We start from the raw sequence: 144,179 nt of genomic DNA, 5'->3' as shown, positions 1-144,179 counted from the left end.
TAATTTCAGTGACATTTTGCAAGTTTAAGCGCAGGCCCCCCTGACACTTTGGGCCCCTGGGCCTGTGCCCGGTAGGCTCTTTCAGTAATCCATCCATGGCTGCAGCTATAAATGTTTCATTGCAACAAGAGTCACAGTCAGTCCTCTCTTTGAGGCGCATGCATTTAATTTTGATAATAATTACCTTCTTCCCACAAGATAATTAACTTGTACGCACAAAATAAAAAATATCACCTTTTGGGACTTTAGGGCCTCTGTAGAATTGTCATATTGAACATTTAGGTGGAGTTATTTTAGGCAGGCCATTTTTCGAGTGCTGTATAAGCCTCCTATTTCACTCGAGACAACTTATCACATTTATTATGACTTTGGCTCTAATTAATCCTGCAGCCACCAAGTGTGGTAGTATTAGTGGTTGAAATATGACCTATTTTCTGCCTCCCAGTCCGGCCTCTAACTAAGACATTCTTGAGATAAATAGCTTTTCAAAGAAAGCTCCCCTTTTTCAACCAGCTCCTTTTTTCCCCTCCTCTCTGTGACAACTTTGATGGTCAATTATATTTAATAAACAGTTAGGGCGCAGAAATAAATCAATTTCAGGAGGGCCTAATCCTCCTTCTCAAGCAGACTGTGAAGCCACAAGTCCTGAAGAAATGTTTGAAAATGAACTGTAATGGAACACATATGTCATGCAGCAGAGGTCTCTGGGAGCCCTGTATCCCGTGCTGCTCACTGCCTGCTCCTTCAGCAAGGAGCTCACACGTGTGACACGCAAAGCAGAAATGCTTTTCTTCATCCGTTTGGTATATTTTTCTAGCGGATTTGTGGAGCATATTTTGAACCAATGTCATGTGTTCATCAAGGTCCTTTTAATTATGCTATCACCCTGGGGCTTAGTACATGACAGGGCCTACATTTCAGCAGCAGATGCCCAGCTCTATACATGTGGTCGGGATAGTTTACAAACTCTTGGGCCGGAGGTTTGGTGCTTTCACCAGTCTGGTTAACCCTGGGTACATCTGAGAGACACTCCACACGCTGCTGGTGGAGCTGCACATACAAACAAGTCATTTAAATTCGTAATTGACAAATCACTTTTCGGAAAGTCTAAATAGCCTCTTATCTACTGCACTGTGTACACGCACACTACAGCTCTCCATCAGCAGCAGCTCTAAAATGCTTACAAATGTTTGCCCTTTTCAACTCTTGCACTCCATGTTACATTTTTACTTATTCATTAGCTCTTTAATCAACTCATTCAAAAACCTTCCTTGGTTTTCTCCTGGGGAATGCAGAGCTGGTCCATCTCAAATGTGGGACCAACTACTATTGATTTGTGGGTCTGTTTTGTGCAGCTGATTGTCCATCGCTAAGCAACAGCGGACAGTTGAGGCGGCGTTCAGTTGTTGCTGGTGCCGTTCCAGAAGGGTTAACGATGAGGCTTTGACCGCCGGGACTCCACGTCTTTCCTGCACATCCTCTGCGGTTTAATGCTGAAGTGGTTTCAGCGAGCACAAGCAGATTAAAGAAGGAACTGGGATGGGTGACAGAGGGGTGGGGGAAGACATTGAACCACGCAGCTGCCAAATCTCAAACACTAATTGCAGGGCAGCATCTATGTCAAAGAACACGCTTTGCAGGAATCCCACTTTTCCTCTTCTCTTCAGTGCTCGCTTAAAGAATTGATGCATGACTGAGGGACTGTGCAGTTAACTGCCTGATTTTCTATGGTTTTACTGACGACTGTGAAATTGGTGTTGATATTTAAAAGATTGGGATTATTAAAAGGAGTTCATTTTAATCAAGACAGCCAATTTCCACACAATAAACTTTGTTATGCTCTAATAACGGGTGACCTTTTTTTTCTAATTTGCATCTGTTTTCTCCAAGCATGTTCAACATACACTAATTTGCTATTAATACAATCTCATGTTTCCCTGGATACGTGTAAATATTCTTAACGACCTAATTAGGATTCCACAAACACTGAATTGCATCCAGCAGGTATATTAGACCTGCTACACATCCTACAGGGAGATGGATGTCTTTAAGTCAGGTTTATGTGAACTAACATCATTTCATGAGTCCTTTCAATGAAGCTCGTGAGTGCGATTAGAAGAGTCCTGAGCTGAGCTGAACTCACCCTGCAGGGAACCAGTAAAAGCCACAAGCCTGAAATCACTGGAAAAATGATCGTCTTTTGGTTCTGGCATCAGTAACTCAAACATCATCTGATATCTCACTTTGTTTGCTTACAAATGTGACTCTATCATAAACAGATGTGTCTTCTCTATATTTTTGGTCAGCTCATCTATTACATGTATTATTGACAGGCTCAAGCAAAACGGTTTACTTAAACCATTTGATGATGATTTTTTGGTATCAAAGAGGCAAGAATGTTTATCTGAATAAAATCAACAGTGGAGAAATTGTGGTGGAATAATCATACCCGCAGAATGTGATGGGTAATATTAGATTTGCTTTGGAGGGTCTGTTGTTTCTAACTTTTTAACCTCATGAGGTGGTGGACATTTTCAACAACTAGCTCTGCATATAAGCGCGTCCACAACTATGTAACATGTACATCATATCAGGCTTAGTTTTTCTTATTTGTGCAACTTCTTTATTATGAATTTAGTATAGTGTGGACTTGGTTGTGTGATCACATTGTTGATCGTTGAGTGCTGACAGCAGCAGTATGTGCTTAAAGGGGTATTCAAGATTTAATGCTGCTCTTCCATAAAGTTATCTTGTGAGACAGTTTAAACATGACTAACACCTACAGATACAAAGTAGAAGGCATCAGACTGTAGCTCTGTGGGTGTGTTGCCTTGAGCATGTTATATACACACTCTGCTCCGACTGGACAGTTGTGTTCTGATGTAGAATGTTTTGTTGTGTAGTTTGTTTTCAGATTGCAGAGTGCTATATTATCTGTGCTTTTGTTTTTGCAGTAATTGTTGTTGTAACTCTTTTAGTGACACTGGGCACCTTTTAAATTTCTGTAGCTCAGCGGGTGGCCATTCATAATGAATAGCAGCCTACCGCTCGACCAGCTTTTGAGTCCACAGTAATGCTTTGTGTTTCAGAGGTGTTTTCTGTGTGCTAACATCAGCATGCAACACAACAACATGGTCTTTATGAGGAAAAGTGGGTCTATTTTTTAGTGTGTCCACTTTTTTAGTTTAGTTTGAGAGCATGCTAATATTTTCTAATTTGCACAAAGCAAAAAGTAAAGCTGAAGCTGATGGAATGTCACCACTTTTGCAGGTGGACGGTCATAAACCAAACAATTTCAGAACCCATCAGTTATCAGTCTGATGACAGTTTAACCCCAACAGCCCATTATTTAGAGGGTTCTGGTGTGGTTAGCAGATTTTCTCACAATGGACCTCCTCTTCTGTTTGCCAGTCATTGTTTACAGTCCGATAAGCAACTTGAGACGCAACTGCGGAGTTGGAGTTGTTCGGCATCATCTCTACGAACAGATATATACATTTAAAAAAGCTATTACCATCTGATGGCGATTTAGCTCTTCATAAATGAAAAGATAAATCATCATCAGATAATCAGATCCGAGATTGCATTTCAGCCAATGCCTTTAACTTTCTTCACTCTCCACACGATTGGTCAATACTGCTCGCACTCAAGCTGACTCAGCCTGCAGGGATGTAAGATGAAAACAACAGGTTAGTGTCAAAAACTGCAGTTCCTTAAATGGACACTTGAGGCTGGCTCCAAGAGCATGCCAATCCCTGTAGACACCTACGTTAAAATGATGAGCTTTGCAGCAGAAATAAATATGTTTACAGTCTGGTATAAGATACAGTTTTAGCCTCTATAGCTAATTTCCCTGGTAACTGTACAGGGGGTGCATTTCTATATAACTATCTGTTTAAATATTATTAAGGTTCAAAGTTAAGGGCATGGCCGCAAGTAGTGACAAGTGGGTATCATCTGTTGACAAGTTGCTACCTTGCCAACAGTGTTGGCTAGGTAACACAATCATATAGAGAAACTCCAGATTCACAGAGTCCAGACATGGCCATAGCTGTAGCTATTTTAGCGTGCTTTTAGTTCATGAAGGTTGATTATAACATTTGATTACCTGTACTAAAGGACTTTCTAAGGAGAAGGATATTCAGTATTTCCAGTAAGTATATTTTGTTTTAATGGTTTTAATCCTGTTTTTCTCTGGCTAAACATAGCATTAACATTACCAAGTTAGCAGCTAGCATACTGTAAGGGTTACCGTCACCCTCTTGTCCAAACATAGTCACTTCTGGCTTCAAGAATTTGAGATGGTGACTGCCAAATGCCACCTTCAAGGTTATAAACTGGGAGTCCACTAACCAATGGCTAAAATTACAGTAGTTACATCCATTTTTTTATACAGTCTATTGTTGGACTACAAATGCACCACAAAGAGAAACCAGAACACTTCCAAAAGCAAGATCTTGTCCACAGATGTGGCATTCCAATGCAAATACAGTATATGTTTAATGAGGTTATAAACCAAAGTAGGCCTATACTACTGGATAGATGGAGCTAGATTAAATGTTAAGGAATCACTAAAGTCATTACAGCTCATCTTGAGGGGTGTATTTCTGAACCAACTTTAAGTGTAATCTGTACAATAGCTGACAAATGTGAACCTCATGGAAGTGCTAGATGAAAACGCATTGGATCACCAAAGTCAATAAGATTTATCTTCTGGAGACCATAAATGTCTGTAGAAAATAGTCCATAATCCAATAGTTGTTGAGATACTTCAGTTTGGACAAAAGTGGTCGACTGACGGACAGACATTGGCATCCATTAGGCATTGCCACAAGCAGGAAAAAGAATGGTCAAATTTGAAGCCGCATTGGTCAACTTTATTCCAATGCAGTCCCTAATATGGGGCAAACTCCAAAAAGCTGAATCCTATAATCTCCCATAATGTAGCTGAATTGCAGTAATCATTGGTCTTTGCATGCCTAGTAAATGCCCATGCCTTTAGAAGTCCACACTGCCAATTTAGGCTATATATTTGTTATCTCCAGACTAAACTTATCCTAATGATATCACTATGACATCACCAGGTTATCTTTACAGCCTCCAGAGCGACATATAGAAATCTTTTAAGAGGGTAGTGCTCCCCACAACGAGTAAACTGATTAGGATGTGTAAAGTCAGTGGAATGCACCTCGAATGCTTATCTTTAATCTCATGTTAACTGTATAATTTTGCATTACCAACTTGCACATGTTCATGTAGGCCCTGTTTCCCCATTATACATGTCACCATCAACCATTACACTTCTCAATCATGATGACTGAAGTGTAGGGAATTTGCTCCATATTATATATAGAGCACAGCAAGTGGTTCTCTGCTACAATATCCAAAAGAACAAAGTCAATGAACTGAAGCAGATTTGTAAGTGGGAATGACTGTTCTACTTTGTAGAAACTTGTTAAAAGTCAAAGTCATACCTTTCTTGTGGTTTAACTGTGTTCTCATGAGCACTGATATTGACATAGTTCTTTACAGCAAAAGCTCTTGTATGGCCACAACACTGAGAAGCATGACATCATGGGCAAACTTAAAACTATGCTGGAGAATGTCCAGATAAAAGTGGCAGGATATGCAAGCCATTTAAGCCCCATCTGGTGTGAGGACTGTGTATGCAGCCTCAGAGCTTTATTATATATGGCATAAAAGGATTACAGCACAACAGTTTATTTAGTCTTCCTTGAAGATCACTGATTTGGACTTGCTGCAGAGTCAACATTTGACCTGGAGGGCAGCAGAGAAGCCAGATGGACAGCTCATACAGACTGGTGCACATTTGATTGCTTTGCATGAAAAAGCAACTTCTAAACAATCAGTATCTCAGAGATACTCAGCATCAAAGTTTTAGCATTTCATCTCATAGATAAAAAAAAAAAAACACCTCTCAGGTATACACTAAGATCACAAGATCATGAATATGAATGTGTCGATAACACAACTTTGATTAAAAAGAAAAGGAAGTCATTTGGAACTTTAATTTCAAGTGCACAAAATGCAAAGTACAGGTACAAAGTATACTGAGACTCCTTAAGAGTAGATTGCTTCCTGAATGATCATTATCAAGCTCATTACATGCTCATAATTTTCATTTGGAAAACAAAGCTACTGAAGTGTGTCCAAAGGGTGTCATATATATAACAAAGTGTGATGAATAGTGTGTTATTGATTCAGTGCTGCACACATTGTTTAAAAAAAAAAGCATCCCAGTACTTGAGCTGCCATTCTCAAAGTTACTAATGATGTCCCGATGGACCTGTGCTTCTGTGAGCAGTGTTAGTTCTGCTTGAGCTGAGCATTCAACCTGATTCTGAGAGATAGGGTGGACCCCCCACAATTTGTTCTTACCCGTCAGGCACAAACCTTTATTAACAGTAAAGCTGGGGATAGGTTTTTATGTTGTTATTCGCTTGCTCTTAAAGGGTCAGTTCACCCAAATTAAAAAATAATGATGATGCCAATTTCTTTCTCACCTCTAGTGGTGTCTAGCCATGCGGACAGTTTTGAGTTATATTTGTCAAGGTTGTGAGATACTGCAACAATACTCGCACACACATTTCAGTGGGGCTGGATGGAATTTAGTTTGTGGTGCTCATTAACCTGGCATCATCAGACCAATTCCCAAATGCAAATGAGTGTGGAATCTCTTATTTCATTTTAGATTTTCAAGCGGTGTTATCAATCCATGATAGATGAAAATGCTTCTGGATGCAACTGGGTAGACCTACAACCACACTCAGATTAAAACAATGTCATGCCTTAGGGTGGCCACACATGATGTGCCTACCTACTCCCACTTATAAACTACATGTAAAAAGAATAGTCAAATTTGATGTGGGTATAAAGACGATTGATCTACACTGAGCTTTGGCTCTGCTGTTGAGTTATAAGTGAAGTTCTCACAATATTACACAATAAGCTTTGGCTATACTATGTAAACAGGTTACATAGGTTCCCTCTGCTACTGACAAACTTAAGCATAGCCCCTGTAAATTAAAGATAACTATTATTAATTATATCAGATTTCCCTTAGATTTCCTTTCATACATTATAAAACACTATGTATACTATGGCTTGCTGGAATACTTGATAGTTATTTCCGTAAAACTTCAAATAATAACTTCAATAATAATAATATTATTTGCTTAAATCACTGAAATCAGCAGGCCTATATTTCAGACAGGCCTTTAATTCCTTTCACACAAAACTGTTGCTCAGCAAAGATCAGGTATTACAATCAAATTGTTTATTTAAACCAGTATGAATATAGCTCATTTAAAGATTGGATTAATTTTTATAAAAACACTTTTGATTCTTTTGATCTGGGGGCCCTTATGGACTAAAGGAATATGAATAGCTTGGCAGGGTAATCGAGGAAGGGACACATAAATTGAAGTAGGCATAATCTGGTTGTATGTATCTGAAGAAAAAAGAAAATAAACTGCTTGGCAATCAGACCAAGCATTTATTTGAGACAGGCTTTCATTTGTCAAAATGTGTAGCCACTCTGGGCTGGTAAAAGGGACTAGGCGTTTAATGGAAATTTTACAGTACTTACCGAGGGATTTGCATCCATATTGCCCAGTATGGCCAGCTAAATAAAATTTTAAATGCTTTCAATTTTGCATTAGTCCAGATCCATCCATCCATCCATCCATCTATATATCCATCTATTTTCATCTGCTTATCCTGGGACAGGCTGCAAGGGCAGCAGGCTAAGCAAGGTACTTCAGACGTCCATCTTCCCAGCAATGCCTTTCAGCTCCTCCTAGGGGAAGCCCGGGCATCTCCAGGCCAGATGAGATATCTTCTAGAGTTGTAATTTAACCTTGACTGTGAGACTAGATAGAAGTTGATTGTGATAATTGTCTTGTTTTAAAAGTACTGGACCGCCCCCCAACAGAGGTTGCTGATGGAAAGTTTCATTTTGTGCACATGCCTATGAACACGCGTTCACATGCGACAGGGTTATCTTTTCCAAGCTGAAGTTTATAAACAAGGACTGCCCATTGTTCTGCTAGCTCATTATTCTGAAACTCCATTAGTCCAAGAAATGTCCCCTTGGGGTTAAAGCCCATTTGTCCAACAGCCAGTTATCGTGAAAACAAACAGCCATTGCTCCGAAGGCTCATTGCTTCAAAAATATACAATCTCCCAAACACATCACTGGACCTTCCTGGGTGCCAATTCTTTTTCCAACTATAGCGAAAGCATTACCCACCCTGCTCTGCCACTGATTGGCTAGTACTCGTTGCCTTGTTGGTTGGATTGGTTAGGTTTAGGCAAGAGGAGTCTGATTGGTTAAGGTTAGGGTAAGAATATCAATAGAGTCAGAGTAGGACAAAAACTATAGCAGTAGGACTGACTGATTACAGGCCATGAATCTTTCTAACTGCAGGGAGAGTGTGTATTTTCAGAGCAATGGGCCTTTGGAGCAACGGGTGCTTGTTTACAGGATAACAGGCTGTTGGACAAATGGGTTTTCACTTCAATGGAACATTTTTCGGACCATTCAGGTTTTGTAATACTGAGCCATGAGAACTATGGCATGGCACCTTTATACACCATTGCCTGTTGGTGTTTATAAATCATAATAAATGGTTGTATTTTTGTTAGGCACAAAGTTACAGAACACAGCCCTGGAAGTGACTGGCAAGCAAGCAAGACACAGACAGGCTGAGAGATATACTGCCAAGAAAGGATGGCAAGACAGACTGACTAGAGAGAGATCCACTGCAAGTTAGCACATCATAAAACTTTGAGAGGAAATAACACATGTTTACCTTATTGTTGTTCCCACTCTTCTCTTGTCATGAATTGTTCCACTTCATCTTCTCATCGACATTGTAAACATCCACTTTGACACAAGAGGGTGGTTCTTGCATAATGTGAAGGTCGATGCCAGTTGTGGATAATCCGCCCCAATAACTCAGCGTTGAATGACGGACAAATGTAAACAGACTACAGCATGTACAGATGAGCTGTATTGGTGTAGCATCAATATGCCTGTGTGTCGCTTTTTTTGCCATCAGAATTTGAAAATAGTAGTTCAGCGAAAAGTTCCACATCAGCTGCAGCCATCTTGGCTGTTTTTAAAAATGCCTCAACAGCACTCCTCTCTACTAAACTAGGGTCATTGCTTGCTATAGTGTCCCTGATGTGATGATGTATTTTTCATACCAGGCAGCCACTGATTTTCATTCATTTTCCTATAGGATGAAAAAAACTATGCTGATTTTTTTAAAATTTGCTTGAGTTGTAAGTCTTCATTTATTTTACTCAAAAGTTCTTATTGCTAAGAGGTAATACAATGCAGACTTTCCAAATTACTTTGTATCACTTTATAATCCATTACCATAGATTTTCATGACATAAAAAATGAATGAAAATCATTGGATGTTAAAGAGGAAAAATACTATTCAATCAATCAATCAATCAATCAATCAATCAATTTTATTTATAAAGCCCAATATCACAAATCACAATTTGCCTCACAGGGCTTTACAGCATACAACATCCCTCTGTCCTTATGACCCTCACAGCGGATAAGGAAAAACTCCCCAAAAAAAAACCCTTTAACGGGGGGAAAAAATGGTAGAAACCTCAGGAAGAGCAACTGAGGAGGGATCCCTCTTCCAGGACGGACAGACGTGCAATAGATGTCGTACAGAACAGATCAGCATAATAAATTAACAGTAATCCGTATGACACAATGAGACAGAGAGAGAGACAGAGAGAGAGAGACAGAGAGAGAGACAGAGAGAGAGATGCAGGTAATGACAGTAGCTTACAACAACATTATTGAAAGTAATAATATTATAGTTATAGTTCTGGCTACTGTGGTACAATATGTTGAAAGTATGTATTAATATCTGACAATAGTCAGAATTGAATTTCTAACACATAGTTGCATGTGTTGCAGAATGGTTAGCTCTGATGTTAAGTACATGTGATTTATAGGATTAGCTAAACATTCAAAAAGACTGGTATTATCCTTTAAACTTCATTTATTCTCAACAAACTTTTTCTCTATTGATTTTCAGACTGTACTGACCACTACAGACTTTGGCTCAGATTAGCTCCAGGCCTCATCTCATCACTAAGGTGACCACCAATTTGCCTGTTGATTGTCATATGAAAGGTTCTAGCTGGCACAAAAGGACATATATTCTGAGTTAGGCATAGCCAGTTTTTTCATTTTACTGTTTTTTGCTTGACCCATTTTAGCCCTCTTTTCTTTCATTTGATCTGTCCCAGTTTATTTTTTCACAACAATGCTTTCCCATTCATGTGTGGAATTTTAATTTCTCTTTTATTTGTCATTTCATTGTTTGTAAAGCACTTTGCTTATCAATATTTACCCCACACCACACATTTACTCTACATTATGTCATTACAACAGCCAAAAGAGACGCACAGTGTGTTCAGAGACACAAACCAGGACAGCCTCAAGGTTAATAATCTCATATTCTTCTACAAAATAAAGAAGTTATTCAAGCCTCGCTCATTTGTGTGAAACAAGTAGGTCAGAAACTGGAATTCTAAATGAGATACTTGTGTTTTGTACGAAGAATTAACATATTTTTGCACACAATATTTTTAAACCAAAGCTGCTGCATGTTATTTTGGGCCCTGCCCACACACTGTTCCCTTTGTGAGATTTATCTCACACCGTGATCCACAGCAGAACAACCAGCATCTAAAATAGCCAAATAAAAGAGGGTAGGTGTTTGTTTTTTCTATAGCCTTTACAGGAAGGTTGTCTTCAGCTGTGGAGTGAAGGTGTGTTTGTTTTCACACTGCTCCAAAGAGTATAAGCAGAGACGCTATCTCCATTCCCATCTGATCTGGCCAGGTAGAGCAGCAGCAGCATTGGCAGGCAAAGACTCCTTTGGACCGAATGGAGTCGAGGTATTTGCCTCTCAGGCATCTGAAGTAGGACAGTGAGAGGAGTATAATCAGCCCTGCTATCATGCGATTCTGATGTAGTCTTTTCTTTGCAAAATTAACAAATTAATTGTGATATTAATATGTGCTTTCACAAACTACAGCTGTCAAATCTTATCTGTATCTTTTGCAAAGGTTGTTATGTCTTTTTTTCACAACAGCAGCAGTTCTTTCTCAAAACAACAGCAGCAATGAAAGCCAGTATGACTTAACAGAAACTACTCAATTTAAAGCAATATTTCTGCCGCAGAATGATCATTTGTGTATTACTCACCCTATGTTACGTTGAGTTCATGAAGAAAGCTTTTCTTTTCTCCCATGCCTACATGGTGAACCAAAAGTCCAATAGCAGAGAAAAATCTCACTGAATTTTACTAAAGGCGGCCAAATTTAACAGCAGCAAAACTATATCAAAACACCCTTTCGCAAACCTCACACAACTCATGCAGTATAATCCAAGTCTCATTTATCCAGTCATATGCTCAGTTCTTCCCAAACATATGCATTTTCACCAAAACCTTACCATTTAAAACACCTCTGCTTAAAGAGTCTCAAGCAGGGACAAGTAGTAAGTAGGCTAATGAGGTAAATTTGGTTAGTAAATGTAAATTTACTAAATTTACTTTCGTAAATTTATGTATACAGTGCCTTTTGAAACAAAAGTTACAAAGTACTGTGCAATAACCACAAAATTAGACATTAAAATTGCAAAGAAAGGCAGACACACATAATAAGAACAAACTGCTTGCAAACAAAGATTTATGAAACCAATTAGCTTTAAACAGCTTCTTGAAAATATACACTGACTGCATTTTTATAGCAAAAGGAAGATCCAAAGAGTGGGAGCTACAACTGCAAAATCTCAGTCACCCTTCGTTCAAATGTCTGAACTCTGCTCATTATAATGTGCGAGTAGAGTTCAGATGCACACACTTATCCACTTAAACTCAAATGTACTTATATGCAGAAGTCTTTTAAACAGCACAATGTTAGCAAACATGCATGTGTTTGGGAGGTACTGAGCATACGACTGGATAAATTAGACTAGATTATTCTGTTGTGTTTGAGTTTGTAAACAGATGTTTTGGTATAGTTTTGCTATTGTTAAACATAATATTAGTTTCACCTTTAAGGCATTCCTCTATAATGTAATTATTCATGACTAGATAAGCAAGAACAAAAAGTTAAAGTACAGCAAAAAAACATTCTAAGTGAGAGATACATGCCTGAAACTCAGATTTGATTGAGTATGCTGGAAACATAAGCACACAACCCTACGACACATTTAAATTCAAACAGTGCTACACCCTGATTGCTGCATGGAAGTACGTCACCTTTTCCCCACTGAGCTAAACTTTGGCATCAGATAGTATGTTCATGTAGGACTGCATTTCTCATAGTAAGACACTGATTGAGAAAATAGGCATTCAGTGTCTCTAAACAACTTAATCAACAGAAAATTGCAACTGCACAACATATTAATTGCCTGACAAGTGCAATAAATCCAAATACAATAATTAACATCAATTCACTCTTTATTCTGTGTTTACTCACATGACAATAAATAACATCAGAGACAACAATCACTTGATTATGAGGGCGTCTGTTCAGATGATGACTGCATTTAAAACTCTAAAAATACTTCATTTCTGCTACCGTTCAAACTGAGTCAAACCCAGACCAGCGTTCCCCATAAGGGAAGGCAATAACTATGACCTCAGCCTGTTATTTTGGTAATGGCTAATTAGAAGGGGCTTGTTTCCGATTAGCTCCTAATGTTACTTACACAGGCCATTGCCTTGTTTCCGTGTATATTGAGTTATCCCTCAGTGAACCCCTCTCGCCATGGTGTGCTGTTGGAATAACTGGTTTGACTGTTCCAATCAGGCTGTTTGTTTTTGTCCACATACATAATGATGACACAATGTCAGTCCATTATTCTTGCTTTTTAAACCCAGTATTTGTCACCTAATGCATGTTTCTGATTTAAGTGATGACTCCACTGAAATGGTCCAGAGAAATTCCCAGGAGAAAGAGCTGATATCCGGAGGAATGGCTTTAATTATTCTGAGAAGTGACTGGGGCCATGCTTGCTTATCTATGGACAATGTAATTTCTCAGCTTTCTTCTTTACACTTTATTATTAATTAAACAATGAATAATATGCTAATATTAATATATAAGGATTTGTCCTGCAATGAGCCCTCATACCTAACAAAAACATGTCTTTAGTTTTGTCTTTCAAAGCAACCTATATGAGCATTTTCTGAACTGGTGCTATATTGGTGTTTGCCAGTGCAACGTTGTTATAAATGACTGAATGTTCTGAAAACAAACAAACAAAAAAATCACAAGAGTTTCTTCTGATCTGCCGACTTTATTGTTATAGTTTGGCTAAGTTTAGGCAACTAAATCTACTTTGGAAACAGTTGTCTTGGTTCAAAGACACTAAGGCTAATTTACAAACAGCAGTTTCTGCTAAGTCCTATGTTTTATCCAAAACTCCTCCCTGAATGTGTGCAAACTAAGTCAATCCCCCCTCACGTTATTTGCATAAATTTGAGCACTGAAGTGTTTTTTTCTGACCAAATGTATCCCCCCCCCAACTGCCAACTGCACAGGAAGTGTCCACCCATAGGCTGTGTAAAAGAAGTCATCGTAACCTCCATGTCTAAAAACGTGAAGCCAATGTGGAAGTGCCTGAAGCCTGCATTCTTTCTAATGGCCAGCAGGGCAAAACTCCACTGGATGCAAAAAGGAGTCAGATTGTACAGAAGTCTTTGAGAAAATAACCGTACTTCTCACCTCATTTATTACGTTAGCAAACATTGTCCTATTAAGTTTTGGCCCATTCTCACTCCTGACTCATCCAATACCACCACTTTGTCAGTGAACCTTGGCAGCAGACACCGAGGCACAGGGAACCCCTTAGCAGTGGTATAATATGCACCGCCCAGTGACTGTTTCTGACACTGCGGACAACTACCTTCATTTAAGGAGTGAGAAAGTCTGCATGGGGCAGGTTAGAGTGGGGGTGGATGGGTCAAACAGACTCTGGATTTTTACCTGGGAGCCCACTATTTATTTCTTGTCAATGGAGTGATTTTAACAATGGCTGTGCACTAGTGATGTATGTCACATGAAGCATAACACGTGACGTTACATTACATTAGTAACAACCATAGTTTTTTCTAATGCTAACCACACGCTTTTGTTGCCCGAACTTCAGGAAGTAAACCGAAAGAGAAAAAGACCTTATGCACGTAACAAGCAGAACCTGTACATTTCCTCTAAAAACAGAGGTGTATTTGAAAAAGACACAATGCATGTAACCAGCATAAATTTACACACTCAGTGCTTTTCAAAGTCAAAGATGCCCCCTTGGTAAAAACAGGTCCTTCTAGTCGGGTCACACAGAGGCTAGGTGAGACTTCCTTCTAGCATTCAGTGAACACACATTGGATCAGGCTGTCAAGTGCCCAGGTGTGCATCACTGAAGAGGTCCTACCTTCAGTTCTGGCAAATCCTGCACAAAGAATTGTGGGCACTTCATGTCTGCTGAGGATACACACATGCATCCTTTAAAATTCTCTGAGGGAAGGATTTGGTCCTTGTTAACACTCAAAGGATCCTTGATATTGAAACAGTCCTTTGGTGGAATTCCATGGCATAGCCTCTTTAAAATTCAGCTGTTCAAGGATCCTGCCTTGACTCTGAGAAGCACCATCTGTCCCTGTACTTCCAAAACCGACGCAGGAGGGTATCTAGCGTAAGTTTTTGACATGTAATGCCACTGACCAAGCTACTATATTTGATGAGCTGAGATGAGAATGTGTTGTGAGTTTATGGGCTCAGTTGAAATAGTTTCAAGTCTTCTTCAATACAGCATGATGTTCATTATCTAAGTTATGGACCCACGTGGAGTAAAATAGATGATTAAGCAGGGAATGCTTTAGGGCGTTGCAACCTTGGGATTGGCAAGTTGTTACCACAGCCTCCTGTCAATCAGGACAGAGGCATACTGTAGCATGCATGTCCATGAGCTGCGCACTTTTTGGGGGGTGTTGTCCATGTATTCGTCTTAGAACTTTGACCTTTTCACAGTGTGTTTTCAGCTCAGTTAAGTTATTTGTGAGATTTTGGATGCCAAAAAATCTCTTGTTCAGCAGAGCAGCAGTGAAGTGGAGGGTTTATGCTGTTATACCACTACACCACTAAGAGACACTTTAAGGAGTTGGCTGTTCATTTTTTATTGGTAAATAGGCTACGTTTTGTTTTCAGCCTGTTTCTGACCTGCCAAAATTAGCATCCCAATTAATATCTCAGTTAACATAAATTAGTGGTGTCCCTTACTAACCAAGCCAGCTAGCGTTTACTTGATAACTCTGTGTTTTTTGTCTAATCCACCCCTCACTCCTCCACAGCTCTACCTTTTCCATCCAATTTTGGTTACTTCATGCTCCAAAACACCCAAATGTCAAACTTAAGGCTTCTAAACAATAGCCAACAAACCAATAAGTGATGTTATAGTATCTATGTCCACTTTTTTATATGCTACAGTCTATCTGCAAAAACCAACAGTGGATTCGCTGTAACATTATCTGACTGAACTGAGTGATATCTGAAGTGCTCTGAACTCACCAGGAGCTCCAGTTCTGTTTCCTAGTTTTTCTCTTCTTCCTACTTGTCTCTATATACAGAGTCATACAACCTCACGGGCCAGTCTTACCAAATGATGATATTTTGTGCTGAAATCAATGTATTTCAATGGAATCTCCACTACACTTGAAATCTCTCACAGGAGTAAAGTATATGAAGTAAACTTGCTCACACAGTTCGACTTTTTTGTTTGTGCTATTGACTGATAGCAAACAGTCTAGACAGCGCATAAAAGACTGGAGAGACACGAGTTCATAACACAAGTTAGCTTGTTAGCTGTGTTGCACCATCCGTTTTTTTCAAGCCTCATCTGGTAGGCTGAAAAAAGAGACATGTTTTGAGGCAGTTTTGAGACAAGAGTCAGTGGTGCAAATACAGTGCATCTTTTGAATAAACTGTGTGAAATTGTCCTGTTAGCAACCAAGCTAACTAACCTCTCTGACAAGGGTCCATGTCATTGGTTCGACAGCCCATTGGTTCGACATCCCATTAGTCCGACTGTCTGTGGTGCTGAACGGCTCGCGGCGGGCATATGGTGCGCCGCGACCGGATTGAGGCGGAGCAGGCTCACGGCTTATGTGTTTGTCACTTTCTTTTTCATTTTAACCCACATCATGATCTTTTCCTAACCCTAACCAAGTGGTTTTTGTGCCTAAACCTAACCAGACCTTAACCACAGGGCATCATGATGAACAATGAACAATGAGTTTAATACGGTTGGAACAATGGGATGTCGAACCAGTGGGCTGTCGAACTAATGGGCAGTTCCCCTGTGAAAAGCCATTGCATCGCACAGTAGCTTGATTACTGTTAGCAAGCTACCAGTGGTGAGCACAGTCTCCATCAGAACCACTATAAATCATCCATTTAAAGCAAATGTTCACACTTTGTTACTCTTTTTCAAAAGTGCTCTATATCCTCATGATTCATGGAGCAAAATATACCAGAAGGCTGAACATTCCCTGTATATCCCTATTTTCCTTTTTAGCTCTATGAATACTTCTCCTTACTAGATTTATGAGTATCCAAATATTAATCTTGAGCTGACCTATTTTGAACATTATGGCATTGCACACCTGGGAGATAGGACAAATGTGAAGTGAACTCAAGCCAGAACAGCCCTTTAATGAACAGTCAGTGATAAATGTTATTTTTGTGGTGGAGGAAGATTTAATTTTTAAAATATTGTAACAGAAGCTTGCAGCCAGTGTTTATATTCAGCATTGCTCATATTACATAAGTATGTATTACCATTACCATATTTAAGTAATCTAATGAGCTGCTTGCAGATTTGTATAATAAAAGCAGAGAGATGTTGACAGTGCTCGGTAACTATATTCAGAATTGTCCATGTTTGCTTTAGATGCATTAAAATTGCATGCCAGAGCTAAAACAGAAAAGCGTCTGCATGTGTTCTATCCCATCGACTCCTACTGCTTTAGGGATACTGTTCTACGGCAATCAGCCACATACGATGTGACAGAAGTGGAGGCAGAGTGGCCACTGAACAGCTGGCCTGGAGACTTGAAATGTGACTTCCTCTTGCGCCGTCGGATCCTCTGTTTCAGTTGAGCTGAAATCTGGCTTCACTTTCTGCAGGAACTCATGAAACCCTTGTTGGGTCTGCTGAAGTAACTGATCAGAATTTCACTCCCAGTTTTGACCCTTTAGCCTGCTTTTAGGGTTTGTAGAATAGGGGCTGTAACGCGATAACCCAACATAATACCTCCTGTAACCATGATTAGTATGATATACATTTTTCTTTGTGTTAACTGACAGATCATGGGGTTGGTGTTAAAGTGTGAAAAAAATCATCAGTGGTTCAGAAATGAGTCATGCTCATATCACGCTCATATTATGCTCATGCTCATGCTCATCAACCATGCATGATAAAGTGTGAACTATGCTGGTTGGATTACCTGTCGACACTATAGTCACAGCTTTCTGGCTCATGGTCGCTGTTCTTATTATCAACAAGCTTTCAACATAGCAGCTTTTATCTACAGCTCCAGTTGTGTTGTCACCCGGCTTCAGGTGTTAGAACAGCTTCTCAAAAACCTTTGATTGTTTACTGAACTGTGAGTACAATACAGTGTCAGAAACTGGAGAAGTATCTGTTGCATGAAAACCAAAAGTACAAACAGCCAATTTGTAATTTTAGAGTAAACAACACCAGAATTCCTAAAGTCACTGGAAGATATAAAGGGTTGGATAGAAACCACAGGATCTGCAACCTTTATGATAATCCCGTGGGAGATGAGTATCATATTTAGTTTGAATGGCAGAATATAAGCTTAATGACTTATAGAGAAAAGTATTTGCCAAAGTATTATTAAGCCATCCATCTTAATTTTGTTATTACAACCAGAGAAGCCAGAAGTTATTTTTAAAATAACTTTTTTGAAGAACGTCCTTCCTTTGTTTAAGCAACACTGGTTGTACTTAACCCATGCTACGGAACAAAAACGACAAATATTTGCTTTGAGGGCAACGTTAAATCTCTGATATACTCCAAAACATTGTATACATGGTCAACAGATAGTGAATATCTACAATGTTCTGAACATACTACACTGTCTGTGTCTGCGTGATGACTATTATAAGAAACTGATAACAGATAGTGTTAAGATGGCATCTATTCATTTGAATAAAAATGTCTCACCCAGTACAAAGACATTGTTTTCACTTTTTGTCTACTTCTGCATTGTGTGGTTTCTCTCCTTGGTACTGTCAACTCAGGCTATAGACTTTAAACAATCCAATTATCAGACAAAATGTTGGCATTGTATATTTCTGCAAATCACGGAAGCATTGCATTTGCATGTTATTATGTAGCTGATACATTAAAACAATGTGGCACAAAAAAAAACTTGATTATGGTTAGGAAAAGATTACATTTTGGCAGAAAACACAACGCCTGGTCCCTGAAAAGCCACAGGAGACACTGCAAACGGTCACTAAAAAGCACCCACTTTGAGGAATGAAAAGCTGCAAGGAACACAGTGACCATTCCCAAAAAAAATACCCATGTTTGGACCAATCTCTAAAACAAAAACACTTCAGGGGGTTAAAAGTCACTGGAAACACAACAATGACTTGCTAAATTTCATAATACAAATAATAGTAACTGACTTTGTTTTGAGTTCGAGATGTCCTGTCACCAGTTCTACAGGTGCCTACTTTATAATGGCAGTCCAGGGAAATGCTTTTGGGGCAATTTTTTGTTGCAGTACCTTGAGTGGCCACTGGGCAAATTAGCAGAAAGGCTGATGGGCCACACTGTCCCCTTACCAACTATATGTGTGATCAGTTAACTTAATCCTCCCATTAAATTATAAAATATCTTACTTGCTAAGTAAAGCTCATTGAGTGTCCATAGTGGAAATATGTCACCTTCTGAGGGGCATGGATATAGTCAGCAAATTTTACAGAATCCTACCCATTAGAAAATGATATTTCTTGTTTTCTAAGTGAGTGAATTTTGGCTGACAATAGCACTAAAGTAAAGATTGGGGGGTCACCACAAAATAGTGATTTGTACTCTGTGGACCATCAATATCCACAATAAACTCAGGCATTAGTTTTTAAAGTGGAAAAGTAGAGATGCTGACCCTAAAGGGAAGATCAGGACCATTTTTTATACTGACATTGCCATGCTCAAGCCCTGCATGGTTAAAAAAGAAAAATCTTTAAATGCTAAAGTGTAAAGTTAGATGTGCAAACTCTATTCAGTTTATCTTTAAACTTCTTTTTTAAATGTTTTTTTTAATAAGTCAAGATAAGATGTGCCAAGTATAGGCTACTTTGAGTGTTATTTATGGACCCAGTGGGAACAGAAAATCAGCAGTGTTTCACAGGCTTCAGAGAGGAACTGTTTTTTTTTTTTTCTAGATTCTCAAGTGCCTTCCTCGCTTCCTCCCCCCTGCAGAGGGACTCATCTGTTCCTAATATTACACACTTGTGCTTTTGAAACCTCTGTAACTAATGCATTATGTTAGTCCATCTGAAAAAATGCTGAAGGTTTTATACAAGATCCATAGCAGATCACACTGCCGATAGTTTTAGGTAGATATTTACCCAGAAAACATATAATCACACATTATCAGTACTTGAGAATATAAAGGGTGATGCTTAATATCAGAGTCAGTCATTATGTTCCACCATGAGCCACTTTTTTTCACTGTGGAAGTTTATACTGCTTTTTTTTTGTTACTTTTAATTTCTTTAAATAATTAAATTTATCTATTGAACTGTTTGTTTTGGAATTGTATCCGAGAGCAGATGCCATTTTCCCATTGGTAGGTAAGTGTAGGTAACAGAATTACGGCACCTTATGTTAATGCATATACATTTGGAAAAAAAAGATTAATGTATGTTAATGTAATGTATACAGAATTGTATTTTCTGTCTTGGAGTATGAGACTAGAAATGCATTAGAAATGCAAATGCGGTAGTTATTGGTTATCCACGCTGCAACAGTGACCTATTTCATTTATGGGTCAATGTGCATGCCTCTCTTCATATGGGGGCAGTATTAGATATGTTATGAGGTCATATTTATTGGGATGTACATGATCCTTGTATATACATTTTCATCTATGTAAGACTTAAAAGTCGTGGATTTTTTTTTTCATTTAAACTATGAAATTAAAAACTGAAACTGTCATCAGGGGGGCAAATATTTTCTGTTGCAGGTCAGGTCACTGTGGTATATGCAGTAAATACTACATCTATTTAAGCCTCAGAACTTATTCATCCTCCAATACACACACTTGCGTGTCCCAATGCACGCCTACTGCTCTGGAAATGCATACAGCAGAATATTATCACCAAATAGAGGAGTGTAGACTTACCTATTTAATTAGAAAAAAAGGCAAATGTTAGTTTAATGTCCAGCTTTAGGAAAAGATGCAGAGACAGACATACTTTTGGAGATAAAATGTGTAAGAAGTGGTGGTATAAAGCTAGATATTTCAGTCATAATGAGTCACCTGCTGCTTTGGTAAAGTTGTTTTTCTTTAAGCGCTTCCTCTGCCTCTGTCAATCCAATTTCATTTATGAAGCTACATTAACCCCAGGTAACCACAGTAAACTATGAGCTACAAGAAGTAGTGATGGGCGAAAATGAACAAACAAATGTTTTTGAACAGTTTTTTTTAGTATCCGATATGTACTGGGTCAGACCAACAAACATCCGAGTGCTCACAAATCCTTTTTCCCACTTGTCCTCTCACTTTTATCGTCTGGTACTGCTTACTCTGCCTGCTACAGTGAGTGAATGAGGGATGATTAAATCGGCCCTAAATTGAGACCATCGTCCGCTAAGCCAATGGTGCATTCATGTGCTTCTCAGATAGTCGTTCTTCTGACATTGGTGTGGTCATGAGCCTTAAGCAATGTGGAAAAAATATACACTACAATGAGGATGTGCCGAACTTTGTTGCTCAGAGCATTTAAACAACATGTTTATAATGAAGAGCAAAAGAAATGGATGAGGTGAGCCATGTAATATGATCCCAAACTTAAGTATTTTGACACCCCATGAATGCAGCACAAGGCTGCTGAAGTAACTGGGACATCTGCTACTTGCCTCTCAGAATGACAGATCGTTGGTCAGTGACATTTCAACGTGTTCTCATACAACAGTTGGTATGATATCTTACGAAAATGCACATACAATAGCTTTTGTGATATTTAAGAAGTTAGCACCCCACAATGATAAATACATAGCTAATATAAAGTTACATACTGACTGAAAGTTATGAAGGTTAGGTTTAGGAAAAGAAACATGGTTAGGCTTCTATAGGTTTTGGCAAGTTAAGTTACAAAGGTTAGGTTTAGGGAAAGAAACATGAAGAAGACATACCTTAAATTAATTCACAGTTCACACATTGGTCACGTGATTGCACCCTTCCTGATTACGTGGGTTAGACACAAACTAGTGGGTCATGGGTTATGTACAAATTGTGGTGCATTACTATTCATAGGTAAATGTTCATGAGAACAGCCTGGACATTTCTGTAACATCATATTAAGCTTCCATAGCCTACCTATGTACAAGTGGGATACTGAATCAATGCATCAAAATGAATATTTTATCTTTATTAATGTAAACTTATACATAATGACGGGTAATGCATTCAAGAGAAGTTTGTTGAAGTGGGTAGGTCTAGCTGTCTGATGTGCATTTGCTACAAAGAAACTGTCATCATATTTTGTATCAAAACTTGGAATTTTCGATACACCAATACTGTGAAAAAATCAGTCTGCCCATCACTAGCAACAAGTTTCTATACAATGGGAATTTTGCTCCAAATCTTTATAAATTATAAAAACGACACATCAATGGCATCAATCATTACTGCATCTGTAAGTTGCTGCAGTAGGTCTTGGTAAATAACTTTCTTTTTTCATCTTTACTTTCTTTTTGGTTGGTTGGTTGTTGTTTTTTCCTGCACTGGGAAAAGTCTTTGGTTACACAATTACATCACTTCACTGATACAAATTACAAGTTTTGAGCAGTCATAAATTAGTCTGAGGCAAACATGCAAAACAATCATACCAAACCACAACTGCTATCTAAACAGCACTCTCATAATAATAAAGGACTTAACATGTTCATTCATGCACAAACCAAGACAGAAAGGTGTAGAGGGCAAACTTTCTCACAATAATTATTTTAATAATAGCTGCTGCTGCTGCTGCTGCTGCTGCTGCTGCAGTCGTGGCAACACCAATAAAGCTTGTAATAATGGTAATTATTATTTTTCTTTTGTCCAGTAGGGCAGTCCAGCCAAAGAGGGCAAAGGAACAGTGTCTGCATGTCTCGGCCATGAAGATTTAATTAGCTACTGTGTGTGACTGCAGATTTAGGTCAGATTTTGTTCTGAGACTTTGACTTAGTTCATATAAAATGGGGATTTTCTCTACTTGTGCAGTTTTGCTGTTGGGTAAATCCGGGTTCCACTGACCCACATCCTGTTTCTAACCTCCCTGTGAGAATTCAGAGCCGTCTGCTGTGAGAAACAAAGCAAAACTCTTTATTGGCTTTTCTTCATGTTCACATAGCAGTTTGTGATAAAGATCTTTCTGGCGTCAGCAAATATTTTTTTGCAACACTGTCTCTGCTGTGGATCTGTTTTTGTTTTTCTACACTTGATTAACAGTTGGTTTTAGTGAGACACTTGTGTGGCACAACATGTTAACAATCAATTATGTGTCATACCTGTATGCTATTGGTGTATTTCAACAACACTTCTACTGACACCTGTGTTGCGCAATCATTACCAATCGCACATTCACATGTTTATGCTTGGGAGGATGTTGTGACGGTTGAGCTGCTGTTCTCTGTCATAACAAACCGACAGGGCCAGAGTGGTTATTTGGTTCACACCATCTGTCAGAGGCTTGCTAGTAAAGACCAGAGTAGCATTGTTGGTTCCACAAACCCAACCTGTCCATAAGGTCACCCTGAGATCTTTCCAAATAGCCTTTAAAGTTACTCATTCACTTAAGGTGCTGGAGCCACAAAACTCCAATTCCCCTCATGAAAGGCACAATAAGTCACTGATGTTTGCAAGAAAAACAAACCATACTATTGGCGTATAAATCATTTGGGGGCTAGACTCAGTTTTGACAATATTACTGACTCCCGAGGGAGTTGCAGGAGCATGGGAAACCACAGCGAGATGGATAGTGTATTCCTTTTGTAAGTACATCATGTTTCAGCGCAACATGAAAAGGCAACCCGAAGAGCAATAACTCATCTTTGCAGTTTCCCACATGGCCCTCATGTCTTTGACATATCTAAAGAAGAGTGGTGATGATTACTAAATGGCCCAACTCCAAAGCCATATACAAAACACCCTCATCACATATGCTGAAAACTATCTGCTGCCTTACAACAAAGGCTTCAAGTAAGACGGTTCTACAATGAAATCCAGGACTTCTCTGTTCATGTCACTCAAAGCATGCATTACTTTGCACTTTTTTGTGCATCTATTATGGGATAATTACGTTTAAAAGAAAACAGGGTTGTTGCTGATTTTTCCTTAAAGGAATAGTTTGACATTTTGGGAATAGGCATACTTGCATTCTTGACGAGAGTTAGATGAGAAGATTATTAGCACTCTCGCGCTTGTTCACTAAATATGAAGCTACAGCCAGCAGGCTAGACCGACAGTGTTTGTAGACCATAGCTTTTGGGTAGAAACCCTCCACATCATGAACACAAAATGGCATGGCACTGAGCAAACACTGCCTCAATTGGTTGTTTTTAGCCAACTAAAAGGCCCATCTAAAAAAAGAAAAAATCAGACAGCCCTTTCTGACAGGGAACTGATGCCATTATCTCAAAGCCACCAGACTCCACTGACAAAAACAATAATTTTACTTCACATTACATACAGTTGCTGGTCTACCACTGCCTTGATTGACTGATAGTGTGTAAGGTAAAGCAGAGAAAATATTCCAAATCAGGCTGTTCTCATGTGCTGTTCATACATGCACCTATGGAAAGTAATGCACCACAATTCGTATATGACCCACATAATCTGGAAGGCTGTGATCATGTGATCAATGCACTGATGGGAGGAAAGAAGGAAGTAGTATAAAGAGCAAAAGTGTGCATAGGGAAGTAGGTCGGGGTGGTGGATGGGTCAAACAAACACAGGACTTTCCCTCTGGAGACCGGTGAACATTGAGTTATTTTAAGGTTTGTCATCTTCATGTGTCTTTTCCTAACCCTAACCTACATAACTTTACTTTCCTAAACCAAACCTTCATAACTTTCTTTCCCAAACCTAACCTAAGTAACTTTACTTTCCTAAACCAAACCTACATAATTTTATTTGCTTAAACCTAGCCTACTTAACGCCAGTGAGTAACTTTACAACTTGTACATAAGTTAGTTAAGTACATAACATGACGACAGGCAACCATGTTTCTTTTTCTAAACATAACCTATGTAACTTTTCATTATGTGTATGTTTTTGTTTTTTTTTGTTTCTTTTAGACGCCTGAAATAAGTGGCCCCCGTCTACAGCAGTAAGCTACTTTGCTTAGCTTTCGTGACAGTAGATTTGGTTTGTCAAGCAATGCAGTACATAAAAACAACACAACAGAAATGTCAGATAGGTCGGACCACTGTGTTTAATTAACTAGCTTAAAACGTTACAGTTACTTCTGAAAATGACAACAGAAATAAACAATTTTGCCATTTTCTTAATTCTCTGCAATTGAAAGCAGTTGTCGGTTATCTACCCAAAGTGATCGTTGTTGTTGGCGTGACATCATGTTGATTCTATTAGCTTAGCTTGGCATAAAGACCGGAAACATGGCAAAATAGCTAGCAAAGCAACAAAATACCTACCAGCACCTCAACAGGTCACTAATTAACATGTCATGTTTTGTTTGCTTAATTTGTACAAAAACCAACAACAAGACTCGAAGAAGGAAAAGACCAGCACATAACTTTATGAAAAAAAAAAAAAAAAAGCAAATAAGCACATTTCCAAAATTTTCAAACTATTCCTCAAAATCAGAATCAACTGGTGCCATCCAGCCAAAAAACTGTGAGCTCAGATTCTTGCATGGAAGTTATCTCAAAATGCTATTTTGACCTGCAGGTCTGGTGGGAGCAGTTCTGTCCTGATCCTTCACTCACAGTTTAGGTTGGAGGACTGGGATTAACTCTTATCTCCACTGGGACGTTGTCTGTCTTTTAGGCTGGACCCAACATGGACTCGTCTATGCCCTCTCTGTTGCCATTTCACCCGGCTCCATGGAAAACATTCCTGAACAGACCTGTCCGGTAGATAGCATATCAGTTCCTTTACTGTACCATGAAAATCCAAAAGCTTCAGTCTCTCATAGCCTCATGCTTGCTCTGACTCCAACGCGGTCCATAAAAACAACTGCTTATTTATTCTCACTCCGTTTTGAGAGCAAACATTTCTCCGACTGAGGCACTCTCGCAGTAAACAGCCATACACAGACAGGCAGGTTGTTTGTTCCTGGACTGAAATAATAAATCACAGGCGGCAGGTTGGCCCAGAGGTCGAGAGGCTGGCTGTAGCTGGTGGGCTGCTGGTTTGATTCTGCAGAGCTGAACACAATATTCCAATGTAACACTTCCAAAGGTAGCCTGAAGAAAAGGGCTAGATTTGATATCAGCCTTAAGCTCTCAACTGTGAAATAATATATGGCCATGTACAGCTGATGTGCATCAGCGTGAAATAACTTCAACTACTTTATAAAAACTGGCTCAAGAAACAGGTGTTAAAGTCAAACACCAGCCCTTTCTTTCATTTTTCATCTGTTCATTTGTCCACATGTGTTTAAACATTTCTTTTCTCTCCAAAAGTTATTTAAAAAAAAAATCACACCATGATCTGAAGAGTGCGTGCTAAGAAAAGTATGTAATCGCACAAAGAGGATGAAACAGGCTGTATATACACAGTACAAGGACCTCTGACGTGTCTGCACAGAGAGTTTTTCTTCCACTCCATCTAAGACAACCCATAACATCAGTGTAGGATTACCTGGAAGCTCAGACTCTCTCTGTCACACTTTGTCCATGAAGTCTTTGATAAGCCCTTGTTTTTAGTTCTGGATAATGCACATATGGAAAGGTTTTATTGAGCATGGCATTGCATAAAACTGGATTTCCGAAAGAGGAGGCAAGTGGTAGGAATGGGTATCTAATCAAGGCAGCGTCAGAACCAGTGCAGGCTGTGTGTTCCTGCCTGAGCAATGGAGGCTATTGTTTCCCTTCACTGAGCACATCCAGTGTGCCCACTGGAATTTCATTTACAATTCAAAGATATTCAGTACTATAAGGCCTCCTGCTGGGATTGAAAATGCTCCCAATTGTCAAAGTGATAAAACTGTGTAACACCATGCTTTCTTTACATAAGTAGTCTGGCGAGAGTTGTGTTCACTCCCACAGCGATGTATCAAATATTCATCTTTATACTGCACATTGTGATCCAGGATGGGTTTTCCAACTTTTACCCATCTCTTCCTCACTCAAAGTGTGTTGTAACTTGACAGTGTTGTTGTGGTTACACTGGTAGTGTCCCTCCAAAGTTGCTTGTTTTCACAAGTGTTGTGCATGCCTGAACGCTCACCCACCATGTTGTAGATATCTGTCACCCTGTCTAACATTTATATGGTGGAATTTTGCAAGTTATTATTAAGAAATATAAAAAAGTGAAGAATATAATTATGTTAGACTTAAGTTGCATTCTCAAATGATATTGTTATCCCTATACAATATGTAGGCTGCATCAAAATCCCAGATCATTATGACAACAAATATGCCTAAGGGTCTCCTCGGGGTCAAGTTTATAACACCTCACACTAGTCTAAAAAAGTTTTTATCTGCCCATATTTTGAGAACTTAATGAGACCAAACTACCTATTTAAAACTTTTATATGTTGACAGCAAAAGTGACTTTATATATGCCTGCATCAACCTTATATGCGCAGCTGATAGAGTAGTTACGGTAGAGAACTTCATACTTTCGCCCCTGGAAGTGCTGCCTTCACTGACTGTTAGAATTATCGTATTTAAAGGTTCAGGTGATGTAAACAGCGCCGCATAAGAGACTTTGAATTTAACTTTTTTATGACAAAGACCAAGCGTATCAGTGTTATCAACAGAAAGTAGAATTTTATTGTGGATTAGACTGCTGTTGCAGCTTTGCGTTTTTTTTTTATCTAAATAGTTTAACTTTTAGGTGTCATAGCTTTTAGCAACACTCAATTTGATCCAGATTTTATCGTTTTCATTTTGCAGTTCCACAGCAATGTGTTTCTCTTTTTGAAAAGTTAACCAAAGTCATTCTATTTCAGGTTTACAAACTTTTTCTTAACTTTAGAGTAAAGGCGTACGAGGCGACCTTGAATGCACCAAAAGTCTCGGTCAATTAGTAGAGTTTAGACAGTGAGGAAAGCTTGTAGTCGGTCTGCGAGCGCTCCACCAATGACCAGCTAAAAACGCCCCACTGCTCCGACTCAGATCTGCGGGGGTGGGGAGTCAGCAAGTTTGGATTTGGACTTCGAAGACCATGGGATTCGAGCTGGACCGCTTCAAGGGGACCGTGGACCCGGATTTCAAATGCAACTTGTGCAATAAAGTCCTGGAGGACCCGCTGACTACTCCGTGCGGTCACGTCTTCTGCTCCGGCTGCGTGCTGCCCTGGGTCGTCCAGCAGAGCAGCTGCCCCGTCAAATGTCAGCGGATCTCCACCAAAGAGCTGAACCACGTCCTCCCTCTGAAAAACCTCATCCTGAAGCTGGAGATCAAATGTGACAACCACGCGAGGGGCTGCGATGCCGTGGTGAAGCTGCAGCATCTGGCCGAGCACGCCGAGATGTGCGACTACTCCCCGGCGAAGTGCAGGAATAAAGGATGCAACGAGGTGCTCAACCTCGGGGACATGGATGCTCATATGCGGGAGACTTGCGACTACAGACCGGTGGGGATATGCGAGAGCGGCTGCGGCTTGATGCTCACTCATAAAGAGCAGAAATTAAACAGCCACTGCTGCCTGAGAGCCCTGAAGGCGCACAACAGCGCGCTGCAGTGCAAAATTATCAGCCTGGATAGAGAGTTCAAGAAGCAGACTATTAAAGCCAACAAGAGGGAGAAGTCACTCCTGGCACAACTTTCCGCCGTGCACAGCGAGCTGCAGATGACAGCTCTGAAATATCAGAAGAAATTCACCGAGTACAGCGAGAGGATCGACTCCCTCACCAAGACTGTGGCTTTCTCCTGCAAGGTAAGCAGTGTTTCTACTCTCAGGGAGCACAGGCAAACTTTTTCCTCTCTTATCCACAGTTACTTTCTGCCTGCCACTGAGGGAAGCCTGTATTCTAGTGGTATGAAATGAAAACAGCAAAAAATACACCTGTGTTTCTACATGATTCCCCAAAGTTCATTCTTAAACATCCTTAAACATGTATCAGCAACATATGTTTTGACCCATCTTTACTGACATCCTGCTCTATAAGATGTTTCAGGACCAACTTGAAAATATCATTCCCAGTATGTTTGCTTGCTCTCTGGGACTCACTATATCAGGTTACAGCCCCTCCATGTTGTTTAGATACTCTAAACTAGATGGAAATATAACTTTTTTTGAGGATTTATTTAAGGATTGTCCTGTTTGAAACCAACTTTCCAGGAGTCCTAACAGAGCTCAGAAGTTTGTTTCTCCACTGTCTGCTTTGAGACATGGATGTCAGCTGTGTCTCTGGCCAGCTGGCAGTCAATGGGGGAGGGCCAAATATTTACTGCACTTCTGTACACAACAAGAGCCAGGTTCCAGTTATATTGCCTCCTCGCAGCATGCTTGTTCGAGGCTTGTTGTCATCAGATGTTCGCCCTTTCCCAGAGACACTCATAACAGATTAGAATCAGAGATGGAGCAGAGTTACTGGCACCAAAGTTGCATGAGTGTTGTGGAAGACAGTGAATATCATCAACCTCCAAAAAGTCCTTTAAAGTCCCAATGTTTCATGGACACTGTGACTGATATTTATTGCTTCAACCTACACTCACAAAATATGTAGAATTGTGTGCTGATCACTGGTTAATAATGTATCTAAATCTGTGGGCTAACGCAGGCTTCTGTTGAGGAAAAAGTCAAGGAACCCTGGTGTAAGCTTGTTTTATGGTTCAAATTTAAGAACCTAATGTCTCCTGTAATGACCAATTATCAACATCATAAAGGATGCAGGAGTTCATAAGTCAGTTAATGAATTGAATTAGTGTATGGTGGTTGAACTGCTGCTGTGATCAGCGGAGGGGAGTGGTCCCACTGTGATCAGGCTCAGTTATAAAAATCTGTCCGAGAACAGGAGGAGGAGCTTTGGATTGGGCACACTCACTGCTGACAGTTACATAAAGTATTGCGGATGAATGGGAACCTTTCTTGGATTTTGTCCTTCTTTAATTTTACACCTCTTGACTCCTATATTTGTGTCACTGAAGTTTCAATTTCTCACACAACTGCACATCTTGTATAAGTGACATCCCTCAAAGACTTCACTATTCTCCCTTTTTTTGCTTGGTGGTTTCATTTGTTCGTCATGGACTCAGTTCCCAGCAAAATGCGTTCCGGTAGACTGGTAAATTGCGCATCAAAAGCACCGATGCGGGGAAATGGTGAAATCGCTCATGCTGGTATACAGTAGCTTTCTGTTCCTGTAGCACAGCTGGTTATCATAGTTCATTTGACGGCGGCATTTCATCCCCAACGCTGAGATTATATACATTCAGTGTATTATTCTCAGCACAGCTCTGCTAATGTTAACACAGGGAATAAAGTCCTTTGAACATACATAAAAGACACAGGAATTGTTCCGGAAGTCATTCACTTAAGAGAAACAGCATTGGGAAGAGGAGGAACTGCATTTTGTGGATGGTGTGGTTAGTTGGAAAGCTTTTTTTTTCTAGAGGGGCTCATTCATTGGGTCCAGTCAAGCAGAGAGCAGGATTGTTTGGTGGGAGAGGCTCAATACACACATGGCAATATGAAACGGAGCATCACAAGTGGGATTAGCTGTGGGAGGCGGGCGACTTGCAGACTGCCACTGAAACTCTCTCAGGGCCTAACTTCCTTGTGATGTCATTGATTGATTCTTATCACATTTGGTGACAGTTATTGCCTGTTAAATCTCTCTGGCATGGAAAATTTTGACTTGTTAAAGCAGGAAAAGTCCAGGTAATGACATTTATGATGGCTTGGTTCTTTTGAAGCCATGCAAGAGAGCCAGCATTCATAATGCCATGAATCTGGAACAACCAAATGGAGTGCATCCATTTCACAAATCCAAATTTCCATGGTGACAAGAGTCTAATGCAGATTTGTTGTGACATATTTCTTCCTGGATGCACTGTCACAGAGGGAGTATAGGCCCAGCATGACGGGTAACCTACTTTAGTTTGTTTTTGTGCCTCCGTCGCTCCTCGGCTCAGGCTTCCTGAGCCAGATGGAGGATTTTAATGTCTTCTTTTAATATCCAGGCAGCGACTGTGAGGGAGATCAGGCTGACCTGGCTATGTGGAATAACTGACTTGAGTTTCCAATAATAGTCCTAACACTTTTCAAATGTCTTCAGTGAGCCAGCCAGAGCAATAAAACAAAGCAACAACACAAAGCTCAGATCTCCCTCTGGTTCACTTCAGGAAAGCTGCTCGAATTGCTGTCACACTTTCCGTTCAGCCTCAGATCTTGGTTTTTGAACCGAGCTCCTCTTCAGCTGCTGTGGATGACAGTGTTTGCGCTACTTGATGCGATAAAGAGTGTCGATCAAAATCACAAGACATCAAACAGATTTAGCCTCCATCTAATTTGATTTGGGTAATCATGGCCTCAATCTGATAAGAATAATTATGGTCTAATTTTAAAGCATGAATCCATGAGATAATTTAACAGAATAATGCAGCCCATTAGTTATCTCTAATGCATGGGTGCCAATTGAATATGACAGATCACATTAATAAAATCTATCCAGAAGTCACTGAAAACATGAGTTTGGGCTATTTTATTTTAATGTACCCCTTTAAAGAAAGGAATTGATTAATCTGCTGCTTTCTTTGTATACATAAGTAAGTTTCACTGAGAAATAATGCTTTAATTGATTTAAAATCTACCATCTAACATCCTCCACAATCTGAAATGGCCACGACCAGGCCAATGAGTTTCTGCCTCTTACAACCCAGTCACCAGAATCAATATTGGCATTGTACAGCCTATGTTTCTGCAAACCACAGATATGTAACATTTGTATGTTATAGTGGATACATTGAAACTTTATCTTTCTTTACATCCCAACAACATTGTGGTTAACATTTTGTTATGTTTGGTACAAAAAACACTTGATTGTGGTCAGTAAAAGATCGTCTTTTGGCTGAAAATACCCACTTTTGGTGGAAGCTGGAAACACAGTGACGTCTCAGTAAAAAACAACCGCTTCTTGTGGTGCTATCCCAGCCAGAAATTTAGCAATGGCTTGGTTATCCTGGCAGAAAATGGAGAGATGGCTTGGGAAAAATAAGCTGCTTTTTGTGGTACCATCATGGCTGGAAATGCAGCTATGTCTTGGTAAAAAAAACCAACTGCGTTTCCTAGCTTTTTACCAGCTGAAAATGTAGGAACGTCTCAGTAAAAGCCAACCACTTTTGCAGACATTATTCTGGCACAAAACACAGCCATGGCTCATTAAAAAAACAACTGCTTTTTGTGGCACTATCTCAGTGGAAACGTAGCGAAGGGTTGCCAGAATACACCCACATTTGGTGACTAAAAAGTTGCTGGGAATGTTGCTATGATTTGCTAGAAAACACCCAGTTTTGTTTGTTGCTCTTGAACAGAGGTGATGCAGACCAGTGGTCCGCATTACCTCCACTTCCTGATGACAAACTCAGCTTATACTACATCGCTTAAGAAATGCTGATACAAAATATAAAAATGTAATGTATCTGTGGTTTTCAGAAATGTATAGTCCCGACATTTCCTTCCAGTGACTGGGCTGCTTAATCACATATCAATAGTTGTGAATCAATATTTCCTTTTTCATTCTGCATTACAGTACCAATACTATAATTAGATACACTTAAGAAACAGACGTAGGGGAAGCAGTTTGATGCAGGACAGACTCGGAAAGTGTGACTGTTGCTGATGTGAAGGCTTGCTGTGAGTGTGCCAAGTCACCAGTGAGCAACGTTTCACTGCCAGTTTGCTCTCTTTCCTCAGTAACAAATGGCCTTCTTTCCCATTAAAGTGAATGTTGAACGTTTGTTTACTTGGCATAGCTTCCATGTGTTCCCCCCAAGTAATGTTAGCGTGATCACGTTTTGCTTTTTTTTTTTTAATCGCCTAAGCATACCTTTTCGTTTTAGTAAATACACAACCTCCTAAAGAGATTCACTTCATTTCTTAGGGATTAGCACTTTGCTAGAGTGTTCACAGATGTGGAAAAACGCTCCTTAATTACTCTGAGTTCATTTTAATGGTGCTCGTGGACGAAATGTAAAAACACCTTTAAAATCCATCTAATTTGTTTTGAGGCTTGTGGCAGATTCAGTATATCTCAAGTGGATGATCTTTTACTTTTTTTGCAATAATTTGTCAGCTTAGTTTTCACTTGACGCCCAACTGAGTTCTTGTTGACAGTAACGGCTGTAGTCACTATAATGTGGAAGCATGTGTTGCTAATGCTGGCGTGACACTGTGCAGGAGCGCACATTCCTGAATGGCCTGACATGCACATGATGGTCTTTTTAGAATACATGGCAGTCAGGACACTGTACATGCCAAGCTTTATATTTAGTCTCTCTGTGTCGCAGCATACTGGAGTGGCAGCTGAAATTATGTTACCTCATAACTCCCTCCTAAGTCCAGCTTGAAAAAAACAGATTAAGAGCTGACTCTGCTAGTTTCCCAGAGGTTTTCATGTCAGGTTGCCACTGAGTAAGAGGTCCTCTGGTGTATTAATTTACATAGGACAACAGTTTGTGAGGGGGAAGGGCTGTTAGCTCTTTGGACTGGTCACTTCTAGTCTTTGGGCTGGCTAAGCCTCGGAAAATGGTGAAGGTTAGGGCTGAACAATTCAATATTTTACCAATATTAGGATTTTTTTTTAAATAAATATATTAAAATTAAACTCTACAGTTTTTAACCAAGATAATTTGTATCAAGCATAATCACAAACTTGCTTCTGGGTCAACTGAATCAGATAGAATAACAGTTTCTTGTTGTTCTTCGCAATTTAGCTGCTTGAGCTAACGTTAGCTTCACAGGATGAGCTGCTTTATAGTCCTGCGTTCTGGAGATCAAGATTCAGAGCTTTTTGGGCAGTAAGTTTAAAATATTTTTATGATATACTTTAAAGTTTAACCATGAGATTCCAACAGCTCTGTCCACCAGCCCTCTGTCATTTACACTTAACGTCTACAGAGCTAACCTTTAGCTACCTGTCTGCGTCAGCTGATTAGCTTAGTTAAAGTTAGACTCTTTATATCGAGAAAGACTTACCACTCTTTTGGTCTTTGTGTGTGATGGGTGATGTTATCCTTCGACAAAACCATCTTTGGCTTAATGTTAATTGTCCAGACAGCGGTACACAGAGAACTTGTTACCTAGAAAAGAGTCAATAGCTGTGTTTGTAATCCCTTACCACTCACCACATAGTCCACTATATAACGTTAATGAGTTGGCCATTTTGTAGTGCTGTCTGAATGTATAGGGGAAATGATTATACCCTATATAGTGGACTCAAAGTTTCCCAATATGCAGTTTGTTTTACCATTTTTTAGTCATGTAGCAAATTGTTAATTTAATGCATAGTCGTTTGTCCACAAAGAGGTAAAATAAATTGGCTAGTGCCGTATAGAAGAGAGCTAACGCTAGCTAACGTTAGTGAGCTGGGTCGCTACTAGCCGTGATTGTTGCAGATTAAATCTGCAAGTTATTACACGATTAACTGGTATAACAAACTTCAACATATCAAATGTTTAACAGAAAATTAATTATATTAATAGGACAGGTTGTAGTTGCCCTGCTCTTTCTCCTCCTGCCTGTCTGCCAGTATATCGTATTAATGTGAGCAGTGCAACACAACACAAACAGTGCTTGGTAACGTTATTTATTAATTTGGGGAAACTACGCTGAGTGTAATATCATGTATTTATCACAAATATGCATGTTTGTATTTGTTATGAATGGCTCACTAGCTGACGTTGATATGACATGTTTTAATTGTGCCACAGCAATGATGTCATTAATGGCACCAAGAAAATGACCGGAGTAGTGTCCGAAAGTGTATTTTTCATGTTGCAGATGAGCTCACCATGTAGTCCTCTGCGTATAACTCCCTTGTAAGTAGGGAGTAATGAATGAGTGAATAATTTCAGACAAAGAAGTTAAGTCACCTTTCTGTTTGGCTAACACCCTGAATTAACACCAGTTAGTTACAGTTAGGCAGAATATGCTGGCAATATGGCAGCTGTGTGTAAAAAAATTCTTACACCTCGGAAGAAGCTGTTAACTTTGTAATATGAATAATTTGAATTAATTTGAATAAATAATTGAAATTTGTTTCAGACTGCAATTTTGATATAAAATCAGTTATTTTGTCTTTCTTTTTCAGCATCAGTCTATTAATTATAACTCTTGTACAGACATGGTGCAACATGGGTCATTAGAATAGCAGCAACTCACTATTTGCCATAAGACATAGTGGAGAATGAAGTCACTCCCCTGTGTGTGTGTGTTGTAATTCGAGCTTCTCTGTTTGTTGTTGTGGTAGACAGTTTGGAGGCACGTGTGTGCTCGTGTATGTGAGTCTGTGTGTATCCCATTGGCAAGCTAATAACTGCTGCTTTGCACTGGGCTCATACGGCAGTTACCGCTGATATTGGGATGGCGTCGTTGCAGAAGCATAGTGCCCACCCTCCGGTTTCCCCCTTGTTAATACCATTAGGTCTGTCAGCACTGTTGCCATTATTTAGCACTGTTTATGGAGTTAGCACCGTTAACTGCTAGCTGTCGGCTCAGCCACCTCAATGTTGAGAACCGTGTCCAGACAACTCATACGCTCTGAATTTCACATAGAGGCCCTTTTATGTGTAGAGGAAGGTAGTATTAACTTGCTCTTACCCCGACATTTTGTTTTATTTGGAATTTTATGTGTTTAAGTCCCTCTCTGTTATGTTCTAATAGTCTAATAGTCAATTTTATTTATGTAGCCCAATATCACAAATTTACCTCAAGCAGCTTTAGATCATTTGTCAGTAATTTTGTCTGTTTTGTTCCTCCTTTTTAAGTACCCAGTTGAATCATTCTGTTGCTCACCTGGAGTTAATAATGGATTATTATGTTATAACCTCCTGCCATCTCTTTGTTCACATGTCTCTCCCCTGTCTGTCTGTAGGAAGGCGAGACTAAAAGCGAGACGGTTGTCCTTCTTCGTGAGGGCGGATCTCTGGGTTTTAACATCATAGGAGGAAGGCCATGCGCGGTAGGTTGAAAGCCAAGCGTCTTGGAGGTTTCATCTCCCCCGGTGATCAGCCAAGTGTCATATGGCAACCCAGGAATGAATAGCACATACTTAAAGCACCACAGGCTCTCTCTGCACTGACTGACACAGCTCAGACAGTCATGCATGTGTTCTCTAGTCTGTGGATAGATGAACCGCATCTATCAAGTTTTATTGTGTTTATATATTGGTCTGGTTTAGCGGATTTGGCATTACTGATTAAAAAAACTATAATTACTTTTATGGGAGTTAAATCTGGGATTATGGCTTTGACCGCAGTTGTTTTGTCTCTAATTGAGGGGATTTTGGTGGTGAGGTAAACACAGAGGAGAGGAAAGGGTCTTTTATCCCAGCCTGAACCTTTTCACAGCCACTATGTTTTTTGCCTCAGGGCTCTGAAGTGAAAGTCATTAATGATGCCACACGCTCTGCTGAGTGAAGGGTTGAAAATATCTCAACACCGGCTACAACGCTATCTTCCATACATGGAGCTTTTTTTTGCAGCGGAGGTCCTATTGAAAATGCTGTTCCCTGTATCTGTTTCATTGCGACTGTACTGAAGTGTTAGAATTTTTCCACTCCCGCAGTGACGCACTTTTCTGTAGCGACATAGATTATCATAGTAAAACCTTTTATAGCGGGAAACTATAAAAAGATCCACACATAAAACGCTGTTTTTTTTTTTTTTTTTTTTTTTTTTTTTTTATACCAGAGTCTACGGTCTTGTTGATTTGCAACCTTTCTCACTCTTGTGACAGAACCATGTATCAAACACAACCATAAGACAGCAAAGATAATACTTGGCCTTCGCTTTCCCTGCTAGCCTCAAATCAGCAGTCTGTTTAAGAAGCTATTCATTAAAATGGAAATAGCTAATATCCCTGTAGCCTTTGACACATGTGTTTCATGTGGCTGTTATTCTGGCATGGCTTGGTAAGAGCAATCAGCTGCCAGGTTTTGTGGTCTCTGGAAGGGCGAGTTTGTCTACATCTCTGAAGATAGGGGTACATGTAAGGCAAAGTAATAAGCCTGTCAGAAAATTAGTGGCGAAGCACACTGTACATGATGCCCCCAAAAGAGGAAGCAGAGCAGAAATAATTAATTAGAGTTAGAGCTGTGACTTTTGAGGTTTCTTTAAGTATCCCATTAAATTGCAGTTGTGTTACAGAGCTCAGCAGGAGTGTAGAACACATTTTTATGTGGTTTTGAAGAGAGCGCTAAGAGAGATGTTAGCAGTATTAGCTCTCAATCTGAGGTCATAGCCCCAGTGTTAGGTGTAGACTACTTCATGTCCATCCAACATTTCCACATGTCAACATTTAGGCCCTTATAAAAGGCCAGGTCACCCCTTCAGGCTTGGTAAGCATCTGAAGTTAAAACTAGGTCCACACTAAAGACCAAGGTTCACCGACTTATTTTTCCATTCACCTCTACTGGTATCTAGCCTCCCAGATATTTTTGGTTTCATGTGGCCAGATTTTAAGATGTCCACCTATAATATTGCTGCTTCCTGTGTGAAACCTGCTGACAGTGAAATCTGTTGATTAATCTGAGTAACTGGTGAATAACTTCTGGAAAGACATGCTGTTATTCAATGTCATTCACTCGTCACTTTTCAGTGTTTTAAGCAGGACAAACTAAATTCAGTTCTCCATTTTTATTGGGTGGCAGCATATGTTTCTGAGGGGCATACCACAAAACCTCTGCACAAATCCCTGTAACTATTTGCACGGCTGTACGGCTCAGTTAGGATGATGAATATATGTTTTTTCTTATTTGGGTAAAATGACCCTTTAACATGAGATACTCTTAAAACGTATTTGTTTGGTGTGGGCATACTGCACACAATAGGTGTTTAAGGGCCAGACAACAGTTCAGGGGACTCCCCCAGAGGAACTGCCCACTGGGGAGTTTGCCTGAGAACTACAGTACGTACCTTCAAGGGCTTTCTGTCTGCATTCCACTGCCAGTAGAAATTCTGAAGTGAAGTAGAGTAGTTGGTATAGTAATGTCACGTTTGCTTTGATGAGTTAAAATCACTTTGTATTCCCCCATTATATATATGCTCAGTACAAATTAGACATCACTGTTGATATGGTCCATATGTCCAAGTTTTTTTTCTTTATTTTTGTATTTAGTTGTCATTTATGTTGTCTGTTTTTTTCACCTAGCCCCCAGAAACAGCGTCAAGCTTTGACAATTCCTGAGCCAATTTTACATAGAGGCCAAAGTGAAATTACTCCATGTCTCTCACGTGATGCCATGGGGCCCAACAAGATGTTTTCCTACAGAATTGCATGGCAAAAGACTTGTAGATCCATTTTTTTTTTTTTTACATCGCATCTGCTGCGAAATGACTTGTTTAACAATTAGGATTTGATCTGTTCATTCCAGTAACATATTGGAAGTCTAGAGGAGCCACAATGCTAAATCATTTTTATCCTTATTCAAGTAAGTGGAGGGCTAAACCGAGAGTTAGCCGCTTGGCCACGCTCAGCCACACTTGGTAGCTGAAAATCTCTTGTGCCATTGCTCTAAGGGCCCCACAGTGTGGAAGATCCAGGTAATTTAATACCACAGAAATCAAGCTTTTTTTGGCTTCATGTGCCACTGAGCAACTTTCCTAGGAATGAACTGAGCCCGCCTCCAACACTGTAACCATTTCTCTTACGGGTTTTTAAAAAGGGCTGTTCCCGATGTAGCATTGGCTGTGTTTGACTAATTAAGGTACACTTCGATCTGGACCAGTCCCAGCAGACTTACATCATTCATGGTTCCTCTTGTGCTGGACAGCTACCTACTCTGAAATAGGAGCTAGAAGATAGTGCTTCAAAGCAATGTTCTAAGAACTAAAATCAGTGCAGACGTAAAAAATAGGGATTCTTAGAACCAGGTTCCTACGACTGAAAAAGTTCTTCCAGTCTGAAAATACCTTATGTTTCCAGGGTTTTTAAAAGTAGTGTTACAAGTTTTATTGAGAGATTTATCGAACAAAGTTTCAAAAGATTTTGTCACAAATTTGTACGCCACCATTTAACAACTGGAGCACTGTGGTTTTATCATTGTCCAGGCAATAACTGCAATTTATTCAACAGGATGACAGTGACAGCACTTCGAATGAAGGGATCTTTGTATCCAAGATCATCGAGGACGGTCCGGCGGACAAGGAAGGAGGCCTTCAAATCAACGACAGAATCATAGAGGTATGTGGTTTACACTGTTTCATATGGAGGAGGTTGATGCACTGGAAGTTGGATTATGTGGCAGCTGCTGTCTACCCTATAAACACGGCGACAGCAAGGAAGCACAAACTCAATATTTATGTTCCGGTGACTTTTGAAAACTAAACCGTGGCTGAAAGCAACAAATGTGACACGTTGGATGAGCATTTACATTTAGCTTTTATTTCAGCTCAAGAGAGTAAATCTGGCAGACAGTAAACATTTCAACATATACTTCTACCAATCAACACTCAGGTGAAGGCTTTGTGAAGTGGGGCGTCGCTGCAGATAGACCGATTAAACCTGAGGCAAGGCTGTCTGTCTTTGGTTTTGCTGAGTGAGAAAGAGCCCTGTGTTCCCTCCCTCACTGACAAATCCCTTATGACAGAGCTGCCATGTAGCATCCTCCTCTCGCCTTTAAAGAGAATCTTGTGTGGAAAGGCCAGCTCACCCTGAGGTCAACTTGAGGGATGCGTTGAAAAAACTCAACATCACAAAGGTTGCTTTTATAGAACAGTTGTCAACCAGAATCTTACACAATGGCTGCATTGAACTGAGATGTTTATGTGGATTACGAGTGTGTATTACCGCGTGCCGCAAGATGACAAATATGGTTTGTTGCAGGCTTTATTGTCCAACCTCAGCGAAATTGCCCCTGGAGCATTTTGACCGGCGCATTGCTCACAGAGATGTTTGTGGAAAGTGTTTACAAGAGAAAAAAAAAGACTCCCACATCTGGAGCGTGTTGATCACTCTATCCTGTCATTCATGCAGTCAATACAAAAAATGCCACAAGTCCTCTGGCACAAGCCTCACGCTATGGTTCTAAATATTGTGGTTCTAAGTACGGCAACACCATAACTAAGATATGACATGTTAGTCCTTAGTTATAATCTCTTCCAGTAACACAATCAAGTGTCTCAAAGCAACGTGAGATCCCGCAACAAAGGGCAGGTTGAACCAGCGATTTGCTCATGTCCTGGTGACTCAAGGCCAACAAGAGACTCCAAGTGGGCCACAAGCTGATGAGTGACGAGAGATTAGCTCATATGTCACATGAACGTGCACGAGTGGAACTAAAGAGTGTATCTTTGCATCTACAGTGTCTGTTTTTATGAGCTTGCATGCGTTTGCCTGGGCGTGTGTAAAGGTTGGAGAATCGTGTTAATGGGCCAGATGTTGCTGTATCTGGTTACTTGAGAAGATATCTTGTGTAGGATTTTGTGTTGAGATAGCCATTCACCCTTCATTGGCTTTTTAAAAAAAGAGAGTACAGATTTTGCTTTAGGATAATGGTGCACTTGTGTTGTTTTTGAGCTTTTGTGGGTGAAGTCACAAAATCTCTTCAGTGAGGAAACACATAAGCAGAGAGGACGCGAAGAGCCTAAGGAGGTAGCGAAGCACCCTATTTAGTGACCTTTTCTTTTCAAAAGGTGTGGGATTAGTCGACAAAAAGCAACAAAATAAATCATTCAGCCATTGAAAAAGGAAATGTATAGACAGCTCAGAGTTGTTGTTCCACATTGGTGCTTTTCATCAGATGGCAACCTGATAGCGAAGGTGGTTCATATTTCGAGGACTCCCTCTTTGTTAAAGCAAAAAGTTCCATGTCATGGTTTTTCAGGCCACAATAAGAAATGCAACGTCATGACGACATGTTTGCAATTGTGTGGGTTGCATCTTCAACCCCGGGTGATTGGGTCTGTGAACTCCGGTTTACAGTAGTGAATCAAAGGAATTTAATCCCAAGCGCCCAAAGGCAGTTTCATATTCATGTTTTGAACTTGTGGGTTGAAACCAACAGCTCGTAACTCCGACCTATTTAGCATCCTGTGTGGGACGCAGTGCATTAGAAAGCTGCAACCTTCAAGTCTGGTTTCTCATCATACCTCTCAGGAAGTAGTTTTTTTTTTTCTCCAGGCAAATACTGTGTGACATTAGTGGCTTTCACACGTTTATAGAAAAAGTTGTAGTACATGGGTTATGATATGTGCAAGGAAAAGATTTCTTCAAAATACACTAGATGTATTTAAAGAAACCATAGGTGCTTCTGAGAAGCTAAAATGATTAAAAATCAAACAGGATGTGCAGCTTTTGGTTGTGAATGGAAGCTAATTATTTTCATCAGTCAAATCTGCTGATTATTTTTAATCTTTTGATCTTTCAGTCTGCACAGAAGTCCCTAGAACCCAAATATTCTTGCTTTTCAAATGAGCTTTTGTCAGACTAACAATCCAAAACCAAAAGATATTCAGTTTATAGTGATAATAAATGAAGTGTATTATCTCAGTCAGGCATAAAACTAGAGGGAATCATGCGTTGAGCTGTGTGTGTATCTGTTTGTCTGCAGCTATTCTCGTAAACTACTGGACCAATCGGCCTAATATTTTGCATGCATATGTATGACTGTATGCTCATGAGCCTCTCATGGTTGCGGGGATTCAGAATTGTTGGAAAAACCTGTTTTATTGACTGTTTTATACCGTCATTGACTGCAAACTCCTCACTCCTCTGAAGAGGAGCCTGTTGCAGGCCACATTTTGGCCTTCATTGTGCCATCCATAGTAAAGGTTGGGCTCATTTTGAATTAGAGCATCTGCAGATCAATTTCGCTACTGATGTTAGGATCCACTAAAGTTAGGCACAATATGAAATAATTAAGTCACCATTGGGAGGCCCAGTAGCTCAGTGGGTAGAGCGGGCATCCATTGTACAAAGGCAACACCCCTGCTGCAGCAGCCAGGGGTTTGATTCCAATCTGTGGCCCTTTGCAGCGTGTCACCCTGTCTCTTTCCCTTTCACACTTTGTCTAATAAAGGCATTAAAATAATCTTTAAAAAGAAAAAACATTTTTTGTTATTCTAGCAGCCATCATGACTGTAATGGGGGGACAGTTCCATCAGCCACAGCTGCGGCACTCTCTGGCTGCCATAACTGTGACCTGGTTTTGTTCCACTTCACAGTGTCAAAGCAGAGTGTTTTGCCTGCCCTATTTTGTAGACTAGCAGATTATGTTGATTTGGTCATTTTTCCTTGATATTTTTGCTTCTGCCATAGGTAAGAAAGTAGGCTATATAGTTAAATGGGGTTTTATTTTGTCTGTTTTAGTGTGTTTATTTGTATTTCCTTCTTTGTTGTGCTGTAGCCCACAGACAATGTTAATACAGTTAAAAGTCCAGTTATGAACAACATGAATCAAAAATTTGTGTCTGTGTTTCAATTATTAGAATGCATTCATCCTCATGACTGTATTTTATTTGTATTTCACATACAGTGCCTATGAACAGGAAAACTTCATCTGCTCTGTGCAACACGCTGCAGCTCTGATATAAAGCTGAATAGAGTGGCGTAGTGGTCTGAAAGAGGCCAAAACTCTCCATAGAGCTGAAGGAAAACTGTAGAATTGGGTGATAACTCTCTGGGGTGTTGTCACAATGAGCAGCTTCACACAGTCACACAGTCATTGATCCACTTTTAATGTAAAAATATTGATTAGTGCAGCTTTAAAGATAAAATTCAGAAACTGCTCATGTTCCATTTTTTAGCATCACCGCCCTCATTTTCCATTACAGCGAAAAGAAAATGTTTTTCTCTTCCACATGAAATTTGGCTTACAAGCCTACAGAGGCAATAATTTTGACAGCCATTCACAAGGCATAGCATAACCCTGCTGTGGGGATCAGCCGCTCTGTAAAAGAACAATCATATTACATGGCGCAGTGAAAAGCACATTCACCTGAGGAGGCAGAAAACCACAGCCGCAGAGCTGTTTTCTCTTCCTGTAGTAGAGGTGTTAGTTCCAGTAAGTCTATATGGATGTAACATGTACATGATGATCCACGGCTCGTCCTTCTATAACAGGCTCTTAGCGGGGGAGTGTGATAGCAGATGGCTGTCCTCTAACAGAGCTACAGGCTGGTATGAATCAGCACATGAATGCCTCCTTGTTCAGCCGGACATTTTTCTCATAAAAACCCCGAGCTGTGTTTGCTTTCGCTAGCCCCTCCGCAAGCTGAAAAATCTCAGCACTCTGGTCAGGATCTGCCCATGTTTGCCGGGATTTCATAAATAAGTTCTGATTCAGTGTTACAAGGGGATTGGTGCGATATGAAGCGCTCTGCTCTGTAGCCCTGGCTTATTCTCATGTTTTCAGACAGCTGATTGATGTGTACTTACATGTTATTTAGAGAACGGTAACATGTTTACCATATAAATCTAATCCCAGCATTTTTTCTCTTCAGTGTCACTTGACATTGAGCAACGCTGGAACTCGGGCAAGAGTTTGTTGCCGCATTTCTTCTTACGAAAAATGACCCTCCACTTTCTCCAAGCCTCTTTGCTTGTGCAATATGACTAAGCCAATGTCACAATCCCAGAACGACCGTGCCTGAGCTCTCAGTGTGACGGGGATGTTTTCTGTGTGGGCTTCTGAGTGTGAAAATAGGAAGAGAATGGAGACGCCTGGGCTGCTGTTGTAAATGTCGCCTTGTAAATCCTCAACAAACATTCTTAGGTCGCAGAGGGCGAACAGCAACAACTACTTTAAAATAAACTGACATTGGGAGCAGCCTGTTCTAATGTGGAGGACAAGGTTGCGTGCGTTTTTGGACGGGGGGGGGGCAGGAATGTGTCTTTGCTGAGACAATGTTATATAGTGGATTACATTTGAATGGAAAAACTATTAATAGTTATTACCTGGCAAAAGTTATTATATAGAAGAGTTATTAATAGTTATTATTTGGCAGTTACCTCTGTTCATTTAACCTGTTTGAGTTGCATAATGTCTTTTTGCATGATTAACTGGAGGAAGAGCAAGAGGAATGTGGTGGGAAAATGCCAGGGGTCACTATCAAGCGTGTCTGAAATGCAAAATAGTCTGCTTTAAATACAGCACTGTATTATTGGCAAAATTGAACCTTCATCCTGAGACTTTGTAATTCACTACACCCAGATCAGCTTTATTGTGTTTGACACAACCTGCTCCCATGACTATATTGCTGCAGCTTATACTAATTAGCAAAGAATCAATGAGCTTTTGGCCTTGTGGCTCAAGTTAACTTCATTTTAGAAGTTTAAAACTTGGGGAAAAAAGAGTTTATGCCATTAGTACTGCAAAATCACGCGTCGTATCTCAAACTGCCGAGAGTAATTCACATATTTATTTAGAATATAAAACTGTGACATTCCTTTAGGCAGCACATCTGCACTTTCTTACATGTCAAGGGCTGTATGAGTTGCGAGGTTACCCATGGTGAGCCACTAAACACCTCAAACCTCCCCACGGTTACTTAAGTGTCAAGTCACCGGGCCAGACAGCTTAAAAACCAGCCAGATAGCACTTAGCAGTGACTGACAGCAACGTGAAGTGAGCTGTGTTAGAGGTGGGTCCAAAGCACGCATGTCAATGAGGCTTTATTCCTGTTTGGTGTCTGGGTCGCCTTGCAAGGCAAGTGAGATATTTGAACAGTTTGGGGAGAAATTGGAAGCAAAACGCTGCCTTTTGCTGCAAATTAGCTGCATCACTTTTTCCTGTAGACATTCCAGATTTTATTCTGGTCCCTGGAACGCTGTGACAACAAAAAGCTTAGCTTCATTACAGCTAATTCAGTAAGGGTTAGGTCAGTAATGTTCTCTATGTTTTTTATGGCAAGATGTACAACGCTGTTAGTGTTAGTTCACTGCAGCACTTAAAGCGTTGTTTAAGCTCTGAATGAAAAGGTGTACTTATGATTGATGAAATGATTGTTATTGGTTATTAAATGTTGATTTGACATTGATTATTGCTCTTGAGAACATATAATACCATTGAATCTAACAGCAGTTTTCATGTCTGAGGATGTATTATGTCACCAGTCCTTCTGGAGAAAACTGCTAGATAACAACCAGGGATGCACTGATTGATTGGCCACACATTCGGTATTGGTGGATATTCGCCATGTTGACTGCCATCAACCAATCATTTAATAAGACATTCTGTGATGGCAGTGGATGATGTTTGTCTGTTGTGTCACATCAGTTTTGGACAGGCTAAAAAGCATGTTTGGGACGAACAGAGATCTTCCTCTGGACACCCTTTGGACAAAAAGATGCTGTAAACTCACTATTGACATGTTGATATTGACAGTAGGAGAGCTAGTTAATGTTAGCTTTTAGCTGTTAGCAGCCAGGGTTGGAACTAACAGCTAACTGAAGTTGGTTGAGTTACATTATGATGCATTCAAGTTGTACTCAGTAAAAATGAGTATGGAGCGAAGGTAGATTATGATGGTGTCGTGATGTGTTCAAATAATCATGGAAAATTTAGTTTCTGGAAAGAAACTTAAATAAGGTCATTTGAAGGCAGAATTTGTTGATACCAGGGAGGAAAATATGATGTATTATATATTTAGTAAAACAAAGCTTCTAAAGCTTTTTAATAACAGTAATAAAAGTTTGATAAATTTGTATGATAGTGTAATGAAGGGCTTTATGACTTTAAAATAGTTCAATTTTTTTCTATAATGAAGATTTCTTTATTTTCCCAACACAAAAGTGGGAATAAGTAACAACAAAATAAAGAAAACAACAACAACATTGGTATCCCAGAACTGAAAAATCGATGCATCCCTAATTACAACTGAATTACATGATTGCCTAGACCCCACTGTCACTAACAAGTTGTCCCAGCACATGGCATCCTCAGCAGGATATGTGCCAAAAGTTCCCCAGGCGTTATTTCTGACCCTGAGGGCTATGAAGAACAGACATAGAAGTTATTTCCCTAAGGGGGATCACATGTTGTTTGGCATTCTTAGGCAAGAAGCAGGCCTTTGTCAGGCTCCTTATTGGATTTTGGCTCCTGTGCAGGCAGCGTGTTTATTCCCCAGATGGGCAAGCTGAATGTGGCACTGCTCTGTTTCTGCTGTCTGGCCCTAGACAGGATGAATCCACCCCAGGCTAAGCAGGCCAATCCTAGCAGTGAGTCACATTCCTGTGCCCCGTGGTCCAGCTGAGGCAGGAGCAGGACATTAAATCAAATCTAACTTTAAAGAGTCCATAATCAGCTTCTGGTGGTAGCCGCTACCCTATGCAGAGCTGGTGTTAAGAAGTGAGGACAAGCACACCTTTGTTTTCCACCACTATATGGGGGGGGGGGGGGGATTTAAGATGTGGAGTCGTCGCAGTCTAGAGATGGTGTGAGGTGAGCTTACGCCTGGCTGCAGCCAGAAAGCTGCTTTTGTCTCCGTCCCTCAACACACACAGAATATTGTATTTTCCACTCGGTTTAAACAGCTTGTGTCCTCAAAGGCAGACCGGCGCTTGATGATTTTTGTGGAGACATACAGTCTGGGTCTACTGTACATGTGTTTGCTCTGCTAGAACACAGTCTCGCCCTGCTCCTTGTTCACTGGAGCTACTGGGGTTAATTTACGGCTCCTGAAAGCTTTAAAAGGGGCAAAAATAGACAGGTGTAATTAAGGCTAATTTTCCTGCCAGTCAATCACTGGTCTTGTGTAAATGGATCAGTAACAATCGTCTCAGGTTCCTTTGCCAGCTGCTTCTCATGTCAGCCTGACCCCCAAGCATAGACTGACCACCGACTCCTAATTAACTACCCTCAATTAAACCCTAATAGGCTGATTAACAGACCCTTAGTTGTGCTGTAATGGTCCGTCGTTTCTTCCCAGTGCCCCTCTGAAATGCATCCTGACTGCAGCATGTTAATCACTGCTCTCTCTCTCTCTCTCTCTCTCTCTCTCTCTCTCTTTCTGTCTCTGGCAGGGCAGAGACTGGCTGGAAAAAAAATGGAATTATCCAACATATACACATTGCCACAAAGTACATGATAGCAGGCCAGCAGCTTATCGCTTGCCCTTTCCTCTTGTATTATCAATTTAGGATTTATATAACATTTTCTGACAAAATCATGAAAAGTGCTCTGGAATTTATACAAAACTATTGAGCAGACTGTAAAATTAAAGTCTAAGTCACTATAATTACAAAGAAACATACTAAAACACATGTACACAGTGCCCCAGTAAAGGCACAGTATGTTGTTGCTTCTCTGGTACATGAATACCAGTTGTGAAGTCAAAATTCCCATGATCCTATAGCAGCTAGAGAGTTAAGCTCTAAGTTCATTCTTTACCTTGGAAACAGCATTTGACAAAATTATGTCACCTCATGGTCTGTTAAGTAGCTGTTCTGGTGCTTTTAGTCATATTACATCATCTTTATCAGCAGTTAGTTTATCCAATTGCCATGGAAAAGAAAATTTTTTAATTTTTTTCTCTAAGCACTTTAAGAACTTCTTATCCATGTTGGCTGTTACATTGACAACACGAAAGCTAAGCAACTAAATGAACCTTGAGCAGTACCTCCAGAATTTTGCAGACTTTTTTGGATTGTCACAGCCTAACATTTCTGATTTCATGGCAGCTTTTCTAAAAAGTTGCGATGTATGTTGCAAAACAATTTTTATGCCTCTGTGCTGTTGATAACCACAGCTGGAGGCATGATGTTGTTGGGTTGTCCGTCTGTCTGTTCATATGTACATATGTCCGTCTGTACATCCATCCCATTGTTGTGAACGTAATATCTCAAGAACACCTTGAGGGAATAGCTTCATATTTGGCACAAACATTATTGGACTCAGTGATAAACTTGTTAGAATTTGTTGTTCAGAGATTAGAGGTCAAGGTCACTGTGACCTCACAAAACAGGTTTTTGGCCATGACTCAAGATTTCATATTTATTATTTCACGCTTATTATGACAAATTTTCACATAAATGTTTCATAGGATAAAATGATGAAGTGATGACATTTTAATATCCCAAAGATCAACTTCACTGTGACATAAGAATGTTCTGCAGAAATACTTTTCTGGCCATAATTCAACATCATAACTCAGGAACAGAAGAGGAGACATTTGGTTACTGAACTGATGTGTGTGAAGCATCCATGTTTTCCCAGACATGGATGTAAACTGTAAGTGCAACTTGACTGGTTCGTGGAGGCATACGATCACAAGTCAGGAATTCTAATCTCTCAATGAAAATTGCAACTTAGTGACTTTTTCTTTTGGTATAATTCATGAAAAATAAAAGGCAACTTGTTTCAGGGATAAGAAAACTGCACTATTCTGGGTTTGTGATTTATACTACACTAATGTTACCACTAACCATGCATGTGTAATCTAACTCACTCTCACCACTTGCAATAGATCTGGATGCAGCAGCCTCTGTCATGGTGATTTGTCTTGTTTTTTGTTCATGTTTCAGCGATTTTCCAGTTGTGTTTGGCAGAAGAAAACTGTTTGCTAGATCTGTTTGTGTTCCACCACAAAGTTGCACATGGTGCAAAACACTCTACCCCCGCTTTTGTGCAGAACATCAGGGAATTACCTGCATGGTCTACATCTCTAATTTTAGTTGGTAAATGTGAGATGTTTGTGTCACACACGTCTGCATCTTCACAACCAGAAACAAGGAAGTGAGTTTGGTGACATTCTGCGGGGGCACTGCTTGATTGGCAAAACTCACGGGAAACAACAATGATTGGTCAAATTTGCAGAAGAGTTGCAGTGGTTGGACAAAATTGCAATGTTGCGCGAAATTCATGGGATTTGGTTGAATTTGTGTTAGTTGTTGCAATGACAACATCCTGGAGGGGCTGCTTTAGGCAAGATTGTCAGTTCAAGAGTTGTCAAGTTCCCATGTGAATTTTTCTTTGGATCAGTTGTATTCAGTTCCCTATACCATATCTGTGTGCATTTTAAATAACAATACATCAAATGTATTTCTGCCAACTGACACCAATCTGTCCACATACCAAGAAAGGCTGAGATACCAGAGAGGCTTACATACTCTACACAGTGTAATATGTGCATCAGTGCTTTATTTCAGTCCCATGCCAATCTTCAATTCAGCTGCACTAAAAATAGCACGCCATGTCAATGCAGCTTTCTCAATATTTGAGATGATCACAGTAGAAATCTCACAAGGGAGCAAAACAGAAATAGAAAACAGTGGCACAGTCCTCAAACCACCAACTTAATGAAAGTGTCGACAGTTTTTACCAGATGTGCCCTCCATTGTGTAAACCACAGTTTAAAAGTCTGTGCTTTTAAGAAGTTGTAAATCTTTCTGTTTGGTTCTTGCTAAAGAGGAGCCCACAATCTTGTAGGCCCCTCTTACTCATTTCTGTCTGAGCTTTAGGGACAGTCAGCAGAAACAACTTGAGACAGTAAAATACTTAACCATGGTGGTTTTGTCAAATAAACTAAGAGTGCTTAACATCAGGCTCATATCAAGGTAGTTTATTCCACTTAGAGCTGATAGATAAGGGCATTATGGCAAACATAAAAACTAAATGGGGACTGGTGATTGGGGGAATGCTCCATGCGGGGAAATCAATTAAGTGGAGAAACCGGCTGCCAAGTCTCAGCAGCAGACTGAAGAATAAATCACAAGATGGTGACATGCTTGCTGCTCTGTTTGTAGAATTTCTGTTGTTACGTTTCATTGGAAACTTGTTTTTTATAGAAAGTCAGTTGAACAATGCCTACAGTCATATCTCTTTGACACAACAACTGGGTTCTCGTGAGTCTGTTTTACGACCGGTGCCTACATTATGATGATGCACGGAGGGGCTTTCCTGTTTTATTACACAGATTCCATCTCTCACTAGTTGGCGGCAGACACTGTGACACGTGTGTTTGTTTCTATGGAAATGGCTATAGGCTGGCAGTGATTTAAACATGGGTTTGTGAGGCACTGTATGATTCAACATTGGTTCCTCAGCAGATTATAGGCTATAGATTTCCCTCATCAATCAAAATGCCATAGTATGCTTGTCTTCATCTCATATGGAACCATTGCAGTTGTTGCTCCAGTGAGATGATGAAGTGGACTTCATTTCTTTTCCCACAGCCCTGTATGACTTTAATCTCAACTTGCTGTTAATCATGTACAGTAGGTTGGACTCTTTTTTTTTTTTTTTTTTTTTGCAGAGTGACATCACCAGTGCAGCAGAAAAGAGTTTTTTATAATGCTTTCCTAACTTTTTCTCTGCCCTTAAGGTCACAGTATCTTCCACTCTGAAGGACTTGGTCTGATCTGAACTCTAAAATCATGGAACTTAATTGTTTCAGAGACTGAGAATGTGTAAGACTGACTATTAACAAGGGCAGCAGGGTAATAAAAAAGTGCAGAATCAGAGCTAATGATTTAAGCATTTAAGGTAGCCGTTTCCCAGCATTCAGGTATTTAATGTTCTCAGTAAGGTACGAAGCACCTCAGGTTACTGCCTTACTGCCTTCACTGTAAAGCATCGGTTGACAGCCACAAAGCACACGATGAATGTGGCGTGGCGAGCTATATGGTCCATTCAGCAGTCTACTACACTCAGTCTCAACCTAATGCAAATGAATCCAATCAGCTCAGTGAGTTTGGGCCTTGAGTGGGTAATTCAGATCAAATTTAGCTGTCAATTGCCTATTTCGTTCTATAAATGTATAGCATATTTGAATGGACTATCTTGGTGGCAACCCAGTCGCCAGAAAGAATTTTTTGACTAAATGTTTCTGCAAACCACATATAGAAAACGGACAATGCCAACATTTGCTTCTTGCGACTAGGCTGAGGGTACAGTTGTGTAGACTGTGTTTTTGTGGCAATAACCATCTAACTTGCAGGTTGGAAAGCACCATCCAATCCCCTATTAGTAGCATTTTATGCATGTTACTGTATTTTATTTGTTTAATGGGTGCAGTACTTCTTCTGATCTAAAGCTAATTCCCTTGAGGTTAAACAAAAGTAGTCTCAACAACATGAATTTTCCAAAACAAATTGCTGCTTTACATCTGAAGTGCCCGTCTGACCTTCAGAACAAGTTTGAAGCTGTTCTAAAACAAGCCACAACAGCCTGTACACACTGCAGTGCTGCGGCCGTGGCCGATACTGCTGCCAACAGATGTTAGGTTTCATTCTGTAAGGCTCCATTAGGGCTTAACAGATGCAAAACATACAGGGTTGACATCACCGTACATAATTGTCCCTCCTGTACATGACAGATGTTCAGTAATATGTGAGCTAATTGGAAAACATCAACACACATTTTCTTTAGAGAACTGTTGCACATGTTCCTTAACTTGACATATTTATGTACAGTAGTTCTGCAGTGTAAGATCGAAACGCACACCTGCTCTTTTTCAGCTTTAACATGTTGAGTCTCTGTATAGTGAATGGTGTTGGATGCTGGTAGTGTTTGGCACCACAAGCCTATATGGTTCGACAGGCAGCGATGGGCCAGTCCTGGTGTCCGTTATCAAAATGTTTTCTTCACTCTACTGACTAATCCTGACGACACAACATGCTTTAGATGTGTTTGCCATTCTCCCCAGCCTCTCTGGAGGAGGTTTAGAGCTCCCCTCCATTCACCAGCCAACCAGTGGAACTGGTGGCCGCTGCGCTCCCTTTTCTCATGCAAATGTGTGCAAATAGAAAACATTGTTCATCAGCGTGGCTCTCCGTCTCTGTTACGCTGCTTTGCTCTGGCCTTTCTCTTGATTCCCTGAGAGAGATGTTTCCCTTTCAAGTGTTACCTCTCTGTCTCATTCAAGACTTCCTCTTTCCTTTTGACAAACAGCCTGGAGGAACGGCCGTCGCCGGCTCATTGAGCAAGCTTTTCAGCTATCAGGCAAAGGGAGAAAAAGAGAGAGAGATGTTCTGCAGGCGCCTCCTTCAGACATCCCCGATCATGTCTTTTTTTTCCTCTCCCCTCAGAGGATGAGTTATTCTATAGTGGGAAGTAAAGTGTGCTCTCTCCCAGTACTCCCCTTTCTCTTGAGTATATACAGGTGCTCTCCCTGCAAGTACACACTTCCCTGTCTTCTAATTCCACCTGCTTATATGCAGTGATATATGCCACATGTTCTGTATTACAGAATAATGAGAAAAAAAAATCATAGCTTTTTGCATCACTGAACACTGGTGGACATAGCTTGAAAGACTATAATATTGAATCACATTGTTCAGAGCCCACCTGGGAATAGTGGATTTTCTGTATTTCAGCATGAGCTTGCAGTTCTATTCAACTGTGTTATCAAAAGCATATGTTTAATAACTTGTCTCTCCCAGTCACTCTGATCCGCAGCATGTTTTGTCCTCTCCTCAAAATGGTACACCTTGTACCTGGGGTTGAATAGGTTGTGTCCACAAATTTGTGTAGATCATGACATACGATAGTGCTTAGGCAGAGGAAATATCTGGCAGGCTCAGGAGAAGCCCAGGACCACCGGCTGAGAGCACAGAGACCTGTGCCAAGGTCAACGCCAAGGTGTCAATAAAGATACCTTTACTCCCAGCTAACAGAGGAGCGCTTTGATTAGAACCTCAGCAAGAATATGTAGCATTTAATCAGAGAGGTATGCCAGAGGATGCACAGTGGCAGCCATTTTGTCTGCATCTTGGAGTGAGCTCCAAAGAGATTTCCTCCTTCTTCCCTCCATATTCCTGTGGAGCACTTGGCCAAATGCGTGATTGATATGTGCAGGTGGTAAAGGATATCCCCTAGAGTAAAAGTTCCCAGCTAACTTGAAAGAGAATATTTTCCCCCGTTGCCATCTTATGAAAACAGTAGTCTCACAGCCGAAAGCCGGAGCAGGCCAGGAAAAGAAAAAGAAGTGTAATTTAACGTCTAATGTCTCTAACTTCATGCCTATCCTGGCTGGACAATTGGCCTTTGTAAGTCCATTGTAGCCTCTTTTTTTATAACACCATAAGCCCAGCTGCCTTGGGCTTACTTTTAAATACAAGGAAATTTAGCCTTTTGTCACAACAGTTTCCACACTCCCCTCCTCTGCGACGGTTTATCCTGAAAATAAATGGAAGGAGGCTGCGGGTGCCAAGAGGAAAGATGGAAAATTATCACAGGGTAAAGCAGGGAGCCTTTTGTCCTGCAGAGTGCTGACGTGTTTCGATTTATGCGTGCAACAGTGAAAGTCAGGGGAGAGTTCACACAAGCTAAAAAGTTGTTGTTTTTTTTTGTCGGATTCAACTCTGATGCAATAATGTACCTGGTATAAAGATAAGCACCATGGTCCAAAAGGAGTGTGGATTTGGTTGTTTCCATTTGCTCAGGAAATATGAAATAATTGAATCTGCAGAGGGCCTTTTCTCTTTAAATGTTAGGGTAAAAGATAGGGAACTGTTCATCAGTTAACTGCAGAGAATATATTTTTTGACTGTTACACATGTTGGTCTATAGGTTAACTATAGGTTAATTTTGTTACTCTTCAGTTTACTGCTCTGTGGACCACTTGGGTATGGTAGGAGCTCACTAGCAGCGCGGCTCATTCATCAATTACCATGAGTAACGCAATCCTGCCTCAACAGCATCACTGAGACAGCATTACACCCGCCCTCCAGTCTCCCCACAGGTCACCCCAGTGAGTAAATGGCTCAATTTTGAGCCACAAGCCCCCTTTAGCATTGTTAAATATGTTATTAGTGTCAGCCCAGCTAGTGATGCTACAGCTAGATGCTGTAAACAATGCTAAAGGGGTTTTGTAATGAAGCTCCTTACTTGCTTTATCTGTGAGGAGACTGGAGGGTGCCCGCTATGTTATGTGGCAGTAATCGCAAATGAGTGGCGCCACTAGCTTGGTTCCACCTGACTCCAAGCCCACAGGAACAGCTCCGGGCTTTGAAGGCAATTTTACACTGAAGCCAAAAGTAGACACACCATCTATCCTTCACTTGATGCCATGAGGCCCAAAAAGACTTATTTCCCATAGACATGCATTGTGAAAGAGACATCTTTGAATCAGTACATACATTTTTTTGAGCATCTGAGCACCTGTGGAATGACACGTTTCAACAACATGATGTGATCCATTCAGTCCAATAACATTTTGAAAGTCCAGAAGAGAGGAGTGCACTTGCTTTATGGGCCCCATAATGCGCAAGATCAGAGTAATTTCATACCCGGGAAATAGAGCTTTTCTGGCTTATGCGCCATTGAGCAACATTCATAGGAATGAATGGGGGCCCACCTCCAACGCTGTGTCTAGGTCTCTTCATACACCCATGCCTCATCCAGGTGGTGTGTAGTGCAGTGCAGCCAATGCTAATGTTAGCTAACCAGTGAAGACCAGAAGGTGGCAGTAAGTTTTGTGCATGCTGATACTGCTATCTGGCTATTTATCAGCAAAGCCAACAGAAAATAAAATATTTTCAAATAATTATAGTATATAAAATACACTTAAATTTCTCCACCTCTAAATGAATAGCACTTTGAAATGTCATGCTGAAGTTCACTTAGTCGGTGAAGTGCCAGACTAAAAATAGAGGCCTCTTGTAGTTCATATTATTTTGCCTTTTTTTTTTTTTTTCTTAAAAATTAACCAGTTAATAAGTGGTTAATGGGTATCAAGCAATGGAAAGCAAAATTAACTGAACTGACATCCCTAGTCAGGGTTAGAGTTAACCAACCTAAGGGGCCGTACAAGTGCTGCCTCATTTTCTTTAAAACGCAAGGTCGGGTGCTGGGTGCTACTCGCGGTAGGTTGCGTCTTAGGTTGCCAAGCAACCTCAACAAGCACCATATCATAGCCTATTTACCTGAAATCCTGAGTGCTGAGCTGATCTTGCATAGGCCTGCTGTCATTAGGAAAATATAAACTTCTGGCAGCCCTGCACTAAAATGATCAACTTCTCCTCCGTATTTTTCCACAGACTGATATTTACAGATGAAGGGAAAGATATCTGCTGGTTGTGATAGGTTGTTCCTAGTCAAATGACATGCGCTGCACACCACTGCGTTCCAAAAGTTGAAAATAGGTGCTCAGGAACGCATGCGTGCCGCGACCACGTTGCTCTGGCGTTTGAGCATGCCGGCTGCGCACCTACATTGAAAACAGTGAATTTGAGGGAGCAAAAAAGGCGGCATGTGTACAGCCCCTAACCCTGCTTGAACTCTTGACTTCTGCTCTGTCTAGCTTTGATAAGCACAAGGTCACCACCATCTCTCATATATGACCTAGATCTACACCAGATATCTATTTCTCTTTTGTTTTCATATCGTATGGCATCATCTAGCCTTATTCTGCCAGGACACGTAGTCTTGCCGATAACAGAACAAGAACACAACATGGAAAATATGAGAGCTCAGGAATCCAGCCACCTGAAGCAGGACTGATGTAGATAAAGCAGAATTGGGCCACAATGAGGGGAAAACAGCATTGCTCTGTTTGGCTTTGAAATCCCTTTGACTTCGTTCTTTAATTTCTAACCCTGGATTTTCTATCGTCTTTCTTAGAGAGAGAGAGGCTTCGAATGAACAAGGCTGGTTTTAACACTGTGGCCTCTCTGCTCTCTAGCCATGCTATATCAGGCCAGCAGCTGCTGTCTCTCAGCAAAGGCATGCTGACTGCCGGGGCTTGGCTTCCACACACACACCGGATCTTACACAAGGCCCTTTATTTTTGGGCTTATGACTTGGAGAAAAAACCCCACAACCCCAGCTCTATCTGTGATTTTATTAGTAGAAGAAATAAAAACATTTTTTCAAGTCTGACAGGAAACCTTGAGTGTCTGGATAGCATACAGTGTTTGCTGCTTAGCTGCTGACTTATCCTGGAGTTGAAGCTTTAAACAAGGTATCTCAGGTAGAGGGTGTGCGTTGTGCTCCACGACTCACATTCCTTGAATCGGAGCCAAAGAAATGTAAGCCCTCTCCCAGCTGTCCCTTGGCACATCAAGACAAGACCTTTATCTGATTGTTGGAGAGTTTGAGCTGGTGCTGTTTGAACAGTATTGCTGCAGCTTCGTCTGTTCACAGACAACAGCCTTAAACAACATGGGGCCAGTGCCGCAGGGACTGCCACCCAGGACAAACTCCTCATGCGTAGGACTAGGTCAACATTTCAATATTGGGGTATTTCAAATGCCACAACTTGTGTTCACTCTTTAAAAGCTACTAGATTTGATGGTTGCCATAATATTTTTCAAACATTATCACTGCATGTTGAACTTGTGTGAACTGTGAACTGTGAACTGTGAAAATAAGAACCACTTGTCCAGCTGTTTTCTGTACATAAAGGTATAGGTTAAGCTAAATGAATGCTTCTCTGTCTCATCTGGACCTCCTCCCAGTCCTTTACCTCCAAGAAGCCAACTTGCTCCTGCAGACAAACCACAACCGCAGTGTATAATCCTGACATACTCTCTGGCCCCCCAGAAAAGCATTTTGCCTCCTGCAAGAAACATTTCCACTTCCAGAACTCAGCGTAATTCAAACAATAATTAGGAAATGTTCATGGCACCGACTAGCCCCGAAGTTCACGTCTCAGGTAGGGGTTAGAGAGAGAAGTGGTTCCAGACTGTTAATGTCTGTCACAGCAGAGGCAGAGGCCTGTGATTATTTTGGTGCAAAGGTCCAAATAAACCCTGTGTGGGTCACGACCCTACTGATCTGAACCAAATGTGCCGCGCTCTGCGACCTTTGTTGCAAGACTCACCGAGCAGAGTGGCTAAATGTAAGCGACAATAGTTTTTTTTTTTTCCCCACTATCGCCGTCCACCTAAGCTCTTCTCAGGCAGAACATTCCCAACTTTATCTGCGCCTCCGTTTGTGTACATAACATCATTTGTCAGAGACTCATCAGGCAGGTTTTTAGACAAATAGACATATCCTTACTTGAGCCAACCATTTGAAGGCTCCTTCAAAATGTGTCGAGACAAATGCCTTTCTCATCCATCACTTTCCATTTGCAAGTGTTAAATAAGTGGACTCGGTCTTCATGTCGCCCGCAGCTGCATTAAAACTGTAGACATCAGCATGTATGTTACACATCCATTCAAGTGAGCAAACACATTTCATTATCACTGGATTTCTTTGAAGGGTGAGTGATTCATCAAGTGGCGAAAGTCAACACTTTCAAACATGTTCAAAGCCTTAAGGTCTCCTTCAAGCTTGCTGCAGCTATCTCTCTGCTTTTTTACCACTGAACAATTTACATGGCCCTCCAAATCTAGTCAATATTTATGTAAGCGTGTACATTAGGGCCAGACCGACAGAGCTCTGATCAAACGTTTCTTTCATCTATGACCTTCCTCTGACTCAGCTCACAGAAGCCTGTAACCCGGCTGGGGGTAATCAGATGTCAGGCTGGGTGTTCGCCAGGGACTTGAGCTCAGCTTCATACATGGGGGCCAAGGCTCTTGCATCCCCCCAACCCCCGTGGCTTACCTAGCCGTCTGCCCTCGACGTTTCACTTTAGCCTGACACATTGCAGTGACAGAAGTTAAATTCCTTTCAGTGTACAGCATCTAACAAGGGATGAGAAATGGGACAGGAATGTAAGGATGGGGGCAGGATTGAAGAGTTCAGATCCATCAAGAACACACAGTAGACCTACTACGCAGATTCTTTGCAATGTGGTGCTAACGCTCACTGAGTCAAAGGAGCACCTACTGAGAGATAAAGGCCTCTTGTTTTTCAAGTCATTTGAGTTTTTTTTTTTTTTAATTAAGTTACCAGTTTAATGGTGTTGGACTATAGAAAGCCAATTAACCAACGCATCCCCTAGCTGATTTGTTTGTTTGGACTTAATAGGCTGTGTTACCTGTATAATGAAGGTCAAAAATGGCTCTTTTGGTTGTAAAGGTTGCTGACCCCTGAACTAGGTCATGTGCCACTTCACATACGATGGTTGTAAGCAATATGCCTTGGTAGTTGACGCCAGCTTTCGTTCTTTTTCTGTACTCCTGTAATTGTAACATCCATTTATGTAACCATAACATATCTAAGAATAGCTAAAACATGGCTCTGCAGGATAAGATAAACAAATCTTTACCTTTTTGCGTTGAGAAGAGCAGGCCAACACTATGAGGTCAAGGGATATAAAACCGGTACTGGCAAGGCAAGAGCTATCTATAAAATCTCACAGAAAGCTTTTTATTCTAGCACTCTGAGTTTTCAGACAAGAAAAAGGGATTCACTTTGCTATTAGTGTCTCTGGAAATGTTTTCTCAGATGTTTTTGCACTCATTTGTCTGGCAGTAAAAACACAAAAATCACCGTCATTCATAAATGGCTGCTGTGGTTATGTGTCTTCGTCCTGTTTGAGCCTCGCTCGGCTGTGTTTTGCGGCCCATGAATTAAATTACATGATGCAGAAACTCTAGGGGGCCAGACTGGAGACTCCACTCACTCAGCGGTGAGGGGCGGTGAAATAACTCTCCTGGTTTGCCTTTTCCAAGAGAATTTCTGTGCCATCGCACTGAAATGACAAGTAGCTGCTGACTTTGAAAGCCTTGCTCTCTCTCAGCCTTTAGTGTCTCTTTCGCTGTTTTCTCAGATGGTTCTCTCCTCATCTTGAGCACACATTTGTTCTCCTCCCAACCTCTGATTAATCAAGTATGACTCTCTGAGGAAAAAATGCAACTTGGTGGTTTTGATGCTCCGGTTCTTGTCGGTGTGTCCAAATGTGGAATGTTTAGAGCTAAATATTAAGTCTGGACTTTTGGGAAAAGTGAGTGTCATCCCATTTAAGTGTCCGTCATTGAATAGCCCCATTGTAATCTCACATTCAAGCATTCAGAATTACACAGTAAAACCAAACCAAGGCCATTAAGTTGTAACTTGACAGACACATGCGACTTAAAAAGTACACCCTGTTAATGAAGTGCAGCGTAGTGTGATTTTCCCAGCATGTGTCAGTGGGCTAGCAGCTCAGCACTCTCCATAAAGCTCACTATTGTGGTAAAGAAAAACTTGCATGGGAGAGGTTCAAGTGCCAAAAAGAGGGTTCGTTTGGGGAGAAACACCGCTCAGCTGCATATCATTTACATCACTTAAACAAGGATTACAGTAATCTTCAATTCGCATCACCTGGTTGTAGTGTCACCCTGCTCCCTTCTGTTGTCGTGTCTCCTGAGGAAACCGTCACACGGGCTTTCACAGCTGACTGAGCTGTTTGTCCAGCTCCTACACAAAGAGGAAAAGTCAACCCAGAGAGTAAAACTGCACTCCCCTCATCACAACAGCAAGAATCACCCAGCTGGAACCAGAAGAAGGACCGCTGGCCCGCAAACACATGATTCACTTTTGTCAATTAGCTTGTTCTTTCAACAAAGCTTTTTATACCTCCTCAAAAATATCTTGCCTTTGTGCTGTTCATTCCAGAGCTTAATCTGTAAATCATAAACAAGCATGCCTTAAAGGAGAAGCCCAGGGCCCTGACAAAAGAATGAGGAAGGGGACATGTCAGGAGACAGTGATCAAGAAGATCTGAACATCTAGAGGACTAAACTCTGAGCTGAGTTCAAGCAGATTACATGTTCAAATGATAAGAACACAAACCTTTCTCTTTGACACATATAACCTGCACCATTTAGCCATAAATCAGCTGTTTATATAAATCACGGTTTTGCTTTGGTTCTTAGTCTTTGTGCCAGAATCTTACCATGTCAAGCTTAATTACTCATTTGTCCATGTCTTTACCCCAAGGTAGCGCAATATGGAAATAATGTGGTACTGCATGCTCAAGGAATGCAACATATAGACATTTGGGTTTTTGAAACTATAAAGAAGCCTGTGTGTGTGGCTCAGGTTTGTAGGATCTGTCACAAGTACAACATGCTTGGTATGGGAGATTAGAGACTTGGGAGAAATGAGTCTTGTTTTATGGCACTTCTCCCCTTGCATAATGTTACCGAATTGCTTCAGAATTCTGCAGTGGAGTACCCTTTGTGTGCTTGGAATATCAATACTTTTGGCTTTCTATTTCATAAACTAAAAATTTGGAGGTAATTAATCAGCTATTAGCTTTTCCTGCTCTAAACGGTCGATATTATATCAGCCTTTAAAAATTGGTAGACCTCTACTGATAAACAAGTGTGACATTACAAGCTCATCAATTCTGTACAAAGACTGTTGAAGTACTGAGAGGAGCTTTGTATATTGTAAAACAAGAAGGCACAAAAGAAGGAATGGTGTATGTCTGGTCACTGTAGGGAAAGCTTGAGAAAACATTTCTGTACAGCTTCCCATCTGGAGCACAGAGAAAAAAGGCTACAGAACCATGTTGGCAAAAGAAAATATGAGAGAGACAAAGAGGGGAGTGGAATTAAAACAGGATCTCCCTATTCCTGCTGGTTAATTCAAAAGCCGCGGTGCCTGGAGGCTGTGTGTTGGCTCTCTGTCTGCTGTATTGCTCTAAGGGCCAGATCCCTCCGGTTCTGCTTATCTAAGCACATCCAGCATGGTCCAGTTTTTGACCCACTGCTCACTTTCAGCCCCGGTGTTTTCTCCTTTCAGCTGGATGTGTGGTCCATTGTGAGTGTGGTAAAAGGCTGGCAGCATAGGGACCACCAAAGTGAAGGCAAGGCCCAGTGGCCTGTATCAGCAGGGGAGGCCAGTCAGGCCTGCACCGGAATCCAAATGTCATGATATTAAACACCAATCCTTTTCTTACATACTTACCTATTTACCTACCGCTGTTTACTTACCATCCATCCATCCATGGTTCATCACTGTGTAAGTGGTACTAACTGTCAGTCAGTCACATATTGGAGAATTGAGGGATGTAATGTTGCCTCCTTTTCAGTAGATAAACATGGCCAATCTTTGAGGTAAATGCTCTTTTCCATTACATGGGCGATTTGATTTGCTAGTAGCTAATGAGATGTTTCCAGCTGAGGTAATGCTGGGATCAGACTACATCATATTTCTGCCTGTGAACATGATAACTGTGTCAAATTGGGCGATGACACAGTTATAAATTCTTGTCTTGTCTTGTCTTGACGACATGTTTGATCCGACTCATCATATCTTTCCATCTTTCATGACTTTGAAAGTGGCCTTGGACCTCTTTCCATCTTTCATGACTTGCGTGACATATGCAGGTGATTGGAAAAGGAGGGACTGACTTCAATGATCCATAGCAGCACTAACAGCATTACTTTTCCTTAGCTTTGCCATGTTTACCTTGTTCACAGTAGAGTGCTCTGTGCTCCTATGGGTCAATGTTAAACAAGGGAATAGGACATTGTGAGGCTTCCAGGATGCTGCTTCACTTCCATTATGATACACGTACACAGGATAAAACAAACAATTGAAGCACTAGAAATTCAGTTTGCATAGTCTGTTGGGTCGGTTCATATTTTGTCTGATTCTGGCATAAAATATTTTTTAAACATTAGCTAACTTACTTTATATTTGCTAATGTGTATCGTTATTATTTACTACTATTTTAAGCCGTGCATGCACTACACTGATGATATGGATGTGTATCTCACATATGTATGCTTGTTTTCGCTATCTTGTCATCCGTGCTTGTTGAGTATGAGCCACAAAAAAAACAGGTCCCCGCAAGGCCTGTCACAATAATGACGTGATTAACTCATTGTATGATATATAGACGTGACCTCGATCATTTTGCCGACCTTGATATTTCCCGTCCAGTTTACATGTGTGTTTGTTTACATAAGCATGTCACCAACATTTAAGCCAACATTATGCTGGAATAAACTGTAGGATTTTCCTGACAATAATAAGACTTGGGCCTAGCAAGACGACACAATGTAGCTTAGCGGTAGCCTGCAGCTGCACTTTTTTAGTGGAAGACATAAAGTCCTAATAGTCGTTAGCTGGCCAACCCCTGGCAACGAGCCAAAAAAGTCCATAGTTTGTAGTTTTACCTAACAAAAATTTCATCCTCGACGCTATACATCCATCAGCAAACCGCCCGGCTCCTAGGCTGTCCACTCCTGGTAGCTGAATGCAGCACAGGCTGTATTATGGAGGTAACCACAGTATTCCCAGAGCTTTGCTACACAAGAGGCATCACCTGGTTTTGTTTCTTGGCCAAATTTTATATTAAGTCTCAAACTCAGTACTTTTGTGCTACTCTTGTAATGGTTCCAAAAATTAACACACATTTTTGCATGTTTTAACAGGTTTTAAAGACGTTTAGAATAAATGTTACATATTATTGTTGTATTCCAGTTCCAATGTCTGTTCATTGCTCTTTCAAAGGATGTACTTGCATTATAATGCTATTATATTGTTTAATCAGTGGCATAAAATGGTCTTGAAATGACAATAATATAGTTTATTGCAGTTATTTCTGAGACAAGATAACATCCAAGAAAAGTCATAACAGGCCTAGTCCACGCTCATCGAAACGTTATAATGTCATGCCCCCAGTGGTCAAAACGCCACATGGTTCCTTTAAGCTGCAATACAGTCATAAAAAATCATTAAAATAAACCCATGTTATCCTCCTAAGTCAAACTTGTTTCTGTGGGAATAAAGTCTCATCCCTGCTAATGGAAACAATGTACAATGTAATATTCACATATCGTGTGTACTTCTAAGCCTGCAGCCCTCCATACTCGATTACCATAATAATGCCCATGCTTGTGTATTTTTGGTGATTACTGGATCGCACTGAGCTTGGCAAGGTTACTCTTATGCTCTATGACAGATCTGCAGCCATATTCATTTGCTTCCAGCTCACATGCTGACTCATCCAGCCTTCACAGCTCTGGATGGGAGCAGCTGGGAGGCTCACATGTCGCAAACACATTATTAATGTGTATGTGTATAACAAGACTAACTCTGCCAATAGAGTTCTCAGTTACCACTATGTCCATATCCTTCATGTGTCAGTTGGATCTCTTATCGTTTTGAGTAACGAGCCTCAGACTAATGGATGTTGTGGTGGGAATAAAGTCCTGTTCTGTTGCCTATCCAAACATCAGTTTTCAAACTAGATAAGTGTTCATATTTCATCCCATTGATGTCAGTGTTCTCGTTAACTTTGTGTGATATCACGATCTGGTATTTAATTTTTGGAAACGAAACACCTTGGCATAAAGTAAAAGGAATTTAATTTTTACAAGATTCTTTAAAGAGATTTGTTTTCAGAACTGCGTCCCATTTTTCACTCCAGATTTATTTACTAGTTTGCCTCTCACTGCTTTTCTGAGCATTTTAGCACCATAACGATGGCTTTGGTTGCATGAACAGCTGCACACAAGACACAGCTTTGGAATTTTTTTTTCAGTTTTGGATTGATGGTTTGCCAGTGTAGTCATTTACTCTGAAATTTAGACTTATCTCACCTCATTTTTTTGGATTGTTCACATAATAAAAGAAAATTGGGGTTGTTACTAGCTGCTGACTCTGCGTGTCACACTCAAAGCTCCCCCAAATCAAGTCCTCGGCTCACATTGACAGCAGTGATGACACAGGCCCATATGACACCATACCAGCCTGTGATATGCTTTTTGTCCACAGAACAAGAGAGTGTTATTCCACACATTCCAGAGCGGAGCCTCTGTTCTCTCAGGATGACCTTCAACTTATCTCTCCATCAGAGCATGTCTGGGAGGGAGAGGAGTGGTGGGACAAGAGAGCAGGGGTAGGGGTGAGGGGTACAATTTCTCTCTCTCACACACACACTCATAGAACTGGTCTAGCTTGTTGGCGAGCCAAGAAAACCCACAAGACTGGCTGTGTATTATTGTGCTGTATTATTCTCTGTTTGTGTTTGAGTCTGTAACTCTAAGGAATTAAATCTTCTGTGTGTGTGTGTGTGTGTGTGTGTGTGTGTGTGGTTTATGTACGTGTGTGTGTTCTTGGGTTTTCATCTTTGTGAGAGCCAGTTTGAGCTTTAGACCTTTGGAGTCAGACAGTTTTGTGAAGTGAAGTCATTTTGGCCTATTCCCACTGGTGTGAGCTTCTATTTTAGGACTAAGCCTTGGGTTTAGGGCTTAATTTAGTTTTAGGTTTACCATAGAATGGGAAATTAATCTGATCGTCAACCCAAGCAATCAAGCTCTCACGTCACGAGGTGAAATGTAGGTTCCAAAGTGGTTGAGGGGGGCTCCTTTGGACAGCTATCTCAACTTTCATTTTGGTCTTTCTGGTTGCTCCAGGCTTCCCACACAGAAAGCTGACTCGAGAACTTAGCAGTGGTTGCCAAGGTTGTCCCCCTCCAGTAGAAGAGGTTCCTGACAGTTACTGCATGTACTGCTGTAGATCAGATTGTGGTGGTTTCAGCAGATCTGCGCACTCACGCACACGTTCCGACTGGATAGGAAACAGTCCTGGCGTCCCCACTACAACCTTTCAACTTCAGGCTTCCACTTTTATACTCAAAATGTCAGCTTCACTTTATTAAGTCATTTCAGCCCCATACGATCCAAGAACAGCACTAAATCTGTCACTCGTGCGGCGCGCAGGCCAAGAAAGCGTAGAGCTGTGTTGCTAGAATATTACCTCTTGTCACGGTAATGGAGTCATTTTAAGGGAGCGGAACAAGGTGGGGAGACCGCCGCCGGCCTCGGCTCTGTGGGGTTTACTCTCCAATCTGATCTGGTATCTGTTTTTTTGCTGCTTTTGCTGTGCTTGACCAGATATCACAACAAGATTTACTGCTACTGGATTATCTCTGCCCAACCAGAACAAAACATTTTGACACATGAGAAGGTGAATGTGCATCAGAAAACCATTTTCCTACTAACAGTTAAAGAGACATTTCACCCAGAATAAAAAAATGTGTATTTTTCCTCTCCTGTAGTTTATCAGTCTAAGTTGTTTTGCTGTAAGTTGCTGAGTGTTGGAGATACTGGCTGTAAAGATGTCTGCCTTCTCTCCAGTATGATAGAACTAGATGGCACTCGGCTTGTGGTGCTCCTACCACCAAAAAAATACAACTGAAAAATTTAACAGCAATGTCTCTTTTCAGAAATCATGACCTGGTTACTCAAGATAATCCACAGGCCTTTTGTGAGCAGCTTCATGAAGGAACTATTTTCTTTCTATTGAACTACACCCACCAACCGTAACACCACACAGTAAGAGGCGTGCTTCTACTCATGGATGAGATGCTCCTGCTCATGACAGCACAAAATGTAAACATTAATGCTGTCCTCCTTGGCTTAGCTGTAACATCAGGCCCCCATGACGTTCGCCAGACTTTAAAGCCAATTTGACATAGTGGCCAAGCCATGTAACTACAACTTCTGGGTATGTCATTTGGTACTGTTGCACCAGCAAATACTTTTTACAAATAGACTTACATTGTGAAAGAGACGTTTGTAAATTAGTGAATACATTTTTTTTGAGCATCACACCCCTGCGAAATCACTTATTTCACTATCGGGATTTGATGCATTTGGTATGATAACATTTTGAAAGTCTAGAAGAGCAGCGCAATTAAGTAGTTTTATTCCCATTCAAGTTAGTGGAGGGCTAAACTGGAAGTAGCCAGCCCAACGGGAATGAACGAGGCACCTCCTCCAAGGCTGTATCCAGTTCTCTTTATACATCCATGTGTAACATTTGCTTATTCAGTGGTGCTAGGTGAGCTAGCAGTAGACGCACACTTTCTTCTGCATGTTGATATGATTGGAAGGTGTAGTGTGGTAAAAAGAAAATAGTTCCTTGATGAAGCTCGTCACAACAAGGCCTGTGGATTATCTTGAGCAACCAGGTCATGATTTCTGGAAAGAGACATTGCTGGTAAGTATTTCAAATGTATTTTTGGTGCTTTGAGCACCATAAGCCAAGTGACATCTAGTTCCGTTGTATTGGAGAGAAGGCAGATGTCTCTATGGCTGATATCTCCAACACTTGGCAACTCACAGCAGAACAACCTAGATGGATAAACAGCACTACAGGTAGGAGAAAAAATATGTATTTTAGATTTTGAGGTGAACTGTCACTTTTAAATCCCAAGCACACTTGCCACGTGACTGTAGGGATGGAATATAGCCTAGATAAACTTTTACCACAGAGGTTGTTAGATTTAATATATTGGGGTACATCTGCCAGTAGTATACAAAAAACAAGTGAAACAGAGAGGCTGAGGTATCAGGTGGTGCTTAGCTTTGTGTTCTTGTTGTTTCACACCACTACTCCAACTGACAGATTGAATTTCTTCACACTCCTAGCAACTATATGCCTGCAAAAACAAAGTTACCCAAGAACAATTTTGCTGTTATGAGTTCATTTTTAGTTTGAATAGGGGATAACAGCAGTTCAGCAGGGAGTTGTGAAACTTGTAATGAACAAAGGAGCACATTATGCTGTACACATCATTAGCTGTCGGGATGGATGTGGAGCTCATTGTGAAGTTAAACCAGAGTAGCACCTCTGATGCTCTCCCTGGTAATGTAAATAACTGAATTAATACTGCCACGCATAGTTTTTCTGTTTGCAACTATTATGTAGATGTTAATGTGCCAGTGTGTGTGTGTGTGTGTGTGTGTGTGTGTGTGTGTGTGTGTGTGAGGGTCCAACTAAAGCCCTGTAGACTTCTCACATAAGTCCCTCTTACGGCCCTGTAAAGCCTGATAGCCAAACGCCACACGGCTAATTGGAGAATGTGTGTCTGTGTACTCGGCTACAGCCGAGGTCGCAGGGTGTCACAACCCGGCTAATCAACATCAACTGCTTGCAAATTACCAACACATGCTGCCTAGTTAGTGTAGAGTGTGTGAAGACAGACAGACTGATGAGCTAGTGCAGAGCGGGAGTGTGTGCCTGAGACTGAGTCGATATCTTTTATTTTTGATTGTTAGCACTCACAGCTTGTTATCATTTCAGTCGCTCCCATTTTTGCTCCACTATTGTTAAGAAAGCAGACTGAAGTGTAATTGACTGACAGATTTCTTCTCTTTTAAAAAAACAACCTGTGGATTTGAAAGACTTTTTATTTATTTTTTTATTTGATTCTGCAAGATCTGCCGCAGTGCAGATAAAAACAGTTTCTCTCAGTAAAATAGCAGAGCTAAGAAGAGGCCCATTGCCATTTAATATTATGCAGGGATGAGTCCCAGAGCACATTACACATTTGTCAAAACCATGAACAGCTAGTAGCTCTGAGCTCTCTGGGTAGTGCTCTGCCTACTGAAAGCTGCCCAGATGGCTACTTCACAACCACCAGAAAATCGGACTTGGAGGTGACTCAGCACTCAAGTTCCAAACAAAACCCAGTGTGGATTTTAGCACACTTTCCACTGCTGTTAGCTACCACTGAAGGTAAAGAGAGGCTTTTTGTATGAAGCACAATGCCCAGTGGTGGTGGACCTATTGAAAACCACACTGTCCCCGTACTGCTGCTCTCCTAATTAGCTCCTCGTACTTTCAGTCATGATTTAGGTCTGGACCCCAAATCCCCCTGTTCCCCCACCGGAGACCATAAATCTGCTTAAAGCCAACCCAGTCAGAGTGCGGGCAGCTCGCCGAGGTCCATGTACTGGAGCGGTTTTTACGTCCACACAGATTCTAATTTCATTAGCAGAATGTGTATACAGCCTCTGTTTCCCCCCTCCGCCAATCTGGTTGGTAACAACATGCTAATGAAATATTGCATCTTCTCAGGAGTGCTGCTGATTTAGAGCGGTTCTGATTTAGGTACTGTAGCAGGCGGCCATGTTAAACTTGGCAGTGTAGACTGCGCTGAGCTGTTCTAGGCCGGGGGGAGTGGCTGACTGACTTAAAGCTTGTCTCAGCATCCAGCTGGAGCTGAGCTCATCTCCCTGGTCTGACTCAGGCCTGAGTGAAGAAGCAGATGACGTGTGTGTGTGTGTGTGTGTGTGTGTGTGTGTGTGTGTGGGATTGAACTATGGAGAGGTGTATTTACAGACATCATTAATATCTCCCTGCCCTGTCTGGTCACATTGTTGTAGTTAGACATCATCAGTCAGGTCAGGGAGAGCGATGTTTAGTAGCTCCAGTAATGTCCCAAATCTGTTTTAGTGTTTTTAAAACTGTCTCTTCAAATTATGCTCGTAACTACAAACAAAAGTTCAACACACTAAGCTTAGTTTCTCCCTAATACTTTCTCAAATCAGTGCTTTTGTTGTCAAGTAACTCTTTTATCTCCTGGTGTAAATAAAGAGGGTTTAGTTGGGAAGACGAAGCATTGATCTGGACTGGTATGTTGATTTAATGATCAACAATCCAGTGTCACCTATGCAAAATGAAAACATTAATACAAACTATAATCTTTAAGACACAATTTTATTTTGAAATTCCAGTGGCACGTCTGTGCTACCATTTCCGTCCAAGCACACCTCCTTCCTAAATTTTCAAGCCATGTTAGCTGCCCAGTGCCAGGCAGACAATGGCAAGCAACCAAGGAAAACACAATGAGGATATTCAGCCCAGCTGCCAAGGAAAGTGTTGGCATTGTATGTTTTTGCAAACCACACATATGTTACATTTCTAACGTAGTATATATGAACTGACTTTGTCATGAGGAGGTGGAGGGGATGATGGAGGGTGACGCATCTAGGTGAAGCGTCTGCCAAGCTGCAGACAGCTGCAACAAAACCGGTTGTTTTTTATCGAGTCATCGCTGGGTTTCCAGCAGCTTTTTAGCCACCATCATTTTTTTTAGCAAAGGGCAGTTGTTTTACCAAGACATCGCTGCAATTTCTGCCGCTATAGTGCGTTGAAAAGTGTTGGTTTTTTATTGATACATTGACCGCTTATCCAGCTCTGATTGTGCCATCAGAACTGGGTTCTGAAAGCCCAAACATGATCTTTTCTTAACCGTAACCAAGTGGTTTATGTGCCTAAACCTAACCACATACTAACCACAGGGAAACTTCAAGTTTTAACATATCCACTACATAATAACAACAAATGTAACATATCTGGGGTTTGCAGAAATGTACAACGTTTTTTCTGCCAATTGGGTTGAGATATTTACCCATATAATCTTATTTCGGTTGCAGGCCCCTTGAGTCTCTGAACAGAAAATCCCACGCAATGACTGTTCAAAGACTTAAGTGATGTTTCCCATCACACTTACATCTGAGACAGTTGGATATGCAAATATCTTTCTTCAAACTGGGCCCCTAAATGGAATCAAATCAAAATTGTATTGTGGCAGACTTTGTGATGTTAGCAAATATTAATTATGATAAAACTTGTAATTTACACTCCTACTATTTAAAGGCCCTGAAAATCTATATTATGCTTGCATTGTACACTTCTGCTGCTGCAAATAATGAATACATTACATCTGCACATTTCATATGTATCATATCAACACCTCTCAAGTGACGTGAGCTGACTTTGTGATTGGGACGTGGAGGAGTGGTGGATTGCTTGTCACTTACAGTAGGTGAGACACCTGCCAAGCTGCAGACCACTGTGCAAGACAAGCAAACAACAAAAACAGTTGTTGTAGTGAGTCATTGCTGTGTTTCTTGGGGCTTTTTCGCACCCAAACATGGATGTCTTTTAGTGACCTGTGGCTGTTTTTCCAGTGGAGATGGTTCCATGAAAAATGGTTGTTTTTTTTTTACCAAGACATTGCTGCATTTCCTGTGGGGATAGTGGCACAAAAAGCGGTTGTTTTTTACTGAGATTTGCTGTTTCCAGCAGTGATTGTGCCCCCAAGACCAAGTATTTTAAGTCAAAATATGATCTTTTCCTAACCTTAACTACATGGTTTTTGTGCCTAAACCTAACCACACGTTAACCACAGCGCTGTTGAAACATTTTTAGTGTACTCAATACATAATAATGTGCAAATGTAACATGTCTGTAGTTTGCAATAACATACAACAGTTTATCTGGTGATTGCTGTGAGAGAAGAGTGAGTGAACTGACTCAGACATGACAGTCCCACAGCAATATCTACTGTACTTTAAGTTTGTTAACATTAGCCACTGTAAGCCACCGGTCATACCAGACCAAGTAGGAATGTAGTAACAAAACTCCAGAGTGTATTAAATTGCACATGGGTGTGTTTTATTACTAATGAACTCAATATTTTATTTGTAATTGTTTTAAATGTTTCTGCCCTTTTTCAAGTTATAAAAAGTAGTCTTGTTTTACAGCCTGACAGAAACATGACATTTATGTATCACATTAGCGTGACGTCTGGATGCTGGTCTGTTTTTGGTCCAGGCCCTGGTGGGACATCTCGCAACTTGTGCCCACCCACTAACAGGTGCCACTACTATTCTCAGTGTACGCTGCTCCTTCATGATCAGTCTTGCATGTTACAGCGGAGCACCCGATCAGTCCCTGGGTGTGTTTTTGTCATTTTCAGATGTCACTTATCTTCCTTGGATCCTGAAATTACAAGTCTGCAGCTGATTCGCACGCTCTCAGGCTGGCATTGACACCTCGCCTCGAAAGAGGAGCCGTATATCAGCCTTTAATTTGGCATGAGCGAAACCGATCTGTTTTATCGCCACGCTTGGACAGCATGAAGTGTCAAAGCAATTAACGTCGGTGGAAACTAATAGCATTGATGAGCACACAGCCATGTAACTTCATCTCCAGTCTGCACATGCCTTCATGTGGATTTACGCTGATAACCACCTGCGTAAACCAGTGCTGAGTGAATAAAAAAAACACATATATATCCAAGAGGCAGTGCGATGGATCATAAACAGTCTGTATTAATAGCCAGTACTTTTAGATGTCGGTATTCCATTTACCCTGGACGCAAGCAGGAGGTATTCTGGGTAGTTTGCCTCCTAAAACACTGGCATGCTGTTCACTCCATAGTGCAGACACATAAACCTTCTCCTCTACCGCCCAGCTATATGTTTATCCTGGATTAGGTCATTTGTATCCTTACACCTTGGAGGCCTGCTTTTAGCAGCCAGGCTGAAAGTGAGAGAGGGCCCTGTCTAAACGTTTGAAGTATTTTCTCGTCCAGATTGTCGCAGAGTGAAAGACATGGTGTGTGGCTGCTCGCTCCCGTCGCCGCTCAGGTCCTACTCATGTTGTTTGTTTATGTGACAGTCATGAGTGGCGTGCCGCTCACATCCAAACATCCTGCGTGTGACATGGGGTTTTAATTATGAAAAGTCGTAGCTGCCTTTTTTTATGTGCACGCTGTTTTCCAACTGTGCCTACCTTCATGCCTGCTTGTGTATCTAAGTGTGTATGTGGTTCACTCTTAAAGGTCCACATTCATCCAGTGAGGCCCGGCGGTGGCCAGGAGCTTGCCAAGCATACAACAGAGCGCCTGTTGTGTGATTGGTTTGAAGCTGCGTCAGCACCTTTGGGAGAGACGCTGAAAAAAAAAAAAAATGCCTCGGTCAAGAATTTTTATATGCAACATTTAGTCCACCCTAAGCCTGGATTCTGATGGTACTGAGTCAATCATGAGCAATTTGAATGACGTTTGTGCGCACTGAACAAAAGGCTTGAACAAAATAGCAGTGCTTGTTTTTGAGGACAGTTTGAGAGAAGCTTTTATTGTTCTGAAAACCAGTCTCACCACTCATCCCTGCCACCAAGCCTCAGGAAAAGAAGGAGCACAGCATCTCAACTGATTAAATATGCATGCACACTAGGCTATCATTACCGTGATTGATTAGATTAAGCTGACATCTCGTTTAAATTGTTTACATGATTTGAAGTTGCTGCGAAATCCCGGCGTTCATATTTTAAAAAGCCCCCACAAAAAATTGTCATTGATCTCCCCTTTTCATTTACTTTTACAAGGTATTGCAGCAGAGATGCTGGTTGTCACCACTTGCCGTGTTGTCAGAAAAATTGAAGGTAATATGAATAAATCTAATTATTTACATGCCCAAGGAAAATCAAAGATGCAGCAGAAAGCGAGGTGTTTTTAATCAGGCTGTGTTTACACTCATAATGACCTTACTTAGATTAAAGCACCGACATGACAATCACTGTAATTGCCTTGAAGATGCAGTACATAATTACTCTCTAATTCTTTGGAAACTGGGACACTAAAAACCTCAAACTATGGCAAGCACCTTCGTAAAACACACACTTTTTAATAGCTGGAAAGTAAAGTTGAGAGAGTGTCTGTGGACATAATCATCTGTCTAAGTCAATTTACAAAGTCCCAACCAGGACGTAATGTGGCCGCCCAGGATAAAGTCGCACAAGATGTTATTGATTTATTTCTGTTTTGAGTTTAAGTCTGCCCCAGGAAACATCACATACCTTTATCTAAAATGTCTGGCAACACGCTGCTGTGTCAGCCCGCTGCGGCTGTATCTTAATTTGGTCAGATTGTTCATAAGATGGCTGAACTCCGAGGCAGGGAAGGGGAAACTGATGGACACAGGCAAGAGGAAAATAAACAGAGCAGGGAAAGTAAGCAAGCCTGTGCTACTTTCCATTTTTAAGGGCAGGGAAGATGTGAGCACACTGCAAGAAAAGCTCTTACATCATGTCAGCTTGTACTGAGTGGTAAAATTCTATTTCTCTTGTAGATCGAGTGAAGAAGTTCCCCCATTGCCTACTTATTTTAAGAACTTCTTTGAGTCAAGTGACATTTTCTTAATATAAAGTCATCTGGCTTCCTCTGCCTGGTGTCAAGCTCCCTCGGTGCTACAAAATCCCTGAATTTTGTGGCACTGCATTGGGCATAAGGGAATAATTTGACCCTTTTCACAGAATTTTTCAAAGTAAAGTTCTGTGAGAGGGGTCTGAATATGAGAAGCTTCACTCTGGAAGACATTGTTGCAGTGCATACTGTATCACATGCATATTTTCCACAAACTTTTCCCATGGCTAGTTTTTTATTCAGAGAAATGTTGCCTCAATCCTCAATCACATTAAGATCAAATGATCCGAATGCATGCAAACCTAGCCGGCATGTCGTAGCCCTACGTTGTGCCTCTGAATTTGCGACTCCTTCGGTCCGTTATTGTTGCTGTTTTTGAAAAGCTTTTTTTTTTCTCATTCTTCTTCCCCCCAGCTCCCTCGAGGTTAGATTGGTATTGTATCTCCCAAATCCACAGCTCACTACGAAGGCATAACTCTTCATGATGGCTGGATTTGGGCTAAAGCTGCTGTCAGAACAGGATATCTTGCTAATGTGTTGAGCAGGCCCTGTCCCAGCATAAGAAAGGAGGAGAGAGAGGGTGAAAGAGAGAAAAGAACAGAATAGAAAAGACAAATTTAGAAGTACAGTGATGTGTTGGTTTTAGAGTGATGAATCTGTCTGAGATGTCGATGCTCGACCTAAATAGATTATTTTAGGACTGTACGGCTGTTCCTTCTTTCCTACCCTTCTTTTTCTTCCTCTTTTCATTCTCTCTCCCTTAGCGAACGAGCTGGCCTGACAACCATGCACAGCTGCACCCACAGCTGTGCGTCGGCCCACAGCAGACCCTGCTCTTTATCAGCTTGATTGGTCACATGTGGTGTCATTACTTCCACCATGGAGTTGTCCAGCTTGGAGGAGGTATGGGGGAGGAGGTATGGGCGGGATATAGGTCGGGTCTGGAGTGGACTCCCGGGGGCAGTGGTACCTGTTGTAAGGCTTTAGCTAAAAGCAACATGGCTGTGTTTGTGTTTGCTGGCCGGGCCCCCTGTGTTTGTTTTTGCCCCCTGTGCCCTCGAGGTCTTCCAGCACACTGGGCCTGAAAATTGTCTTCAGTGCAACACTATTTCTTCACTCAGAGATGTCTTCTTTCAGGGTGTGGTACACAGAGTGTTGGGGGATATTGCCCATTGGTCAACTTGTTAAGTGATGAGAAGATAATATTATCTTTGCATTTGTTAGACATCCAGTGCTCCATGCTTACTAGCTATGTGCTAAACTGTAACTTGAATAAAACATGCCTGTAGCTCTGAGTATTAAAAACTGCCTAGTAGTGAAAATGCATGCAGTGCTCACTTAGATTAGATGTGTTCTCTTTTTATTCTTTCTCTACAGTTGCTGATTAAAGTCAGCATTTTGCCAATTTTCAATTTTTTATTTTTTTTTAGGCAAAAATATCCAGAACAAAAGAGCAACCAAGTTTTAAGAAGAACTAGTTATAGTCACTTTACACGGTACTATCTTTAGGCAATGCTTTTGTATGGTTGCTTGTGAAAGCATTTAACAGTTGAGAAATTTGGCTTTTTCTCTAAGTGAAAAAAAGTGATCTGTAGGAAAGCATGTTAAGCCCTAGGTGAGTGCAGCAGGTCCTTGGAAAACAGTTAACGTCAGTACTCCACGCTAACAGTTGTTGTGTTGGGTGAACTTTTTTTAGAGGGGGAATTTGTAGAACCTCTATGAATTTAAAGCAGAGCATTGAAAACGTTCAAGTACTAAAAGCTGGCCTCGATTGCCTGGTCAGATTCATAGTCTTGTTTAGCAACCTAGTCTCTGACCAAATGTTTCCTGATTTCAATCCAGATTATGTTGATTTTAGACTTTGTAAAGTCCAATGCATATTGGATTTTGGAGGCAGATGCCAATTCAGATCAATAATGTTGAAGCAAACAACTATTTGTTAAGTAAAGGTATAGTGGAATAATGACGTCATGTTTCCTCTGTGGGTGTTGTAATCTGAGCTTCTCTGTCTTTTGTTGTGTATCCCACCAGCGAGCTAATCACCACCACTCTTCTCTGTGCTCTTACAACACTGACCACTGATGATGTGGTCTCGACCCAGCGGTGACAGGATGGCATCATCAAGGAAGCGTAATGGCAACCCTCCAGTTCGCCTCCAAATTAACACCGCTGTCAGCAGCACTGTTGTCACCTCAATATTGAGAGCCATGTGCAGACTATGCTCGCTCAGGATATGCTCTGGATTTCGTATGCAGCTTCTTAAAAAAGTCTGATAATAATTGTTTTTATTTATTTATTTATTTTTTTTACTTAACATTTTACATATTTTGTAGCCCAGGTGATTTATCATTCTAGCTCTAATTTGCCTGTTAGCTTTTTTGGCTGCTTCTGTTTAGACAATGTTTAGCCTGTGGAGTATTTGGCTTTTTGGGGTAAAAGACTCATATTTCTCAAAGTAAGGTGTGAAAAAGTATCGTTTTTGCATTGGTAATGAAACTCAGTAATATAAAAATTCCAACAGTACCCAGCTCTAATGCTAACTTTTTGTTGTTGTATTTTGTAATTTATCTTTAAAGTGTGAGAAATTATGTGCAATTGTAGAAACTCTGTGAGAGCCTGGTAAAGTTCAGATGAAATATGGTGCAAGAATAACAAGCAAGAGACTGCTTGCTTTGTTTATGTGGGAAATGCCTCTGACACAGACTTCTGTCATCCTTCTTCACACGAAAATTCCTTCATTTCTGGAGAAGCCTCACCATACCTCACACCCTTTGAGACACAGAACCTTTATTTTCCATCATCTCCAATTCCCTTTTTTTTCCCTCTTGGGCCACTTGTAGTTGAACCCGGCCCCCCGTGGTGAAGTGCCAGCAGCTCGCTGCCACCACAGAGCGCACTGGATGTCATTGCAAAGCTGCCTAGAAGCAGTAAAAACAAAGCCAGTGACAAATAAGATCAAGACCGTTGTACACACCCAAAGTAGTGTGTTACATGGAGGCTAAGTAACAAAGGAGTTTTAAGCATCCGAACATTGCGTAGCCAGCGCTAATTCTCAGCACATGTGCTGAGTAGTATCCCTCCGGCTCTCCAGCAGTGGAGTTGTGATCCAGATGCAGATACAAGACTCTGAACTGAGCTGACCTCTCGGTGGCACAAGGATCTGCATCGACTCGTGCCTGACTCTGTGATCACTGTGAAAGTGTTACTGGCAGGAGCAGCGCCGATGACGTGCTGGGGTTGAAATACACCACCGACACAAATGGTGACTGTGCGTCAGCCATCATAGCTGGATGGGTGGTGAGTGAAGCGGACGGCTGTTCTGTCTCTAAATCTCTCTCTCTTTTCTCTGGGAGGACATGGAGTATAGCAACCCCCCCCCCCCCCCCACGCACACACACACACATCCACCCCCCACCCCGAGGAACCAGTTTCCTGCCATGCCTCCATGCTGAAATCAGATCCCAGCGTCTCTCAGGCCTTGTTTTTCTTGGCAAGGGCCGCACACAGACACTCACACAGAACTGAGGCTCCCGACCATTTCCACCCACCATCACTACCTCTCTCTTTTTCCCTCCTCGCTCCTTCTCTCCACCTCTGCTCTCATCTTCATAAATTTACAAGGAAACGAGGCCTTTATCGGCTTTCCCCCTGAACCTGTTTTCACACTACCGGAGCGTAAATGTTTGACTGATAAAGCTGTGCGCGATGGCTCGGAGAGTGTTGAAAAAGTTGTGATGAGGATAGATGCAAGACATGCATGTTTCTCCAGACGTATTGGGGCTGTAATTTGAACCCGACTTGTTCAGCCAGCACATATTTTAATGACATTTAAACATCTCCAGATGTAATTTGAAAAAGGTCCAAACAAATGCCTCATGAGGCTTTTAAGATGATATTTTTCCCTCTGCAGTCGACCGATGCATCTCGTTTTAGAGATAAGTTTTACAGAAAAGTTGCTGTCTTTTACCGACATTGAAACACCTCCAGAACTCCTCAAAGGCTTGTCTTTGTCGAGCAGGGCAGCATTCCACCGAGTTCATGCAGTCAGTTTTTTTTTTTACTTCCTCCAGTTTGGGGCTTCACTCTCCCCTGAGCTCGGCCCGAGTCTAACTTGACAGAATGTGACTGATGCAAAGTAAGCGCATTGTTTTCCAGCACAGCTCTGCGGCTTGTGGGAACAGGGTTGTAAAGAGGGTTTGAATGACAGAAGCGTGCACTCTGGTCAGTCTGCTCATTGTCGTCTGGTGTTTACATGCCTTTGGCCCTCACACCACTGCCATGGCCTGAGGCAGTTTAACTGCAAGCCCATGAGTTAGTGCCGTCTGTTGAAAAGGTGCTCTGTCTCAGGGCCCAGCGGTGTGGACGAGCGTCGAGTATGTGTGCTTTTCATGGATGGGTACACAAGCCCCCACCCCACCCTCACCCCCTTCGCCTGTCTGCTTGTGTTTGTGTGGTTATGTGTGTGTACACACATATGCAGGCGGGGGGGGGGGGGGGCTACAACAACAAACTTGACTCATCAGTGACATTAAACAGTCCCATATTTCAGGAAGAAAGCAAACAGAGCTGGCTGTTGCTCCACATTTGCACTTGTGCACGCAAGTTAGCCGAGCTCTTCAAGGAAGCACCCATCTGACAAGGACATTAAATCCAGAATCGAAGTCACTGATGAAGTTTAGTTATCTTAGGCTATTAACTGTGTCCTTCTTCTTACCTACAGCAGAGCACAAATGAAACCCATATGCCAATCGCACAGGCAGCGTGAGTTACTGATTCAAAAACTGAACCTACGCTCAGATTTCCATCTCATGTGATGTTTTCCACTGAGGTGCGAGCAGAGAGATGGGGTGGGGGAGGCAGAAAGAGCAGCCCTCCTCGGTTGTTCCACGTCACCAGCCAGCCGATGGAGTTATCACACATTTACAGCTGTTTGAAAAGATAGACATGCCTTGTAATGTAGCTGACATACACTGACCACAGTCACCCCCCCACCCTGACCCGCCTTACTGGAGCCATCACGTGTCCGTCCCTCTGCTCATTACGCAAGGATACAGCTGAGCCTCCCCGTCTGCTTTTTTTTTTTGGTCTGTGCTCCCTAATTTAATTCCGGGCTCGGCGGATGTTACAGCTTGATCTTTGCACATCACAATGTCTCGTTGTTGTAAAATGTTGTTGTTTTCCCAGCTTTCCCATGGCTAGTAATTAGAGGCGTGTGATGTGTGGGCTGAGAAGGGGGGGGTGGGGGGGGGGGGGGGTGACGAGGTGAGGTGGGATGTGATGGTAGGGATGAGGCAGGGGTTGTCTAACCCTCAACAGACACTAAAGCTAAGACCCCCTCTACCCAACTCCACCTCCCCACCTCATCCGCCCCTGGTGTATGTCTCTCCAGCCAAGGCCAAATTAAAAGCCTTTGCAACTTGCATTCACATTCAATTAAAAGCTCCCCTCTGCGGCCGCGCAGAAACAGCTGCAGAGACTCCACGCTGTCTGTTCTCCTCAGTTGTTGTTGAGAAGGTCGCAGCTCATCTCCCGTCGGAGGTTTACACCCCCTCTCCCACCTCCTCCCGACACAGACACAGACACACATTTGACACTGACACAAAACAGCTAAGATAACGCGAGCTAAAATCACATCCAAATGTTTACATGAGAGGCGGTGTCCCCGTTTCATCGTTCCCTTATCGCTCCGGCATAATAAGGTGCAATTACAGAAAAGATAGCATAATGTGGACAACAAGCCAGCAAGAGGGGGAAGTGAGTAATAGCTTGTAAACAGATACTCTCCGGCCCGTATTCTTTGATGGGAAAAGATGTGTACCTCAAAGACCTGAATGAGCCCGTCCGCAATTACGCGTTATTTGCTGATTTGAATGCTGGTCAGACTTTCCACATCAGAAGCTCTGATAAGACATCTCACTATTATCATTACCTCTGATTGAACTGTTGTTTGCACGCTGCAGAATCAGAGTTGTTCATTGTAGTCATCAATGTTGTTTTTTCTCGCTTATTTTTCTGTGTTGTCGGAGTGAAAACAAAGCAAAATTGGTAATGAAACCACCCGCTGTCTGTTTATATGTATTGTGGACATGCAGTTGGTGGTCTAGAAGTTAAGAGTATAATGTATACAGTGTGTTAACACTTTGATTTGTAGGTTGGAAATATGCAATTTTGAACCGCAATTACTCAAAATGAGACATGAGAGTTAAACATCACAAATGCCCTGAAAGACATATTTATCAGCCTCATGCAGTCAGGTAATACTTTTCATAAGAAAAACACTTTCACTTGAATTCACCCATTATGAAAAGGGTCCTTAAATCCCGAGACTTTTGCATGCATCAAGTCGAGTTTAATTTTGGGTGGTCGCGTCCTCCTCTCTAAGAAGTGAGGAGAAATGATAATGTGGTCAGCGATGGCTTCCACGAGTGACTCGCCGGCTGGGCTGCGAGGGCGAGGGCCGTCTGATCCAGCCTAAATTTAAACCTGTGGACAGACAAGTCTAGCCAGCGGCCAGCCTCATTCCAGCCGCTGATCATCCACAGCATGGAGAGAGAGGGGAAGAGAGAGAGGGAGAGAGACAGTCAGCCTCAGGCTTTTTAAGTCTGTCCTCCTACTCCTCTCACTCCCTCCTCTGCTCCTCTAACTCACTTCCCTCATCTGTTTTCTCCCTGCTTTGAAATTATACTTTATAACTTAGGCTATGTTCTCCAGCCTCCAGTCTCTTCAGAAGTGGGCGAAAAACTGTATATATTAGAGTACTTAGAGCATTGTTGAGGTGAAATATATTGCACCAGTGGGATTCACTTACTACTCAATCCTTTCTGGACTGTCTTTTGGCTTTCAAAAGTTGTAATTTTTTAAACTAATTATCCACAACCATTTCCAGCAAATAGATTTCTTCCGATGGGTCTAACGTAACAGTGATTCAGTTTTGTCTGATTTAAAAAAAGAAGAAGCTGTTTTTCATTTGCATCTATGAACACCTGGGAGGATGTTCCCTCAGAAGAAAACAACCTCAGGCACACTGGAAGTGATGCATTTTATAGTTTCAGCTGCAGCACAATGGGTTTGTTTGGGATAGCAGTAAATAAAATATGAAGCAACAGCAGTGATTGTCACCATGCCTGAAGACAGAAAAGTCCGGAGCCAAGAGACAACCCAAAGATCAGACTTGATACTATGTACCAAAAAATGCACCAACAAGGTTTGATTTTACAATATATCCTGTCAGTAGAAAGTGATTGGCATCTACTTCTACATTTTGAATTTGGAGTAAATTGACAGTCATCTGACCTCAATCCAGGTACACAGACACATTGTGCTGGACTTAGTCGTTTGGGGTTATAATAATAGTCATCTGTTGTTCTGGAAAATGTTGGCTCACTCTCCCTGATGTACTTAAACAACCTTTCCTTATCTCTGCTCTGAATACTTTGGCTCCTCAAATCATGTAATAGATGGAGGAGTTTAGACAGTCTCAATGGAAGATTGGAAAACATACACAGATGTTCACAGAACAGTACCGCTATTATGCTACATTTGTCTACTTGGTTTTATTGGCGCGCTGAGAATTAGTCTGCCGTTTATATGACAATGGAAAAAGAGCTTTGAGTGCACACGCTCGTGTGTGTCTCATACTCTCAAAAGCAGCAGATTTGAGCAGAGTCCCTCATGGCTCGGGCCCTTCAGGGCTGAGCTAAGCCAGCGAAGAATCACCAGCTGGGAGCTCAACAGACCCCACAAGGAAGAGAGACAAGATATGTTTCCATTCTGGCTCTGTCCACCTTCCTTCCCTCCTATCCTCTATCCTTCCTTCCTTTTATCCCTCTGTCTTTCCGTCCCGTCCTCTCTCTCTCTAGCTTCATTCTTCTCCTCCCTGTAATCAGGGTCCTTTGAAGTGGGCCGAGGAGACGGATTAGAGTGGGACCTGCAGGGTCTTTGACCTGGGGTGAGCCGGGGACGAGTAATTAGATAGGGAATTAAGAGGAAGCCCAGCCCCTCTCTCTGTCTCTCTCTCATGAGTTGTGCGCCTTCTGTAGTGGAATCATACTGTTACTTTTCGGAGCTCTTATTTCTATCAGTAGCATTTTAATTGCTTCTAAAGGCAGTAGTACATCTAACAATCAGACATCGAATCAACAAAAAAATAAATAAATACAAAATATCATCAGTTGAAGAAAATAGTCAAATGGCTATGTGTTTCAGAAACATAATAAAATTGATCATATTGTTGTGCAGTTTAAGGATTGGAACAATGTCCTAAAGCAGAATTTCTTTATTTTCTTGGCAAGTCTGTGCAGCGCATTGAGATATTAACACAGAACTGACATTTTATCTCCTTATAATGCTTGTATAACAAGCATGGTAGCAAATAGCTGCCTATTTACACATCTAACAGACATGGGGCTACGTTAGTATTCATTTGAAGTCTTGATCCTGGACTCCTGGGGAATCCAAGTCCACTGTTAACTTTCCTTTCAGCTCTGTTTTTGGTCTCCACCAAGTCCTTGGGGAGTTGATAATCTGACTTTGTGGATTTAGACTGTCGCTAAAAGCCTGCCATTGAAAGACACGCTGCAAATGTCAAGTTTGAAGATTGGAATTGTGCAATAAGGCATGTCTGCTTTGTTCTTTCTGTGAATTTCTGTAAAGGATAAAACTCAGTCGACATACATCTATGACCAGTTTTTGTGACTCTTTCTTTTGCAGAGAATTAGCCATTTTAATGACAGTGGCTGCCTTCCTGCATGCAAATATTCCACCTCCCTACACTATTGGGCATGGACACTGTCAGTGCATCCTGGGTTTTGCACCGCCTTAGCGCCAAGGCAATTGTGATTGGTTGAAAAAAATACAAACAAGTCAGAGCATTTTAGTGTACAATAGGCTAACCAGAGCTTTTCTGCTGCCCCCTGCTGCTGGAAATCAGTTTGAAAGCATTGAGATTTAACTAACATAGTAAATTTGCAGGGCAAATAGCCCAAAAAACTGAAAAAGTGACCCCTTTCACACAATATCAACTAGCGCAACTTGAATCTGTATGCAGTATCCTGTATATCACTTTAATACTGCTCTAAAGCTTTCCCAAACGAGTAAAATTCCACAGGTATAGAAAGTGTACTACTAACGCTTAATTTCTCACAAAACATACAGCTATAATCAGTGTCAGCAGGTCTGCCAATTGAACTTGTACAGGGACAGGCTATATTTTGTGATGAAATGTTAAATGTATTATTTAGTGATAAATGGAACAAGCCCGGCTCTTTTCCATATAACGCCTTCTAAGTGCGGCAACAGTAATAATAACAGTAAAAAAGTGAAAGTAGTAGTAACACTAGGAGTAAACAGCAGGAGTAGTGACTGAAGAAATATTAAAGCATGAGCATTAATAACAAAAAAGTAATTGTAGCAGTGTGGTAAAAATAAACAAAATGAATGGTAATGGTAATAGCAGTAATTGTACCAACAAGCAATAACAGGAACAGCTGCTGTAGTATTTGTAGTCTATCAGTAGTGTTTGACAGAAACTTTACTCATGTGAATCCTGAACGTTGGCCTGCAGTGTATGTGTGTGTGTACGGGCCTGTTGAAGATAAGAGTTCGCTGTGGAGAGAGAGGAATTATGCCCATCAGCCCAGCCAGCTGAGACCAGGCACTGTGTTATTAAACAGAGGCCATCTAGAGGAGCGCCCACGTGGCCAAATATGGACATCCAGTCGCCCTCTCTGTCTCCCTGAGGGAGACAAGAATGAACCCAAAGCAACTGGCCGACAAGTGACATGAACACTCTGCGCTAAAGAAATACACTTAACACTTTCCATCTCTGTCTCTTTTTTTTTTCTCTCTGCAGGTAAGAAAGATTTCCTGTGCTAAAAAAGCCTTTGTGATCTGCCATGTAAGTAAAGTGTCACAATTTTAGGCTCTCTATCCTGTTGTCCTCCTTCCTCCTTCCTGACATCTCTTTCCTGTGTGTGTGAGTCTATTTGGTGTGTGTGTGTGTGTGTGTGTGTGTGTGAGATCCCCAGGGTACCTGTTGTTGTGACAGGCTCTTGACTTGAGCGGCGTTAGAAGATAGCGTGTAAATTGTAATCTGGGAGCTCCCATTCCTTAGCCTGTGTCATGCTAATAATGCCACGCGTCAGTCAAACCTGGCCACTGATTACAGGCACAAGCCGATGCTATCTCTCCTCCTTCTTCTATTGTGCAGTCACCACAAAAGGAGCCATTTACCAGTGGCAATTTAGCGCCAGGGGGCAAGTATTGGCTGTGCGATAATAGAGACTTAACCTGTATTGACTTACTCCTTTGCATAATCCTTAAGCTAGTGCTAAAGAGTAACTTCCAGTGGGGAGTGTGTGATTATTACAAGGTAATAGCGCAGAGGTAAACAGATGAGTGACACTGGCTGTAATCCTTACGAAGGGGCCGTGAGCTCAGGCTCAAAGATAGAGGAGAGGGAGGTAAAGGAATTAATAAAAGAACACCCTTGTCCTTACATTGTCCTTCAAAAAAAATGTATTTAGACTTCCTTTTGTCTTTTCTGGAGCTCTTATTTTTACTCTTTACCCAAGCTACGTGTTGTTATTATCTCCATTAGGCATAAGCCTGCAGGGCATTATGTGTCTGTGTGTGCATTAGAGTGTGTATCTGTCTGCAGCTAATCTTGCAGACTGCTGGACCAATCAGCCTAATGTCTTGTGTGCACATTTATGATTGTATGCTAAAGGATCTCTAATGGTTAAGGTAAATCACAATTGTTGGAAACCTGTTTTATATTGTCATTGACTGCTGACTTCACACTCCTTCTAACGGGCCAGTAGAGGCAACAAGCCTTACCTCGTCCTTCACAGGGCATATTTTGGCTGCGTGTTTGCTTAAAAACTGACATCTATGGGAAGGTTTGGTCTCATTTTGAACCGGAGCATCTGCACATGAATGCTCTACCCGATATAATATACTCCATTAAAGACAGGTACGATACAAAATTAATTTGTCCCTGTTTTTGTCATCTTCGCCATCGGTAGGTCCAACTCCAACTGGGGCACAGCTACACAGCTACATCCCGGCTGCCATGGCTGTTGTCTGGTTTTGTTACGTCGGCAGCACAGTGTCATACCACTCCAAGAGTACTTCCGAATTGGACAGTTTTGCCTGCCCTATTTTTGTAGACTTGCAGAGTTTGTTGATTTGGTCATTTTTTCTTGATATTTCTGCTTCTACCATAAATGAGTAAGTAGTCCATGTAGGTAAATGGTTTCTTTTTTGGTCCGTTTTAATTGTGTTTGTTGTAGTTGTTTCCTGTTTTGTTGTGGTATAGACTACAGACAATGACACAAACGGTTAAAATTCCAGTTATGAACAACATGGGTCAAAGATTTGTGGCAGTGTTTTAGTTATTAAAAATATATTCATCTTCATAGTTGTATTGTATTTATACCCACTGCCTGTTAGCAGGAAAACTGGTCTATGCAATGTGCTGCAGCTACTAGAATTACAAGAATTTTCTTGACAGTAAGCTCTAAAGGGTTAAAAAAAAATAGTTGTGGGGGGGGGGGGGGGGGGGGGGGGGGGGTGTAGTAGTACAAAGACCACTAGGAATCTCCAACTGAAACACACCTCCATCAGCACCCACACACACAAACACATTCACACACTTCCCAGTAAACCCATAACTCTTGCTTACATAACCCACCTGCCTCTCCCGACCTTAGCCACATCCTGGGAGCAGCAGGGAGCGGAGGAGGGGTTGGATGACAAGAGGCTGTTAAAGATAAGCGTGTTTACTCTAACATTGTGGGGAAGTTGTAGACATCCTTATCATTAACAATGAACAGAGTCAACAATGGAAAGAGTTTAATTTTGTGGTGCTGGCAACAGTTTCAAGAATCTGACAACAAGAAATACAGAGAAGAAATCAATGTTTAGGAAAATGGGGAGCCAACAAATAAGTTTTCCCTCAGTTCTGTTTACTGCAGTATCGTATCATCACAGGAGAGAAGTCAAACTGAAGCTGGCAGATAAAGTTTTTGCGCAGCACAGTAGCAGGGCTGGCCAAGGTGCAAGGATGACGTATTGGTGTATGACAGTCTAAATGGCAAATCCCGATGGTGCCGTCTGTGCACAACCTCAAGAGCAGAGGCGGAAATTACTGCTCTACCATAACACGTCTTTCCATTCACAATCAGGTGCCAAGCAAAGGAGTAAGAGCACTGCTGAACGCTGTAAAGAACCCTTGTTAATATTCCACATTTTGACCCCTGATCTCACCACATTTTAAACCCTAGGACATTCCTCTATGACCAAATTCTATCCTTGCGTTGCCCGTGATGGCTGACATCATCACTGTTTTGCCCATTAGGTTTGCCTCTCTTGAGAAGAAACAGCTGCGTCACCCAAAGACCACGTTGAGGGTGTATTTCGGTTCCTCGGTTAAATAGAACATTTGAACTTGGATCTCTGGAGGGCCAGCCAACCCGACTGTTGGGATTAAGGAACAGAGCATGTTGTGCAGTCTCACATTCAACCTCATTTCCCTTCCAAACCTTCATCCACTTTGGCCAGACCACACATCCTTAACCGTTGATAGTTCTGCTGGCTTGCTTATATTTTACTTTACACACAACCGCGCAGTCACGACCTCAGATAGGGATCACATTCAGCCTCGCTTGGCTGCTAACTGCCCTCAATTGCATTTAGGGTTTACAACCGAGCAGAGCTTGAGGTACCCCTCAGTATTTATAAACAGTTATGATCACATTTGCTCTATGAAATAATCTGAAATTAGTATTTTTCTGGAAGGTCAACAGAAGAGTCAAGTAGAGCGAATTTGCACTGCACTTTCTAAAGTCGTGCTGTTTGTGCGGTTTGGTGTTAGCTGGGCTGCCAGTAAAAATGGATGGGTTGAGCAGGAGGTTATGAAGGGCTGCAGCAGCCGTGATAAAACATCATGTGGGCAGCTGGTAAAGTGCACAGCCCGGCCCTTTTAGGACTGATAAATCCAGGCCTGTTTTGGGGTGTTAAGGGCCCAGAATAGGGGCGGCTGTAAAGGTCATGGTGGGATCAGAAATTCTGTCGTGCAAGTTTTGAGCTTTAAAATTAACTTGCACCTAGGGAGTAGGCATGTAGTGCAACTGCTAAGCCTGTGACTGAAACAGATGGGTGAATTCACTTTCAGATAAGAGGGAAGACAAAAATTTCAGAGGCAATTTTGGAAATTCGCAACCCACAATATCCAGACAATGAATTCTCAAGGTGGCTGATCAGATCCAAAGAACTTTCTTATTGTTGAATTTGATGTCAGATGTGTTCAAATATAGTGATTTATTTCCTTTCTGATTTGTTTGGGGAAACATTTTAGTGATACGGAGGGGGTTGGGCCTCGATGCTGCTCACTGCAGAGGCTGAGATGCCGTGCTGGGGGAGTAATGCAGCGTTATCAGACGAGAAGCGAGAGGTACGGGTGGTGATGGAAGGGGGAGTACATGTGCCATGTGATGCAGAGAGAGGTGATAATGAGCCTTGTCTTAGCCTTCCACATCCCCCCTTCCCCAACACTTCCACACAATCTCTGCCATCTGCCTCTCTGATTGTGCTTCATCTACAGTACCAATGACTAACTGACTGGCAACCATTCCTCTCTCCTCTGGGTTGTCTCTGCGAATAAGCATGTGTTCTTCATCAAACTCTCTCTTTCTACCCATTGTATTCTTTCTCAGCATTTCTTTCATTACCCCCTCTCTCTCTCTCCAAATCCCTTGAATCAGTCCGGAGTCAAGTGAAGATGCCGAGAGGGGGCATTTGCTGATCAGCTGATGAATTTCACAAAGGGTCAGAAGAACGGGGATTACAGCTCGACTCATGATGAGCTAGCAGCTCCAGCTCATCAGGGCGCGTGATGGCAGTGTCTTGGCATCTGGAGATCTGGGAGGAGGGCATCAATGTGAAACGACAGCAAGTCGTAACTGGCTGGCGGCGTACTGACAGATCTGGCTCAAATGCCACTTTACCCTTCAAAACCGCTAAATCCAGCTTCAAAAGTCAGCGAAGCGTTGCTAGTTAAAGCCTTTTGGCAATGAATGTGAGGTCACTGACATTTATCTGGGAGATCATTTGAAAATGAGCCAGGCTGTTGCAACTACGAGATCCTGGGTTTAACAAGAGTGCCAACACAGCGAGCTGTGTAGCTTGCCTTTAATTTAACCCCGCTGGACTGTAGCGCAGCTGGAGGCAGCCCTGTTCGCTGGATACAAATCCTCTGCTAGTATGTGTAACACCCCCCTCAGAGCGCCTCACACACAAGAGTGCATTCCTCTCACCCAGGGCAGGGATTGGTCAGAGGATCCCTTACCCTATTTAAAATCCTTTATGTAGCAGCCAAACCAAGCTGTGGATCAGGTGGGAGTTACTCAGAGAGAAAAATGTGTTTGTGTATATGTCTGTCGTTGTATGTTTTTAATGAGGACCAAAAGTTGTTGAACAAATTTGACCAGCCTGAAGACTTTAGATGTCCTCATAGCTGTTAAGGATTTTCTGGTTAAGGCATTTTTTAAAACATGTTAGAGTCTGGATTTGTTTAAAGTTGTACTTGCTTTAAAATTGAAGTTTAGCAGTAAGTCGTGATGATAAAATTTTAGGCTAAAATTTCAGGACATTTGTCCCTAAGGGGATCCTACATTTCTCATGATTAAAGTAGATAGTCTTTTTTAGACCCGTCATGCCTGGTAAACTCCTGTGTCTTTTCAGCTTCACAGACCCAGTTTGAAAGGCAGGCTTTCTCATAAAAGTATCTGATCTCCAAGTCTAAATCAAGATAGCCTTGATGACATCATCAGGGTTTTTCATTTATTGCAACCACTGAAAAAAACTCACATCAAAGAGAGTTCATACAGGTTGAGTCGTACTCCCTATGATGAATAAACTCATCGATATGTTGGTAGGTGTAATAAGGAATGAAGGTTATAACGTAATCATCTTTAAGATTCAGTCCAGCTTGATAAAGCGGCACTTTGGGTGTGGCGGACTCTGCCAGTAACGATAAAAATTCTCTGTAGAGAAGCAATTGCCAAGTGCAGATAAGTTGAGTGGCCCAAAAGTGCTTTTTTAAACAATAGACATTGAACAAAAACATTTTTTAAGGAAAAAGGGGGTCTGTAATACAAATCTTTAGGATTCTACAATAAACAGACTTATGTAGGCAGCTAAGGGAAGGGAAATAATCGTGATCAATTGAGGGTTGTCACTTTGATAGAAAAACAAATAATGAATGTGTGTATGTGTTTGTGTGCTGTACGGTGTGTTTTCATATGCGTGCGTGGTGTGGTGTGCTGTCCACAGGCTGCTTGTTAGTACAATGTCAGACATGTCCATCAGTGACATCCCTTGCTGCGCAGTGTGTGAGCTCTGGGATTCACAGAGCCTTAACACTGTTTTTTGTTGCTGTTTTTTGTTTGTTTGTTTTCATTTTTGTGTATTTGTTTGTTTGTTTATTTATTTTTGTATAAGCATGCAGTGGGAGAATTTTTCCTGACCTTCTATTCTTGCAAGCTTTGGTCTGCTTTGCTGAAAAAATTAAAATGAAGATAAATAAATAAAGATCAGATCAAGCCAAACTTGTATGACACCCTCTCACACATCCCAGCACTTTGGTTTTTTTTTTTTTGTTTCAGTAGTAATACCTAAACCTCAGCAGTGGAGGCTGCCCTCCTGTAACTGGCAAACTCAATCAACAGCGAGAAAGTTAAGAACAAGACTTTCCCTCGTCACCTTTGGCTGTTGGCGAGACTTTTGCTCCAACGAGATAATCACATTCAATTAGTGGGTGTGAGAGCAGGAAGACTGTGTAGGGCTGAGTGGCAAGCGAAAGTGAGAGACAGAGAGAAGTCAAGGCTGCATGGGTCTAATCCCGGTCCTCCTTATCAGTGCCGACCTCTGGGAGGTTGTGTGTGGATCCTGATCCTCTTGGGGCCCCTATAGGGTGGTGGGGGGTAGGGGTGTTCCTTTTTTCCCCTGATCAGACTTCAAAGGCGGCGCAGGGAATGGCGGTCATCGCTTCTTTCATTACCAGGAGCTTTACGCTAATCTGCGAGGGCACACCTGATGCCCCTCCCCTCTCTGACTCCCACAAATGCACACCCTCCCCACCTTTTCTTTTTCTGCCAGGGGGGCTAAATGCTGTGTAATCTTGGTATAAAGGAGCCTTAATCCTCAGCAGTCGGGTCTCGTACTCCTGTACTGCTACCTGAAGACGGGAGAAATTCCCGAGCTCGTTAATTTGTTAATCAGAGCTGGGTTTGAGGAAAGGCCTGGCGGGGATCAGAGGATGAGTCCGAGTAGTTGTCAGTCAGAGGGGGAGTAACAATCTCTGACCTATGCAGGAAAGCATGTATGATATGGAGAGACACATATAATGGTGGACTGATAAAAAATAGATACAATGAAAAAATAGCCCATATGCTGCCACTATGCTGGGTGGAATAAAGTTTTGAGCATTTTTTACTATTGACATTTTAATAGACTTAGCAATAGCTCAAATCAGAACATAACCATCAGTTGCTGCCCCCATTAAATTGTGCAGGGATGACTTTTTTTGGAGGCGACCCCACAAGCATCGTCCTGGTTCCCTCAACAAAGAGCCTGTAAGATGTTTTTCATTGCATTTTGGATTGATGCAGAAAATAAGCTCTGTCACAAGCAAAAGTTTATGATACTTAAATGTTTTGCTTAGTAACATCATTTTCCCAAATGAGCAATACCTTTATGATTTTTGAAGCGTAAATGCAGTGGCCAGATGTAAAAGGCTAACGTTAGGCTATAAATAAGCTACACCACAGTCACATGATTTCATGTCTTCACCACCACAACGAGGCTCTGACACGACAGCTCCCCAGAAGTGACGCCAAAACATCTTGATCGCCCCCTGGTGGCTGGCTGCAGTATGTGTCATAAACCCCGCCCCCTCCATGTTCGTGGATAGGACATGAGCCAAACTAAAAACTCAAATTACATCAAATAAATTTATCTCAGAGATGGTCTAGGTAGTTCTCACGCTTCTGTACGCTCAAGTGTCCATCCTTCTGATAAGTTTGGTTTTGATTTATTATGTGATACGGTAGAAATAGAGTATGACGTCATGAATGCCTGCTGACAATGTGTGCCAATCGGTGTGCTCGCAATCAGTGGCGCTGCTCATGATTGGTCAGATGGGTGTTTGGGTGGGAACTCGACACTGCCGCTGACTGGCTCCAAGCCATGTCACCAGCGCAAGACAGCAGCAGCTGTATGCGGGATATCCTGGCTTCATTTTTGTATAGTGGGAGTGAGTGGTAACCCGTCGTCCATCTTTAAATACAGTCTATGCTCTGTAGTCTAATTTAGCCTCTTGTTAGCAAGCACCTTTTAGAAGACACATAAAAGCTTCAGAATTCATGGGTGGGGTATTTACTGATGTATTTTATGTCGTTGAACAAAACGTTAATATCTCTTAAGCTTGTGTTAAATACAGACCTTATTTCAGGCGTCTAACCAAAAACCCATTAACTTTGAGACAAGGGAACAGGAAGTGTAAAAAACTCATTTCCAGGTTTTAGGACCCATTCCCAACTTGTTTTATTCCCAACTTGTCACCCTCAGTGGGCAGTCTTTAAAACACTCAGTTTCAGAGAAATGTTTGACAAAAGGACCCTGTTATCATTCACACAGAAGTTGTAACTTGTTACTCAGAGTTAAAGAGTAACCTGTAATCGTCGGCTGTAGAAGCTCCTTCAAAGAATAAACAGCCCCCTGAGTGGTTTTCACTTGTTTTTCACTTCAGATCAAGGTTTGCATGCTGCAAAAAAGCAGCAGCTAATTGGCCAGTATTGTGGGGTTTGATAAGGGGCTGTTGTTAAATGAGGAGCAGGATGAGCAGAAAAACATCAGTAACAACAGATAAGTGCAAAAGTCAACGTACTTTTTTAGCTCTAGCTGTTACATTTCCATTTCCGTCAAGGAATATTTTCTTTTCCTGATTTCAGCTTGGGGAATACTGGAGCATGTATCCACTGTGAGCCTGCATGGAGCTTACTTTAAGGCACATCAGGTCACATGCAAAGAACCCGAGCACGAGACAAAACTTGGAACAGATTTTACATTTTTTTATGATAGTCCATTGTAACAGGAAAATGAATTTCCACTAACTTCATTTTCAGAGCTCTGGCTCTCAGTAGCATTAGAGTTGATTTGCCAAGGGCCTCTGGAACAGAGAATGTAACAAGAAGTGTTTGGCTCCACAGTGCAGCGCTGGTGTGAACTGCACTCCCTGCCCCGGGCCTGTTCTCCGTATAATTCTTTCCCTGGGAATCTATAAGAGATAAAGATCGATGTGAGGGCTGGAACCGTGCCCCCCTCACCCCAACCTCTTGCTCCAGCGCTCATGCCCCCCATTTTCATCCTCCTCCTCCTCCTCATCTACTTCTCCTCCTTTCTCTAAATCTCTATTCATCTTCTCATGACCAGCAGTAATTACAGCAGCTCCTCACCCTCACCGCCAGAACAAGCTGTTTACATTGGGCCACTTGCCTTTGGCTGTTGTGGCCGGCCTCTCATCCCCCATTGAGCCCAGCAGGAGCAGCCGCACAGTCACCAAAAAGCAGCTCAGCGCGACCCAGTGCCCGCCAGGCCCAGCTCACCCAGGCTCCCACCCAGACACTTGTGCTCCACCCAAAACCCCACAGAGCTCCATCAGTCATGTTCCTCATACAGCTTCTCTTTTTCCCCCTCTGTCTAGTGGCAGCCCTCTATAGTTTGGATATCAAGCCCTGCTGGGGGAAAACCATTTAATTCGTTGAAGGTTTTAGTGTAAAGAGGCAGGTCTCAAAGCCAACAGTTCTACCGCACACTTTTTTTTCCCTCCATGTTTTCTGTGCCTGAGGGTTGAAGCGGAATGAAAGAACGTACTCCCCAGTGCCGCTGCTGCGTACAGAGGAGGTATGTTTGTTTACACACAGGCAGCCAGGGAGTGCTGTTTAGAGCTACGGAGCCAGCGCAGGATCCTTCTAGTCAAGCTGATGATGTGTTGCACTGGGTGGGGCCAGGGGCCCCCCTGCCATTCTCCGTCCCTTGGACCCAGGTGCTTCCTGTCTGCCTGCTGGAAAAGTATGAATGCGCCCGTGATGGACCAAATCAACCATGAGCTTTTCGCTGTTGCTGCTCCTGCAATGCCCTGTGGGACTGGCAAAAGGGCTTTAAACATCCAACTGTTTTTTTTTTTTCTCTCTGTCTATTTTTCTGCTCCTCCACCTCCCACGCTCTCTGCTGTTCTCTTGGACTCTTGTAATGAAAGAAATAAATTTGTCACCAACATCTGCAGAGAGAGTTAAATGTTAAGCAGGCAGCTTTGCATTTCTCATCCTACTGTGCGTCTCTCCCTGTTCTCAGGTGTGGCCGGTTGCAAAGCTAACAGTGTATTGTTCTGTGCTTGCCTTATTTCTCACATTGTTCTCCAGAGCAGCCCTGGAGTTGTACTTCAGCAATAATTCCAAGACAAAGGAATATTTTGGCAGATGTTTTCACAAATGAGAATGGATTTACAAGTTTTAGTGCCAGCTGTGGCAGTTCTATAAAGTATTTATATGCTCCCTAAAATATGCATTTTATATGTAACTGGAGCTGTCGTCTGTTAAAAAGAGCGCAGGTCGACCTGCTTGGAGCTGCGTGCTTCTTGCAGCCTGGGTTTTGTATCTGGATAGAGGCTCAGTTCTGTGAAGATCATTCTTGATTCCTGTCCAGCCGGCCTTGCCCTGATCTGTTAAACGCAACAGTGGAGGGATGGAGTGACCCCTGGTGGCTACTGTGTGCACTCACAACTTGTGAGCCATTTCACTCCACAAAGCAGCCTGTCAGAAATGAGAAGTCCTAGTGAAAGGAACATGTCACTGTTGGTTGTTGTGAATTTTTAGTTTGATGGCTCCCCACCGCAGTTACATTCATTCCCTTCTTTTTACTAGCTGAGTCACTTATCCCACCTGTCATGCTCATGTTTTATGTCTGACACAAAAGCATTTAACCAACAAGCTCTGATTTATGACTTGTCTGAAAGGTGTAATTTGAGGTTTTGGGTGGAAGCTTGGAAAAAAAACTTGCTGTCAAGTCATGCAGGTACCAGCCGGAGCTGTGATCATTTGCACCCTCTATTGCTTCAACACCCCAAGGTTCAGCCTCTTCAACCTGTGGTGAAGTGAGGAGGTGACAGAATACATAAATGACACCTCTCCTCCTCCTCCTCCTTTTCCTCCTCCTCCTCCTCCTCCTCCTCCTCCTCCATCTTCTGCACCATCGCATGAGTCATCAGATGAGTCGGTCTTAGAGGACTAAGTGAACGGCGGTAATAACGGACAGCCCAACTAGGCATGGGAGTACATTAGTGGCTCGTAAAAAGAGTTGATGGCACCCGCTGGCTGGCTGTTCCCCCATTGTCAGGTGTTTCATTGGCCTCTCCCCGAGGGTATCTCCATGGCGATGGGTGCAGTAAAGGTGGTGTTTATTTCTTGGTACCTATGTCTGCCCTGTCCGACGCCAGGAGTCTGTGTGTGCTGATAAGACCTGAGACTGGCTGGGAAGAGACAGGGACTCAAGGTTAATACTCACAGTCTGGGAGACGTTTGCTTTTGCTTTAGGGTAAAGTTGTGCAAGAAAACTTTATTCCCATTTGTCCAGTGGAACAGCAAAGTAAATGACTATTTCCAGACAGCTCTGTGAACTAGTTTACAGCAGAGACGGCACCATTAAATAAATCATTAAAGACAAGTAAGAAATCATTCATAAAAAAAGGTTTTTGTACATTAGTGCTGCAATGCATCTAGTCTTTGCTGTCTAAAAGGAGCACAAACAGGATGGTACACAAAGGTCAGAAGGGTCATACCCAGTTTGACCCTGAGAGTCGTCCCACACTTTGGTGTGAGCAGTGACCTGAGCAATGACTCGCCAAGGTCAGTAACAGTTCACATTTGTCCCTCACCTCTTCACTGTCACCCTTCCACCCATGGCACTCTGCCTAGGTCTTTAACCTCCACTGCAATGCTGTTTCAACTGGGTCTTTTTGTGCAGTGCCGGAACTAGCACAATCAGTGCCCTAGGAAAGGGTGGCACCCCTGTCACCTATAGTAAGATTAACCCCTGTTTCTGTGACCCACTTTTAACTTGACGTACATATGATAGCTTCTATAGACATGTGTGACATGCTGCAGAAAACACTGACATGTAGCGCTTTAATTTTCCACCTGAATGAGTTGAGGGATTTTTATTTTGGTTTTTGCGCTGGGCTAGATGTGCAGATAGGCAGGGAAAGACGGTCCTGGAGCCAGCTGTGGAAACAGAAGATAGTGAGCGAGCCGGCGAGGAAGTGAAAGAGATTTGATGAGTGGGATCTGCGCAGCTCTGCAGAGATGGAAGTTTTCATTTCCTCAGGATAGCTCTGGCTGTTTGAACAGGTGGGCCATCCCCCCCTGAGGCTGTAAGCGCTCTGGCCCCTCTCGCTTCGTCCAGTTTGTGCTGTCTCTCCTGGGCGTCGCATTCTTTATTCCAAGCCACGGCAGAGCCTCAGGAGCAGGGAAGAGATCTCTTTTCCCAGCTTGTCGCTTTGCAGGAGAGCCCAAACAGAGTCACTAATGCTTTTCCAGTCACCCTCCTGTCATTGCTGTTACTGCCGCTCAGAGCAGCTGGGCTAAGAGACATGGAAATGCTTGTTAAAGGGGGGAAAGTGAGCGTCTGAACACACTGATTATAGAGGGCGAGGAGGGGAGATGGGGCAGTGTGTTTGTCTACATGTTTTGTGCGTTTTCCCCAGGGGCATGGATGCACCCAGACTGAGTCATGCTCGACTGGAGCCATGGCTCCGGCTCCCTAAGCTCCTTTCCCTCTTTTTCTTCCTACCTCCCCTCCCACTGCCGACACAACCAGCTGGGCTCCTGAAACATCCAAACACACACACGTTGGAGAGGTACTTGATGGGAGGACAGACGGAGTGATGAAATGCCAGCAGGAGTAGGGGCGGGCGGTGTGAAGCCCACATTGAGATTGATGGCCTGCTGTAGAATCTAGCAGGTAAACACCAGTGTGGCCCCTCCTCCCCCACAGGACGGCACTCTGGGATTAGGCCACTTGTTGAAGCCGATTCCACAAATTCTCAGTTTGCTAAAAACCACACGCCCCCTCTTACTCTCACCTCATGTCTGTCTACTTGTTTATGTTTTTCTCATCCACTTCCTGTCTCTACCTCGCCGTCTCCTCTCTTCATTTCATTCTTCTCCTCCTTACTGAACATCTGTGAAAGTCATTACAGTGTTTAACATGTACGCAACATGAAAGCAAAACAGAATGCTTTGAGGCTCCTTTGCTGCTCAGCATCAGTGGGTGCACTCCCAGACTTTGAAATATCACCAGTAGGTGGCGATATGACTCTTCAGAAGCTCCATCAGAACTCTCTTTAATAAATAACCTCGCTTCCTTGCCCTTATTTGATCCCACTTCCCTTCTGCAAAACAATGTCTCATTACTGCTTTGTGTGATTTTTAAAGAAAAGAACCTGGATGTCTCAGAAAGTTTCCCAACTGCAAGGTTTTCTTTTCTTTTTTTTCCGCCACATGGTCTGCTTGTAATGAGATTAATATATATTTGAAAGAGTAGCACATACAGCCTGCCAAGCTTTAGTAATGTTGGTAGTATGTGAGGATTGAAAATGATTTGCGGTACAAGCGAAGACCACCTGTGTTTGCGGGCAAATTACCTATTGGATCTCTCACTGAATTATTTACAGCACGCTCTCACACCGTATAGTAAATATTTCACAGTATATACTGTGAGATCCTCACAAGGGTAGACTGCTATGGATTTTTGCTCCATCAGCATTTGCAGTGCAATACATCCACCACATGTTGTGCAGTTTGAGAATTATACAAAATGTCAGGTCAGCTGTATTGACAGATTTCACCCTGAACAAAAAGCCTCTTTGGAGAATCCAGGTGGTTTGCTATCTGGCAATGTTTTCAGTATTATGACTCATTTTGTATCCATTTCCTGTCTCTTTCTTGCTGTCTGTGAGTGGTCTGACCTTGTGGATGTAACCCTCTCTTTCTGTCCATCTCAAATGACATGACCTCTCTGTAGAATGAGAGTAGATCGCAGCTTTCTGAGGGCTGTTTAGTCTGGACGGCAGCTGAACTCTGGCTGGCCTCGCCTCTCACTTATTGTGTATGTTTTTCATGGGCAAGCTGTTTGTTGTTTCCCTATCGGTGCTGGAATGTGAGTGAAAGTGCATGCCAGAGAGAGTGTGTGTGTTTGTGTGTGTGTTTATGTCAGGGGTAGATTCTACGATCCCAATCTCAGTGCTGCATGTACTGGCAGAGGGCAGCAGCTTGGGGCAGATTTGTGATGTAATCGAGGGTTAATCTCTGCCCTGCTACTTGCTGATCAGCCCCCCTCAGCGCGGTCAACCTAGGCATGCATGTAAACCTCACCGCCCAAACACACACTCTCACACACTCATATCTGCAGCTCTGCCATCCATCAGCTCCCTTCCAACTCCCATCTGAACCAATAATCTCATTACCAAAGCGAGCGCACGAGAGAGAACAAAAGCTCCAGTTCACCTGAACCCTCGTACTCATTACACATCAAGAGCAGCATTAGAGCCTGCTGGACAGAGGAAATCACATTCTCGGCCCAGCTCGGTTGCATAACGTGACTAGCTGAGCTGGTTGAACAGCCACCAGAGCTGGAGCTCAGGGCCAAGCACGCTGATGTAGACAGGGTTGACCAATGAGCAGCGCTTTTCATTCTCAATTTAAGAGGAAAGACAAAAAAAAAAACAAAAAAAACATCCGAATTAGCGTTTCTTGGCACATCGAGTGATATTTCAGCATCTGAATTCTTTCCTTGCTGCTTGGACAGGATTATCTCAGATTATTATACAGTTGTAAGGATGGTGTGACCTCAGAGGGGTAGTTGAGTTTACACAATCTTTAATCGTTTTGATGGAAAATCTCATTCCTCAGTTTCAGTCATTGTGTAACTTATTTTTCATTTTGTTGGGCACAGCTCTGATGAAGACAGATACCGTAACCTCAACAGAGAAATCTTTTAACAATGGGACATCGCCCCTCGAAGAGAGCCCTTGACACTTTTGGGATGCAGGTTGCCATGGTGACGGTTGGAAGCAAGTTGTGTTTCCTTGGCGACTGGGGTCTTGACCGGCATGTGCATTAGCTTTCATTGTTGCAGTCCCTTCAGACGCTGCCTGTCTCTTCATCTCCGATCCGATCCCCACACACACACACACACACACACACACACACACAAAAGGTGTTCTCAGGGAAAAAAAACTTTCACCAAGGTCATTATGGCAGCATCTCACAGAAAATTCCTTGTACATTTACAGCGTGTATTGGTCTGCTCTCACTTTCTCAAAGATGTGTCTGTCTTTTTTTACCTTCATCTGGTTTTTGAGACTTTGTCTTCTGGAGCGATACTGAGGTTGGCTAATGGTTTTTCCTGCTCACCTGTTTCCCCCATTAGGAGTGTCTGTGTGGTGAGGCAAAGGTGAAACAACAGCATCAAAGCAGACGGGTTAGTTAGACATCATGTCAACCTGTGGCTCTCAATTAGGAGCAGGGGGAGATGTTACCCTGGGACAGCTAATGACAGCCCACTGGGACCTGGGAGAGGGGAGAAGGAAGGAGACATGCGGGGTCATGAATCCAATCATCTTTTCGTTTTTCTCTGGCTTGCTTGGGTTAGATTTGAGCTTTTTGTTGAGGCTATATATGTGCTTGCCACATTGTCCACCTCAGTCTGCAAAATCTGCGGTGAATTCTTATGTAAATTACGCATTTATTCATTTGAGTTTTCATTTAAGATTCTTTTTTTCCTATATATAAAGTCAGCAGTGTGCCCAGAGTTTCCTTTGCTGTTGAATAAATAGACGCTCTCTGCCTTAAAGAGGAGCTTACACTTAAAGAATTAAAGTTCATTTCAGTGCAAAGCTTTCGTGCTCTTGAGAGCTGTGTCAGAGGATTGTTCTCCCTGACAATAACACAATTATACTGGAAACACTCGAGGAATGCACCAATGCAACTTCTTTTCTCCAAACCCAATACCTCTACTCAGGATGTCTGAATACAGAGTAGTTATTCGATACCAGGGCTTTATTTTCCCAGAATTTAAAGTCTGTATACCCACAGTACATTTAACACAGTGGGATCATTTTTATGAGAGGTAACATCAGGGCAGGGACTGCCGTGGCACCCGGCCTATCATGACTGAATGAATGCAGCTTAAAGTGGAAACAGCATCATTTTATATTGCCGTTAACAGAGGAGCTGTGGGAGGTGGGACTAAGTCATTGTTTTAGAAGTCACAAGTAAGTCTCAAGTCTTTGCACTCAAGTCTCAAGTCTTAATCTTTGAGTATCGAGTCCTAAACAAATCATAATGTGGTCTTCACCGAATGCAGTCCGACAAGTGCGACTGAACTTAATCATAATAGCTTGTCGTACTGACATTACACTTTCATATAGCACAATTAATAAGTGCCAGAGCAGAATTAAATTTGCACTGTATGTTTCTGTCCTGTTTTGTTGTTCATATATTGGAAAAAGTCTAAAACCTTCTCATTCCAAATTTGTAAGACATTTCTGTAAGGCTTTTCTTCCTTTAAAGTGATATTGTATGTTGTTAAATGTGTAATGTCTGAATGAAAAAAAGATTAACATTAGTTTAGACAGGAGATGAGAGTAAATGAATTGCAACATGGCACACTTTTGATAACATCATTTTTTAAACTTTGGGCTTGGGGGAAGGTATCAAGTATTTTCAAGTCAAAGGTGAAGTCACAAGTCATTGGTATCTAAGCCTAAGTCAATTTGGAAGTTGTTTTTGTCAAGTCAAGTCTAAAGTCATCAAATATGTGACTCGAGTTTGATTCCAGTCTAAATCATGTGACTCGAGTCCACACATCTGAGAACTGTATTTAATATGAACCAGCCAATACCTGATCCACCCAATCATATCAGTATCAGGACCATTATCAGTTCTGCATATCTTATCTGCAAACCTTGAAGTCTTTTTGGAATGATAACTGCCTTTTAAAGATGGAGGATAATAGCACTGAATCCCGTCTATAAACCCAAAAATACTAGCGTACATTGAATTCTAGTCTTCAAAACCCCTAGTCCACTGTGTTTTCAAGTTTCCATTTGAAAGATTTTCATCTGTTATGTACTGAGTGTTCAACAGTGGTTTACTTTAGGTCATGTATCAACCACAATGTAAGCTACAAAAGATGCATGCTGGTCCTTTGTGTGGAGGTTTCCGTTGAGATCTTGATTGTCATTGTAAGTACAACAGCAATCTGGATCATAACCGATGTTATCACTTCTGCCCGTATTCTGTGTGTGAATAATCACTCTTTTGTTTGCTTGACTTCAGTGAATAAGCCAGTGTTTCCTGTCTACAGTTTTCTGCTTTACATTTTGCTTTTGTATTCAGCTTTGATCTTCAGATTTGTTAGTGTTATTCAGAGGCTTCTGCCTGTGTGATCTGCTGTCCTCAGCCGTTCCCTCCAGCTGGCAGCACAGTCAGCCGTGACTGGCACGTAATACCTCCTCACCTCTACCACTCAGCGGCAAAAATCGATCTTTTTTTTTTCCTCGGCTGAGGGACGTCCACTGGCTCGGAAGCGGTCTGAATAATGGTGTATTAGCTGAGAGCAGTAGACAAGGAAGTAGTCAGTGGTGGACTGAGGAAAGAGTACTTTGTAGTGAGAAGCTTTGACAAAGATAGATGGGGCTGAAAGAGCTCAGAGTGTGTGCCTCAGTGGAAAGGTTTCTTCTGGCAGAGTGGTGCATTTGGATACTGCAGATAGAGATGGTTTTAGCAGCACTGTATTCAGCTGCAGCAGGGAAATGATTGTTCTTTGTTCAAGAGTTCTGTTTGGAATATTTTAGCTGGACTGTGCTACGATGTAATTACCACTGAACTGTTCGCTACCTGGCCAAGAGTATGTGAACACCGGGCCATAACATCCCCAAATGATTGCTGAACATCTAATTTCAAAACCATAGGCATTAATGTTATTCACCAAAAATGTGTAAATGTTTTTGTTTTTAGTAGATTGTCTCAAGAACCACAGGATGGACTGACATTAAAGTTGGCACAGATATGTTTCCTAGACAGTGTATCCTAATGTCTTGTGTCCAGATTGTAGATAATGTTTAACCTGATTAAATTGACACCTAGTATTAATACGTGTTGTGAGTGTCCACGTGAAGATCCGATTGAGATCCGATCGCTCTGTCCAGCTCAAACAAGCCAATGTTTGCAGCGGTTTGCCACCATTTGCTAAGCCATTGCTTCATAAATGGCTCAGTTTCTATATGAATTGTCAAGTTCTGCTTGTACACTTTCATCTTGATTGTGGCCCATAATCTCCGCCGTCCAAATGGACCCCGCTCCCCCTTATCAGCAGCTATTATTATAAGAGTGAAAAAATGTTCTTTATTATTCTTAAAAAATGACAGTTACATAGGGTGCATATCATGTTGTCTGCATTTTCAGAGACAATATTGGTGCAAAAATATATATAAATATATTTGGACTCTGGTCCATAGTTTTCTTTCTTATATATACATCAGAGCCAGTCAGGAAGATTTTGAAGGTAACACCGAGGTCAGTGAGGATGAAACAGGCCTGCCTGATAAAGACAGTGATCGACAGGTGAGGAAGATACTCCAGTAGCATTAGCATCAGATGAGAGAGAGACCCCTGTGCACTTTGCAGCTTCAGCATCAGCAGCTGCTGACTTGCTGGTTTGGAACAGTCACACATAATTATGTATATCCGTCCATGAAGTTGTTGCATGTGGATTGGAAACAGAATTGTGTCCCTGACCACCTCCGAAGAGGGTTTGGCCGATCAGGTCACAAACGTCCTCAATGCATTTTGGGTGCAATTACACCTGTACTACCATGTGGTCAAGCTCTATCCAATTGCAAACCGAACACCCAAAATGCATTTTTATGTAAAGTGTAAAGAGGATCAAAGTTTTCACTTACTCAGTGAAGTATTTCCATGTCTACTTGATGGATTAGCACAAAATGTTGTACAGACATTGTTTCCACTTGTCTAAAATACCCTAGTATCGGACTCAAAAATCCACCATCTGTCTGTCTCTGTTCTTTTATCAGTTGTGGGTTTTAAAACAGTGAATTTAAATCAGCCAATTATGGCTTGAAAAGGGTGGTGCCAAATCCTCATAACACCTTGGAAAATTCTGGAAACAAAAGATGTGCCACAACATAAATTAACAGTTTTTTTGTGAAAGCCAAATTACAATGTGTTTTTCGATGCTGGGTAATGACATATAGTGAAAAGCCCTTGCTGTTGTTGAGATTAGTGGCTGCTCTTGTAGCGTCACTGAAGGTCTTTGAGGACCCGTGCTGCATGTTCGTCCTCACACACTCAAATGTGGTGATGCAGTAGCCAACTGCTCTGCTACTCTTATTGTCAAGTTGTTGTTTTTTAAGCCAGAGAATGGGAGTCACCCGCTGGCGGGGGACTGCCCTGTCGTGGGGGACCTCTCACCTCGCTCCCCTCTTGAGGTGTCCCCCAAGTCCCCCAAGTCCCCCAGCAGGCTGTCCGTGTCAGTTTGACTGACGGGTACAAAGTAACCACTGTGTGCCTTAAGGTCCTCAGCTCACCCCGTCACTCAGCTGTCCCAGGACAATGCCCGACTGTCCCACCCCCTCGACATGCCTCTTTGTGTCCTTATTGAATTACAGCACAAGTTGGTTCTGTGCACTCTCGGAGTAATTGAAAACATGTGATTAAAAAAAGGCAGGGATGTGCACCACTGAACGTGACTCCAACCAACAGGAGCACCGGTCAAATGGCGCCTGTGAAAGATGATATCGGCATGTGGCATCCTCATTATGAGGACTTAAACGTCCCCTTTGTAGGTGTTAAGACCGGAGCCAGGATTTTTGAAGTGATTGAAGGGATTGTGCCGACCTCAAAATGAAGTCATGTTCCACCGGTCTGCTGCAGACAGAGCGTATCCTTTTAAGGTGCCTCCTCACTCTTGGCCTTGTCAGGGTGTCTGCTGCCAGGATACAGAAAGGCTGTTATACCTCTTCATGCTACTGTGCTGCTGTAAGTGTAAGGATTTGAAAAAAGTCTACAAAGTCCAAGTTCTCTCTTTTTGTAATATTGTTATTTATGTTGGATTTTTTTGGGATATCTCATTTCTTTATATTGCATCCTTACTTGCAAATCCCTTATCCAAACTAATCCAAACTACAGATATTGGTCCAGTTTTAAGAGCCAAAACAATGTTTTCAGGATTTCCAAACACTGGGTTGGTTCATTCCTGTCCACATAGCTTATCACACGATTTTTGCAAAAATGTTCTACAATAACTGAGCTTTTTCTCTGCGCTGTCTTCAACCAAACTGTTGGAGCAAGTTCAGCATTCCAAGCTTGTGATTGGCCAGGAGTAAGAGAGATTCGTAATGCACCTTATCAGGAGAAAACATTTTACCCTTATGTAATGACAGTGGGGTGGGTTTTAACATTAGTCTACTCACGTTTGGATTCCAGGGATACTCTTTGATCCTGTGGACGTCATTCATTTTAGAACAGAAATAATTCTTCCATCAGCAGAAAACTAATCAGCAACTGTTCTGACAGTAATCATTTAAACCTTTTTTTTTCCCAAGCAAAAATGTCTAACATTCCCTTGTCTCACATCACAGTAACATCAGTATTTTCAGCTGTTGTTCCCACAAAACAGGAGATCTGAAGATAGCTTGACAATGGCCTGTTTTGTTCCTCCTTTTTCTAGTTTCCGATGTTTTCTAGAGCAAATGATTGACCTATTATGTAAGGAAATAATCAGCAAAGTGATCAATAATGGAAATATTTAGGAGTTGCTTCCCTAATTGGTTCATCAGCATAATAGGGCTACAACTAACAATTATTTTTATCGCCAATAAATCTGTTGATTCCTTTGTTTGGTCTGTGAAATTGGTGAATAATATCTATAGGGAATATATTGTGTCATCGTAACAGCAAGTCAGTCATTCTGGGAGGATAAGGCTAATAAAGCATTGGGGTAAGCTAACATAATGTGTATCATTTTGCTAGATACCGGCAGATAAATTGTGCATGATTAGCTGCCGTTTTGTTAGCATTCAGTTAGCATACCTTTAGTTAGCTCGTCTTTGACAGGGCGAGTGTGCAGTTGGCTTGTCGATCTGAAGGTCTTGTACCCATTTGTTTGTGAATTAGACATGGTCCTCCAAAGATTTAAAGTTTCTGAATAGCTGTCAGGTGTAGACCCTTACGTTAAATACCAGATAGACATCAGGGATGATAATGTTGATGGGTGGCAAGCTGTCAAGGTCTGTAAAGATCAATATGAACCCACTTCAACTTTGTAATATTTCACCCCTTTACCTCTGTCGAGAGCTTCTCTTTGTATGAGCATTGGTCTTTCGCACGCGCCAACATATTTCTAGTGATGTACAGTTGACAAATGATTAGACCAGTAGCTACCAAAGCTAAGGATACATGTATTCAGTCCAATGTGATTGCTTGCAGGGCGCGTAGGCCAAATACAGTCTCTAGCTTTGGGGTTTACCTTTGGGTATGCAGTCCAGTGAATATGTGCAGTAGTGGTTTTCCACTTGCCCCTCTCGCAAGTTCCCAATCAGCTCATAGACTTCAGATTGTGGTGATGTCATGGATTTTTAGACTTTTTTCAACTCAAGGTGTACAAATATAAAACCTCTATAGATCAGAAATTCATAATAGAAAGATTCACAATTGACCTTGTTTGTAATTTGATGTGTCCTGTCAACACTTTAAAAGACGTCTATGGGGAAACTACTTTCAGGGCCACGGGAGATTTATTTATTTATTTATTTGTTTGCTGCAATACCGCAAGTGGCCACTTGGAAAAATGGAAGCCAGGCTGAGCAGTGTTTCCGGGGGCCTGACGGCCACTTATTCTTCTAAAAGGTGGCACTGCCCCAGAGCGGTCAACAATTCCTATTCCCTATTGAATGTTCACAAACTCCAAGCAGGTTCCAGCTTCTTATTTCGGGAACTGGAACCAGCAAATGTTTGGCTTTTTTGCAAATTAAACGACAGAAATGAAATGTCAGTTATCAACACTGTTGCTGACTGAATTCTGTTAATTAAGCACTCCGGCGTAGCATTACCCCGGGAAAACAGGTGATTATTATACACCAAGTATCCACTTTCCAATAACTCCTTCCTGTGAAACTGAAATGAAGTGTAGTCTGTACCAGCTAAGAGACACGTGTCCTCGAAATTGGGACAAAGGCTAGGTATCCCATTAGTGGGAGGGTGGGGTTATCCGTGGGCAATATTTCACTCATCTATATCTGTCTGCAGTGGCCCCCTTCTGTCACGAAGTAAACCACCACAGGCAAAGATGGTGTCGAGGTACAGACACAGGCTCAGGAGAAAGGCAAGTAAGGTGCATAATTGTTGCTTTCGGGGAGGGTCCGGCCTCATGAATGTGTGCTCTGTTCTCATTACTACCCTTGATTACCTTAATCCTCCGTCTGAACTCAAGCCTGTCACACACACCGAGGGATCTGAGAGGTCAAAGATCAAACCATCCCCCTCTGCCTGCTCCTAAAATCACTGTCTCCTCATTAAACTACAGCCCTCTCTCTATCTTTCCCCTCTCTCCCTTCCTTTACTCTGCATTAGCACCCCCAGTCCCTGCTCCCTCCATCCACCATTCCCCTCTGTCTGTTGCTCTTTGGTGTCTCTTTCCTTTTGCGCGCCTGCTCTCCTCGAAAGAGAAGATAGTTCTCTCTCTCTCTCTCTCTCTCTCTCTCTCTCTCTCTCTCTCTCTCTCTCTCTCTCTCCCTCTCTCTCTCTCTCTCTTAATGGACTGGGTACTTTTAGAATCACCACAGCATTGTGCTCTGTATAGGCAGCATTTGCAGGGTGCTTCAACGCAAATGAAGTTGGAACGAGATGGAAATTACAGGCTTGGGTTCCTTAAAAGCATGCTTCTATTTTTCTCTCCTTCCATTTGGAAGGGAATGGGGTGTAAAGGGGGAGAAGTGTGGTGGAGGAGGGTTGGGGTTCTCGCAGTTCTTGTTATTTTCAATCAAACACACTCCATCTGAAGATGTGTTGGTGGAAACAGTTCTTGAGAAATTATATTTGGGTTAATGGTGCTCAGAGCATCAAAGGAGAAATCTGCACTTTGGAGCCATTTTCCCATTCCCAGTTTGATGTGAAATACACTGAGCCCACTGGCTGAATTAGAAATAAAATGTTGTTTTTTTTAACCAGGGCCTTGTATTGACATCAGTATTTTCTTGTTGTCCTGGCAGCCAAGCTCATCAACATAATTGAAGCATATAATGTCTGTCATTCTGAAAGACATACATGCTAAAAAGGGCTTCATTATGATCTACTGAGTTGTTTGGTAAAGCCTTTAATAGCCTTGTTTATTTGGAAAATAAACAGGAAAATAACAGCATGAACATCTTTTTGCAGTTGTCGTTCATTTTTTCCGTTTTAATTCATAACTCTGTGCAAGCTTTGCATTGCATTAGGACACTTTCTGAATAACACATTGGCACACGAAATGCTTCTGTTTGCACTCTAAGAACCACTTTGAGCAATCATTTCAGTACATCTATTGACATATGTCACAAATTAATTTTCCATTCAGCTTAATGGCATTAGCATTCCCTTCGTTAAAAGCCCCACTGTTTGGGGTAATCATTGGATCAGTAGCGGAGAATGGGGACATTGTACACACTTGGATTCTCTGGGAGTTGATAATTAAATTTACTTTAGGCGAATCTGGTTTGTATTGTCATGAGCAGATGTGTCATGGGAAGTATTTGAGAGGAGTTTATTGGCAAAATCTAATTCATTACACACTACTCATGACTGTTTGCATAATCAGTAATGTAAAGTCCTGCCACATGCAAACTGCTTTTTGCTTCTATGGCAATTATTCACATGTACTGGATACAAATTTGTAATAAAAACAGCACTTTTTCTGGTGTTACATCTCACAAATGCCAAGTGAATTGTCTGAAATTTGACCAGTTTCCTTGATTTCATATACCAGTTGTAGTTTGACCTTGTTTTCAATCAGAACATTGCAACCTTGCAATGTCTAATCTTTTAAACCCCAACCCTGGGGCTGCATGGGAAGGATAAAGTACTAACAGCAAGGACAGATGAGATGAAGTCACCATATCAGTGCTAAATGTGTTGCTCAAAGACATTTTAACTTTCAAAGTACCAGTGACAGAGAAAATGAAGTCTGTGGTTTGTCTAATCCAAAAGGTCAGCCGTCACCATCAAACCAGATTGTCTCAGGTATCCTGTGGGATTTCTTGGTTAATGATGATATCTGGTGTACAACTTGTCATTTCACACCTCTTAAAAATCCTGGAATAGTTAAAGCGACAGTGTTCATCTAAACCACTGTGTTACCAGCTATTAAACTAATAATGGAGGGTTTCAGTATTTGGAGGTTTGTGTTTTTTGATTTGGGAAATATAATCTCAATAATATCAGTGATAAATAGCAGAATATTAAGAAGCCTAGAAATCAAATAGTCTGAACCATTTTCTCTGCCAAGGTAACATGAAGAATTGTGAAATGGCTAAAAGCTCTTGCATCACTGGCTGTGTATTACCTCTGTATGTAGAGGTTTATTCAGCCACATATGAAGTTGGCTATCAGTCATAGTAATGTTTAGAAGTGTCAGCTGACAGCCTCTGGAGCCTGACACATCTGAAGAGGAGCAGACATCTCATTTTGAAATTGCTGACTGGCTCAGCAAAAAACAACAGGGAGGCTGTGAATCTGTCCTCACTGCCCATAAGGACTCTGAGGTTACTGCCTTGGTCTGACTAATGGGCCAGGGGGTTCACATAGTAAGGAGATTTCCTGACTGGTCAAGACATTCAGTTAGCATCACTAGCCATTTCATCAAATTCCCATGGAGTGCTAAAGACATGAATGTGTGTAAAAATAACACTTTCCCCCTCTGCAGTGGTGGGCTCATTTATCACAGCTGACTTTGGGCAGTTAAACTCAGCTATCCATCTGGGTATCGAGACATTTGAGTGATGTCAAACAACATGTCAGTCAGTTACCTCCCAATGACCTCAGCTCTCACTCAGAGCTTTTCATTTGGAGGAGCACTGTAATGTAATGAGATTGAGGGCTGAAGACGGACCTTGACTATAACTCACTCTTTAGAACCTTTCACTCAAACAGGCTGACATGTTCGCCCTTTTCCACTACAGGAACCAAAGTTACTGTAACATGTAGTTATTAGATGTTTTCAGACTGTGCAGTTATGAGGATTCCCTCAGAGGACCTGCCAACTGGAGAGCTCCCCCAAGAACTACTTGTCTTTCAGGGCAGTTCTTCTGCTTGCATTCGCACCGCCAATAGGAACACCGAAGTGATGTACTGAACACCAGCTGGCGGTTGGTATAGCAACATCACTTCTGCATTGATGAGTCAAAATTGTATTGTATTTCCCTCATTGGATTAATTCTCAGTAAAGCCTGGACTTCACTGTTGGCCCATTTCTCCATGTTTCCTTCTTTTCTTTTTTAAGTTACAACCTGATGTTTGTGTTTTGTGTTGTCTGTGTAACCGCTGCCACATTGGCTTGCGTTTGATCAGTCATCATACACTTATGTCACTCAAGGTTTCTCTTGTGCTGTGATAGTACCTACTCTAGGAGCTGACAAAGTCCCTCAAAACAGCATTGTTAGACCTATGATCATTCCTAGTTCTAGCAGTGCAGACATAATTAAAAGGAAAACGTCTATAGTCAAGGGGTCTGCTGTTATTTCCGTTACTAGTTATTTTCTTTAGGGAGAACTCCTGAGGTGATAATAAGTTCCTGTGCTGTGCTGTCACTTGCTGTGGTAAATAGGTAACTTATCACCTACCATCATGTTGCAAGTTAGTTGTAGGGATATTCCTGTTTGTTCTTTTGATGAATGTGTTCTGTGTGTCCGTAGTCTTGGGGTAAGAAGGTCTGACTATGAACTACAGTACTGATCTCTGTTTGATCCATATCCTGTTTATGTACGCAGCTGTCTGCCTTGCATCTTCTGGCTCTGTTCAGCTCACTCTTCACTTGATGCGGGCTGCTCTGGCTGTATTAAATTTGTAGAAAGGATAGATGGAAAAGTTCTAAATTGTTTGAAGACCGCCGGGATCATCTGGGTGTTTTGCATCAGAGCAGAAGACCTCCAACCCCTCCCCCTCACATGCTTTAATCCACCAGACTACAGTCCCTTTCACACATGCACAAATTACCTGAAGTAATCTAGACATTAACTGATGTGACAACACGAATGTCCTAATTCATTGGATCAGGCATTACACAGACTTTACCCTGCTAGCTCCCTAGCACAAAGTTTATGTAATGTCCAATTGAGCCATGTCTGTCTGGAAAGGTGATGAGATTTGGGAACTTCTGTCAGTAAGGACCAAAGCCAAAATCATCACACAAATTCAAAGAACAGGAAGAGACTCTGGTGTTTATGACCAAATTCATAACCAGCTACTAGACCCTTGTGTAATCTGCATCGTGTCCTGCCTCAGGCACGCTCTACCCAGACACCACCCTTCGCCTAGACCAAATGTTCTGTTGTGTGCTACGTGTCTTACAGAGAAACTCAGAACAATGTCCAGACCTGATTCTCCAGGGTTCATATGAGAAAATGGTGTAAAAGACTCCGGTCCAATAAAACATTGTGGAAAAGTAAATGGAATGCATTTATATAGCTTTTATCCAAAGCACGTTACAGTTTGCCTCTCATTCACCCATTCACACACACACACTCGCCAAAACCATTGGGAGCAATTGGGGTTCAATGTCTTGCTTAAAGACACTCCTACAGGATGAATCAGTGATCAACCCACCAACCTTGCAATTAATGGACAACCTACTCTACCTTCTGATCCACAACCGTGAGCAGGTTGTGGGATCAATTTTCAACTGACAAATACAATTCTAATGCTGCAAATATTATATTTGATCAACTACATACTCAAAACTTGTGACACCCTTTTTCCAAGTTTGATTCAGTCTGATTGCCTCTATACAGTCTCAGTCCGGAGCCATTTCACTTAGTACACTCCCACCTCTGTTTACTGGATCAGCAGTGTGTGCACCCACGCTTCCTCACTCTGCAACCAGTGTAGCTGGAGGCTTTCGTTGGCGACTTTGGCTGCCAACATGCTGGAGCAGCCGGGAGCGATGAAGGCTCAGGGAATTAGCTGGTGACAGGAACTCTGTGTGGACTGCAAAGTTGGCAGAGCCCTACAGGGAGCCTCAGAGTGGAGTCACATCATCGAGCCCTGCTCTTGGTACGGGAGAGGGGATGAAATATGAACTCCTTTTAATATCCCGCCTAATAACCGTGTTGACAAGCGCCATGAGTTACCTTCTGCAGGAATGTCGTGGCATTTGGATAATTAGCTGTAAATAGTATTTTATTATACCTCGCCATCACACAGTAGTGGAGACGTTTTTATAGTAGCAAAGGTTAGGTGGTAATTTTACCGGCCTAATTATGGAGCCAAATTCAGGTCTCTCATAGGTGATGGTAGGTTGCAGGGGACCAGGCCAAAAGAATCTCTGCAAGTGCTAGTCTGTCTGCACAAAGACCAATTAATTTACACTTCAACTCATTCCCGTCTATGCCTGCATCCACTTGGCACCAATGCTGGCTTGTTTAGAAAGCCAGAAAGCTGTCCCACTCCTTTGTCAGTGATGTTTGTTTTTACTGGAAGAACCTGACAGAATTTTCTGTTTTGAAAAGTGGGTAATGTTCCCACAAGTTGGCAGAGGGACAGAGGTCCCAGTCTGATGAACACACACAAAAACTGATAATTGCTTTTGCGTCATAGCGTTTGTGTAAACCATCTCAGTGACCGCATCAAAACAAATGCCTAAAGCTGTTTTTTTTTTATCTCCCCCCCCCCCAAATTAGGATGATTTTATACAGCACAGAGTGAAATTCTGTGCATTTCACTGTCAGGTTGGGAAACAGCCACAGGGAGGTTGAAAGAAGCAAGCAGATTTACAGATTTGCATTTTCTGTTAACAATCTTAATCCTAAAAATATCCAGCGTCATACATTGGGGTTTGTTTGCGACAGGAGCATTATCACAGCATTTTAACATATCAGTCCCCTCATACTTAAGTAATTACAGTGAAGTGATAGTGATGGCATTATTAGTTGTTTGAGTCTCCAATTAAACTGTTTTGGTGGCTGTCGCTCCTGCTGGCTGGGCTCCCTGTTGGCTCGGGATCTGGCTCGCAGAGTAAATAGGAGTACAAAGCTGACAGCTGTCTGATAAATTATGCACAGCCCAGTGTTTCAGAGGTGGATACACACACACTCTCGCACCCACATACAGCCACTGATCCTCGCGCCGCTCAGGCCCCAGCGGTACAGTTGAGAGGAACTGGAGGCTCATTAAACTCCTCGACACATTTAGTTTCTGTCCCTCCTCTGTGGCTTCTCTCTCTCCGTCTTGTGTGTCTGTCTTCTTCACACCTTCTTCTAACATCTCTCGTGTTCACTCTTGCTCCCTCTTGCCGCTCCTGTTTGCTCATCTGGTATCTCCATTAACACGGCGGCATTGTAGCTCCCTTCTCCTCTCGTTTCCTCTCTAGATTAGAGGGCTGATATGAGGGCTCAAACCAAACTATGTGAAGAGGGGGTTGAGATATGGCCAAAATCAACTCAGTGGAGGCATCCTAATCCCAGTCTATAGTGGACCAAACCTGTTGACCATTGCCTAAGAAAACTCATGCTCCAGAAAGTTGTAATTGATGGCTTTGCTAATGGTTAATGGATAATAAACTCTTATGAGTTATAGGTCCGTTATAAGCCATTAATGATTTTTACTGGTGTTGTCCCACTCCAGCATGACACTTGTTCTTGCTTTTTCTTTTCAGTGAGTAATAATACTACTACTCACAACTTGCATCTTTTGTAAGGCCTCCCATGCCTGATAAATGCCAACACCTTTTAAACTCCACACCCCCAACAATGTAGAAGACAATATACAACTGCTGAGTAGTGCTTGTCATGATGGGTAAACTAATATATTTTGTTAAATCGGTGGAGTGGCCCTTTAAGTGGCGAGACCCAACTAATGAATGTTTTACCACTTTTTACCAAGGTACATTTATACATTTCATGTCTGCATTGGTCTCAGTGATGTAACTTTGACCACAAGTAGTGCTATAGAGCAATGTCATAGAAGCAAGCATGCAGTAACTTTATTTGCTTTATTTCATGCCAATGGTTTTACATTATTCTAGTGATCGACAGATGGCGGCCATAAACCAGCAAAAGCACGGACGTGGGTATAAACAGTGTTTCCAAAACGTCAAAAGAAATTGGCTTTTCATAATAATTTTTAAGGAAGAAAGTGTATTCAACACATTTTTTAGTCAAGGATACACACAATGTGTCTTAGTAAGTAACACTGAATGTAAACAGAAAATATGTCTACAAGAAAACAATATAGTGCACCTTTGAACATTTATAAATACATATGACTTACTAACCGTTGCTGTGGGCCAGCTGGATGTTTGGACTTTATAAATGAGGCCTCATTAGAAAGTTGTACCCTTTGCTTTAAGTAGCATCCTACTTCAGATATGTCTGTCCATCCAGTCATGTCGGAAAAAGAAAAATTTAAGCATCTGCGTGTTTATGTTATTCAGCATTTGGGGTTTCACCCCACAAAAGTACAAACAGTTGAGGACAGTGGAAAGTTTTCCTCTGACCTCAAATAACATGACAAGAAGTGACGTTAATCCAGCGTCTGCTGATGCACAGAACAATGACACTCTATAAAACAGACAAGCCACACTAGGACATTCTCCTCATGGATTCACAATATGTAGCCAATTTAGTTTTCCCCGTCACTCTATCGTTCCTCATCTTCCACCCCTCCTCCCTCGCTCTCCCCCTCATCCTGCCGTCTGGACAGCGCATTAGAGTCGTGCGAGAGGACCTGGACATCATGCTTTTTCCTTGAGTTATCACTGTCAGCCATCAGTGTCCTGTTTCTTCACATGTTGCCACGTTGTCACCTTCTGCAGACTTTGTCTCCACACCCTGTTAAGTCCACCTTTTTCAAAAAGTGATTCTGATCACCAAGATCTCACTTCCCACGATGGAGAGATAAGCAACTTGGCATTTTTCCACGTTCCATGAAATATTAAGGTCAGGTTACGTTAATTTTAGTGGATCTGCACTGACACCACAATGTGAACTGAAGACATTGTGGGTCATGTATATGCAATTATTCCTCAGTCACACACTGTAAATCTTTACATTGTCAATAAAGGGAATACTTATAAGCTTATTGGCCTTCTTCCCTAGAGTGTGATGATGAGCAATACAAAAACGATACATGAAAACTTCACTTTGGCATTTTACATTCAGACCATTATCTAGACAATTGGTGAAGAAAAAACATAAGTACCATAAAACAGTAAACTGTTTTTATGTTTCATTTTTGTATTGATTAACATGAGATATGACATGTTGATTAGTCTTAATGCAAAGCTAAGGTAACTGGCTGCTGGCTCCAGCTCATGTTTATGGTACAAAAATAAGAGCGGTATCAATCCTCCCATCTAACTCTCCAACCCAATGGCCAGAAAAAAAAATTATTGTAAAAATGTATTGTATGTCTCTGCAAACTGTTGTTGTTGCATTTGTACATTATGATGTGTGCAACATATTGGAACTTTCAGCTTCCAATATATTAACAATGCTTTGGTTAACACTTGGATAGGTTTAGGCACAAAAACTTCTTGGTTATGTTTAGGAAAAGGTAACATTTTGGCTTAGAATACCCAGTTTAAGGGACAGAAGTCTAGCTGAAAACACATTTCTGTTTAAGATGACCACTTTTGATGGCACTATTCTGGCTGGAAACACAGCAATGTCTCTGTAAAAAAAAAAACAACAACCCTGTTTTTGGCACTGTCCTGGCTGAAAGCTTAGTGATGTCTCTGTAAAAATCAATCCTATTTGGTGGCACCATCCCTGCTGGAAAAGCAGCAAAGGGTCGCTATAAAACATCTACGTTTGATGCCTAAAAAGCCACTGGAACACAACAATGACTCACTAAATCACAACTTGTTTTGTTTTTTTGTGTGGAACAGAGGTCTGCAGCTTGGTAAGTTGTTACACCATCCACTCCACCTCCTGATGACATGCTCACATACTAGGTCACTTTAGATCGATATGGTATGTATTACATGTGCAAATGTAACGTATTTGTGGGTTGCAGAAACGTACAAACACGAAATGTACAATATTTTCATCTGGCAACGGAGCTGAACTCTCAGCAAGAAAGCATGTAGGCATATTTCCTAAAATATCAAAGTATTCCTGTAGTCATTAAAGCCATATATCAGTTATAGACGCTGGTTGCAGCTTGTGAAAATGAGGATTTGCAGCTTTTCTTATTTTTTTTTTTTTTAATCTTTATAGAGTCAGTGTATTTGGATTTTGGACTGTGGTAGGAAATCGGTGAAATTGTCGAATTTTTAAGTTGTATGAGGAGCATAAAGAGCTCAGACGGTGGGAAGACAATGTGTTAGAGAGTTGTAAACCACACAAGGATGGCGTACGCCACAGTGATCGCCACCTGATCCCACTGTGGCTCAGTTAAAGCCATGACTCTTAAACCGGGCCCAGTGGGACACTGAAACAACACCAGGCAGCCTCTATGAATATGAATGATCCAACCAAGCATGGATCACATGCACAGGATCCAAGCACCGCATTGCTAATTGGGAGGGGATGTGGTAACCTCTGGACCTCTTGTCTCTATAAAAACAAAATACAAATGTTGATGTTTATTATAACAAACCACATGACATTATTATCGTTTGGTCTCACTCCCGCTGAGATAGGAACCTCCGACACTGTGTCACCGTCTAGACCAGTAATGAATAAAAGCTGAAGTGTGTGTGTGTGTGTGAGTGTGTGTGTGTGCTGAGCCCACAGATCAAACCACACCACAGGGACAGAGGAGAAAGGTTTTGTCGCCAGTGATGGCAAGAAATTTAATCAGCACTGACGAAATTAAATCTCCGAACACGATGTCGGCCAGTGTGCAGACACTCTGTGGTTGAACAGGTCCTCAGTTGACTTCTCTGCTCCATATTTTACTGCTGCTGATTATTCATTAATGCGCACATTTTTTCTGCAACAGCTGCCATAACCTTTAGAGCAGTTGTTCATATCAGAGCGCTGTCTCCGTTTTGACTTTGTGAATGGGATAATCTTAGTGTGAAGGAAAGATTAGCCGGCCAACAGCGCCGGCTAAAACTCCTCAGTGATCCCAGCCCCAGGCACAACAGTCCAGCTAATGTGAGCATAGAATTAGTTTTTCATGCTACTCTGGATGAAAGTTTGAGCCCAGCACCCAGACAAAGCCAGCAGTAATTATGAATGATTGTTCAGTTCACACAGAGATACTTTCACTGTTTGCCCGAGGCAACTTTTTGTCACCATCGCTTCTTTTGCCTGAAGGATCTTATTTTAAGATCTCTTTTTTTTTTTTTTAGTTTGTCTTGTACTCTGTGTGGTTATGTTTGTGGGAAAAAGACAAGAATTTATATGGAGACAGCCTTTGGTTAACAGCTGTTGGACAGAATCCAAACAGAGATTAACTGGAAAAAGTGAAATCTCATTAGCCGAATTCCCATCCAAGTGTTTTTATGTAAATTAGAAATTGGGGAATAGAAATGGTAAACTCTGATAAATATATATAAAATAATAATAAACTTTGCTTGAGGCAGGAGTGTTTTTTGCCAATACATAAATTATGCCATAACAACCTGTGGCGATGCATTTAACATAACAATGTAGCAGTGTTTGTAGCCACAAACTGTGACTTCACAGTCAACCAAAACCTCCCAGTAATGCTGTACGTACTGACGTTCCCAATGTACAACATGAGTTGCAACTTGCTGGCCATCAATTTATGCAATAACAGTGGGCATTACAGAGTCCAATTTTTGGTTTTCAGCCTTGGACAGTATGAAATATGGCTAACATCGAACAGCTGTCCTTTTGCTTGGTGGGTCTGATGTAATTTTATTCCATGTTCAGGCTTCACGTTATGCTTTCTGTGGCATTTAAAATAAATTAACATAAGATTTGCTTGACATTTGACTGCAAAGCCTCGCTAATAATGGGGCTGTCTTGGAAAAGCGCAGGAAGTGTGGAGGTGCTGATAGATAGGGATCAGTGGACACATCTGGCAGGAGGAAATACTACTATCTCCAGCAGTCAGGGTTTCTCCCACGGGACCATCCCCCTTGTGCCATGAACTCTATCCAGGTATGTGGCTTAGCACCTTGGCCTTAATTGAACCAGTCTTTTGTATTTCGCAAAACTGAGTTGTGAAGTGACAAATACTGCACTCTGACTGCACTGACGCAGTCAGTCCCAGGTCTTTTTTTTTTTTTTTTTGGCATGAGACGCACTTTAGCATTTTTTTTTCTCTCCCTCCATCTCACAGACACAAAAAGAAAGAAAAAGACTCACAAACATGATACATCACACACACTACCCCGCCCATTCAGACTGCAGGAGAGGCATGTGTTTTTCTATCTGCAGGGCTCCCGATCGCAACCATGTAGTCACATTTTGCGACCATGGAGCACCAGTGCGACTTGCAAGTATTACTAATATATTTGTTTCCAGCTCACAGCGAATAAATTCTCTGGTTTAATGGCACTGTTATAATTGTTTGACTTTCTGCTAACTGCTTACATCTAACTGTTTCGGAAAGCTTCAAGTTCATTGTGAAAACGTCGACACTTCTGACCTGAGATGAGCTGCTTGCTTCAGAATAAAAGCTACAGTGCCTTCAATTCGATTTATTGTATCGTAACCGTACTTTATGTAACTTAATTGTAACAGTACTTATTTTATTACAGAACGACTTTATTATATTTTATGAAAATAGTATAAGATAAAATATAATACTTTATTATATTTTTTGAAAACAGTACTGTATTTAACTTTATTAAAACAGCACTACGTCTATCGCAATATAGCCTAAAATATTGCAGTAGTACAACAGACCATATGATCCAGCCCTTAAGCACATCGTCTGCCTGTAGAAATGTAAAGTTTTTCTTCTCTAAACCTTCTCACACCAACAGATTGTAACCAGCAACAGCATTTGTTGCCCTTCTTGCCCCGAATGGACATTTATCTTTGGTTGGCTGTGTGCACCAGAGCAAACAGCAGGACAGATGCCAGGTCTGGCTTATGAAGCCATCCCCCGTTGTCTGCACACAGGGCAGCAGACACTAAGAAGGACCCAGAGAACTGTACAGTATGACACTACGCATAAGATGCTCCGCTGGGTGAGGGCTTGTCCGGCTGCACTGGAGAGGGCCAGCATAAATATTTATCTGGTTTGTTTGTTTTCCCTGGCTTTGGGCCTGTGTATTTGGAGAGACATACATGAGGAAAGAATGCTCAGTGTCTCTCTCTGCTGGATTAGTAAACCAGAGGTCAGCAAGTGCTAATTTAACTGGGGCACAGAAAGGGTATGCTGTAACAAAGCTTCAGAGCGTAGCTTTGGATGCATAAATTACAAATATTTAGCGCCTAATCCGTTGTCATAGATGAATGTCTCCTTGTCACACTTTGAAATTAAATGTCTGGAACTGTTAACAAACAAGATTTGGGGGCCTCTGGAGAGAAACATATTAGTCTTGTCATGAAATGAAAAGCCTTTCTGTCACTTGACTTGTTCCTGCACAATGGATCTAATGATGCTTATTAATTAAGAAGACTTCATCTCGCATGATGTCTTCGGTGAGCCCCATTCATGAGTTAGCCCCCTCATGAATAATCAATGAGCGGCCGCTTAATAAACATGAGGGGCTGTATATAGCCGAGCTCTGGAACTGGCCCACCGTAAGCTCAGCAGAAGGCTGGAGAGTGTTGGAGAGGGAGGGAGCATGTGAGGCGAGGAGGGGGTGTGTGTGTGTGAGAGAGAGACGAGGCTGAGTGGAGAGAGAGAGCCACAAGCTGGGAGGAAGTCAGTCCTGTCAGCCAAAGTCTTCGTGTGGCTGTGAGCGGACGGAGGGAGTCAATTCAGAGAGGAGGAGAAGAAGAGAAAGAAGATATCTGCCTCCACTCTCTTCCTGTCTGAGTGGCTGGAGGGAGAGCCTGGATGGTGAGATCTCCTCCACCATGGGATGCAGCCTCTGTACCCTGCAGAAGCCTGAGGAGCAATATAAACTACTCTATGAAGTCTGCCAGGTACTGTGACCAAGCCTCTTCAGACCTCAGGAAGAGTTTTTCACACTCTTTTAGCTTCTTTTATTGTACTTTTCACTCTTTCAGCAACAGCCACAGTCAGTTTTTGTACTTTATCTGACTCTGCTCCGCTCGTGTCTCTGGGGGTCACTGGCTGAGTGAGAGCAGAGTGGAGTGGAGTTGTTGCCGGCTGGAGCTCCCGCAGCTGAGCAGCCTGAACTCTGGCCGCAGAGGTCAGCGAGAGGTGGCGCACTGTGCTTAAAGGAGGGGGTGATGAAGAGGTGACAGCTCTCTCAATGTGTCTGCTAGTGTGTGCCGATCACTGCCCACCTCCTCATTGTCAGCTGAATGCTGACTCGGGAGCTTTCTGGCTTTAACCCCTGTTTGACTTTCACTAAAGTTTATATTTAACACTCCACTGCTTGTTTTGCACTTTTTTTTTTCAACCAAAGAAAATAGAGCAGGCGTGTTATAGATGCACCATTAACACGACAGAACAGGTTCTCTCTGCTGTTTAAGTGTCTTGAAACAATACTTGGTTACAACCCTGAATAGTGCTGAAACATTGAATCGATTAGTTGATTAATCAACATTTATTAAGCAAAATTGCAAACCTTTCTGGTTTGAGTTTCTCAAATGTGAATATTTAAAACCTGTCTTTGCTTTGTTGTAATATCTTGGATTTTGGACTGTTGGTCACTGCAGCTGCAATGATTAATCGATTTGCTGTCAACTACAAAATCGATCACCAACTAATTTGATGATCAATTTATCAGTTTTTAAGACAAAAAAAAAGTCAAAATACTCTGACTCCAGCTTCGTATCTATCATGACATTTGAGGATGTCATCTTTGGGTTTGGGAAACACTGATTGATAGTTTTCACCATTATCTGACATTTTATAGACCAAACAGCTTATTGGAAAATGATGAACAACAATTAAAAATATGGTTAGTTGCAGCCCTGTTGGTCAGACAAAACATTTTCGAGACATCAACATGCACTGTAGGAGATCTCACAATTGTATAATTGGCAGATAAATGGATGATGAAAATAGGGCTAGGCAATGTATTGATATCCTGTTGATATGGTGATATGAGACTAGATATTGTCTTAGATTTTGGATATTGAAATGTCGTAAGTGTTGTCTTTTCCTGGTTTTAAAGGCTGCTTTACAGTAAGCTGATGTAATCCTCTAAAGTTACCAGACTGTTCGAGGTGTTTGATTGTTTGCCTTTACCCATTGAGTCATTATATCCACATTACTGGTGATTATTCATCAAACATTTTATGGAATTAATATTTTGTGGAAGCCTCCTCCAATATCATTGCAATATAGACATCCAGGTATTTGGCCAAAAATATCATGATATTTAATTTTCTCCATATCGCCCAGCCCTAGATTAAAATAATAATTAGTTGCTCCAGTCATCAAAGTCAAAATACATTCTTGGTTTGGGATATTTTAATATGCATGTTGGATTTATTTGAAAAGATGAGTAATGATTTTTAACTTCTCTTGTTGAAAATGATCAAATGCAATTTTTTTTTTTTTTTTTTGCTGAAGCTAATTTTCCCAGAAGTTGTTCATAATTTCAAAGCAGTGAACCATCTTCTGGCTCTCTGCCTGAGTCTTCTCTGCCGTCAGGTGAACTCAGTATGAACCCTCCTTCTCCGGCTCTGTTCTCAAAATCATTTGATTTTTACATTGTAGCATGTAAAAAAGAAGGTGTTTGATATTGAAGTCATAACGAAACTTAGCTGGCTGAATTATTATATATTCCTTCAGTGCAGAAAGTGCATTTCATTTGCTCTGTGACTGGCAGGTGGTGCCCCGGAACAAAACCTACGGCATGTTGCCATTCTCTGTTCTCTGCAACTGTTCTCCGTCAACTTTAATTGAGACGGCACGCTCAGAGTGCTGGCTTATTCATCTGAGTGTTTGGATCGGTCCGGTCTAATGAGTGAAAACATCTGACAGCAGATGATTCTGACAGACTGTGTCGCATGGTTTTTGTACCATGCTTAAGTCTGTTGGGTTTTTTTTCTCCCCTCGTTCTTTTCATCCATAATGGACCCTGGCCAAGTGTTGTCCTCCAATCACACCAAATTACATCTCCATTTACTGCACAGGGTGCCGGGTGGCTAGTGGCTGGTTTAAATGAATATAATGATCAAGCTCTCTGTGGATCTTGCTCATTATTCTCTCTCCCGTCAGGGGAAGATAACAGGGGGAGTCTGACATTGTGTCTGCAAATAGTTCCGCTTTGATCAGGTCTGTTCATGGAGAAAAACAAAAAGACTAAAAGGTTTTTGCTTGTCTCAAAGACAAGATGGGTGCAGTGGCATAATAAATGGATTATGGGTGCTGATACTGGGTTCAGAAAGCCCTCCACTCCTCCACCCCCAACAGACCTCTAATAACAGCAAAAACATGGTGTATGGAAGACGGCTGTCACTTCTTTTGTTCTGCTGTCTCTCCGGTCACAGTGTCATCGTGCCTGTCAGTTATCCCGGATCTGCAGGCCGTTCGCCCTCCTCGGTTTGTCTCACAGCAGTCTTTACTTTTGTCAGTTACTCTGTCTGCCACTGAGGCTCTGTAGAGACAGTCAGCGCGCTGGGTTTAACATGACACATCATTTGTCACTTTGCTGCCCTCAGACAAGCCATGCAGCCGGCCCACATGACAGCAGAGATAACACAGAGGATTTCCAATGCACTGTGTGAATGGATATTCTGTTTTAAAAGGTTAATGACAGGGATGCTCTTGGAAGAGTTGTGGAAGGAATTTGTCATTCTAGCCAAGTCGTAGCTGGGACACTTTTTCTTTTTATACTTGCCAGGTTGTTTTTCAACGGTGGCAGCCTTGTAAATCTTTTCTTTAAGGCTGCGACTAACAATTATTCTCATCATCCATTAATCTGCTGATTGTTTTCTAGAGTCATTTATTGTTTAATCTATGAAATGTTGGGACATAGTAAAAGATGTGTGTCACAGTTTTTCCAGAGCCCAAGGTGACATCTTCAGATGTCCTGTAGATATTCAGTGTATGTTCACATAAAGCTCTGCAAATCCTCCCAAATCAGTATGACGTTTGGCAGTTTTACTTGAAAACTTACTTCAATAATAATCTAATCTAATTCATTGCCTAGGTATTTTTTAAACAAAAATGCATGCATTAGAATTGATTGTTAAAGTAGCTGGGATTATTTTTCTGTCAATCAGCAAATGAATTTTCCTATTCCTATTTTTTAGACATTCACATACTGATGACGCAGCCATTAGGAGCAATTTTGGGTTCAGTTTCTTGCCCATGGATGACCCACTTTATACCCTGAGCCATAACCACCCCACTGTATTGCATCTTACCTGTAGTGCTGTTTATCAGTCTAGATTGTTTTGGTTTGAGTTGGCAAGTGTTGGAGATGTCAGCCGTAGAGATGTCTGCCTTCTTTCCAGTATAATGGAGCTAGATGGCACTTGGCATGTGATGATAAGAGCGCCAAAAAAAAAAAAAAAAACATTTGAAAAGCTCAATGGCAATGTCTCTTGACAGAAATCATGATCCGGTTACTCAAGATTATCCACAGATTTTGTTGTGAGCAGTTTCATGTAGGGAATATTTTCTTACAACTGAACCACACTCGCATCTGTATCACAGCGCTGAAGGAAGTGTGCATCTACTCATGGACTAGAGGCTAGTACTTGTGACAGTGCAAGATATAAACATTCATGGTGCCCTCCTCGGCTGAGCTGTAACATTAGCTAGCTCAGGGGAGCCTCTCGTCTATCAGTAGATGCACGCTTCCTTCTCCGTCATGATACCATCTAGTTCCATTATATTGAAGAGAAGGCAGACAGCTCTACAGCCGATATCTCCAGCAGCTCTTACAGGTAAGAGGAAATATACTTATGTATGTATGTACGTATGTATTTTTGATTTATGGGTGAACTGTCCCTTTAAAAGCAAAATCTTGATTAGTTTTGACCTGGTTAAGTTCCAAGGCCACATCTTGCATGTTTAAGTATCTGCCTTTAACCCAAGCAGTAACTGAATTACAGTAATAATACAACTAGGAGCTTGATAGTTTGTTTACCCAGAATTATAAGAAACAGAGTTTTTCATGGCCTTTGGTCAGTTTTACCACAATGATCCATCTAGGACAGCACACATTACAGAGCAGACACAACCTGTCAGGCCCTCTGACACACTTGGTATGTTTAATCATTACATATGTCCTACTAGAAGGAGCATTTATAATGTACAGCTACTAGTACAGGTTAATGATGGCCGACAGGTCATGCCTGCATCTCTCTTCGGGTTATTGTAAAGCTTTTGCAGTCGTGGTATGATTGTGCAGCCAAAGCCTCTATATTTTTTGGAGGTTTTATCAACTGCATTGAATCAGTTGGTCTCAGCTATACCTGATGCCTGATTTCTCATCAGCACTGGTTTTTAATGATAGCATTGTTGAGCATTTTGGATGCTGGAATTTCTCTGGCCGTGGCTACAGGACTCACACATGAATCTTTTTTATTTGCATTAACTGTATTAAGCATTTTCATGGTGCTGTGTCTTGGTACAGTGGAGGGTAGTGAATGAGATCTGTGTGAGCACATCCCAAGCTTGTACCTCCGGGGGGGATTCTGGGCCGTCTTATTTCTCCTTACTGATAATACAGGCAGATCCTCTTGTTCATTGAACCTGGCAAAGCGCCCACTCTTCTCTCCCCTTCATCTCTCTGAGGACTTAATAATCCATGAACACTTGAAATCTTTCCAGTTCATTAAACACCTTAGCTTCAATTCCCATGTTGGAAGCATAAAAAATATGCTTTTACACTGTTTTATAAAAGTCAACAGGCTGCACTTTCCCTTATCCTGAAGGCATTTTATCAATTCTGGCAGGATTAGAAATACTTGCTTGACTTTGTAACTTTAGCAGTCTGTTTGGTTAGAATGAATTAAGAGCTTTGGTGTCTGCATACATTATTTTACTGAAGGAATTGCACTTATGCATATTTTTGTTTGCAGCGTTGAGTGTCAATAGAGTTATACTGGAGATCAAACATTGTTAAGGTCTATTAAACGCAGCCAACATGGCATTTTAGATAAGCGTTTTCCCTTTTTGTTATGATCATTAAAGGCCTGAGCTGCGGCAAGCTCAGTGCTCCCTTTTAAACTTGACCCCTCTGACAGCAGTGAACCCCCTCGGTCCCTTCTTCAAAGCTAAAGGTAAGTGCCATGTGGAGATGTAAGCTCAGCTGCTTTTGTCAGGGACTTTAAGGTAGAGGCCTTGGAAACTCTGTTTGACAGTCCTAGGGCTCTTAATCTCTCCAGAAGCACTCTGTAATGGCTGTGGCGCCGTGCTGCGGCTCTTACAAGACCCAGAGCTTAATTAGAGCCTCCGCGCAAGCTGGCTATTGGGGCTCTGATCCATGCTGAACTGATCTGGACTATTGTTTGTCTGCTAAGTCTTTTGCTTTCTAAGTTCTCTGTATCTGTCTCTGTCGATTTTTCTGTCTCTGTTCCCTGCAGAGGAACAGCATCTTAAAACCAAAAACCATTATTCTGCTGAGCAATGGAAGTTTACAAATGAGCCCGCTGGAATATTTCCTATCTGAAGCTTTCCCAGTGCTGCTGCCTAATTATCCATATTCTGATTGAAGGCTGCAAAGATGTCATGCTCAGCTCAAGAAGCCAAGTTGTCACAGCGCCAGATGGTCTCAGTATGACATCTTCTGGACCAGCCAGACAGAGAAATTAGATGGAAATATTTGTACAAGACAGCCTGTCATCCCTTCAATCCTCTGCCCTCTGCCCCCACTGTCAGAGACCCCTGTCATCAAAGCAGTTACTAGAAAAGAGGAACTTGCAAAGATGCAGCTCGATCCGTTCGGCACCAGCCCCTGTAATGAGGCTTGACACAGACAGCGTACAGAGACAAAGCAGGGATCATTGAAACGAGCGCGGCCACTGGAGCCTGACACTGTGTGTTTTTAATAACGGCTAAGATCGGCCCTGGTGTGCCGTCACATCTGTTAAACACTGGAGCAGGTGGCTGGCTGCCACAGGGGACCACTCACGGGAGCCTGTGTACTTACCGTCAGACCAAAGCCAGTGACAAAGAGGGATCACAGCCACAACACAGATAGGACAACATCCTAACAATACAGCAGGGAAAGACTGAGGAAACCTGCAGTGATGTGCAAACCAAATTATGAGTGAGAACATATCATAGTATTGATGTAGCACATGTTGAGTTTACCACCCACACTCACCACATATCGATGTCAGTCAAAGTAGATGTCATGGACAAATGATAACAAATGACACACTGACACTGTACTCATGGATGTCAGACATAATTATCAAGTCCCATGAGTCCTATATTGCAAATGCCTGAATGACAGGACTCTCAGGTCCTCCACAACAAGGAGAACACTGCTTAGGTTAGTGGCAGTGATCATATACTTCTAAGCACATTGCATATTGTGCAGATACATCAAGTAAGGCACAAAAGTTACTTGTTCAGGTAAAAATTAAAGTAATTTTCTTTTTCAGTTTGTTTGTGAATGCAGAATGTATGGTTTATTGTCACAATAGGTCAGCAGCTTTGAATCTATTATAGGTCAGTCATGAGCAACTTTTTGTTGTTGTTGTTGTTTTTTGTTTTTCACTCATTTCATGTAATTACCTCTTGAAGGAGTTTATGATTTCACCAGTTTGACTTTAAAAATAGAACAAAAATACACTTTTTACTAATGAACACTTTTAAAGTCATTTATTACAATCACCGACAATAATGTAAAACAAATGCTTTGTTTTATCATTCTTAAAAAGCGTACCGTGCACACTTCTCTCCTATCTGACACCAAGTGAAGGGAGGGGTCTCTCACCTGCCATCGGAGTGCCACGGTGGTGATACTCAGCTCGGCAGCTACGTGACATTTGACTGACAGGTGCTACTCACTGCCACTGTCAGTAATCACACTCTACAGTTAGCAATAGCCCCTTTTACACTTCCTGTGGCAGGAGTAACGTGCCATTATGGCGCCTCACCCTTCTGTATGTATGGTACGATCACAGAATAGAGGGAGGGAGTTTTCTCATCTGTCAGCTGGGAACTGAGGTAGTAACAGCGGCAAAGGACATCTGCATAAATGGGACAACCAGCAGGAGGAAATCATGGGTCACACAGGTGTGACGTTTTGACGTGTTATGCGCGTGACCCACTGCGGAAGATTCAAAAAGTAGCTGTTAGCAGTTAGCGGCTAACTCAAAGAAGAAGAGCAGTGGCTGAAAAGGTCCGCAAATTGGGAAAACAGTGAGGTCCAGGAGCTCCTTACCCTTCAAGCAGAGGATGAGGTCAGCCGTGATACCACAGAGACAGTACATGATTGTTAACGATTGTTGTTGCCATGGTAATGCAATTGATATTATTTATGAAGTGCTGCCGACGCATATGTCGTAGCAGTTGGATTGATGCAGTTGGGTTACATGTCACGCCCGTCACATCTCTTTTGATTTTATAATGCCGGGAAGCTGTCTTAAATTACACACGGGAGCAGAATGATGCTGCAGTCTTTCGGGTCTGTGTAGAAATGCAAAGGTGCCATAAAGAAGGGACTTCATAGAGACCCTATAGCGCAGTCTCTGTGTAAAAAGGGCTAATGTTTGCAGTTTAGCTAGTCTGTAAGCGTATTTTCTGGGTCAATGTAACTGATCCTGTGAGAGCAGGTCACAGTTCTCTAGGATGGTGCTAAGCAAAGGTTATTGTAATCTAGTGAATTACACAGCTGCGAATGCAAGCTAGCTAACATCACACTACCAGACAAGTTGGGCTGCCCAAGGCAGGCGCTGCAGAACATGACACCTTCCTCTTCGTTAAAATGTACAAAGTCATCTCTCAAGTTGTTGACAAATTTTCATCCTCTTTTTGATTCGTATGGTGCAGTTGTAATGTGAGCAGCTCCTACTCTGCAGAATACTTGGATTGACTCTTGACTGGCCAATCAAGGTAATTTGATCTGACGTATCATAGGAAAAAAGGCATATATTCAATAGCCGAGCAATGAGTGGCACATAACACGAAGACACACACTTTTGTTTTGTTTTGTTTTGTGTTTTTTAATGACTTCCACTTGGCTGACAAAAAATCCATTTGTCCCAGGCAAGCAAACAGGCCTTAATGTCGCGCCCCGCATCAAGAGATCAGGGGTGACCTCGACTCGAGTAGTTTTTGTCAGATTTTCTTCTCAATAAGAGATTTGTTTCTTGGTGCAGAGCTCTTAATTTGCATGAATTACCTGTTGTTTTACAAGAGCAGTGATGCATGAAACTGATTATCACTGTAGGCACATGATTAAGAATTTGCTGATTATAAAATGAGTGTACTTGTACCTTGTTAGTGCTTTATTTGTGTGTTGTATACACACCATTATAAATAAAATATGTGGCCCATGTGGCCTATAAACAGTTACATTTGACTAATTAACAATGATTATGATGTCCCACTATCAGGCTGTAAGAGGGAGGCTCTCCCAGCAGTGTTCTCACCAGGAACTCCACATCTGATTCATAGTGTGATGTGTCAGTAACAGTGGAATTTAGGCTTAACTGTGGATGCCACCTGTGGGAAAGGGAGCTGTGATGCTTCTGTGTTGACTGGACATCCAGAAGACTTATTTTCTTGTTTTGAGTGCATGATTGACGTGTAGCTTATGTGTGCTCCCTCCCTTTCCCTTCCTTCAGTGGAGTATATCTCTGTGCAGCTCTGTTTGATCGCTGTTGGAGCAAACTTGACTTTGCTGACTTGAACAAACACAGTTGGCCCTGGCACAGAGCTCAGTGTGATTCCTCACAGGGAATAGGTGTGTATGTTTTTTGTGTCTATGTGTGTGTGTGGAGCTGCTGAGGCTGGACAGAGACGGGGAAGCCTGGGGTAGTGCAGGAATATAACAGTGCTAATAAAGCATCACACAACCCCAGGTTCAGCCTGTTTTGCTGATTCCCCATGAACTCCACCCTTAATTAAGCTTTACACTGCTGTCCTCATATCTGTACTGAGGGGCAGAGAGTGATGTAGTCCAGCTGCACTCTGCCTCAGGCAGCCTTAAGATGCTTCAAGTTATCAGTTAGGCTACATCCACACTAATATGCCTTAAAATGCATTACTATTGCTACGTTGAGGCCTAGCATCCACACTACTCCTGCATTTTGGAACCCCTAAAACAGAGACCTTTGAAAATGGTGCTGACCTTATTTACAGAGTAACTAAACCCCTGAACCACGTTATTCAGTTGAAAACCAGTATATCTATGGGTGTTTAGTGGTGTTGTTTATTGATTTAGGTCCAAATCTTGACATGAGTGCAAAGTATTTGAATTCTTCATATTGTGTTATAAATATGCAAAGTGACTGCCCTCTACAAGTTGAAACCTGGCAATTGCAATTGAAGTTTGCTATTGGCTGATCTGGTGCCAAGTGACATGTATGAAAGTAGCTTCAAATTGTAGTTGAAATGAATTGTAAAGAGTCTAACCATGCTAACAATGTATGTAACATGTCCACATGAACAAAAGCATAAATAAAGACTTTCTACTCGCGAAGCTTTCATGCATAGCGCACAGTACAGCCGTCGTCAGCTCTCCAACTGTCCGCTGCTTCTCTCTCTTTTACTCCGCTGAACTCCCGTGTGTGTGTAAAGAGCTGGGGCTGAGGCCCACCAGCAGCAAAACACCACACAACATAAACAAAAACACAGCATGAGAATGTTTATTTGCGTTATTTACCGAAGTTACAAGCACTCATTTCATTTCTGCTCAGTGCAGGCGTCTCTTGCATTTTCTGTAGCTCATGGTGATTCACTGCGGGCTTCAAACGCCAAGAAAAGCCCCATGAGCAAACAGCTTAGAAGAGTAATACATCAATGTGACCTAATCCATGCAAAAGATGTACAGAAAGTAAACACTCAGTAGAGTACAGGTCAGTCAGGTAGGCTATCTCAGATAAGGCTGCACCAATAGTGCACTGTAAAGGGACAGAGAAATCCTCTCATCTTAAGACACTGCTTTAAAGTGAAAAGTATTGCCTTAGTGTGTGACAGCTTGTCAGCCTTTGGAGGAGGCTGCCATTTATTTTTAGCCATAGTAAATTTTACTGATCACTATAATTTTTTTAAAGCGCCTTTTTGCTGTATTTTCATTCAAGATTTTTCAGTTGAAATACCCAAATAAAACTCTTGAGTACTGTCGGCTTTCAATTCATGTTTTTTTGCAGATTCAAGTTGAGTCTGAGTCACTGTTTTTGTATGATTGATAGCAGGTTACTGCTGGTGTGGTGAAGCATTTTACTAATAAATCCCTCGGAGAGAGAAAATCATCCATTTATGATTCTTCTTTATCTTTTTCCACAATTTATTCTTAAATACAGTGGATGAAACAGGTGACTGTTAAAGGGCTTAAAAGTCAAAGAAAAGGTATTCCAAGTCAGGTAAAGTTCAGCCACTCCCTGAGACTCACTTCACACCTTCAATTAGGCTCATTAGCAGAAAGCCTAGTGGAAGTGATTTGGGTTCTTAATTGATCAGCTGTGGATAACACAATGTCCCATGCTTGAATCAGATTAGTAGTGAACAGTGGTGTCTCTTTCAGTCAGCATTAAGTTTTCAGCTGTTTGTTCTCTAATCCTCAGTAAGCTCGCACACTGGCAAATAAAGACTGCAGTGTTTTCAAGCCTCACACCTTGGAGAGTTTTCTGTCCAGTCAGACAAAAGAACAACATGTGCAGATTTCAAGACACACTTGGAAGTGTGCTCATCCACACACACACACACACACACACACACACACACACACACACACACACTGATAAATCATTGGCTAGTCCTTGAGTTTTATTTCTCTCTTATGAAAATGGTTAAAAGTGAAATAAAAGAGGGATTAACTGTGGGGGTTTTTCAAGCAGTATGACCCACATTCAGACTGCCACTCAAATGTTATATAGGCCCCCCAGAAAATAAGCCTTCAAGTCTTCATGCTCTCTATCACGTCAGCACTCCTCTCTGTTCCGAAATACAGACTTTGAAGAATTTGTCTAAGAAGTGTATCCGAGCAGAAAGAGGAGGCGAACGCCCCGGCTCTCGAGGCTCTTTAAAATGCTCGTCCATAGAGTGAAGTTCCCAGGGTTTCCTCTGCCCAGTTCTGAAAGGCACCGTTTGCCTGGCAGAGTTTCCACTCTGTTCACCTCACTGCACTTCCCCAAGGAACAGAAACACTGTCTCTTTAATGATGTTCTTCTCCTCTTTATTAAAGGATTAGGTGGCGATTGAATGGCCGTATCAAAGACTAATGTTACACAACACAGTTGGTGAATTGACTTAATATCCTGCAAAGGCTTTCTGTATGATAATGATTAGAACAGGGGATTGGGGTGTAAATATATATATATATATATATATATATATTAATTCTTCCTTTTCTCCCCTCTCATATTTTTTTGTTTTTTTATTGTAACAATAATATAATTATAAATCCCTGTATGGTCGTCCAATCATAGCTTACCAACTGTAACTAGGGACAGCAGGCCTGTCAGGCTTTGTATTTCTCCTGTGGATGTATTATTAGAGCTGGATATGGCACCACCACTCAGCCTTGTTACCAATTTGTCCCAGTGGCAAACCACAGTACTACATCACAAAAAAAAATTACATTGCATGTTAGCATGTCTGGCTAATAACCTCACTACCTAGCATAGTAATGTAGCATTCCTTCCGAGGCCAGGGTTGGAAGTTAGCACCAGCCACCAGCAAAATGCTGGTAAAATATGCGAGTGACTGCTTTAAAAATCTTCCAGCCACATTGGCAGGTGGACAAAAAAATGAATTTCCAACCCTGTCTGAAGCCAAGCAGACTTCCATACTACATTATTTTGTGAGGTTACAGACTAAAGTTTAAATGGAAAAAAAGCTAACTGTTGGCAATAGTACATCGACTGTCGTTTTTCCAGACTGTGTGGAAACTGGTCCTGGAGTTGGGCATATTTACCCTTCACCAGCCCTGGTGGACAGTGTCACAAACACATAACAACCTTAAGTCCTGCATTATTAAAAGTGAGACTTGCTGTTTAAAAATCTGAACTTCTGTACTTCTGCGTTAAATCAAAGCCCTACCTACGACGCACACTCTACACTGTAATCTACACCATAGCCTAAATATGAAACAATACATTGCTAAGACAATAAAGCCCACACAAAATAGCATTTCAAGTCCTGTAAATGTCATAGGCTTATGCTAATAAAGTTAGCATATTGTTCATGTGCGAAAAACATGTCTAGTGCTATAAGACAATGTTTTGTCGTGAAATGTTAAGTCATGTTTTGTGTGTGTTTTTAGGGTGTACTAATTGAATCAATCAAACTTTACTGCACTTCACAGAAACTCAACACAGTGACATAGAAACCCAGAAACCACCAACTGGTATTGTGGAGGTGTGATTGCAGAGCGACACAGACACACCACCTCACAAGTAGTTATTTATGTTCAAGCCTTCTATGTTAATTATCTCGGTAGGACGCTAGCTGTTGGCCCATAGATGTAAGGCATTAGCCTCTGTCTTTAAGTACGGGATCAAGTGCATATCTAAGACTGCTTATGCAGTGTTTGAAGAAAGTCACTAGGAAGTATTAAAAAGTCAACTGTAGACAGTGTTTTCAGTTTACTCATGGCTAACCTCAGCTCTGCCAGCTGCTGAAATATGGACGGTTGTTGGCTAGTAACCTGCTTTTGTCTACCTCTGTCTGAATTGTTTTTCATAGATTCTACTGTGAATTTTTCGTGGTAAATCTGCTGTCGTTATAAACGAACAGAAAGTTTGACAGGCATAGCAACAGTAACTAAGGAGGGCAAGACTGGGCAAATGCTCAGTTGAATTTTATTTGATCTCAGACTGATTGTATTTGTTAGTTTTTTATATCAGAGTTTCCATGAATGAGAAGCTCAATTATAATGAGACTAGCTGATTAAATAGAGAATAAGTGGACAGCTGAGGCAGCCTCATCCCGTCTACCATAATACAAAGATAATAATGAAAGAGATTGAGCTCGCTGCCTGGCAGATAAGCATCTTTGGCAGCAGGTTAGCAATCAGTGAATACACACACACACACACACACACACACACACACACACAGATAGATTCCCACATCAGCATCTCAATCCAACTTGATTTGCGTTCCATGGAAGATGCCGGGGCTCACGGCACGGCTCACCCTGCTGCCCCTAATTATTACCCAGAAGGTTGAAGACTGGCATAGATATTTCTCATGAAAGCTGAAATCCTGGTTTGCTCTCTAACAGCCAAATCCTGTGCAGGGATACAGGTACCTGATTAGAGGTCAGATGTGATATTTTAATCAAAGAAAATAGGCTGTGAATAACAAAGCCACAGCTGTGTAAATTCCTCACCAAACACCGACACAGCAGACGTGTGTGATTAAGACCTAATTAGTATTCCTTGAAGTAGAGCCTTGCTGCCCTCTTGTCATTAAAATAGATTTAACAGAGACCCCTCTCTGAGGATGCACCAGAGGTTGACAGAGTCATTTCTGCATGTCAGTCATCGTTTCGTTGCGTCAACAGGAACAACAGCTCAGGTGTTTGGCATTTGCAATGGCGTATCCAGCCTGGGATTACAGTTTAGGAGGTATTCAGAGTACGGAAACTGTGAAAGTGAGGTTTGTGTGGCTCATTACTGCATCAGCTTGAGTTTTGTGTTCTTCACAGCTAGCTGAGCTGTGGCTGTGTTAAGGCGCAGGGTTAACATGGCATAGTCGGAGAGCTCAGTGGTGGTGTAGCATTGTGTATTGTGTCAGGGGAGTGTTGTGTGTTTTTTCCCCAGTGTGCTGCAAAGGGCCGCTCTGTGTCAGAGGTGAGCGCAGTGAATGGAGGTCGTGGGACCCCCTCCACAGCTGGGAGGAGACTCCCCCCATTGAGAGCACTGAGGCAGAATGCTCCAGGCTCAACAAGACGGGGGCTAAAGGCTTTGTCTCTGCTTCACTGCCTTCAAGTAGCCCCGGGATTCCTGGCAACCAGGTTTGACTGTTGGAGCAGCCTGCATGCAGAGAGAAGAAAGCACAAAGGCGCTTGTATTCCTCAGCTGATGTACAACATCATGGGCTCGCTGTGGGAAACAAAGATAGTTGAGGATGTGAGGTCCCGTGTGATTGCGGGAAGGCTTATTACCGATACCAGCAGCAACAGCAGATAGGAATTTAGATGTCTTCTTTTGATGTGCCGTGTTTTGGTTGCGTCTCAGCTCACAGTCAAGGCCAGTTTTTCTTCTTTGCAGAAAAAGAGCAGTGGTCTTAAATCTCAAGGTTGTTTTTTTTTTTCAGTAGGATTTCTTACATTAGTATTCCTTGATAAGATAACTTGCTTTTCTCAATGTCGAATAATTCAGAGCAAACTGAAAATAGATGAGCTATTAATTTTTGATGTAGGAGAAGTAGAAGTTTAAGTCCGCTGAGATGATCCAATTATCCTGCAGGTCCAGGATTAGCATTAATCTGCTCTGGTTATTAGCAGGCACATAGCCTCGTATCACTTCTGTATTAAGTTCCCTCCTTTTCCTGCCTTCTTCGTCCTTCTTCTAAACACACACGCACACACACACACACACACACACACACACAGACGAGCCCAGTGCCTTTGGTTTCTTAGGTTTCTGTACTCCTTTATAGAAATATGCACGCAGCTTTTACATTGTCTGGGTCAAAGTCAGGGTATATAAGCATTCATTCCCCAGAGATGTAATATTGCTGCTACTCCTTATGTGCAGCACTCCAGTTAAGTCTGCAAAGTGTGCGATGAATTGAAATGAGACAATCATAGCCGGAGGCAGGCGCACCAACCAGCCACATGTTTATCAGGAAATTAATCCTCAAACACAGACTTGCATGTATGTTAGATGTCAGAGGGAGTGAGATGGGACGCTAAAGATTTACAACACGCCTAATGACCTGCAACTCCACATATTGGAAAGTAACTTTATTCTAAGAAAGCGTTAAGCGCCTGTGCGTGTGTGTGCGTCTGTGTGTGTGTGTGTGTGTGTGTGTGTGTGTGTGTGCATTGGAGAGACAGGAGGAGGGAGGATCAAGTCTGTGAAATGAGAAAAGCCTCAGGCTGAGATCCTATCAAAGCTATCAACACATCCAGGAATCACAAAGCAACAAAGTCTGTATGATGTGGTGATTGAAAGTGGAACAGCAGCTCTGTGTAAAGGCTGATAAAAATCCCAGGGCCAGTGTGACAACCCAGGATGCAGTATGCATGCAGGCAGCTGCAGGGGACTTCAGCTCTGAAGTTCACTAGGTTAATGCTTGTTTTGGGTTCTACGTCTCCCACAGAAGATGCTTTGGTGAACTTGTGGTGGCATTTGGGCCAAAGGGAAATCAAAATTTAATCCACGCACTCGACCTGACATTTCGGACGGCGTAGATCTGTGTGCTGACTCAAATCTTCTTTATTTAATGTTAAGTCTCATTGGATCTGGTGACACATTCCACTGAGAGCAGGAACTTTAGAGGGTCTCCGCTCATCTTCCATCAGCACACAGATGCCTCTAAGTGGCTCAACCGAACCTAATTAGCCTCTTCTCTTCAACAGGCCGCGGCCTTTTGCGCAAATTAATCTCAGGTTAACGCGCGGCACCCGCTCCACTGTCTCTGACAGGAGGTCAAATTTATCCTCTGCTGAGAAATTACTTAGCTAAATGAGGGCTCCTCCATGCAGCCGCGGCTAATGACCTTGATTAATTAAAGAGAGACTCATCCTAATTAAGGTCTTATTGGGTTTGGTCTGACTGTGACCCTGTAAAACAAGCTGAGGCAGTAATGAGTCATTTCTCCGGCAGAATACCGCTGCTGAGTTTGTGTGGGCGCAGTGCTTCATGTGAGGCCTTAATCATCAGAGGTAATGATTACATCAGTTTGGAATAATGAAGGAGATCACAACGCCAAATGGAAAAAAAGCTGGCATCTTTTGCATCCTATGATTTCCTTCCCCTTTCCTCTCCATCAGCAAACCATACTGAACCCTTAACAAGAGTCAGTTGCTGATTCCTGATTCCCATCTTCTTCCAGGTAAATGGCAAGGACCTCTCCAAGGCTACCCACGACCAGGCGGTCGAGGCCTTCCGCACCGCTAAGGAGCCCATCATGGTCCAGGTTCTGCGCCGAGCCCCACATCCCAAAGTGGTTAGCCCTGCTGCTGACACCCAGGTCTCGGACATCAGCACCCAAACCGACATCACCCTCCAGCACATCATGGCCCTTACAAAGCTGTCACCCTCTTCACCCCCCATGACAGAGCTGGAGGAGTATCTGCTTCCAGAGGAGTAAGTACCAACTCAGTTCATTAAAGGGTTACTATTATACTCATTTTCATGTTCATACTTGTAGTTTGGTTTTCTATGAGAACATGTTTACATGCTTTAAAAGTCAAAAGACACTTGATTTTCCTCCTGCTGTCTGTGCTGGAGCACTTATATTCACCCTCTGTCTGAGACACTCTGTTTAGTCCCAGTCTCTTTAACCTCCCTCCTGAAAAAAGCCCATTCTGCTCTGATTGATCAGCATTTTCTAGTCTTCCATATCTTGGAGTCTCTGCATTGTCATTGCAGCCGGGTCATGACACGTTTCCCTGACGTCAGCATGTAGCTTCATGTAGCAGTGTACTTGCAGCTGAAGAATGGCTGTAACGGAGTATGGCAGCACTTTCTACTGTGAAAAATCACCAGTAAGATCTTCTAAACCAAAGTCCTCACAACCACACGTGTTCCAACAAGAACATGATCCAAAACTGAAGAGAAATTACATCGGCAACCAAAATTACATGTTTCACTGCTACATGTAGCATGTAGCTACATGTAGCAGTGTAGACTACATAATGTAAACACTTGCAGTAGTGTTCCTGAAGCAGATGACCATATAAAGTAATCCAGCATAAGCTGACATCAGTTTGTCTCAAAGATAGAAAAAAAAGGTTTGAAACAGGGTGTTCAGATCACTTCACTTTGGCCACGTTTAATGTAACATCCTTCATTGTAGCACTATATATAAGACAGAAAATGGGAAAAAGCATAAAAGTCCCCTTTAAAAACTAGAGAGAAAGCCCTGCTATAATGAGTAGATGGTCAGAGTCCTGTATCTGCAGCACACAGTCCATGTTGCACACATGAACACAACATTTGCTTAGTCTTAACAATAATTATTTTTCCTGAAAAATGAAATGAAACAAGATAAAGAACACAAGTATTCTCTTCCATCACTATAAAGATTCATGACTGCCCAGGTAGCCAAAATGTTTTGGCTGCATACAGCCCCAAATGTGACACACCTGGGTTGCTGGACTTTTGTCAGACTGGAGATGAATGAGACGTTAGGCTGCATTCAGACAGACAACAGTGATGTATGAAAAAAATCAGTCACTGAAATGTGACCTTGAGGCAGTGTTGGTGCAGAGGGCGCCAGCAAGACAGTTGAACCTGGCTCAGCTTGCATTGCAGCTGTTACTATAAGATAAATGCTATATTCCTGCTGTTTACAGTAGAATCATTGAGATGAAATGAAAAATTGTTGCAGTGCATAACTCTGTAGTTAGATCCTGTCTTAGAGTATTATAACCCCCTGTGCAGGCAGTGTTTTGGTGTCTAATAAGCATTCAAACTGGTTTTTAGTCAAACCAGCTCTTCTTGATCATATTTCATTGTCTTATTGATACCTCAACAATGCGCCAGGGTCATCATTTAAAAAAGAACCAATACCAGTATCCTTAAAGTGATACCAGTACCAATAGAGTACTTCATCTGAGATTTTTTTCTGCTTTATTTGATACTCATCATGGACACTACAGGCATGTAGTATAGCCATACTTTTAATATTTTGGTGGCCTCTGGGCATGCTGAGCTGCCAACTCTGTCAATTTCAAAACCATACAGATAGCCATTTTGTGTAGGTCTGGGTATAAATAGATTGAATGCAGGTATTTTTTTACTAGAGAAGTTTTGATACTACCTGCTATTTGCTTATTTTTGTAGATACCTTAAAGTTATCAAGCAATACCCAGCCCTACAATACACTTTCATCAATGTAGCCCCTTGCATTTTTTCAGCCTGAACGCTCACTCAAGCTCAATTCCACAGTCACCTCTGACTTAAAGTGGAATTGATTCTGATTTTGAACCCAAATTAGCCCAATCTGCCCTCACCAAATCAAACCTGATCTGGGCTGTTTTTGGTCCTTCGGTGCCAGGATACCTTGGATTTTAACCACAAAGTGACTGATTGGTCTGATTGATCTTTAGTTGCGGTCTTGCTGTGGTAATAAAAAAGATTATTATGCATGTTTCGAGAAAGTCCACTTTGGTGTCAGAGCTCAGCAGTGTTAAAAAGATCACTTCATTCTTGGACCTTTCACCTTAATAGTTAATTAAGAGAGCAACACCTTATCTTCTTCTCCACACCACACTGCTGTGATCACACGTGTCCTAAGTTTGAAGGGAAAATGTCCCTGTCACTTACTGGAGATGACAGCTCCCCCGGGGCATGCAGCCGCATAAAAATGATGGTTTAGTTCATGCGTATTTGCATATTCCCAAATTGCATCTTTTGTTTCTGTGTGTGTGTGTGTGTGTGTGTGTGTGTGTGTGTGGCAGGCCCTGGAGCTCAGAGAGTCTGGCTACATCTTACACCCTGTGGCAGCAGCGGCTGCCCTTTAATGAATGATTGTGATTCCTGTAATTGATTTCTCAGTCAATTTAATAACACGGCATGCTAATTTGTGATTAGCCTGCGGGTATAGTTTCAAATATATCTGATTCAAGAGTGATTTCCACATTGACTTTTTATTACTTCCTCTCTCCTTCTCATTTAATTTTCAAACTCTGGGGCAAAATTAAATCCAGATTGACAAATGTGTTAATAAATTTACATTCAACTCTTCTCCACTTTATGTTATACTCTGTTTTTCACATTTCTCAGGCATCCTCCACATGGATACTTTGACCCCAATGACTTCCTGGAGGTCATTCAGCAGGACATAGAGCGTGAGGAGCTGGAATATGAGGTAAACATAAACTCTTCTCCGCTCTCCTCTCAATGAAGATGTACATTCAGACAGCAGTGCATTATTGCTACATAAGCAGACCCAAGGTCGCCTTTGTGTCTCCAGTCCAATGGCCCCGCTAGCGACCACAAGTCCTGATATATCCCAGTTATTGATGAGGCACTCTCTCTACATACGGATACTGAGCTGTAGGGCAGACAGGAATCGAGTTGCTGGTTTGTTCCAGCAGATGCACAACGGTGACATCATTACTTATTAGTGACAGGGCCTAATAAGTCTTCCTCAGCTGGTGGATAATTAGATGGCACAGATAATAGGTCTGCGGCAATGAATCTGATGATGCACGCTCACAATGCCTGGATGAGGCCATAATGAGGCCGTGATCAAGCCTCTGTTGTGCTCCTTCGGTGACCTCCGCCAACCCTGGCACCCCCTCCCATTAAACCCCAGCCACCTACTGCTTGATATTATTAATATCCATGAAAGAGCTGTGAGGCTCAGACCAGAAAGGTGAAGCTCCGGGCGGCTAATGGCAGATGCGCAGCAGACAGACACCGGAGTGTCCTTGCAGAATGGCTGTCTGTCTTAGAAAAGAATGGCTGACAAACGATCCAGTGATGCTCTGCTTGTGTCAGATCAGCTTCGTTTCATTGTCACTTGGTATTCATCATAATGTTTCTAATTCACACAAGTATATATCATAAAATTAGCAGCGAGCGGTGAATCTGAGGTTCAAGCCAGTATGGACCATTAAGACTTGAAAGCGGCAAAGGATCAAGACCTTTAACAGTGTCCAACACCTGCACTAAAAATAACTAACAGGTTTCATGATGGTTGGACGGACGCTTTTCATTTATGACCAAATCTGTATTAGGCCACATCGTTCTGCAGAAATGCAGTCACCCCCTATTGGTCAATTTCAAAAACAAATTTGGAGAAAGTTTGGGGAGGTTTCGACAAACTTTTGTTGATTCATGGCCAAATTTTACACCAGGCCAATGCACTTGTGGGAACTGGTGGCGCCCCCTATGGAACCATTTCAAAATAATTTTACACACAGGGCTCAACAATGTTATGAAACATATCCTTCAAGTTTTTCATTGATTGGGCCAACAATTTCTGTCTGTGTTATGCCACGCCCAGTTTTTTTTTTTTAATTTGTAGCGCCCCCTAGTGATCGATTTGAATGCAACTTCCAGGGAATGATTCAGGTACGTATGTGGACATATCTTTTAAGTTTCGTGGCGATTGGTGCAACAGTTGGGGAGTTAGGCCCATTCAGGAGTTTGGCCACACACCGTCTAAAGTTCATTGGTCAATATCAAAAAGAAGATATCAATCTTTTACTAACTTTTTGTAAGCCTGGTCCAGTAATGCGTATCAACAGAAAAAATTTGTAGTGATCAAAGCCGCAGTTTAGGAGGAGATGTCAAAATATGTTTTAAAATAAATGAAAATGGTGGAAAGTCTAGTCAGGCAGACTTTAATACTTTTGAACATGTGGACTTGTGAGCTGGATTTTTGTGTCAAAGTTTAAGTCAGTTGGACTTACAGTGTGATGGGCGTGGCCTTTCCAAAATTGCATTGTTGGGCCTTAATTACATTGCCACCATCAGATCGATTGGGGTAATATTGGGCAGCATTTGGTCACAACTTCTAATCATTGGTGAAAATGTCATGTGTCTACGATGTAGCATCTCACGGGAACTAAAAGAAAACAAAAAACAACCCCTTGAACCTCTTATAATAGAAAGTCTTATAGGTGAATACTAATAAGTTTGTTACATTTAAAATCTTAAGCTATTCGGCCTTATTCAGTGATTTTGGTTTGGTTCAAAAGAATGGTTGGACATTCTGACAATTAGGTTTATTTGCGTTCTTGCCTAACATCTTGTCATTGCTATGAAGTTGCCAGGCAACCAGCCAAGACTCCGGGAGCCAGTTGCACCAAACTTTCCGAAGTTAAAACGTATCCTGGATATATGTGAACCTAGCTGTTACATGGAAATTAGTTATCACTACATTTTCCATCTAACTCTCTACTAAAAAAGGAGTAAATATATTTAAAATACAATTTCGTATTCAGTTGCTAGTTTTTGGAGGGTTAACCCTCACGGTGCCCGTCCTCTGCCCTCGAAGAACAGCGCTTTTCGTATCTTTATCTGTATCTGTGAGATTACAGATGTTGACAAGTGAAAAACGACACTTGGCCCGCCTGCAGTCCACCGCATCATCTCTCATTCTGTCAGTAGGCCTCTAAGAAAGCCAATGGCTTCCCTGCGTCCAGCTGAAAGATTCATTACAGTGATTGATGGATCACTGTTGCTCCATGATCCCATTTCGAAGTCAGTATATTCAGTCCGGCCAGAAAAACATGAGCAAATATACAACCATTTTCTACTCAGTCTGACGGGGAAACTGATAATTTCAGATGTATGTGGTGTTAATTTGTGCATGTGTCTTACCAGGAAGTGGATTTGTACCGAGCCAATATCCAAGACAAGCTCGGCCTGACGATCTGTTACAGGACTGATGATGAGGACGAGGCTGGGATCTACATTAGTGAGGTATGTGGTACAGGCTAGATTTCAGATTTACATCAACAGTAAGTAAATAGCGACTGCTCGGACTGTCAGCAGTGATGATACTCACTTAAACTCAGAAATGGAAGAAATTGAAAGGATTATCTCACAGTGGATAGAGTGAGTCAGCAGTAACCTTCATCTCTTACTCTTTTATTCTTTAGATTGATCCAAACAGCATTGCTGCAAAAGACGGCAGAATTAGAGAAGGGGACAAAATCATTCAGGTAAGATCGCAGCAGTTTTACTCGTCTCTTAAATATTCAGTTCATCTGTATTTCTGTGACCCGGTTTCTCGCTTGTAAGTGAATCCGCAGAATTGAATAAAGTTTCATCTGTGTTAAGAGCTTTAAAAAGTTGTGCTTAGAGTTAAATGTTGCATAAATGTATAATTTTAAAGGGTACAAACAGTCATTTTGTAAAGATACAGTATTGCAATAATTTTTTTTCTCTTCCTTAAGATCAATGGTGTTGAGATCCAGAACCGGGAGGATGCTGTAACACTGCTGACCAGTGAGGGGAACCAGAATATCTCCCTGCTGGTGGCCAGACCAGAGATCCAGGTGATTAGGATGTCATTATGGGTGTGAACTCATTAAAGGTTAATGACAACAAGGCATTTCATGTTAAAAACCTCATATGGCCATCTTTGGAACCGTATATGGTGTCCTTCAAATGTCACACCAACAGACAAGAGTAGGACTTTTAATAGTAGATGCTTCACTTTCTGAGTAAAACTTTGAGATATTTGCATCTAATGAGGCGTCTCTTCTCCCCACCGCGTCTCAGCTGGACGAGGGCTGGATGGATGACGACAGGAACGACTTCCTGGATGACCTCCACATGGACATGCTGGAGCAGCAGCACCATCAGGCCATGCAGTTCACTGCCAGCATGCTGCAGCAGGTACACACACACACACGCACACACTCGCACAGCATGTAGAAGCAAACTAGCACAATCAATCTGCACTAACACATATGTTCATCTATAGATTATTTAGGCTGAGCCAATTCTGCCGAGGGGAACAGCTGTTGTTGTCAATTGTTTTTGGCAGTGCTTTCCCTTTGCAGAAAACACAGGCTGTCATATAGAGAAGCACATGCTCATTGACAAAAACAATGTAAAGCCTGTTATAGCTCCATTTTAAATTTGAAAGTTTCCTGAGTCATCATACATAAAGAAGTATTTTTAGTAGTAGTAGTACACTCTTCGAATTAAGGGTTCTTCCTGAAGGGCGGTAGTTCTATCTAGAACCATTTATTTTGGAGGAACACCTTTTTATTTTATTCATGTTCTTAAGAAAGGGTTGTTGAAGGGTTCTTTGTAAGTTTAAAGCCCAGTTCAGACCAATGATTTGAGACGAGGTGAAACAGTTTTAGAAGAGAAAAGTTGCAGTGGTGTAAACTGGCCGGTCTGAGCTCGACTCAGGCTGGCTGATGATGTAGCCTGCAACTCAGTACTTGGCATTTTGTATTCGGTTTTAATTTGAAACAGAGTTTCAGTTCCTAACCTACTGCACCAGTTAAAATATAAGAGGCTGTAGTGGTGGTGATTTTACAAAATCTCTGTTCCTTTAAATGTGATTGTGAACCATGATTGTTGTGGGTTGCACTTGACCATTTCAGCCCTTAAGGAGCATCATGAAGCCCAAGGCTGCTGGACTTAGTTCCCTTGGCCTTAGGCTAACCTGTAAAAATAACATCAGAATTAATTGGCGAGAGATTTATAGGTTATGTAGTTAGTCACTATATTTGGCCCCTCTGAGTGGGTTCCAGATGAAACCCTTGGAAGGATGGAAATGTTTGAGATAAACCCCCCAAAGTAGATTGTGGGTGGAACCATTATATCATAGATAGGAAATATAGAGGGTTCATAGAGGGTTTTGGGTGGAAACTTTCACAGATAGTTCCCTAAACCTTTATGTCGAGCTCTGGGTAGAACCCTCTGAAAGGGGTTTACAAGATAATTGTGATTTTTAATGCAAGATTGATTTAAGTCAGTCATTGTATTTTACACACATGCACAATGCAGCACTCTGTCTGAGTTGCTCTGTTGTCTGTTTTTACAGAAGAAGCACGAGGAGGATGGAGGCACAACAGACACTGCCACACTGCTGTCTAACCACCACGAGAAGGACAGCGGGGTTGGCCGCACAGATGAGAGTACACGAAACGACGAGAGCTCAGAGCAGGAGAACCTCGGCGACGACCAGACCACAGCCTCCAACACGCTGGGCAGCTGCAGAAAGCTCACCTACAGCCAGGACACCCTCGGCAGCACTGACCTGCCCTTCAGCAGCGAGTCGTTCATCTCCGCAGACTACACCGACACTGACTTTCTGGGCATCCCGGCTGATGAGTGTGAGCGCTTCAGAGAACTCCTGGAGCTCAAGTGCCAGATGAGGAACAGTGGTGCCCAGGGTCTATATTTCCAGGGCGGTGGGGCAGGAGGTCAGGACCAAGAGGGTGTTGACAAAGAGCTGGAGATGCTAAACGAGGAGCTGCGCACCATCGAGCTGGAGTGCTTGAATATCGTCCGAGCTCACAAGATGCAGCAGCTGAGGGAGCAGTGCCGCGAGTCCTGGATGCTCCACAACAGTGGTTTCCGCAACTACAATACCAGCATCGATGCACGCCGCCATGAGCTCTCAGATATCACAGAGCTGCCCGAGAAATCAGACAAAGACAGCTCCAGTGCCTACAACACTGGAGAGAGCTGCCGCAGCACCCCTCTTACGTTGGAGCTGTCTCCAGATAACTCGCTCCGTCGAGGTGCGGAGAATCAGCCTGGGGCGTCCGGCTCCACCAGTTCTAACAGCAGGATCCTCAAACCTCTCCTGTCCCCCGTCCAGGAGGCCTGTGGCCCGGGCCGGAGCAGAGGCTCCTCCAAGGATCCAGATGGAGCCCTGCAGGCAGAGAGCAAGGAGAGGAAGCTGGGAGAGTCCAGCAAGTCCGGGCGGAACTGCTCCCAGCCACACTCACCTTACAAGCATGCCCACATCCCCGCCCACGCCCAGCACTACCAGAGTTACATGCAGCTGATCCAGCAGAAGTCAGCCGTGGAGTACGCCCAGAGCCAGATGAGTCTGGTCAGCATGTGCCGGGACCCCATCAGCCCCAGCGACCTGGAGCCCAAGATGGAGTGGAAGGTGAAGATCCGCAGCGACGGCACGCGCTACATCACCAAGCGGCCCATCAGGGACAAGCTGCTGAGGGAGCGCGCCCTGCGCATTAACGAGGAGCGCAGCGGCATGACCACAGATGACGACGCCATAAGCGAGCTGAAGATGGGCCGCTACTGGAGCAAGGAGGAGCGGAAGCAGCACGCAGTTCGCGCCAAGGAGCAAAAGCAGCGCCGCGAGTTCATGAAGCAGAGCCGAGCCGACTGTCTGAAGGAGCAGGCCGGACCAGAGGACAAAAAGGAGCCCAACATCATCGAACTCAGCCACAAAAAGATGATGAAAAAGAGAAATAAGAAAATATTTGACAACTGGATGACCATCCAGGAACTGCTGACCCACGGTACCAAGTCACCAGATGGCACGAGAGTTTACAACTCACTCCTGTCTGTGACCACAGTCTAAGTCCTTCTCTGAGTTCAGGTGGCGGGCCAGCCAGAGGAGGACAGACTGGAGTGTAATGGACTGTACATAGGACACTACCAGTTGGGGTAGAGATTTCTGCCTCGTTCAATGTGGCAACATTTTGTAAATAGGAAATAAAGAAAGCCTTTCCTGGATGAACATTTCCCACCACTGCGGTGAAGAGAAGGTCTTTATAATGATGGTTGGACTTGATATGAAAGGGACATGGCTATGAGGATGATTTTGGAACATTTTTCAAATTCTTTCAATAACCTTTTCTACCGTTGTGCTTGCTCTTTTAAATAATTTTGGAAACAAAAACGCAATATGTGACTTTTTGGAAGGTTTTGAAAGTGTGTAAAGACCGTGTGCCATACATAAACAGCCAGCATTTACACTATTTTATATTATTTAGTTCATACTATATATCTCTTATCAGTATTTTACTGTTATGCATACTTAATGCTTTTATGGAAACAATGCTATTTTCCTGCAAGGTAGAACACGTAATCCTTTTCAAAAGGACTTTTGTAAATTAAAAAAATAAAATTTTTGTAACAAATAAAACTTTTTTAGTTTTAATTTCTCTCTAATGGTGCTGATTTTCCAGAGTTGATACCACCAGCGATGTACCATCTGTTACATAATGTAGAGACCATCATAACATGATATCATTGTGTATGTGTTTAGAGAAAGATGTTTCTCACGTTTGAATTTAAATGTCTGTGTTTGTTGAAGCACACATTGTAGTCGCTTTTGCTTTCTTAGGGTTTCATGTATCGGACAGAATAACAGCGTAACAAATTCTTAGTTAGCCACACAATTTGATGTCTTGTAAAATGAGAGAAATAATAAATTATTGTTTTATATATGACAAGCTTTCAAATGTTGTTGGAATTTGTCATTTGTAAGAGTTGTTGGAGCACCAAAAATATGATCTAGGGCTGGGCAATATATGGATATCATGATATGAGAGTTAGATTTTGGATTTCATAATATCATAATTGTTGTCTTTTCCTGGTTTTAAAGATTGAATTACAGTAAATTACGGGAGTTTTCTAAACTTACCAGACTGTTCTAGCATATCTATATTGTGCTTTTACCCACTTAGTAATTACTGATGATGACATTACTGATGATTATTTATCAAAAGTCTCATTGTGTAACTGTTTTGTAAAAGCACCAACAGTCAGCCTGACAATATCATCGCAATATCGATATCGAGGTTTTTGGTCAAAAATATCCTGATATTTCATTTTCTCCATATCACCCAACGCTAATACGTCCACACCAGGGAAAGATGAATCCACATGAATTTCCAGTTCCTGTTATGTATGAATGGGTGACCATGTAAGCACACACTGATAAAAAATATCCTGCTAGATCCAGTAAGAAAAGAATTAAGGCGTTTTTGTTTCATCAGATTATTATGTGGATCAGGCAGCACTAGTCTGTGTGTATAAACTGTATACATTTTTATTTGCAAAAAAACCCATATTAAAATCAACTTGATTTTATTATGTAGTTCAGGCAAGACTAGTCTCCGTATAAATATATTTACAAAGTAAAATCGACTTAATTTTATTACATAGATCAAGCAAAGCTAGTATTTAGAAGGATTTTAAGATGTATATGCATGATCCTGTATATACAGGATCATGCATATACATTAATGCTATTGCCACAACATTTACTGTTATTGTGGTACAGTAGTTTCTTGTTGAGATAAGGGATCTGTCTCCACCCAAACATCGGTTCCAGTGGTTAATCTGGTGCCATAAAAACCTCATCTAGCAGCCTTTGGGTTTAGTGGGTCTCTGAAGGGCCAGGGTTTATATGGTCCAGCACCACCCACATCACTCATGGTTCCCTATCCCACGGCTCCACCAACGATTTGCAATTATGATGGAACAGAGTAAATAAAACAAAACCATTGTTTGTTGGATGTACCTAAGAAAACTGGCTGTGATTACAAAAATACATACTGTAAAGGAAAATACACCAAGTTTTGTGTTTCAAACCAATGCAGATTAACTTCAAAGCTATATATGTTCATGTGAAGACACAAGCTTAATTTATTATTGTTAATATCACAGGTTTAATTATGCTACATTTACATCTGCACAGATGTAATGTTTTACAGTGCAGTAAGATCTTCCATAATATAAAACACTACACAGTTTATTTCCATACAGTTTTACAGAGCAGTATTGTGTGTGGAGAGTCCAATAATCCATCAGAGGGTAGTCCTTGTGACTG

General features: G+C 41.9%; 1 protein-coding gene across 3 annotated transcripts; it reads left to right on the top strand.

The window, feature by feature from the left end:
* The first annotated feature begins 27,601 nt into the window (after positions 1 to 27,601).
* pdzrn3b (PDZ domain containing RING finger 3b) lies at positions 27,602 to 142,469 on the top strand. Of its 3 annotated transcripts, XM_033627083.2 has the most exons (10): positions 27,602 to 28,442; positions 35,602 to 35,688; positions 38,802 to 38,909; positions 132,771 to 133,024; positions 135,668 to 135,752; positions 138,221 to 138,319; positions 138,499 to 138,561; positions 138,796 to 138,897; positions 139,124 to 139,240; positions 140,406 to 142,469. In XM_033627083.2, exons 1-10 carry the CDS (start codon positions 27,729 to 27,731, stop codon positions 141,918 to 141,920), a joined length of 3,144 nt encoding a protein of 1,047 aa, XP_033482974.1. In that variant the 5' UTR covers positions 27,602 to 27,728; the 3' UTR covers positions 141,921 to 142,469. The 3 variants fall into 3 exon arrangements, with proteins under 3 accessions (XP_033482974.1, XP_033482975.1, XP_033482976.1); XM_033627084.2 differs by lacking the exon at positions 35,602 to 35,688; XM_033627085.2 differs by lacking the exons at positions 27,602 to 28,442; positions 35,602 to 35,688; positions 38,802 to 38,909 and adding an exon at positions 116,298 to 116,633.
* The last annotated feature ends 1,710 nt before the right edge of the window (positions 142,470 to 144,179 follow it).

Source organism: Epinephelus lanceolatus, chromosome 1 (genome assembly GCF_041903045.1).
Source record: "Epinephelus lanceolatus isolate andai-2023 chromosome 1, ASM4190304v1, whole genome shotgun sequence".
Taxonomy (NCBI): Eukaryota; Metazoa; Chordata; class Actinopteri; order Perciformes; family Serranidae; genus Epinephelus; species Epinephelus lanceolatus.
Note: the sequence above shows the minus strand (reverse complement) of the source record. Positions and strands in the feature narration are given on the sequence as shown.

Excerpts from the sequence above, each read along its gene's own strand:
- pdzrn3b (XM_033627083.2), top strand. The coding sequence starts at position 27,729 with ATGGGATTCGAGCTGGACCGCTTCAAGGGGACCGTGGACCCGGATTTC. Across the intron at positions 35,689-38,801 it reads TAGGAGGAAGGCCATGCGCG|GATGACAGTGACAGCACTTC; the intron begins GTAGGTTGAAAG and ends TTTATTCAACAG. Across the intron at positions 138,898-139,123 it reads TGGCCAGACCAGAGATCCAG|CTGGACGAGGGCTGGATGGA; the intron begins GTGATTAGGATG and ends ACCGCGTCTCAG.